Below are 144179 nucleotides of genomic sequence, written 5' to 3' on the forward strand. Positions count from 1 at the left end.
GGTTTGCACACACTGCAGCAGGGATTTTGGCCCACTCCTCCATACCGACCTTCTCCAGATCCTTCAGGTTTCGGGGCTGTCACTGGGCAATACGGACTTTCAGCTCCCTCAAAAGATTTTCTATTGGGTTCAGGTCTGGAGACTGGCTAGGCCACTCCAGGACCTTGAGATGCTTCTTACGGAGCCACTCCTTAGTTGCCCTGGCTGTGTGTTTCGGTCGTTGTCATGCTGGAAGACCCAGCCACGCCCCATCTTCAATGCTCTTACTGAGGGAAGGAGGTTGTTGGCCAAGATCTCGCGATACATGGCCCCTTCCATCCTCCCCTCAATACGGTGCAGTCGTCCTGTCCCCTTTGCAGAAAAGCATCCCCAAAGAATGATTTTTCCACCTCCATGCTTCACGGTTGGGATGGTGTTCTTGGGGTTGTACTCGTCCTTCTTCTTCCTCCAAACACGGCGAGTGGAGTTTAGACCAAAAAGCTCTATTTTTGTCTCATCAGACCACATGACCTTTTCCCATTCCTCCTCTGGATCATCCGGATGGTCATTGGCAAACTTCAGACGGGCCTGGACATGCACTGGCTTGAGCAGGGGGACCTTGCGTGCGCTGCAGGATTTTAATCCATGACGGCGTAGTGTGTTACGAATGGTTTTCTTTGAGACTGTGGTCCCAGCTCTCTTCAGGTCATTGACCAGGTCCTGCCGTGTAGTTCTGGGCTGATCCTCACCTTCCTCATGATCATTGATGCCCCACGAGGTGAGATCTTGCATGGAGCCCAAGACCGAGAGTAATTGACCGTCATCTTGAACTTCTTCCATTTTCTAATAATTGCGCTAACAGTTGTTGCCTTCTCACCAAGCTGCTTGCCTATTGTCCTGTAGCCCATCCCAACCTTGTGCAGGTCTACAATTTTAACCCTGATGTCCTTACACAGCGTTCTGGTCTTGGCCATTGTGGAGAGGTTGGAGTCTGTTTGATTGAGTGTGTGGACAGGTGTCTTTTATACAGGTAACGAGTTCAAACAGGTGCAGTTAATACAGGTAATGAGTGGAGAACAGGAGGGCTTCTTAAAGAAAAACTAACAGGTCTGTGAGAGCCGGAATTCTTACTGGTTGGTAGGTGATCAAATACTTATGCCATGCAATAAAATGCAAATTAATTACTTAAAAACATACAATGTGATTTTCTGGATTTTTGTTTTAGATTCCACCTATCACAGTTAAAGTGTACCTATGATAAAAATTACAGACCTCTACATGCTTTGTAAGTAGGAAAACCTGCAAAATCGGCAGTGTATCAAATACTAGCACTGTATGTGCTATGACGGTAAAACTACTAAATGTAGCGGCTTCCTGCTACATGTTTCACTTTATCTGGCACGTCAGCCTGGGGCATATCGATCTGACCAAGCCAGGATAGCGCTAGTGATTTCGCTACTTAAAGGAAGGGTGCTGGATTGGGCCATGTCAGTCTGGGAAGGAGGTGAGGCCGCGGCACTTCCCTACTGCACCTACCTCGCTCGGTTCAGGGCGACGTTTGATTATCCAAGGCAGGGAACGGACGAGGGTGAGGGTCTCCTCCAGCTACAACAGGGAGAGGGGCCCGCGTCCGAGTACGCTCTGAGCTTTTGCACAGTGGCGGCGTCTTTCGGCTGGAATGAGCGTGCTTTGCGCACGGCCTTCAGGAGAGGCTTACGGGAGAACATCAAGACGGAACTCGCATGTCGGGACGACGAGATGGACCTTGATACCCTCATCGCAACGTCCATCCGTCTTGACGACATGTTGAGAGACAGACGGCGTTCCCAACACCTCCCGGACCTCGACGCTCACCCCATTTGAGCTATGGAAGCCGCCCCTGCATCTGAGAGCTCACCAATGGAGGTGGACAGCATGCCCTACACCACCAAGGAACACAGATCTCCTGGCGATTTCCAATCTAGGCGGTATGACTCCCGTCGCCGCTCCGTGAGTGTTACGTCATCTCCTATCACAAAACCATTGTTTTTAGTTCCCATAACGGTGACTGGTTATTCCTTCTCTTCCATTTCCAATTCAATGATACATTTCGGTTCAGTGGGGAACCTTATAGATAGGGAGCTGGTCTCTGAATGGGGGTTGCCCACCGTGCCACTGCCTTCTCCACTACACGTCTCCTCGCTGGACAATAAGCCACTTGGATCAGGCACCATTATGCACATCACTCTCCCCATCACCATCACCATTCCCACACTACCAGAGCACCCCACGAGGAGCTGTCATTCCACATCGTCAATTCACTCTTCACCGGATCGTCTTGGGATTGCCCTGGCTCAGACTACACAACCCCACCATTAATTGGATCACCAAGAGGATCACAGCCTGGTCCACCTCATGCGGGAAGACCTGCCTGCCAGTGGTTTGTTGTTCCACGTCAGCGGAGAGTCCGGATTCCGCCCTCCAGCCCAGCATTCCACGTGAGTATGCAGATCTCTCCGAAGTCTTCTCTTCATCAAAGGCTATGTGTTTCCCTCCTCACAGGCCCTGGGACTGCACCATTGACCTGATGGAGGGACAACACCCCCCGAAGAGTCGCATTTACTCCCTTTCCAGGGCGGAGACTGAGGCCATGGAGAAGAATGTGGCGGAGACCCTGAAACAGGGGTTCATCAGAAGCTCTACCTATCCTGCCTCCGCCAGCTTCTTCTTCATGGCCAAAAAAGACGGAGGATTGAGGCCGTGCATTGACTACGGGGGCTGAATGCAGTCACCACCAAGTACCGGTACCCCCTCCCTCTGGTTCCGTTGGCCATCGAGCAGCTACGAGGGGCCCGGTACTTTACCAAGTTGGACCTGAGGAGTGCAAACAACCTGATCCGAATTCGTCCTTTGTCAATGACGTGTTCCGAGACATGCTGAGTCGACAGGTGGTTGTGTACATCGACAATATCCTGATCTACTCGGCTACGTTCGAGGAGCACGTCAGGGACATCAGAGCTGTCCTACTCCGCCTCCAGGAACACAGCCTGTTGGTGAAGGGGGAGAAATGTGAATTCCACCAACAGGCCATCTCCTTCCTGGGATACAGGATCAGTCCTCAGGGGGTGTTCATGGAAAGAGAGAATACGGACGCCATCAGGCCATGGCCAGTCCCCACCACCAAGGGCCTACAGAGCTTCCTGGACTTCGCCAATTTCTACCGGCGTTTCATCAGTTCCTTCAGCTCCATAGCCGCCTCGCTCACCTCTCTCCTTAAGGGTGGGCCTCAGAAGCTGGCCTGGAACCCTGATGCTGACGCTGCCTTCAAGAGGCTGAAGGAGAGGTTCACCACTGCGCCCATCCTAAAACACCCAGATCCATCTTGACCTTTCATCCTGGAGGTGGACGCATCTGAGGAGGGCGTGGGTGCGGTTCTCTCCCAGCGGCAAGGTAAGCCAGAGAAAATGTATCCCTGTGCCTTTTTCTCTTAAAAGCTTACCCCGCAGAGAGGAACTATGGAGTTGGAGACAGGGAGCTGTTGGCAGAGGTCCATGCTCTGGACGAATGGAGACACTGGAAGTAAGGCAGTCCATCCATTCCGGATTCTTATTGACCATCAGAATTTGGAGCACTTACGGGCAGCGAAACGGTTGAACTCTCGTCAAGCCAGGTGGGCCCAATTTCTTAATTCTGTCCTACCGCCCAGGCTCCCAGAATGTGAAATCCGACACACTCTCCAGGATGCACCATACCAGAGAAAGGAAGGATCTGAGGGGTCCTTTCCTACCCCCATCTCTCATCATTGCACCTGTCGTTTGGGATGTGGAAGAAGACATCCGCCTGGCGGCTCAGGAGGACCCAGCGCCTGCCAACGCCCCTCTGGGGCGCGTGTATGTACCCACCAGTGTCCGTGACCGCCTGGTGATCTGGGCGCACACCACCTTTACGGCAGGGCACTCCGCTATTACGCGCACCCTGAATTCTATATCACAAAAATACTGGTGGCCCACCTTGTTTAGTGATGTCTCTCGCTATGTCAACTCCTGTTCCATATGTCCCCAAATGAAGACACCTCGGAACGCCCCGGCAGGCAAACCAGTTCCTCTACCAGTGCCTCAGCGACCTTGATCACACCTGTCCATAGACTTTGTCACCGACCTCCCACGTTCTGACGGCTTCATCACAGTCATGGTGGTCGTAGATCGATTCTCAGAATTATGCCGTTTTTTTGCCACTAACTGGTCTTCCTTCTGCTCTCCAGGTCGCTGAGGTCCTGTTCCAACAGGTCTTCCGGCACTATGGACTTCCGGAGGACATCGTCTCGGACCGTGGCCCCCAATTCACCTCCCCGAGTGTGGAACGCTTTCCTGGAGAAGATCGGGGCCATGGCCAGCCTCACTTCCGGGTATAGGCCTCAGTCAAATGGGCAGGTGGAGCGCATGAACCTGGAGCTGGGGAAGTTTCTTTGTTGCCTTTGTCAGGACCGGCAGGGTGAGTGGAAGAGGTTTCTTCCCTGGGCAGATTATGCCCAGAACTCCGTCGTTCACTCCTCCATGGGGCTCACTCTCTTCCAATGCTTCCTGGTGTACCAACCGGCCCTGGTCCCTTGGACACACAGCCAGACCGATGCTTCCGCTGTCGACGAGTGGTTCCGCAGGGCCGGACAGGTCTGGGACGCCGCCCATGTCCGTCTCCAGGGGGCCAATTCGTCGGCAGAAGGACCAAGCTGACCGCCACCGCAGTGAGGCTCCCGTATTCCAGCCTTGTAATCGTGTCTGATCGTGTCCACTCAAAACCTCCCTCTCCACCTGCCCTGCAAGAAACTGAGCCCCAGTTTGTGGGGCCGTTTAAAGTCCTCCGGCGGATTAATGAGGTGCCGTACCGGCTGCTCCTTCCCCCGCACTACCGTGTCTCACCTACTTTTCATGTGTCTCTCCTCAGGCCGGTGGTTGCTGGTCCTCTGGCGGATGCCGTCCCCCGGGATAAGCCCCCTCCGCCCCTGAACATTGATGGAAGTCCGGCATATGCTGTGAGGGACCTGCTGGACTCCAGGTTCCGTGGGGGGACGGCTCTGTTACCTGGTGGACTGGGAGGTGTATGGCCCTGAGGAGAAGAGCTAGGTTCCAGCTGGGGACGTTCTGGACCCCAACCTAATTCAGGACTTCCACCGTCGCTGCCCTGACCGGCCCGCTCCTCGTCCTCGGGGTCGTCTTCATGGCTGGTGAAGTCCTGCCGCGAGAACCGCACTGTCACGTCTCCTCCCGTTGCTCCCCTCCGGCGACCTGATTTGCCGGTCTACTGAGCCACCAGTCTGAGCGCACCACCTCGGCAACACAGGAATGGAAACCCAACGCACCCTAATCACCTCCGGCGCACTTGCAACTCATCATCTCATCACCTCCACTATATAGCCCTGGACTGTTCAGTCATAGTTGTGTGTAATTGTTAGCGGCGTGTCGTTTACTCGCTCCTTGTTATTCTCTTTCTTATTGTTAAGTAAACCTTTACCTTGTTGATTCCTGCGTCTGCGTCTTGCCTCTTCGTATCCTCAGTACTCGTCACAGAAGCGGGCCAGTCGCAGCATAAAGGACATGATGGAGGTCAGGGTCAGCTGGGATTTATTCCTGGAGTTAGGAAATAGTCAAACTGATACAGGACAGACCTGGATTCAAATAGTATTTGTTTTCTTTCCGATACTTTGAGCGTTTGACTGGAGTGCCAGACATAGACATTTAATAATCATATTTCTATTGTGCCAGATTGGTGGGGTTTGTACTTCTGGGACTATTATATTGGTTATATTGCACCTGGGAAGCTCAATCAAGTGCAGCTAACATATTTGACAGAAGAAGAAATATACTTTGAACCCTGGTCTGATACAGGGCAATTTCCAAATCACCACATCACCATCACAAATATTTAATTTCGTTCAATATATTGTTTTATTGTTGGGTATATATACATGATTGTTTTTATATTTGGGTATATTGTTTTATTGTTTGTCTCTCTTAGTGGATATCTTAATGACATACAGACACAAACCCATGTCCAAGATTGAACTGATCCTCTCTTGCCCCACAGCTCTCACAAAGACAAGTGGACATTGACTGTTTTCATTTTCTTTTATTAATCTGCATTAAATGTTTATAACAATTCTGTGTTATAACAAAAACTCATTCATTAATAAAGATGCAGTCATAGGGAATCCCTTTTTCTGTGGATTGAGTATGATAAACTCAATAAGCAGTAATGACTCAACGTTGCCACAATTTAGATATTGTCAGTTATGATCATGCATTGCCTCTGACATAAGACAACTTCAGTACTTGTCTTACAGAAAGTAATATAAAACGTTCTTATCAGAGTAAATGGCTATTTGATGTTTGAGCCACCGTAGTAACATGATCCTGTTAACAGGCGAGGGAGAACACCTTGCACAAATTTAGAATAAAAATAATCACAAACTTTTCAAAAATATCCATGCAAGAAGACTTTAAACAAGCTCTAGACTGAGATGGAGTTTTTTCAGACAGAAAAGTGCCTGTTAATCATCTGTTATGCTAGTCAGTTGTATTTGTCAATGAGCAATGCATCACAAGTAGCAACCACCACCATAAATCCCACAATGCAAAAATACATTGATATGCAAAAACGTGTAGTGTACGGTAATAGTGGTTAACAAATAACAGTGATGGCATGGAACACATTTGAATAATCTCTCACAATACTTTCTCCCACAAGAGGCAAAACAAAACAAAAACTCTACAACCTGTAAAATAGAACCAAACTACACTAACAGTATTTTTGACTGATGTACTTTTGTTATATACAAAATATGTTTCAAAAAGGCATTGCGCTTTAAAGAAAACATAAAGCTTTCTTGTAAAGTGTGCCATAAATGACGAGCAGATCCCTTCCCGCCATTTTCTTACTGTTCTCCACAAACTCCTAAAGAGAGAGAGAGAGGAAGAAGAGAGAGAGTGAATGTGTGTGTTGGGTGTTGAGACAATAGGGGCAAGTATCGTAAACGCTAACAAGGCGAGTTTGGTGTAATATGTGCATAAACACAATTTACCATATAGAAATGGATTAAAGTGGTAATGTTACGGATACAGGTATCCTGTGTTTTTGTGTGTTTCTCTCCTTCTGCCCTAATCACAGGTGTCCTGTATGTTCCTGATTGGTGGTCGTTGAGGTGTCTGCTGATTGGACCAATCAGGGAACATTCCTGTGCATTGCACCACCTGTTACTCGTTTGTTCAATCACACATCCCATTATATAAAACCAGTGACTTGTGTTTGTTGAGTGAGAGAGACTTTTTGCCATATGTGAGTATGGACACGGTGGTGTCCTGTGTGTTGTGTACGCACTAAATTGCTGATTACCCTGTTTAGTAGCTTTGTGTGTTTTTGGGAAAAGGGGAGTTTAAGCTAGTTGCCCTTGGGCGTACATTACCCGTAGGAAGAAATCTGTCTATAAACACCAGTTAGACCTGAGCGGACCACCCACTGTATTTTTGTATGGTAGCAGTAGCCTAGCGGTTCTTTAGGCAGGCTAGATCAGTTTAGGGGGTTTTACACTATTGTTTCATTTCTTGGGTCCTGCTCAGCCCTTTTTCCCAAACCTTTACCGTGTGTTTAGTAATAAACCATTTAAGTTTGACGGTAGCTCATGGTTGTTGTGTCATTTTTGGTTCTCGCTGTTCCAGGTCACACTTATAATTTGCATAATTTATGTTACGGGTCTCATGTCCATCCACCCTAGACGTTTAGAGCCACGGGGTTCGTAACATAAAGTGGGGGGCTCGTCCGGGATCTATCCCATGCTACTCGTGCAAATTAGTAAGTGTCTGGTTCAGTGTTGAGCTTAGCAGCTGTAACTACCTGTTTTTTTGTGTGTGTTCAGTAGTCGACGGCTCGTGTAGTTAGTAGGATGGCTACTTTTGATTTGGAAGCATTTTTGGAAAACCCTACGTGGGAGATTTTTGAGAATTGTCGTAGAGTGGATCTACAGGCTTTGGCTGACCACTTTTCTGTACCCATACCGAGGGGTATAGTGAAAGCAGAAGTTAGGGAAGTAGTGCTAGCGATATTGTTAAACGAGCGAGTGCTTGAGTTACCGCCGCCTGAGTCTGCTGCTCCTGTAGGGGATGTGGTTGATGTTTCTGTAAGCCCATCAGTGTCTGAGGACGAGGCTAAGGCTCCAGCCACATTGCCCCGTTATGATCCACTCTCCCCACTGACTGACAGTGATGCCAGGATCGATGTCCGCTCGACGCGGCTCCAAATGGAGGCGGAAGAGCGGGCACAAATCAGGCAAGACAAGCTGGAGATGCGTAAAATGGAGCTAGAGGCAGAACAGGAGACGCGTAAGGCAGAACAGGAGACGCGTAAGATAGAACAGGAGACGCGTAAGATGGAACTGGAGACGCGTAGGCTTGATCAAGAACTGGAGACGCGTAGGCTTGATCAAGAACTGGAGACGCGTAGGCTTGATCAAGAACTGGCGATGCGTAAAATGGAACTAGAGGCAGAAACAGCGAGGTTAGTCTCTGCTAATACTATGCCTGCTAGTGAGCCATCCTCACCAGCTGTGTCATCTGCTACGTTTGATATTAGTAGGCAGATCACCTTGGTACCTGTGTTCAGGGAGTCAGAGGTTGATTCCTATTTCAGTGTTTTTGAACGTATAGCGGTAGCATTGAAATGGCCCGACGAGGTATGGTGCCTATTACTTCAGTGTAAGCTAACAGGTAAAGCCCAAGAGGTTCTGGCAGCGCTACCTCTTGAAGACAGTTTGAATTATGAGATGGTCAAAGCTACTGTTCTTCGTGCCTATGAGCTTGTTCCTGAGGCATATCGACAGAGATTTAGGTCTCATAAAAAGTCTCCTACTCAGACTTATGTGGAGTTTGCTAGAGACAAAGGAAATCTGTTTGACAAATGGCACAGTGCTAGTAAGGTAACTGATTTTAACTCTCTACGGGAGTTAATCTTGTTAGAAGAGTTTAAAAATTGTTTACCGGAACGCATTGTAGTTTATCTGAACGAACAGAAAGTATCCTCACTGTCGGAAGCGTCTGTATTGGCAGACGAGTTTGTGTTGACGCATAAGAGCGTGTTTTCGGCTCGTACGGAGAGCAGGGCTGCGGAGTTGCTAACTTCTAGTCCTAGTCGACCAGCAGTACATCCAGCACGCCCAAAAGATGTGCGTCACTGTTTCTATTGTCATAAGGTGGGGCATATAGTTAATGATTGCTTTCTGCTAAAACGCAAACAGGGGATGCCTCAGCACGCCAGGCCGCCAACGGGTGTTGGGCTGATTCGTGCGGTTGTAAGGCCGGAATCAAGACAGAAGCCTCATAGTGAATGTGGTTTGAAAGTCCCTGTCCCAGATCACAGTTATGAACCGTTCATTTTTGAGGGGTTTGTTTCTATATCAGATGATGAAGCGTCTCAGCGTCCAGTTAGAATCCTCAGAGATACTGGTGCGGCGCAGTCGTTCATACTAGCTGATGTGTTACCCTTGTCTAATAATACATATTGTGGTTCCAGTGTGTTAGTACAAGGAATTGAAATGGGTTTCGTCCCAGTGCCATTGCACTTTGTGAACGTACACTCTGAGTTAGTCAGTGGATTGTTCAGAGTTGGCGTACGTCCGATGTTGCCAGTAAAAGGGGTGACCTTTATAATGGGCAACGATATTGCCGGAGGAAAGGTAATACCCATATTGGAGGTATTGGATAAAAGTGACCAGTCTCTCTCCGAGGAGCTGGCACAGGGTTATCCAGATGTGTTCCCCGCTTGTGCTGTCACACGTGCTCAAGCACGACAAGTGGGTGAAGTGGTAGATTTGTCAGACACGATTCTATTCAGAGAGTGTGACCCAGAGGATAGTTCGGGTGCTACCTCTGGTAAGATGGTGCAGTCTGACCAACAGCCCAGAGAAAGGAAGAAGGATGTGGAACTGGTTGCTGAGGCAATACAGTTACCAGTTACTCGTGAGCAGCTGATCGCTAACCAACAGGTTGACATTAGCTTGCCTAAATGTTTTTCTAGTGTTGTCTCAGAGGACGAGCTAAAGAAGAAAAACATGGCATACTTCATTGATGGTAATCTCCTCATGCGTAAATGGACCTCCCATGTTGACGCTGGCGGAGATTGGAATGCTGTTTACCAAATAGTGATTCCTACAGCCTTTCGACAAAATGTTTTATCCCTCGCTCATGATCACCAGTGGTCCGGACATCTGGGAGTCACCAAGACTTATGATCGAGTTTTGCGACATTTCTTTTGGCCTGGCTTAAAACAAGATGTGGCTCAGTTCTGTCGGACTTGCCACACCTGTCAAGTAGTTGGGAAACCGAACCAGGTTATTTCCCCCGCGCCTCTTTGTCCCATACCGGCCATAGGTGAACCATTCGAACATGTGATGGTTGATTGTGTTGGACCATTACCGAAAACAAAATCTGGTAACCAGTTTATGTTGACAATTATGTGTGTGGCCGCCAGGTACCCAGAGGCCATTCCTCTGCGAAAAGGAGTTGTGTGTGAAAGATAATGTGTTGGCAGATGCTTTGTCTCGTGTGTAATGATCTAGGTTTTTTTTTGTTATCCCGGTAGGAGGATTATTGAATTTTGGGTGTTGTGATGGTACGTGTGTCGCAAACCATTTTGGTTTGCTCTTTTAAGGGTGGGAGTGTTACGGATACAGGTATCCTGTGTTTTTGTGTGTTTCTCTCCTTCTGCCCTAATCACAGGTGTCCTGTATGTTCCTGATTGGTGGTCGTTGAGGTGTCTGCTGATTGGACCAATCAGGGAACATTCCTGTGCATTGCACCACCTGTTACTCGTTTGTTCAATCACACATCCCATTATATAAAACCAGTGACTTGTGTTTGTTGAGTGAGAGAGACTTTTTGCCATATGTGAGTATGGACACGGTGGTGTCCTGTGTGTTGTGTACGCACTAAATTGCTGATTACCCTGTTTAGTAGCTTTGTGTGTTTTTGGGAAAAGGGGAGTTTAAGCTAGTTGCCCTTGGGCGTACATTACCCGTAGGAAGAAATCTGTCTATAAACACCAGTTAGACCTGAGCGGACCACCCACTGTATTTTTGTATGGTAGCAGTAGCCTAGCGGTTCTTTAGGCAGGCTAGATCAGTTTAGGGGGTTTTACACTATTGTTTCATTTCTTGGGTCCTGCTCAGCCCTTTTTCCCAAACCTTTACCGTGTGTTTAGTAATAAACCATTTAAGTTTGACGGTAGCTCATGGTTGTTGTGTCATTTTTGGTTCTCGCTGTTCCAGGTCACACTTATAATTTGCATAATTTATGTTACGGGTCTCATGTCCATCCACCCTAGACGTTTAGAGCCACGGGGTTCGTAACAGGTAACCTGTAAAACCATTCAGGTATGTTAAACACTTCTTCAGGAACCACAAGCAGCAGATGCAGGCTTTCAGCATACAGCAAACACAGGCATTTTCCCACAAACAGAAAATACATTCAGCTTTAGTTCTCCACCCATTGTCTGGCTTGACTTGATAAACTGGGAGTTGATATAAGTGAAAGTGTGTACGTTTAAAATAACAATCTGGGATATTTCCTGCTCCTTATGTAGCCCTTTCCTGCAGTCAAATGGCCTAGTGGCCTCATGGGTGGAATGTTCACAATATGTTTAATAATTTCATAAATAATCTTTTTTTTTTATTATTACAGCCAGAAATCCGGTGTTGCTTTGTCAAACAGTTTTGTTTTATTTCAGTCTTCTGTGATATATATAAAGTGTAATATTGGGATGCAAACTTGATTACATTTCAACTCTATATCAGACATGGTACAGGTGTCTTCTTTTTGTTAAGCCCTTAACCATTTGTGTGAGGTGTATACTTTGTTTCAAAGTTGATTTGTTTAAGACTAACAATAAACACTCTTTGTGACCCTGATTTAGCCCACTGCAGTAAAAGGTTAATTAAGGATCAAATCCACATAGACTGACAGTATTTGTTCATCCCCTGCGAATTCTATTGTAGTTGATGTCTTTAGAAAACCTTCATTACATCTGCAGTAATTCCTTGTTTAACATTTCTGATTCACACTTTTGTATCAAGAATGTATCAATAATTACATTACATTTACGTCATTTAGCAGACGCTCTTATCCAGAGCAACTTACAGTTAGTGAGTGCATACATCTTTTTTTTTTTCATACTGTTCCTCCGTGGGAATCGGACCCACAACCCTGGCGTTGTAAGCGCCATGCTCTACCAACTGAGCTACACGGGACTCGTCACCACACGCCTACAAAACCCCCCAATAAAATTCCTAGAAACTGGCCATGAGTAGATATGATGGTGAAAGCTACATATACGTACACATACCATACTGTTAGTTAGCTGTCTGTGAGTGCTGTTAATGTAGAGACTAATGACTACTTGGAAGCTCCATTTGAGGAGATTTGTGCGTATGCTGTCCTTTGTAAATGAGTTGTAACATGGAATGTTCCATTCAAGGATGCAAAGTTGTTCTTTACAACGTGTTTTGATTGGATGCGTAGCAACGACAAGGGGCCTTTCTGAAATGCTGACTCACGTTACTATGAAACAAAGAATGAAAAGAGATCAGACATGTGAAGGGTTAATTATGTTCCAGAGCACAGAGCAGCACTGGGTGGGGAGGAGCATGTCAACGTCACGTTACTTAAGTGAAACTGAAGTGTTTATTTTTAGACGTACTGTATGTTGCGCACACCAGTAAACTGTCTCAAACTCTTCTGAAAAATCTGTTACGACAGCTACGCAGTCTCTGTTTTTAAAAAGAATACTACAGTATATAGTACCAAAAAATCTGAGAAAGCACCCACACTCTTTCACACACATATACAGGTGAGTAGAGATTAACAAGGGCAGGTGAAGATAAATTCTACTGTGTGAATTCTTGCATTCTCCTGTTTTCTTTATCAACTACAGTACCTACTGTATGTTTAACTTTATTTTGTACATTGACTAATTTATACTGTATGCTGTATGGTTAATCAACTTGAATCAAGATGTGTTAGTGTCTCTAAATGCTGTGTTGACAATGGAACTGAAACTATCGGGAGCTGACTCATTCTATGAAATCATTTATAGTTCCACCTTCTCTCTCTAGATATGGCATCCTCCAGCAGTCTCCAGTCTGAAGAGCGGTTCCTGTGCTCTATATGTCTGGACATTTTCACTGAGCCAGTCACCACTTCATGTGGACACAACTTCTGCATGGCCTGTATCACAAAGTACTGGAATAGCAAGGACCTGTGTCAATGTCCACTGTGTCGGGAGACATTCTCCAGACGACCTAAGCTTCGTGTCAACACAACGTTCAGAGAGGTTGTCGAGAATTTTAAAAGATGAGAGAAAGAGGTAGAAATGGGTCCCCTCCTAAACCTAAAATAGTGCCCTGTGACGTCTGTACTGGGACGAAGCGCAAGGCCATGAAGTCCTGCCTAGTGTGTCAGACCTCGTTCTGTGAGACTCACCTGGAGCCTCATCAGATAGCCTCACCCTTAAAGAGACACAAACTGATCGACCCTGTGGTGAACCTAGAAGACAGGATGTGTAAGAAGCATGACAGACTCCTGGAGATGTTCTGTAGGACTGACCAGACATGTGTGTGTCAGTTCTGCACTGAGGCAGACCACAAGACTCATGACACTGTCCCTATAGAGGAAGAGTGTGGAGAGAGGAAGGCTCAACTGGGGAAAACTGAGGCAGAAGTACAGCAGATTATCCAGGAGCGACTGAAGAAGGTTAAAATGATCAAACTCTCAGTAGATCTCAGCAAGAGAGGCGCAGAGACCGAGATAGCAGAGAGCGTGCAAGTCTTCACTTCTCTGGTGCGCTCCATTAAGAAAAGCCAGGGTGAGCTTGTTAAGGTAATTGAGGAGAAGCAGAAAGCAGTAGAGAGGCAGGCTGAAGGGCTCATTAAAGAATTGGAGCAGGAAATCACTGATCTAAAGAGGAGAAGCACTGAGCTGAAGCAGCTCTCCCACAGTGAGGACCACCTCCAACTTCTCCAGAGCTTCCTATCCCTAGTGTGCAACCCTCCACCCACCAAGAACTGGTCTGAGATCAGTGTTCACAGTGATCTGTGTGTGGGGACTGTGAGGAGAGCTGTGTCTCAGCTGGAGGAGACACTGAATAAAGAGATGGAGAAGCTGCCTGAAGTCAAACTGAAGAGGATTCAGCAGTATGCAGGGGATGTGACTCTGGACCCTGATACAGCAAACCCCTGGATCATCCTGTCAGAGGATGGAAAACAAGTAAGATGTGGAAACACACTACAGAATCTTCCTCACAATCCAAAAAGGTTTGATTGTCATCGGTTTGTCCTAGGAAAGGATGGCCTCTCCTCAGGAAGGTTTTACTATGAGGTGACAGTTAAGGGTAAGACTAGATGGAATTTAGGAGTGGCCAGAGAGTCCATTGACAGGAAGAGAATTATCACACAGAGACCTGAGGATGGATTCTGGACTATGTCGCGAAGGGATGAGAATGTGTACCTTAACGGAACGAACTCTATCCTCCAATCCCTGAGAGAGAAGCCCCAGAAGGTGGGGGTGTTTGTGGACTATGAGGAGGGTCAGGTCTCCTTTTATGATGTGGAGGCCAGGTCTCATATCTACTCTTTCACTGGATGCACCTTTACAGAGAAACTCTTTCCATGCTTAGGCCCCTCTGATAATGATGATGGTCAAAACTCAGCCCCTCTCATCATCTCTCCTGTCAATCACACACACTGATTAAACGATGGAGAGGGAACAGATAATTTATTAATTACATTCACAAATCATTAAATATATCAATTTAGAAAGTATTATATTTAGTCAGTTGACATGACACATGATTAGAATTTCCATGGATGTCCTACTAAATCTCATCATCAAATTAAAATGGAATCTTCTTTACTCTGTTAGGGACAGATTGAGTGTTGCTTTAGCAATATGCTTAGGGTCATTGTCCTGATGGAAGGTGAACCTCCGTCCAATTCTCAAATCTCTGGAAGACTGAAACAGCTTTCCCTCAAGAATTTCTCTGTATTTAGCGCCATCCATCATTCCTTCAATTCTGACCAGTTTCCCAGTCCCTGCAGATGAAAAACATCCCTACAGCATGATGCTGCCACCACCATGCTTCACTGTGTGGATGGTGTTCTCGGAGTGATGAGAGGTGTTGGGTTTGCTCCAGCGTTTTCTTGATGGCCAAAAAGCTCAATTTTAGTCTCATCTGACCAGAGTACTTTCTTCCATATGTTTGGGGAGTCTCCCACATGCCTTTTGGCGAACACCAAACGTGTTTGCTTATTTTTTTCTTTAAGCAATGGCTTTTTTTGGCCCACTATTCCGTAAAGCCCAGCTCTGTGTAGTGTACGGCTTAAAGTGGTCCTATGGACAGATACTCCAATCGCCGTGGAGCTTTGCAGCTCCTTCAGGGTTATCTATGGTCTCTTTGTTGCCTCTCTGATTAATGCCCTCCTTGCCTGGTCTGTGAGTTTTGGTGGGCGGCCCTCTCTTGGCAGGTTTGCTGTGGTGCCATATTCTTTCCATTTTTTAATAATGGATTTAATGGTGCTCCGTGGGATGTTCAAAGTTTCTGATATTTTTTTATAACCCAACCCTGATCTGTACTTCTCCACAACTTTGTCCCTGACCTGTTTGGAGAGCTCCTTGGTCTTCATGATGCCATTTGCTTGGTGGTGCCCCTTGCTTAGTGGTGTTGCAGACTCTGGTGTCTTTCAAAACAGGTGTATATATACTGAGATCATGTGGCAGATCATGTGACACTTAGATCGCACACAGGTGGACTTTATTTAACTAATTATGTGACTTCTGAAGGTAATTGGTTGCACCAGATCTTATTTAGGTGCTTCATAGCAAAGGGGGTGAATATATATGCATGCACCACTTTTCTGTAATTTATTTTTTCGCATTTTTTGAAACAAGTTATTTTTTCATTTCACTTCACCAATTTGGACTCTTTTGGTATGTCCATTACATGAAATCCAAATAAAAATCCATTTAAATTACAGGTAGTAATGCAACAAAATAGGAAAAACTACAAGGGGGATGAATACTTTTGCAAGGCACTGTAACTATATGAGGGGGTAGTGTGTTCAATTTATTTGACAGTACTTATCTACATGTGATATTTCCAGTATTATTATTTTTTTATTGTTTTCTTTGCAAAAATGTATAAAAACGTGTTTTTATCTTTGTCATTATGGGGTATTGTGTGTAGATTGAATTCACTATATATCGTTTTATTGTTTCTCCCTCTTAGTGGATATCTTAATGACATACAGACACAAACCCATGTCCCCATTGATCTGAACCTCTCTTACCCAACAGCTCTCACAAACACAGGTGGACATTCCTTATTTTTGTTGTTTTATTACTCTGCTAAAAATGTTATTAAAAATATTCCGGGTTAAAACTCTGTTTGCATTCATAAATACAGATACTGTCATAGAGAATCATTTTTCTATGGATAGAGTATTACAAACTCAATAAGCAGTAATGACTCAATGTTGCCACAATATAGGATTGTCAGTTATGATAATGCTTTGCCTTTAACATAAGACAATATATTTAACAAATATACATTGAACAAAAATATAAACGCAACATGAAACAATTTCAAAGATTTTAATGTCTTACAGTTCATATCAGGAAATTAATTAATTAATTAATTAGACCCTAATTTATGACTGAGAATACAGATATGCATATGTTGGTAACAGATACCTTAGAAAAAGGTAGGTAGGGGTGTGGATCAGAAAATCAGTCAGTATCTGGTGTGACCACCATTTGCCTCATGCAGCACGACACATCTCCTTTCGAAAAGAGTTGATCATTCCTGTGGAATGTTGTCCCACTCCTCTTCAATGGCTGTGCGAAGTAGCTGGATATTAGCAGGAACTGGAACATGTTGTCTACACGTCTATCCAAAGCATCCCAAACATTCTCAATGGGTGACATGTCTGGTGAGTGTGCAGGCCATGGAAGAACTAGGGCATTTTCAGCTTCCATGAATTGTGTACAGATTCTTGCAACATGGGGCCGTGCATTGTCATGCTGAAACATGAGGTGATGGCTGCGGATGAACAGGCCTCAGGATCTCATCACAGTATCTTTGTGCATTCAAATTGCCATCAATAAAAGAAAATTGCGTTTGTTGTCTGTAGCTTATGCCTGCGCATACCATAACACTACCTCCACCCTGGGGCACTCTGTTCATAACAATGACTTCAGCAAACCGCTCTTCCACACAACGCCATACATGATGTCTGCCATCTGCCCGGAACAGTTGAAACTGGTAGCACACTTCACTAGCGTACCAGTGGCCATCAAAGGTGAGCATTTGCCCACTGAAGTCGGTTACGATGCCGAACTGGAGTCAGGTCAAGACCCTGGTGAGGATGATGAGCACACAGATGAGCTTCCCTGAATATGGTTTCTGGCGTTGGAGGAGGCTTATGGTAGAGAAATTAACATTCAATTATCTGGCAACAGATCTGTTGGACATTCCTGCAGTCAGCTTGCCAATTGCACCCTCCCTCAAAACTTGAGACATCTGTGGCATTGTGTTGTGTGACAAAACTGCACATTTTAGAGTGGCCTTTTATTGACCCCAGCACAAGGTGTACCTGTGTAATGATCATACTATTTAATCAGCGTCTTGATATGCCACACCTGTCAGGTGCATGGATTATCTTGGCGAAGGAGTTATTCTCACTGACAGGGATGTAAACATTTGAGAGAAATACGTTTTTTTTGTGCGTATGTAACATTTCAGGGATCTTTTATTTCAGCTCATGAAACATAGGACCAACACTTTTCATGCTGCGTTTATATTTTTGTTCAGTCTAAAACATCCTCATAAGGGTAAATGGCTCTTTCATATGTGATTCACAGTAGTAACATGATCCTATTAACAGGCGAGGGAGCACACCTTGCACACATTTTTATTATATTTAAAACATTTAAAAAATATCCATGCAAGAAAATGTCTTATGCTAGTCATTTGTATTTGTCAACATTCTATTAGATGTACCAATGCAACACAATTAGCGATCATTACCACAATCTAAAAATACTTTGATATACAAACACTTGTACTGTACGGTAGTAGTGGTTAAAAATAACAGTGAAGACATGGAACGCATTTCAACAATTTCTCAATACTTTCACCCACAAGGAGCTAAACTAAAAAACACCAACTCTACAGTCTGTAAAATAGAACCAAACTACACTATCTATATTCTTGACAGATATACTTTTGTTATACATATATAAAAACAAATATTACAAAAAGGCATTGTGCTTTCAGAAAAAAATAGTTTAATGTAAAGTGTGGCATAAATTAATAAACAGATAATCGAAAATATTGTAGTCCCTGGGACTGGAGTGATATCATGGTTAACCTATTACACATGTAATAAAGAAAATGGTTGGAATGCCTTTTGGTTTCTGTCTTCTGGTTTGTTTTTGTCAAACCGAAGTCCCTCCTCCATGAGTCTACAACAATAAACAAGTGTTCAACGTTACTATCGTCTTCATCAGCATTTTGGGTGGATGGTTCTAGATTATGGAGTTACAGGGAAAATCCACTCCACATCGATTTTTTTGGTATTTGTTTCATTAGTTCATTGTTGAACAGTCCCACAATGTTTGACATGTCAGGTTTCACGTTTTCAAGATATTGGACTTTCAAGAAGGAAAATAGCAAAGTGTCACCTACCACATCATCATGATGATGCAAAACATTTTGGGACTGTATCTACAGTGGACTAATGAAAAAAATACAAAATGTTGTTGAGTGGATTTTCCCTTTAACTTCATGGTGAATTGGCCAATATGGATAAATCTAAATTGAATGGTAGCAATTGAAAATGAACAGTTTGGAGATTATGTGAAAATTATTAGACCAAAATTGAGGACACAACAGTTCACCTGACACAAGACTGAATCCAAACATTACACTGGTGATTTTATGTGCATTTTACATTTACTGTATTTTTCACCTCATTTGTTACAATCAGTAACATGATAAGACTATTCCTGGAAAATGTGGGGTAGGTGCAACATAATACAAAAAAAATGACAAGGGTTTGAATGAGAGGACTAACTGGTGTCTCCAAGTGGCCACACACCTCTCCAAAGTAATTTCAATGGACATTTAGGACTCAAAGAAGAGTCTTCAACTATAAGGTGCGTTTTTGAGCTCTCCTAGCTGTGTCATTGAGGAACTAGAGCAAGCACACTAGTAGTTGTTTGGTTTGGAACACAACCCTGCATTCCCCGCCATCACACAATTACTATTGTTGTTTACGCAATCCAAAAAGAAAGCTTGTTCTATTGCCAGCATGACTAGCTAGGTTATAAAAGACGATCTTGAGGTGTTAGGCTTTTGTAGTTTATCTTGTCGCTGCTGGTGCTCATTGCTGTCAAACAAAGGAGTCCGCTCATACTGAACCTTTGATCATAAGTTTTATTCATATCACAAGATTTCAGCATGAGTTACAGGTGTCATGCCCACCCGGAGAGCGACGCCCCAGATTGCAATGGTCGCTCTAACCTCTTCTTCCTCCAGCATATACTTATAAACAATGTAAAAATATGGGTTGCTCCCTCTGCTGTCCAATCACCTGTCTCCCCTGGGGCGTCACCCTACAAATGGCTACTTTTGAACTAAGATAAACATTCTTTCAGTTCCACTTAAAAACCATTAACAAAGACATAATCCTAATACACTACACTTTCATAAGGCAATTTGGAGAAACAGATTGTAATTTTGGTCTGCATAGTAAGGAGCAATGAGTACATTCAGGTGCTTGTTCTGCTGCAAATGTTCTTCACAATAGACAAAAATAGACTCATTCTGTTCAGAACAACCCAGGGTAAAGACGCCATGTCTTCTTGTAACTTGACATCACACATAGTGATCAAAAACGTTGGCATTGTATATGACATGAGTTGTTGATATGGAAATGTGAAGTACACATTTGGACTCACAGGTGTTTGGCTTACTTGTACGACATCAAAGCGGTATTTCTTATAATCCTCAACGTCTCATCTTTCAAAATACATAGAGTCCTCTTAATTTACAGCATTTCCCTCACTCAAGCAAACAAAGTTGCCCAATAAACGGGCGGGATGGGGGCAACTTCTTGTCGCGTGCAGTGTTGAACTTCAGAACAGCTGTCAGTCAAAACCCATATAGCGCTGCAAGGCGCAGAGCCTGAGCTCTGACGTCATTTATAGCATGTTACTGTACAGCCACTGACTTCCAATTTAAATGCTTATCAGTGCCCACATTTTCAACCTTAACACCTAAAAAAGCGACGTATTCTCTGTTGGAAGGGTTTTGTTAACTCCCCCATGTGCTTCATCTCATGACCGTCTCGGGCCGATCCCTTCACAACATTTTTCTTACTGTTCTCTACACACTCCTGGAGAGAGGGAGAGAGAAGAGAGAGAGAGTGACTGTGTGTGTTCTATGTTGACATGATAGGGGGCAAGTATAATTTAGTGTAATAAGTGAATAAACGCTATTCACCATAAAGAAATTGATTAAAGTGGTAAACACAGGCTATGTTCCTTTATCCACAGTAGCATAACACTAAGAATGTTTGTGCTGATGTAATTGGAATGATAGTGTGGATAATGGAACAGAGACATATATAAGGCTACGTCCCAATTCTCCACCCTTCTTCTAAAGTGAACACAACATGAAGTTAACAATGGTTGAAACTCCTTCTAGCCAATTATTACACCAATCCATTCCTTTTTAATCCATGACTGGTGGAGAATCGGGATGCAGCCATAGTCTCCCACCCAGCCTCGCCTCCCTTCCCCTCGCCATTAGGGCCTAGTCCATGTAGAACTTTTGGCTGGGGCTGCGGTCATTGTGCTTGGTGTCCACGGCGAAGCAGACGAAGAGCATGTCCACCACGATCTCAAAGACAGACAGGAAGCAGTGGGCGACCAGCCAGGAGAACAGGCAGACGATGAGCAGCGGCAACACCCACACCGTGTAGTCCTGCTGGTAGTTGAGCGCCAGAATGCCGGCGAACGCAGTGCACGAGATGATCAGTTCCTGGACACGCACGTATGAAGGAAAATATGGAGAGAAAGGAGGGTGGGAAAGGGAGAAAAGAGAAAAGGGACCCATCAGCTAGGCAAATGTTTGAAGATAGCCAGACCCCCTCTCTCCCATAGAAGAGAAGGGGTCTTGACACCTTAACATTGTGGCTGTGGCTACACGGCTTTAAATTGTTAGACCAGATAGACCAGCCGACGTACAGCGCGAGCTGAACGTTACAAATGGTTGAAACTCTAAGACCAGGAAATGTGAGACGTTAGTCCACATGTTTGAAATGGTGAGAAACTCTGAAACTCTCAATCTCTACACAAGAAGAAGAAACTCACTAGACCGTAGCATTACCAGTCTGCAGCTGGCATGTAAAGTAGTCTAGAACTTTGACTAAAGACACGAGGTGACAAGGACAATCCCATCTCAGACAACCGTTGGTACATCTGAAGTATCTGTCTAACAACCACTTCACTGCCAGAGAAGCTCTACAAAGGACATTGTGACCTCTGGTGGACAAACCAGAGCCTTATACCCATCGACACCTTCCCCATAGGAGTGATTGGTTTCAACAGAGAGACGACGGAGAAGACATTCTATACGTAAATGCATTGCATTTCTTACCCAAACGGCGGTGGTATGGGTGCTAAGTATTCTGATTACCGTGAGCGTAGTTTCCAAATGTATGTACCATAAGTTTGACTGTCTTTGTACCTCTCTCCCTCCTTCTATTGACCCCTCCCTTTTTGATAACCAAGTCATGCTGTTGTTCATCCGCTAGGGACTTTTCTCATGAATTAAGTATGTATGTATTCTGTGTTATTATTTAGTTAGCTAGTAAGTAAATATTTAAGACAATTTGTGTATTGCTGATACATAAGTAAGGTTAGGGTTCATGCAGGTTCAAGGATTATAAGACATTCAGAATGAGACTGATGAGGTAATGATTAATAAGTGACTGTTATTGGTACATAGCATGCATATATATATATATATATATATATATATATATATATATATATATATATATATTCTAAGAGTTTAATTCGGGAGATGGTAACTCGTTAAACAACTCCTTCCGTGGTGCCCCAAATTCCTAATGAGTTAATTGTTACACGATCGCTATGTGGCCGCTACCTTTCCCAGGAAGAGGACAAAGTCCCCCACGGTGTTGATGGTGGCCATTCTCTACCAGGCATTCTCTACCAGGATGACGAAGGCGTCGCGTGCCGACATACAGAAACTGGTGCTATTGATCTCTGTGGCCGTGTACGCGTTCTGTGGTGAAAACAGACAAACAAGAGACAGAAGTATCATCAATAACAATGTGTGATTGCTGCCATCTTGGAATGAGTCTCCCTTGTAAAATAGATTGTTGTCAATGATATAACATGTGTAATAGTAAGAATAATCAACATCTCAGATGACAATCAATCTGATTCTGATAGAACACTTACTTGATTCAGGTATCCACAAGCAGCAGATGCAGGCTTTCAGCATACAGCGATCACAGGCATTTTCCTACAAACAGAAAACATTCACCTTTAGTTCTCCACCCATTGTCTGGTTTGACTAGACAAACTGGTGGTGAATATGTTTAAAGGCATAATCTGGGATATTTTTGGCTGCTAATTGTCAAATCTTGCCTGGCTACCCAGACTCATTGCTCTGGCCAAACGCCACGCCCACGAATGTTTGTTTCTTATCGATAGAGCAGCGAAAGAGTTCCGTGTGAGTCGTCAGGCAAGGCCAAATCTACCTAGACTGAGTTATTTGTTCATCCCCATGTGGAATTTGAATTCTGTAGTTTTTATGTTTTTGGAAAACCTTCCAAACATCTACAATAATTCATTGTTTAACATTTCTGATTCACACTTTTTCTACCTTGATCAGTAACAAAATTAGAACACTTTTAAAAAATGTGCCTTGTTTTTGAAATGGTAAAACAATGTATCAAGAATGAGAGATCAGCCATGTGAAGGTTTAATTCTGCTCCAGAGCACAGAGCAGCACTGTGAAACTTAAATTGCTAGACATGCTATATGTTGCACACAGGAGTAAACTCTCTCAAACTCTTCAGAAATCTCTATTAAACAGCTACACAGTCGTCTGTTTTTGTTGTTGTTGTTTTTTTACTAAACTACAGTATATAATATATATATATATATATATATATATATATATATATATATATATATATATATATATATATATATATATATATATATACTAGAGAAAAACCTGAGAAAGTACCCACACTTTCACACACAGACACAGGTGAGTAGAGATTTACAAGGGCAGCTGAAGATACATTCTACTGTGTGAATTATTTTTTTATCCTGTTTTCTTTCTTGACTACAGTACCGATTTTTTACTTTATTTTGTACATTGACTAATTAAACTGTATGTTGTATAGTTAAACATCTTGAATCAAGATTGGCTATCCTCCTCTCCCTGAGAGAGAAGCCCCAGAAAGTGGGGGTGTTTGAGGACTATGAGGAGGGTCAGGTCTCCTTTAAAAAATATATATATATATATATAAATCGTGTGTCTTGCCCATTCACTCTCTGAATGGCACACATACACAATCCATGTCTCAACGGTCTCATGGCTTAAAAATCTTTCTTTAACCTGTCTCCTCCCCTTCATCCACACTGATTGAAGTGGATTTAATAAATTATATCAATAAGAGATCATAGCTTTTCTCCTACCCATAATGCTGACATTCTTTGACAGAAATAAAACTATCCCTCAAAGGGAAGCTGAACCAAATAAAACGACTTCTCTGGTTGAAAGCTGGTTTTGTGGCATTGATTTTAGTCAAAACCAATTATTATTATTTCAAAATTGACTACAAAATGTAAATAGGATAATTTGTCATAATGTCAGTATCTTTCAAAACAGAGATATGCGAGATTCTGTTAAATGTATGACTTTCCTTGGTTATTTAAGGGTTGGGTTTTGATTTCAATCATGCCCAGTCATGCCCACTTGGCCTCTAAGACGGGGTGGTAACAACTCAGACTTGTTTACATGCATATCAGACATCGTCACCAACGTAATGTTGAAAGAATGAGACTTCTTCATTATAAATGGCTTAGGTTTTTCCACCTCAAACATCCTCACATTTGTTAGATAACGTTAGCATCACAAACCCAACTGTCATCAAAGCTACTCTAGAAAGGAGGAAATGCCTAATGCAATTTTGGATTCTTGAACATTCATGTTCACGATGTCATGCTGCGTCACGCGGTTACTAAGCCAATAGTCACTTCATTAAACTCAAATGAACTTAAATGAAAACCTAATACAAGTTATGTTGCTTTAATTATTAACATAATTTAGGTCTAATGCTGACCTTTGACAGAAAATGATACTATTTTTCATATACTCTATCAAAGTGAATCTAATATATGGCACGTCCTTAGCCTTTGATCTGGTTGTGGATGCAGGTGAGGATGGCCACAGTGCCCAGGTGGAAGCTGTCACGTCTCCTCCCGTTGCTCCCCTCCGGCATTCTGATTCACCGGTCTACTGAGCCACCGGTCTGAGCGCACCACCTCGGCAACACAAGAATGGAAACCCAACGCACCCTAAGCACCTGCACCTCATCATCTCATCACCACCACTATATAGCCCTGGACTATTCAGTCATTGTTGTGTGTAATTGTTAGCATTGTGTCGTTTACTCGCGCCTTGTTATTATCTTTCTCATTGTTAAGTAAACCTTTACCTTGTTGATTCCTGCGTCTGCGTCCTGCCTCTTCGTATCCTCAGTACTCGTCACAGAATTACACACCTCTCACGAAAATGGATGCAGCAGGTAATCCTCCTGGAGTTTTCCAGCCTCGACCATCACCAGTAGCAGCTTGCCCAGTTGAACGCTGCCATGCAGGAAGTGCTCCAAGCTCTGCATAATCTGCCCAGCGCTCCGGTTACTCCTCAGGGAGCGGCGAGTGCACCCAGTCCACCTGTTCCCGTGCTATCACCAACTACAGTGGGGAGAACAAGTATTTGATACACTGCCGATTTTGCAGGTTTTCCTACTTACAAAGAATGTAGAGGGCTGTAATTTTTATCATAGGTACACTTCAACTGTGAGAGACGGAATCTAAAACAAAAATCCAGAAAATCACATTGTATGATTTTTAAGTAATTAATTTGCTTTTTATTGCATGACATAAGTATTTGATACATCAGAAAAGCAGAACTTAATATTTATTACAGAAACCTTTGTTTGCAATTACAGAGATCACACGTTTCCTGTAGGTCTTGACCAGGTTTGCACACACTGCAGCAGGGATTTTGGCCCACTCCTCCATACCGACCTTCTCCAGATCCTTCAGGTTTCGGGGCTGTCACTGGGCAATACGGACTTTCAGCTCCCTCAAAAGATTTTCTATTGGGTTCAGGTCTGGAGACTGGCTAGGCCACTCCAGGACCTTGAGATGCTTCTTACGGAGCCACTCCTTAGTTGCCCTGGCTGTGTGTTTCGGGTCGTTGTCATGCTGGAAGACCCAGCCACGCCCCATCTTCAATGCTCTTACTGAGGGAAGGAGGTTGTTGGCCAAGATCTCGCGATACATGGCCCCTTCCATCCTCCCCTCAATACGGTGCAGTCGTCCTGTCCCCTTTGCAGAAAAGCATCCCCAAAGAATGATTTTTCCACCTCCATGCTTCACGGTTGGGATGGTGTTCTTGGGGTTGTACTCGTCCTTCTTCTTCCTCCAAACACGGCGAGTGGAGTTTAGACCAAAAAGCTCTATTTTTGTCTCATCAGACCACATGACCTTTTCCCATTCCTCCTCTGGATCATCCGGATGGTCATTGGCAAACTTCAGACGGGCCTGGACATGCACTGGCTTGAGCAGGGGGACCTTGCGTGCGCTGCAGGATTTTAATCCATGACGGCGTAGTGTGTTACGAATGGTTTTCTTTGAGACTGTGGTCCCAGCTCTCTTCAGGTCATTGACCAGGTCCTGCCGTGTAGTTCTGGGCTGATCCCTCACCTTCCTCATGATCATTGATGCCCCACGAGGTGAGATCTTGCATGGAGCCCAAGACCGAGAGTAATTGACCGTCATCTTGAACTTCTTCCATTTTCTAATAATTGCGCTAACAGTTGTTGCCTTCTCACCAAGCTGCTTGCCTATTGTCCTGTAGCCCATCCCAACCTTGTGCAGGTCTACAATTTTAACCCTGATGTCCTTACACAGCGTTCTGGTCTTGGCCATTGTGGAGAGGTTGGAGTCTGTTTGATTGAGTGTGTGGACAGGTGTCTTTTATACAGGTAACGAGTTCAAACAGGTGCAGTTAATACAGGTAATGAGTGGAGAACAGGAGGGCTTCTTAAAGAAAAACTAACAGGTCTGTGAGAGCCGGAATTCTTACTGGTTGGTAGGTGATCAAATACTTATGCCATGCAATAAAATGCAAATTAATTACTTAAAAACATACAATGTGATTTTCTGGATTTTTGTTTTAGATTCCACCTATCACAGTTAAAGTGTACCTATGATAAAAATTACAGACCTCTACATGCTTTGTAAGTAGGAAAACCTGCAAAATCGGCAGTGTATCAAATACTAGCACTGTATGTGCTATGACGGTAAAACTACTAAATGTAGCGGCTTCCTGCTACATGTTTCACTTTATCTGGCACGTCAGCCTGGGGCATATCGATCTGACCAAGCCAGGATAGCGCTAGTGATTTCGCTACTTAAAGGAAGGGTGCTGGATTGGGCCATGTCAGTCTGGGAAGGAGGTGAGGCCGCGGCACTTCCCTACTGCACCTACCTCGCTCGGTTCAGGGCGACGTTTGATTATCCAAGGCAGGGAACGGACGAGGGTGAGGGTCTCCTCCAGCTACAACAGGGAGAGGGGCCCGCGTCCGAGTACGCTCTGAGCTTTTGCACAGTGGCGGCGTCTTTCGGCTGGAATGAGCGTGCTTTGCGCACGGCCTTCAGGAGAGGCTTACGGGAGAACATCAAGACGGAACTCGCATGTCGGGACGACGAGATGGACCTTGATACCCTCATCGCAACGTCCATCCGTCTTGACGACATGTTGAGAGACAGACGGCGTTCCCAACACCTCCCGGACCTCGACGCTCACCCCATTTGAGCTATGGAAGCCGCCCTGCATCTGAGAGCTCACCAATGGAGGTGGACAGCATGCCCTACACCACCAAGGAACACAGATCTCCTGGCGATTTCCAATCTAGGCGGTATGACTCCCGTCGCCGCTCCGTGAGTGTTACGTCATCTCCTATCACAAAACCATTGTTTTTAGTTCCCATAACGGTGACTGGTTATTCCTTCTCTTCCATTTCCAATTCAATGATACATTTCGGTTCAGTGGGGAACCTTATAGATAGGGAGCTGGTCTCTGAATGGGGGTTGCCCACCGTGCCACTGCCTTCTCCACTACACGTCTCCTCGCTGGACAATAAGCCACTTGGATCAGGCACCATTATGCACATCACTCTCCCCATCACCATCACCATTCCCACACTACCAGAGCACCCCACGAGGAGCTGTCATTCCACATCGTCAATTCACTCTTCACCGGATCGTCTTGGGATTGCCCTGGCTCAGACTACACAACCCCACCATTAATTGGATCACCAAGAGGATCACAGCCTGGTCCACCTCATGCGGGAAGACCTGCCTGCCAGTGGTTTGTTGTTCCACGTCAGCGGAGAGTCCCGATTCCGCCCTCCAGCCCAGCATTCCACGTGAGTATGCAGATCTCTCCGAAGTCTTCTCTTCATCAAAGGCTATGTGTTTCCCTCCTCACAGGCCCTGGGACTGCACCATTGACCTGATGGAGGGACAACACCCCCCGAAGAGTCGCATTTACTCCCTTTCCAGGGCGGAGACTGAGGCCATGGAGAAGAATGTGGCGGAGACCCTGAAACAGGGGTTCATCAGAAGCTCTACCTATCCTGCCTCCGCCAGCTTCTTCTTCATGGCCAAAAAAGACGGAGGATTGAGGCCGTGCATTGACTACGGGGGCTGAATGCAGTCACCACCAAGTACCGGTACCCCCTCCCTCTGGTTCCGTTGGCCATCGAGCAGCTACGAGGGGCCCGGTACTTTACCAAGTTGGACCTGAGGAGTGCAAACAACCTGATCCGAATTCGTCCTTTGTCAATGACGTGTTCCGAGACATGCTGAGTCGACAGGTGGTTGTGTACATCGACAATATCCTGATCTACTCGGCTACGTTCGAGGAGCACGTCAGGGACATCAGAGCTGTCCTACTCCGCCTCCAGGAACACAGCCTGTTGGTGAAGGGGGAGAAATGTGAATTCCACCAACAGGCCATCTCCTTCCTGGGATACAGGATCAGTCCTCAGGGGGTGTTCATGGAAAGAGAGAATACGGACGCCATCAGGCCATGGCCAGTCCCCACCACCAAGGGCCTACAGAGCTTCCTGGACTTTGCCAATTTCTACCGGCGTTTCATCAGTTCCTTCAGCTCCATAGCCGCCTCGCTCACCTCTCTCCTTAAGGGTGGGCCTCAGAAGCTGGCCTGGAACCCTGATGCTGACGCTGCCTTCAAGAGGCTGAAGGAGAGGTTCACCACTGCGCCCATCCTAAAACACCCAGATCCATCTTGACCTTTCATCCTGGAGGTGGACGCATCTGAGGAGGGCGTGGGTGCGGTTCTCTCCCAGCGGCAAGGTAAGCCAGAGAAAATGTATCCCTGTGCCTTTTTCTCTTAAAAGCTTACCCCGCAGAGAGGAACTATGGAGTTGGAGACAGGGAGCTGTTGGCAGAGGTCCATGCTCTGGACGAATGGAGACACTGGAAGTAAGGCAGTCCATCCATTCCGGATTCTTATTGACCATCAGAATTTGGAGCACTTACGGGCAGCGAAACGGTTGAACTCTCGTCAAGCCAGGTGGGCCCAATTTCTTAATTCTGTCCTACCGCCCAGGCTCCCAGAATGTGAAAGCCGACACACTCTCCAGGATGCACCATACCAGAGAAAGGAAGGATCTGAGGGGTCCTTTCCTACCCCCATCTCTCATCATTGCACCTGTCGTTTGGGATGTGGAAGAAGACATCCGCCTGGCGGCTCAGGAGGACCCAGCGCCTGCCAACGCCCCTCTGGGGCGCGTGTATGTACCCACCAGTGTCCGTGACCGCCTGGTGATCTGGGCGCACACCACCTTTAAGGCAGGGCACTCCGGTATTACGCGCACCCTGAATTCTATATCACAAAAATACTGGTGGCCCACCTTGTTTAGTGATGTCTCTCGCTATGTCAACTCCTGTTCCATATGTCCCCAAATGAAGACACCTCGGAACGCCCCGGCAGGCAAACTAGTTCCTCTACCAGTGCCTCAGCGACCTTGATCACACCTGTCCATAGACTTTGTCACCGACCTCCCACGTTCTGACGGCTTCATCACAGTCATGGTGGTCGTAGATCGATTCTCAGAATTATGCCGTTTTTTTGCCACTAACTGGTCTTCCTTCTGCTCTCCAGGTCGCTGAGGTCCTGTTCCAACAGGTCTTCCGGCACTATGGACTTCCGGAGGACATCGTCTCGGACCGTGGCCCCCAATTCACCTCCCGAGTGTGGAACGCTTTCCTGGAGAAGATCGGGGCCATGGCCAGCCTCACTTCCGGGTATAGGCCTCAGTCAAATGGGCAGGTGGAGCGCATGAACCTGGAGCTGGGGAAGTTTCTTTGTTGCCTTTGTCAGGACCGGCAGGGTGAGTGGAAGAGGTTTCTTCCCTGGGCAGATTATGCCCAGAACTCCGTCGTTCACTCCTCCATGGGGCTCACTCTCTTCCAATGCTTCCTGGTGTACCAACCGGCCCTGGTCCCTTGGACACACAGCCAGACCGATGCTTCCGCTGTCGACGAGTGGTTCCGCAGGGCCGGACAGGTCTGGGACGCCGCCCATGTCCGTCTCCAGGGGGCCAATTCGTCGGCAGAAGGACCAAGCTGACCGCCACCGCAGTGAGGCTCCCGTATTCCAGCCTTGTAATCGTGTCTGATCGTGTCCACTCAAAACCTCCCTCTCCACCTGCCCTGCAAGAAACTGAGCCCCAGTTTGTGGGGCCGTTTAAAGTCCTCCGGCGGATTAATGAGGTGCCGTACCGGCTGCTCCTTCCCCCGCACTACCGTGTCTCACCTACTTTTCATGTGTCTCTCCTCAGGCCGGTGGTTGCTGGTCCTCTGGCGGATGCCGTCCCCCGGGATAAGCCCCCTCCGCCCCTGAACATTGATGGAAGTCCGGCATATGCTGTGAGGGACCTGCTGGACTCCAGGTTCCGTGGGGGACGGCTCTGTTACCTGGTGGACTGGGAGGTGTATGGCCCTGAGGAGAAGAGCTAGGTTCCAGCTGGGGACGTTCTGGACCCCAACCTAATTCAGGACTTCCACCGTCGCTGCCCTGACCGGCCCGCTCCTCGTCCTCGGGGTCGTCTTCATGGCTGGTGAAGTCCTGCCGCGAGAACCGCACTGTCACGTCTCCTCCCGTTGCTCCCCTCCGGCGACCTGATTTGCCGGTCTACTGAGCCACCAGTCTGAGCGCACCACCTCGGCAACACAGGAATGGAAACCCAACGCACCCTAATCACCTCCGGCGCACTTGCAACTCATCATCTCATCACCTCCACTATATAGCCCTGGACTGTTCAGTCATAGTTGTGTGTAATTGTTAGCGGCGTGTCGTTTACTCGCTCCTTGTTATTCTCTTTCTTATTGTTAAGTAAACCTTTACCTTGTTGATTCCTGCGTCTGCGTCTTGCCTCTTCGTATCCTCAGTACTCGTCACAGAAGCGGGCCAGTCGCAGCATAAAGGACATGATGGAGGTCAGGGTCAGCTGGGATTTATTCCTGGAGTTAGGAAATAGTCAAACTGATACAGGACAGACCTGGATTCAAATAGTATTTGTTTTCTTTCCGATACTTTGAGCGTTTGACTGGAGTGCCAGACATAGACATTTAATAATCATATTTCTATTGTGCCAGATTGGTGGGGTTTGTACTTCTGGGACTATTATATTGGTTATATTGCACCTGGGAAGCTCAATCAAGTGCAGCTAACATATTTGACAGAAGAAGAAATATACTTTGAACCCTGGTCTGATACAGGGCAATTTCCAAATCACCACATCACCATCACAAATATTTAATTTCGTTCAATATATTGTTTTATTGTTGGGTATATATACATGATTGTTTTTATATTTGGGTATATTGTTTTATTGTTTGTCTCTCTTAGTGGATATCTTAATGACATACAGACACAAACCCATGTCCAAGATTGAACTGATCCTCTCTTGCCCCACAGCTCTCACAAAGACAAGTGGACATTGACTGTTTTCATTTTCTTTTATTAATCTGCATTAAATGTTTATAACAATTCTGTGTTATAACAAAAACTCATTCATTAATAAAGATGCAGTCATAGGGAATCCCTTTTTCTGTGGATTGAGTATGATAAACTCAATAAGCAGTAATGACTCAACGTTGCCACAATTTAGATATTGTCAGTTATGATCATGCATTGCCTCTGACATAAGACAACTTCAGTACTTGTCTTACAGAAAGTAATATAAAACGTTCTTATCAGAGTAAATGGCTATTTGATGTTTGAGCCACCGTAGTAACATGATCCTGTTAACAGGCGAGGGAGAACACCTTGCACAAATTTAGAATAAAAAATAATCACAAACTTTTCAAAAATATCCATGCAAGAAGACTTTAAACAAGCTCTAGACTGAGATGGAGTTTTTTCAGACAGAAAAGTGCCTGTTAATCATCTGTTATGCTAGTCAGTTGTATTTGTCAATGAGCAATGCATCACAAGTAGCAACCACCACCATAAATCCCACAATGCAAAAAGACATTGATATGCAAAAACGTGTAGTGTACGGTAATAGTGGTTAACAAATAACAGTGATGGCATGGAACACATTTGAATAATCTCTCACAATACTTTCTCCCACAAGAGGCAAAACAAAACAAAAACTCTACAACCTGTAAAATAGAACCAAACTACACTAACAGTATTTTTGACTGATGTACTTTTGTTATATACAAAATATGTTTCAAAAAGGCATTGCGCTTTAAAGAAAACATAAAGCTTTCTTGTAAAGTGTGCCATAAATGACGAGCAGATCCCTTCCCGCCATTTTCTTACTGTTCTCCACAAACTCCTAAAGAGAGAGAGAGAGGAAGAGAGAGAGAGTGAATGTGTGTGTTGGGTGTTGAGACAATAGGGGCAAGTATCGTAAACGCTAACAAGGCGAGTTTGGTGTAATATGTGCATAAACACAATTTACCATATAGAAATGGATTAAAGTGGTAACCTGTAAAACCATTCAGGTATGTTAAACACTTCTTCAGGAACCACAAGCAGCAGATGCAGGCTTTCAGCATACAGCAAACACAGGCATTTTCCCACAAACAGAAAATACATTCAGCTTTAGTTCTCCACCCATTGTCTGGCTTGACTTGATAAACTGGGAGTTGATATAAGTGAAAGTGTGTACGTTTAAAATAACAATCTGGGATATTTCCTGCTCCTTATGTAGCCCTTTCCTGCAGTCAAATGGCCTAGTGGCCTCATGGGTGGAATGTTCACAATATGTTTAATAATTTCATAAATAATCTTTTTTTTTATTATTACAGCCAGAAATCCGGTGTTGCTTTGTCAAACAGTTTTGTTTTATTTCAGTCTTCTGTGATATATATAAAGTGTAATATTGGGATGCAAACTTGATTACATTTCAACTCTATATCAGACATGGTACAGGTGTCTTCTTTTTGTTAAGCCCTTAACCATTTGTGTGAGGTGTATACTTTGTTTCAAAGTTGATTTGTTTAAGACTAACAATAAACACTCTTTGTGACCCTGATTTAGCCCACTGCAGTAAAAGGTTAATTAAGGATCAAATCTACATAGACTGACAGTATTTGTTCATCCCCTGCGAATTCTATTGTAGTTGATGTCTTTAGAAAACCTTCATTACATCTGCAGTAATTCCTTGTTTAACATTTCTGATTCACACTTTTGTATCAAGAATGTATCAATAATTACATTACATTTACGTCATTTAGCAGACGCTCTTATCCAGAGCAACTTACAGTTAGTGAGTGCATACATCTTTTTTTTTTTTCATACTGTTCCTCCGTGGGAATCGGACCCACAACCCTGGCGTTGTAAGCGCCATGCTCTACCAACTGAGCTACACGGGACTCGTCACCACACGCCTACAAAACCCCCCAATAAAATTCCTAGAAACTGGCCATGAGTAGATATGATGGTGAAAGCTACATATACGTACACATACCATACTGTTAGTTAGCTGTCTGTGAGTGCTGTTAATGTAGAGACTAATGACTACTTGGAAGCTCCATTTGAGGAGATTTGTGCGTATGCTGTCCTTTGTAAATGAGTTGTAACATGGAATGTTCCATTCAAGGATGCAAAGTTGTTCTTTACAACGTGTTTTGATTGGATGCGTAGCAACGACAAGGGGCCTTTCTGAAATGCTGACTCACGTTACTATGAAACAAAGAATGAAAAGAGATCAGACATGTGAAGGGTTAATTATGTTCCAGAGCACAGAGCAGCACTGGGTGGGGAGGAGCATGTCAACGTCACGTTACTTAAGTGAAACTGAAGTGTTTATTTTTTAGACGTACTGTATGTTGCGCACACCAGTAAACTGTCTCAAACTCTTCTGAAAAATCTGTTACGACAGCTACGCAGTCTCTGTTTTAAAAAGAATACTACAGTATATAGTACCAAAAAATCTGAGAAAGCACCCACACTCTTTCACACACAGATACAGGTGAGTAGAGATTAACAAGGGCAGGTGAAGATAAATTCTACTGTGTGAATTCTTGCATTCTCCTGTTTTCTTTATCAACTACAGTACCTACTGTATGTTTAACTTTATTTTGTACATTGACTAATTTATACTGTATGCTGTATGGTTAATCAACTTGAATCAAGATGTGTTAGTGTCTCTAAATGCTGTGTTGACAATGGAACTGAAACTATCGGGAGCTGACTCATTCTATGAAATCATTTATAGTTCCACCTTCTCTCTCTAGATATGGCATCCTCCAGCAGTCTCCAGTCTGAAGAGCGGTTCCTGTGCTCTATATGTCTGGACATTTTCACTGAGCCAGTCACCACTTCATGTGGACACAACTTCTGCATGGCCTGTATCACAAAGTACTGGAATAGCAAGGACCTGTGTCAATGTCCACTGTGTCGGGAGACATTCTCCAGACGACCTAAGCTTCGTGTCAACACAACGTTCAGAGAGGTTGTCGAGAATTTTAAAAAGATGAGAGAAAGAGGTAGAAATGGGTCCCCTCCTAAACCTAAAATAGTGCCCTGTGACGTCTGTACTGGGACGAAGCGCAAGGCCATGAAGTCCTGCCTAGTGTGTCAGACCTCGTTCTGTGAGACTCACCTGGAGCCTCATCAGATAGCCTCACCCTTAAAGAGACACAAACTGATCGACCCTGTGGTGAACCTAGAAGACAGGATGTGTAAGAAGCATGACAGACTCCTGGAGATGTTCTGTAGGACTGACCAGACATGTGTGTGTCAGTTCTGCACTGAGGCAGACCACAAGACTCATGACACTGTCCCTATAGAGGAAGAGTGTGGAGAGAGGAAGGCTCAACTGGGGAAAACTGAGGCAGAAGTACAGCAGATTATCCAGGAGCGACTGAAGAAGGTTAAAATGATCAAACTCTCAGTAGATCTCAGCAAGAGAGGCGCAGAGACCGAGATAGCAGAGAGCGTGCAAGTCTTCACTTCTCTGGTGCGCTCCATTAAGAAAAGCCAGGGTGAGCTTGTTAAGGTAATTGAGGAGAAGCAGAAAGCAGTAGAGAGGCAGGCTGAAGGGCTCATTAAAGAATTGGAGCAGGAAATCACTGATCTAAAGAGGAGAAGCACTGAGCTGAAGCAGCTCTCCCACAGTGAGGACCACCTCCAACTTCTCCAGAGCTTCCTATCCCTAGTGTGCAACCCTCCACCCACCAAGAACTGGTCTGAGATCAGTGTTCACAGTGATCTGTGTGTGGGGACTGTGAGGGAGAGCTGTGTCTCAGCTGGAGGAGACACTGAATAAAGAGATGGAGAAGCTGCCTGAAGTCAAACTGAAGAGGATTCAGCAGTATGCAGGGGATGTGACTCTGGACCCTGATACAGCAAACCCCTGGATCATCCTGTCAGAGGATGGAAAACAAGTAAGATGTGGAAACACACTACAGAATCTTCCTCACAATCCAAAAAGGTTTGATTGTCATCGGTTTGTCCTAGGAAAGGATGGCCTCTCCTCAGGAAGGTTTTACTATGAGGTGACAGTTAAGGGTAAGACTAGATGGAATTTAGGAGTGGCCAGAGAGTCCATTGACAGGAAGAGAATTATCACACAGAGACCTGAGGATGGATTCTGGACTATGTCGCGAAGGGATGAGAATGTGTACCTTAACGGAACGAACTCTATCCTCCAATCCCTGAGAGAGAAGCCCCAGAAGGTGGGGGTGTTTGTGGACTATGAGGAGGGTCAGGTCTCCTTTTATGATGTGGAGGCCAGGTCTCATATCTACTCTTTCACTGGATGCACCTTTACAGAGAAACTCTTTCCATGCTTAGGCCCCTCTGATAATGATGATGGTCAAAACTCAGCCCCTCTCATCATCTCTCCTGTCAATCACACACACTGATTAAACGATGGAGAGGGAACAGATAATTTATTAATTACATTCACAAATCATTAAATATATCAATTTAGAAAGTATTATATTTAGTCAGTTGACATGACACATGATTAGAATTTCCATGGATGTCCTACTAAATCTCATCATCAAATTAAAATGGAATCTTCTTTACTCTGTTAGGGACAGATTGAGTGTTGCTTTAGCAATATGCTTAGGGTCATTGTCCTGATGGAAGGTGAACCTCCGTCCAATTCTCAAATCTCTGGAAGACTGAAACAGCTTTCCCTCAAGAATTTCTCTGTATTTAGCGCCATCCATCATTCCTTCAATTCTGACCAGTTTCCCAGTCCCTGCAGATGAAAAACATCCCTACAGCATGATGCTGCCACCACCATGCTTCACTGTGTGGATGGTGTTCTCGGAGTGATGAGAGGTGTTGGGTTTGCTCCAGCGTTTTCTTGATGGCCAAAAAGCTCAATTTTAGTCTCATCTGACCAGAGTACTTTCTTCCATATGTTTGGGGAGTCTCCCACATGCCTTTTGGCGAACACCAAACGTGTTTGCTTATTTTTTTCTTTAAGCAATGGCTTTTTTGGCCCACTATTCCGTAAAGCCCAGCTCTGTGTAGTGTACGGCTTAAAGTGGTCCTATGGACAGATACTCCAATCGCTGTGGAGCTTTGCAGCTCCTTCAGGGTTATCTATGGTCTCTTTGTTGCCTCTCTGATTAATGCCCTCCTTGCCTGGTCTGTGAGTTTTGGTGGGCGGCCCTCTCTTGGCAGGTTTGCTGTGGTGCCATATTCTTTCCATTTTTTAATAATGGATTTAATGGTGCTCCGTGGGATGTTCAAAGTTTCTGATATTTTTTTATAACCCAACCCTGATCTGTACTTCTCCACAACTTTGTCCCTGACCTGTTTGGAGAGCTCCTTGGTCTTCATGATGCCATTTGCTTGGTGGTGCCCCTTGCTTAGTGGTGTTGCAGACTCTGGTGTCTTTCAAAACAGGTGTATATATACTGAGATCATGTGGCAGATCATGTGACACTTAGATCGCACACAGGTGGACTTTATTTAACTAATTATGTGACTTCTGAAGGTAATTGGTTGCACCAGATCTTATTTAGGTGCTTCATAGCAAAGGGGGTGAATATATATGCATGCACCACTTTTCTGTAATTTATTTTTTCGCATTTTTTGAAACAAGTTATTTTTTCATTTCACTTCACCAATTTGGACTATTTTGGTATGTCCATTACATGAAATCCAAATAAAAATCCATTTAAATTACAGGTAGTAATGCAACAAAATAGGAAAAACTACAAGGGGGATGAATACTTTTGCAAGGCACTGTAACTATATGAGGGGGTAGTGTGTTCAATTTATTTGACAGTACTTATCTACATGTGATATTTCCAGTATTATTATTATTTTTTTGTTTTCTTTGCAAAAATGTATAAAAACGTGTTTTTATCTTTGTCATTATGGGGTATTGTGTGTAGATTGAATTCACTATATATCGTTTTATTGTTTCTCCCTCTTAGTGGATATCTTAATGACATACAGACACAAACCCATGTCCCCATTGATCTGAACCTCTCTTACCCAACAGCTCTCACAAACACAGGTGGACATTCCTTATTTTTGTTGTTTTATTACTCTGCTAAAAATGTTATTAAAAATATTCCGGGTTAAAACTCTGTTTGCATTCATAAATACAGATACTGTCATAGAGAATCATTTTTCTATGGATAGAGTATTACAAACTCAATAAGCAGTAATGACTCAATGTTGCCACAATATAGGATTGTCAGTTATGATAATGCTTTGCCTTTAACATAAGACAATATATTTAACAAATATACATTGAACAAAAATATAAACGCAACATGAAACAATTTCAAAGATTTTAATGTCTTACAGTTCATATCAGGAAATTAATTAATTAATTAATTAGACCCTAATTTATGACTGAGAATACAGATATGCATATGTTGGTAACAGATACCTTAGAAAAAGGTAGGTAGGGGTGTGGATCAGAAAATCAGTCAGTATCTGGTGTGACCACCATTTGCCTCATGCAGCACGACACATCTCCTTTCGAAAAGAGTTGATCATTCCTGTGGAATGTTGTCCCACTCCTCTTCAATGGCTGTGCGAAGTAGCTGGATATTAGCAGGAACTGGAACATGTTGTCTACACGTCTATCCAAAGCATCCCAAACATTCTCAATGGGTGACATGTCTGGTGAGTGTGCAGGCCATGGAAGAACTAGGGCATTTTCAGCTTCCATGAATTGTGTACAGATTCTTGCAACATGGGGCCGTGCATTGTCATGCTGAAACATGAGGTGATGGCTGCGGATGAACAGGCCTCAGGATCTCATCACAGTATCTTTGTGCATTCAAATTGCCATCAATAAAAGAAAATTGCGTTTGTTGTCTGTAGCTTATGCCTGCGCATACCATAACACTACCTCCACCCTGGGGCACTCTGTTCATAACAATGACTTCAGCAAACCGCTCTTCCACACAACGCCATACATGATGTCTGCCATCTGCCCGGAACAGTTGAAACTGGTAGCACACTTCACTAGCGTACCAGTGGCCATCAAAGGTGAGCATTTGCCCACTGAAGTCGGTTACGATGCCGAACTGGAGTCAGGTCAAGACCCTGGTGAGGATGATGAGCACACAGATGAGCTTCCCTGAATATGGTTTCTGGCGTTGGAGGAGGCTTATGGTAGAGAAATTAACATTCAATTATCTGGCAACAGATCTGTTGGACATTCCTGCAGTCAGCTTGCCAATTGCACCCTCCCTCAAAACTTGAGACATCTGTGGCATTGTGTTGTGTGACAAAACTGCACATTTTAGAGTGGCCTTTTATTGACCCTAGCACAAGGTGTACCTGTGTAATGATCATACTATTTAATCAGCGTCTTGATATGCCACACCTGTCAGGTGCATGGATTATCTTGGCGAAGGAGTTATTCTCACTGACAGGGATGTAAACATTTGAGAGAAATACGTTTTTTTTGTGCGTATGTAACATTTCAGGGATCTTTTATTTCAGCTCATGAAACATAGGACCAACACTTTTCATGCTGCGTTTATATTTTTGTTCAGTCTAAAACATCCTCATAAGGGTAAATGGCTCTTTCATATGTGATTCACAGTAGTAACATGATCCTATTAACAGGCGAGGGAGCACACCTTGCACACATTTTTATTATATTTAAAACATTTAAAAAATATCCATGCAAGAAAATGTCTTATGCTAGTCATTTGTATTTGTCAACATTCTATTAGATGTACCAATGCAACACAATTAGCGATCATTACCACAATCTAAAAATACTTTGATATACAAACACTTGTACTGTACGGTAGTAGTGGTTAAAAATAACAGTGAAGACATGGAACGCATTTCAACAATTTCTCAATACTTTCACCCACAAGGAGCTAAACTAAAAAACACCAACTCTACAGTCTGTAAAATAGAACCAAACTACACTATCTATATTCTTGACAGATATACTTTTGTTATACATATATAAAAACAAATATTACAAAAAGGCATTGTGCTTTCAGAAAAAAATAGTTTAATGTAAAGTGTGGCATAAATTAATAAACAGATAATCGAAAATATTGTAGTCCCTGGGACTGGAGTGATATCATGGTTAACCTATTACACATGTAATAAAGAAAATGGTTGGAATGCCTTTTGGTTTCTGTCTTCTGGTTTGTTTTTGTCAAACCGAAGTCCCTCCTCCATGAGTCTACAACAATAAACAAGTGTTCAACGTTACTATCGTCTTCATCAGCATTTTGGGTGGATGGTTCTAGATTATGGAGTTACAGGGAAAATCCACTCCACATCGATTTTTTTGGTATTTGTTTCATTAGTTCATTGTTGAACAGTCCCACAATGTTTGACATGTCAGGTTTCACGTTTTCAAGATATTGGACTTTCAAGAAGGAAAATAGCAAAGTGTCACCTACCACATCATCATGATGATGCAAAACATTTTGGGACTGTATCTACAGTGGACTAATGAAAAAAATACAAAATGTTGTTGAGTGGATTTTCCCTTTAACTTCATGGTGAATTGGCCAATATGGATAAATCTAAATTGAATGGTAGCAATTGAAAATGAACAGTTTGGAGATTATGTGAAAATTATTAGACCAAAATTGAGGACACAACAGTTCACCTGACACAAGACTGAATCCAAACATTACACTGGTGATTTTATGTGCATTTTACATTTACTGTATTTTTCACCTCATTTGTTACAATCAGTAACATGATAAGACTATTCCTGGAAAATGTGGGGTAGGTGCAACATAATACAAAAAAAATGACAAGGGTTTGAATGAGAGGACTAACTGGTGTCTCCAAGTGGCCACACACCTCTCCAAAGTAATGTCAATGGACATTTAGGACTCAAAGAAGAGTCTTCAACTATAAGGTGCGTTTTTGAGCTCTCCTAGCTGTGTCATTGAGGAACTAGAGCAAGAACACTAGTAGTTGTTTGGTTTGGAACACAACCCTGCATTCCCCGCCATCACACAATTACTATTGTTGTTTACGCAATCCAAAAAGAAAGCTTGTTCTATTGCCAGCATGACTAGCTAGGTTATAAAAAACGATCTTGAGGTGTTAGGCTTTTGTAGTTTATCTTGTCGCTGCTGGTGCTCATTGCTGTCAAACAAAGGAGTCCGCTCATACTGAACCTTTGATCATAAGTTTTATTCATATCACAAGATTTCAGCATGAGTTACAGGTGTCATGCCCACCCGGAGAGCGACGCCCCAGATTGCAATGGTCGCTCTAACCTCTTCTTCCTCCAGCATATACTTATAAACAATGTAAAAATATGGGTTGCTCCCTCTGCTGTCCAATCACCTGTCTCCCCTGGGGCGTCACCCTACAAATGGCTACTTTTGAACTAAGATAAACATTCTTTCAGTTCCACTTAAAAACCATTAACAAAGACATAATCCTAATACACTACACTTTCATAAGGCAATTTGGAGAAACAGATTGTAATTTTGGTCTGCATAGTAAGGAGCAATGAGTACATTCAGGTGCTTGTTCTGCTGCAAATGTTCTTCACAATAGACAAAAATAGACTCATTCTGTTCAGAACAACCCAGGGTAAAGACGCCATGTCTTCTTGTAACTTGACATCACACATAGTGATCAAAAACGTTGGCATTGTATATGACATGAGTTGTTGATATGGAAATGTGAAGTACACATTTGGACTCACAGGTGTTTGGCTTACTTGTACGACATCAAAGCGGTATTTCTTATAATCCTCAACGTCTCATCTTTCAAAATACATAGAGTCCTCTTAATTTACAGCATTTCACTCACTCAAGCCAACAAAAGTTGCCCAATAAACAGGCGGGATGGGGGCAACTTCTTGTCGCGTGCAGTGTTGAACTTCAGAACAGCTGTCAGTCAAAACCCATATAGCGCTGCAAGGTGCAGAGCCTGAGCTCTGACGTCATTTATAGCATGTTACTGTACAGCCACTGACTTCCAATTTAAATGCTTATCAGTGCCCACATTTTCAACCTTAACACCTAAAAAAACGACGTATTCTCTGTTGGAAGGGTTTTGTTAACTCCCCATGTGCTTCATCTCATGACCGTCTCGGGCCGATCCCTTCACAACATTTTCTTACTGTTCTCTACACACTCCTGGAGAGAGGGAGAGAGAAGAGAGAGAGAGTGACCGTGTGTGTTCTGTGTTGACATGATAGGGGGCAAGTATAATTTAGTGTAATATGTGCATAAACGCTATTCATCATAAAGAAATTGATTAAAGTGGTACTCTGTAAAAACACAGGCTATGTTCCATTATCCACAGTAGCATAACACTAAGAATGTTTGTCCTGATGTAATTGGAATGATAGTGTGGATAATGGAACAGAGACATATATAAGGCTACATCCTGATTCTCCACCCTTCTTCTAAAGTGAACACAACATAAAGTTAACAAATGTTGAAACTCCTTCTAGCCAATGATTACACCAATCCATTCCTTTTTGGTGGAGAATCGGGACGCAGCCATGATCTCCCACCCAGCCTCGCCTCCCTTCCCCTTGCCATTAAGGCCTAGTCCATGTAGAACTTTTGGCTGGGGCTGCGGTCATTGTGTTTGGTGTCCACAGCGAAGCAGACGAAGAGCATGTCCACCACGATCTCAAAGACAGACAGGAAGCAGTGGGCGACCAGCCAGGAGAACAAACAGACGATGAGCAGGGGCAACACCCACACCGTGTAGTCCTGCTGGTAGTTGAGCACCAGCACGCTGGTGAACGCTGTGCATGAGACGATCAGTACCTGGACACGCAAGAAAAGATGGAGAGAAAGGAGGGTGAGAAAGGGAGAAAAGAGGAAAGGGTATCATGACTCTCCTGACAGTGGATCAAAGGACCCATCAGCTAGGCAAATGTTTGAAAATAGCCAGACCCCCTCTCTCCCACAGAAGAGGGGAAGAGGGGGCTGTGCCGATCTTGACACCTTAACACTGGGTCCTACATTTATGCAGGAGATAAACTTTCTCTCTCTGCCTTTCAGTATCCACCAAAGGAATGCCTTTGTCTAGAGAGAGTGTGGCCCGTCTAAAAACTGTAACGTCAAAAGATTGGACACTGGAACATTATTTCTGACATGCAAATGTGTGGAATGGTCAGTGGGGATCTAAAATAATTAATCATGTAATTTTGTTTATTATTTTGTGATGTCATTACATTTACATTTAGCAGACACTCTTATCCAGAGTGACTTACAGTTAGTGAATACATTTTATTTTACTGGCCCCCCGTGGGAATCAAACCCACAACCCTGGCATTGCAAACGCCATGCTCTATCAACTGAGCTACATCCCTGCCGGCCATTCCCTCCCCTACCCTGGACGACGCTGGGCCAATTGTGCGCCACCCATGAGTCTCCCGGTCGCGGCCGGCTGCGACAGAGCCTGGATTCGAACCAGGATCTCTAGTGGCACAGTTAGCACTGCGATACAGTGCCTTAGACCACTGCGCCACTCAGGAGTAAGGATGGTATCATTAAGGATGGTATCAAGAAATAACTGTAACTCGGAAAGTGTACATATTCTACTTGTCATGTTTACATCTAAATGTTGAATTAAATATTTGATTAAGTAAGAGTATTTTGGTTAAGATAGCAATGTGATTTTAGCCTTCTAATGAGATAATTGTTTTCTCATTAGAACTTTTGCCCAGTCAGTAACCACGCCCAAGTGAGCACAGACATTGTGTCGGCGTGATGGAACACCCCCTTTTTACCCGAGGATAAAAGCCTTGGTAACTAAATATACATTAGACCAGGAAGCGTGGAGCAATGGCTACACGGCTTTAAATGGTTAGACCAAACAGACCCGCCGACGTACAGCGCGAGCTGAACATTACAAATGGTTGAAACTCCAAGACCAGGAAACGTGAGACGTTAGTCCACACGTTTGAAATGGTGAGAAACTCTGAAACTCTCAATCTCTACACAAGAAGAAGAAACTCACTAGACCGTAGCATTACCAGTCTGCAGCTGGCATGTAAAGTAGTCTAGAACTTTGACTAAAGACACGAGGTGACAAGGACAATCCCATCTCAGACAACCATTGGTAGGTACATCTGAAGTATCTGTCTAACAACCACTTCACTACCAGAGAAGCTCTACAAAGGACATTGTGACCTCTGGTGGACAAACCAGAGCCTTACACCCATTGACACCTTCCCCATAGGAGTGATTGGTTTCAACAGAGAGACAACGGAGAAGACATTCTACACGTAAATGCATTGCATTTCTTACCCAAACGGCCGACGCTTACCTGCTAAGTATTCTGATTACCGTGAGCGTAGTTTCCAAATGTACGTACCATAAGTTTGACTCTCTTTGTCCCTCTCTCTCTCCTTCTATTGACCCCTCCCCTTTTGATAACAAAGCAGTCATGCTGTTGTTAGTCCGCTAGGGACTTTTCTCATGCATTAAGTATGTCTGTATTCTGTGTTATTATTTAGTTAGCTAGTAAATAATACATCTTCTAAGACTTTAATTCGGGAAATGGTAACTCGTTAAACAACTTCTTCCGTGGTGCCCCAAATTCCTAATGAGTTAATTGTTACATGATCGCTATGTGGCCGCTACCTTTCCCAGGAAGAGGACAAAGTCCCCCACGTTGTTGATGGTGGCCACTCTGAAGGCATTCTCTACCAGGATGACAGAAACTGGTGCTGTTGATCTCTGTGGCCGTGTACGTGTTCTGTGGTGAAAACAGACAAACAAGAGACAGAAGTATCATCAATAACAATGTGTGATTGCAGTCATCTTGGAATGAGTCTCCATTGTAATATATTGTTGTAAATGATATAACGTGTAATAGTAAGAATAATCAACATCTCACATGACAATCAATCTGATTCTGATAGAACACTTACTTGATTCAGGTATGTTAGACACTTCTTCAGGCTCCACAAGCAGCAGATGCAGGCTTTCAGCATACAGAGATCACAGGCATTTTCCTACAAACAGAAAACACATTCAGCTTTAGTTCTCCAGCCATTGTCTGGTTTGACTTGACAAACTGGTGGTTGGTATGAGCGAAAGTGAGTGTGTTTAAAGGCATAATCTGGGATATTTCTTGCTGCTAATGGTCTAATCTTGCCTGGCTACCCAGACACATTGCTCTGGCCAAACGCCACGCCCACGAATGTTTGTTTCTTATCGATAGAGCAGCGAAATAATTCTGTGTGAGTCGTCAGGCAATGTCAAATCTACCTAGACTGAGTTATTTGTTCATCCCCATGTGGAATTTGACTTCTGTTGTTTTTTATGTTTCTGGAAAACCTTCCAAACATCTGAAATAATTCCTTGTTTAACATTTCTGATTCACACTTTTTCTACCTTGATCAGTAGCAAAATTAGAACACTTCAGTGGAGAGTCCGGATTCCGCCCTCCAGCCCAACATTCCACGTGAGTATGCAGATCTCTCCGATATCTTCTCTTCATCAAAAGCTAAGTCTCCCTCCTCACAGGCCCTGGGACTGCACCATTGACCTGATGGAGGGACAACACCCCCCGAAGAGTCGGATTTACTCCCTTTCCAGGGCGGAGACTGAGGCCATGGAGAAGAATGTGGCGGAGACCCTGAAACAGGGGTTCATCAGACGCTCTACTTCTCCTGCCTCCGCCAGCTTCTTCTTCATGGCCAAAAAAGACAGAGGACTCAGGCCATGCATTGACTACATGGGGCTGAACGCTGTCACCACCATGTACCGGTACCCCCTCCCTCTGGTTCCGTCGGCTATCGAGCAGCTACGAGGGGCCCGGTACTTTACCAAGTTGGACCTGAGGAGCACCTACAACCTGATCCGAATCCGGGAAGGAGACGAATGGAAGGCTGCATTCAGCACTATCTCAGGCTACTATGAATACTACGTCATGCCCTAAGGCCTCGCCAACCCACCTTCTGTGTTCCAGTCCTTCGTCAAAGACGTGTTCCGAGACATGCTGAGTAGACAGGTGGTGGTGTACATCGATGATATCCTGATCTACTCGGCTACGTTCGAGGAGCACGTCAGGGACATATGAGCTGTCCTAGTCCGCCTCCAGGAACACAGCCTGTTGGTGAAGGGGGAGAAATGCGAATTCCACCAACAGGCCATCTCTTTCCTGGGATACACGATCAGTCCTCAGGGGGTGTTCATGGAAAGAGAGAAGACGGACGCCGTTAGGTCATGACCAGTCTCCACTACCATCAGGGGCCTACAGAGCTTCCTGGGCTTCGCCAACTTCTACCGGCATTTCATCAGGTCCTTCAGCTCCATAGCCGCCCCACTCACCTCTCTCCTTAAGGGTGGGCCTCAGAAGCTGGCCTGTAACCCTGATGCTGACGCTGCCTTCAAGAGGCTGAAGGAGAGGTTCACCACCGCGCCCATCCTAAAACACCAAGATCCATCTTGACCTTTCATCCTGGAGGTGGACGCAGCTGAGGAGGGCGTGGATGCTGTCCTCTCCCAGTGGCAAGGTAAGCCAATTGGGCCCAATTTCTTACTCGCTTTCAGTTCATTCTGTCCTACCGCCCAGGAATCCAGAATGTGAAAGCCAACGCACTCTCCAGGATGCACCATACCGGAGAAAAGAAGGATCTGGGGGGTCCTATCCTGCCCCCGTCTCTCATCTTTGGACCTGTTGTTTGGGATGTGGATGAAGACATCTGCCTGGCGGCTCAGGAGGACCCAGCGCCTGCCAACTCCCCTCCGGGGAGTGTGTATGTACCCACCAGTGTCTGTGACCGCTTGCTGATCTGGGCGCACACCACCCTTACGGCAGGGCACTCCGGTATTATGCACACCCTGCATTCTCTATCACAAAAATACTTGTGGCCCACCTTGGCTACTGATGTCTCTTGCTATGTCAACTACTGTTCCATATGTGCCCAAACGAAGCCACCTCGGAACGCCCCAGCAATCAAACTAGTTCCTTTACCAGTGCCTCACTTTAGTCACACCTGTCCATAGACTATGTCACCGACCTCCCACGTTCTGACGGCTTCACCACAGTCATGTTGGTCGTAAATCGGTTCTCCAAAGTTTTTTGCCACTAACTGGTGTTCCTTCTGCTCTCCAGGTCGCTGAGGTCCTGTTCCAACAGGTCTTCTGGTACTATGGACTGCTGGAGGACATCGTCTCGGACCGTGGCCCCCAATTCACCTCCTAAGTGTGGAAGGCTTTCCTGGAGAAGATCGGGGCCACGGCCAGCCTCACTTCCGGGTATAGGCCTCAGTCAAATGGGCAGGTGGAGCGCATGAACCAGGAGCAAGGGAAGTTTCTTCGTTGCCACTGTCAGGACTGGCAAGGTGAGTGTGCGAGGTTTCTTCCCTGGGCAGAATATGCCCAGAACTCCCTCGTTCACTCCACAGGGCCAACTCCCTTCCAATGCGTCCTGGTGTACCAGCCGGCCCTGGCCAATTGGACACCCAGCCAGACCGATGCGTCCGCTGTCGACGAGTGGTTCCACAAGGCCGGACAGGTCTGGGATGCCGCCCATGTCCGTCTAAAGAGGGCCATTCATCGGCAGAAGGACCAAGCTGACCGCCACCACAGTGAAGCTCCCACATTCCAGCCTGGTGATCATATCTGGCTGTTCACTCGAAACCTCCCTCTCCACCTGCCCTGCAAGAAACTGAGCACCAGGTTTGTGGGGCCGTTTAAGGTCCTCCGGCTGATTAATGAGGTGTCGTACCGGCTGCTCCTTCCCCCTCACTACCGTGTCTCACCTACCTTTTATGTGTCTCCTCAGGCCGGTGGTTCCTGGTCCTCTGGCGGACGCCATCCCCCGGGGTACACCCCCTCCGCCCCTGGACATTGACGGGAGTCCGGCGTATGCTGTGAGGGAGCTGCTGGACTCCAGGTTCCGTGGGGGACGGCTCCATTACCTGGTGGACTGGGAGGGGTATGGCCCTGAGGAGAGGAGCTGGGTTCCGGCTGGGGACGTTCTGGACCCCAACCTAATACAGTACTTCCACCGTTGGCGCCCTCACCGGCCCGCTCCTCGTCCTCTGGGTCGTCCTCAAGGTTGGCAACATCCTTCGGCAGGAGCCGCTCGTACGGGGGGCGGGGATACTGTCACGTCTCCTCCCGTTGCTCCCCTCCGGCGCTCTGATTCGCCGGTCTACTGAGCCACCGGTCTGAGCGCACCACCTCAGCAACACAGGAATGGAAACCCAACGCACCCTAATCACCTCCAGCGCACCTGCACCTCATCATCTCATCACCACCACTATATAGCCCTGGACTGTTCAGTCATTGTTGTGTGTAATTGTTAGCATCGTGTCGTTTACTCGTTCCTTGTTATTCTCTTTCTCATTGTTAAGTAAACCTTGACCATGTTGATTCCTGCGTCTGTGTCCTGCCTCTTCGTATCCTCAGTACTAGTCACAGAAGTGGGCCAGTCGCAGAATGAGGACATGATGGAGGTCAGGGTCAGCTGGGATTTATTCCTGATATCCACCACAGGGTAGAAGAAATTGGAGTTAGGAAATAGTCAAACTGATACAGGACAGACCTGGATTCAAATAGTATTTGTTTTCTTTCAGACACTTTGAGCGTTTGACTGAGCCTGTATATGGAGTGCCAGACATTTAATAATTATATTTCTATGGTGCCAGATTGATGGTTTTTGTACTTATGTGACTATTCTATTGGTTATATTGCACCTGGGAAGCTCAATCAAGTGCAGCTAACGTATTTGACAGAAGAAGAAATACACTTTGAACCCTGGTCTGATACAGAGCAATTTCCAATTCACCACATCACCATCACAAACATTTCATTTCGTTCAATATATTGTTTTATTGTTGGGTATATATACATGATTGTTTTTAGATTTGGGTGTATTGTTTTATTGTTTGTCTCTCTTAGTGGATATCTTAATGACATACAGACACAATGTCATGCCCTGACTTATGGGACTCTAGTATGTTGAGTCAGGGTGTGGTATTCTATGTTGTATTTTCTATGTTTACGTTCTAGGTGTTGTAGTTCTATGTTTGGCCGGGTGTGATTCCCAATCAGAGACAGCTGTCGCTCGTTGTCTCTGATTGGGGATCATACTTAAGCAGCCTATTGGCAATCATGGGTTGTGGGATCTTGTTCCGTGTAGGGGATTGTTTTTCTGTTTAGCCTGAGGACTTCACGTTTGGTTTGGTTTGGTTTGTTGTTTTGTTCGTGTGTTTATCGGTGAAATAAACATGTATGCCTTTCACGCTGCGCCTTGGTCTGACCCGTCCTTAAACGAACGTGACAGAAGATCCCACCAAACACGGACCAAGCAGCGTGCCCAGGAGCAAACACCCTGGACACAGGTGGGGAAGATGTGGTCTTGGGAGGAGATATTTGCAGGGAAAGGACCATGGGCGAAGGTAGATGCCCAGGCAGGAGAGGAGCAACGGCAACACAGAGGGCGCCAGTTGAGGAGGAAGCCCGAGAAGCAGCCCCAAGAAAATGTTTGGGGGGGCACACGGGGTAATTGGCGGAGCCTAGGTTCAGAGCAGAGCAGAGCTAGGAAGCGTGTGACTGGGCAGGCTCCGTGTTATGCGGAGCTACGTACTGGGTCGCCAGTGCGCCGGCACAGTCCTGTACGTCCTGTGCTAGCACCACGCACGTGCCGTGCAAAAATGGGCATCCAGCCAGGACGGGGTGTGCCGGCTCAATGCTCCTGGTCTCCAGTACGCCTCCTCGGTCCCGCATATCCTGCGCCGGTTCTACGTACTGTATCGCCAGTGCGCGTGCACAGCCCAGTGCGTCCTATGCTAATGCCACACACATACTGTACGGAAGTAGGCATCCAGCCAGGACGGGTTGTGCCAGCTCTCTGCTCCAGACCTCCAGTCCGCCTCCACAGTCCGGCCCGGCCCGTTCCTGTTCCTCGCACCAAGCCAGTGGTGCGTGTTCCCAGTCCGGCCCGGCCCGTTCCTGCTCCCCGCACCAAGCCAGTGGTGCGTGTTCCCAGTCCGGCCCGGCCCGTTCCTGCTTCCCGCACCAAGCCAGTGGTGCGTGTCGCCAGTCCGGCCCGGCCCGTTCCTGCTCCTCGCACCAGACCAGTGGTGCGTGTGTCCAGTCCGGCACGGCCCGTGCCCATTCCACCAGTGCCTGGTCTGGCACCGGTCAGCTGCTCCACTCCGGAGCCAGAGCAGTCCGCTCCACCGGTGCCTAGTCCAGCTCCGGTCAGCAGCTCTACTCCGGAGCCAGAGCAGTCCTCTCCACCGGTGCCCAGTCCAGCTCCGGTCAGCGGCTCCAGTCCGGAGCCAGAGTAGTCCGCTCCACCGGTGCCCAGTCCAGCTCCGGTCAGCGGCTCCAGTTCAGACCCAGACGTCAGCCCCTCTCCAGGTTCGGGGTCTCCCACACCAGGGTCCAGACAGGGCTTGGTACATCGTGGGAGGAAGGAGAGGGGAAGCAGCACGCCGAGGTCCAGACCAGACCAGGGGCGTAACGGGGAGGCTGAGAGAATGTGGTCGTCACGCCCAGAGCCGGATCCGCCTCAGAGGCGGAATACCCACCCAGACCCTTCCCTGTCATGTCAGGTTGGTGCGGTCGGAGTCTGCACCTTTGGTGGGAGGGGGGTACTGTCACTCCCTGACTTATGGGACTCTAGTATGTTGAGTCAGGGTGTGGTATTCTATGTTGTATTTTCTATGTTTACGTTCTAGGTGTTGTAGTTCTATGTTTGGCCGGGTGTGATTCCCAATCAGAGACAGCTGTCGCTCGTTGTCCCTGATTGGGGATCATACTTAGGCAGCCTATTGGCAATCATGGGTTGTGGGATCTTGTTCCGTGTAGGGGCTTGTTTTGTGTTTAGCCTGAGGACTTCACGTTTGGTTTGGTTTGATGTTTTGTTCGTGTGTTTATCGGTGAAATAAACATGTATGCCTTTCACGCTGCGCCTTGGTCTGACCTTAAACGAACGTGACACACAAACCCATGTCCAAGATTGAGCTGATCCTCTCTTGTCCCACAGCTCTCACAAAGACAAGCGGACATGGACTGTTTTCATTTTATTTTATTAATCTGCATAAAATGTTTAGTAATGACTTAACGTTTCCACAATTTAGATATTGTCAGTTATGATCATGCATTGCCTCTGACATAAGACAACTTCACTATTTGTCTTACAGAAAGTAATATAAAACTTTCTTATCAGAGTAAATGGCTATTTCATGTTTGAGCCACCGTAGTAACATGATCCTGTTAACAGGCGAGGGAGAACACCTTGCACAAATTTAGAATAAAAAATAATCACAAACTTTCCAAAAATATCCATGCAAGAAGACTTTAAACAAGTTCTAGACTGAGATGGAGTTTTTCAGACAGAAAAGTACCTGTTAATCATCTGTTATGCTAGTCAGTTGTATTTGTCTTACAGTTAGTGAGTGCATACATTTTTTTTTTTCATACTGGTCCCCCGTGGGAATCGAACCCACAACCCTGGCGTTGTAAGCGCCATGCTCTACCAACTGAGCTACACGGGACTCGTCACCACACGCTTACAAAACCCCCCAATAAAATTCCTAGAAACTGGCCATGAGTAGATATGATGGTGAAAGCTACATATACGTACACATAACATACTGTTAGTTAGCTGTCTGTGAGTGCTGTTAATGTAGAGACTAATGACTACTTGGAAGCTCAATTTGAGGAGATTTGTGCGTATGCTGTCCTTTGTAAATGAGTTGTAACATGGAATGTTCCATTCAAGGATGCAAAGTTGTTCTTTACAACGTGTTTTGATTGGATGCGTAGCAATGACAAGGGGCCTTTCGGAAATGCTGACTCACGTTACTATGAAACAAAGAATGAAGAGAGATCAGCCATGTGAAGGGTTAATTATGTTCCAGAGCACAGAGCAGCACTGGGTGGGGAGGAGCATGTCAACATCACTTTACTTAAGTGAAACTGAAGTGTTTAGACGTACTGTATGTTGCGCACACAAGTCAACTGTCTCAAACTCTTCTGAAAAATCTGTTACGACAGCTACGCAGTCTCTGTTTTAAAAAGAATACTACAGTATATAGTACCGAAAAATCTGAGAAAGCACCCACACTCTTTCACACACAGATACAGATGTGTAGAGATTAACAAGGGCAGGTGAAGATAAATTCTACTGTGTGAATTCTTGCATTCTCCTGTTTTCTTTATCAACTACAATACTCTCTGTATGTTTAACTTAATTTTGAACATTGACTAATTAAACTGTATGTTGTATAGTTAAACAACTTGAATCAAGGTTTGTTAGTGTCTCTAAATGCCGTGTTGACAATGGAACTGAAACTATCGGGAGCTGACTCATTCCAGGAAATCATTTAAAGTTCCACCTTCTCTGTCTAGATATGGCTTCCTCCAGCAGTCTCCAGTCTGAAGAGCGGTTCCTGTGCTCTATATGTCTGGACATTTTCACTGAGCCAGTCACTACTTCATGTGGACACAACTTCTGCAGGGCCTGTGTCACAAAGTACTGGAATAGCAAGGACCTGTGTCAATGTCCACTGTGTCGGGAGACATTTTCCAGACGACCTAAGCTTCGTGTCAACACAACGTTCAGAGAGGTTGTAGAGAATTTTTTAAAGATGAGAGAAAGAGGTAGAAATGGGTCCCCTCCTAAACCTAAAATAGTGCCCTGTGACGTCTGCACTGGGACGAAGCGCAAGGCCCTAAAGTCCTGCCTGGTGTGTCAGACCTCGTTCTGTGAGACTCACCTGGAGCCTCATCAGATAGCCTCACCCTTAAAGAGACACAAACTGATCGACCCTGTGGTGAACCTAGAAGACAGGATGTGTAAGAAGCATGACAGACTCCTGGAGATGTTCTGTAGGACTGACCAGACATGTGTGTGTCAGTTCTGCACTGAGGCAGACCACAAGACTCATGACACTGTCTCTATAGAGGAAGAGTGTGGAGAAAGGAAGGCTCAGCTGGGGAAAACTGAGGCAGAAGTGCAGCAGATTATCAAGGAGCGACTGATGAAGGTTAAAAGTATCAAACTCTCAGTAGATCTCAGCAAGAGAGGCGCAGAGAGAGAGATAGCAGAGAGTATGCAGGTTTTCACTGCTCTGATGTGCTCCATTATGAAAAGCAAGGGTGAGCTTGTAAAGGTAATTGAGGAGAAGCAGAAAGCAGTAGAGAGGCAGGCTGAAGTGCTAATTAAAGAACTGGAGCAGGAAATCACTGAGCTAAAGAGGAGAAGCACTGAGCTGAAGCAGCTCTCCCACAGTGAGGACCACCTCCAACTTCTCCAGAGCTTCCTATCCCTAGTGTGCAACCCTCCACCCACCAAGAGCTGGTCTGAGATCAGTGTTCACAGTGATCTGTTTGTGGGGACTCTGAGGAGAGCTGTGTCTCAGCTGGATGAGACACTGAATAAAGAGATGGAGAAGCTGCCTGGAGTCAAACTGAAGAGGATTCAGCAGTATGCAGTGGATGTGACTCTTGACCCTGATACAGCACATCCCAGTCTCATCCTGTCTGAAGATGGAAAACAAGTAAGATGTGGAAACACACTACAGAATCTTCCTGACAATCCAAAAAGGTTTGATTGTCATCGGTTTGTCCTTGGAAAGAATGGCTTCTCCTCAGGAAGATTTTACTATGAGGTGACAGTTAAGGGTAAGACTAGATGGAATTTAGGAGTGGCCAGAGAGTCCACTGACAGGAAGGGGATTATCACACCGAGACCTGAGGATGGACTCTGGACTGTGTCGCGAAGGGATGAGAATGTGTACCTTAATGGAACCTTGAACTCTATCCTCTCCCTGAGAGAGAAACCCCAGAAGGTGGGGATGTTTGTGGACTATGAGGAGGGTCAGGTCTCCTTTTATGATGTGGAGGCCAGGTCTCATATATACTCTTTCACTGGATGCACCTTTACAGAGAAGCTCTTTCCATTCTTAGGCCCCTCTGATAATGATGATGGTCAAAACTCAGCCCCTCTCATCATCTCTCCTGTCAATCACACACACTGATTAAACGATGGAGAGGGAACAGATAATCAATAATTACATTCACAAATCATTAAATATATCAATTTAGAAATGATTATATTTAGTCAGTTGACATTACATTTACATTTACGTCATTTAGCAGACGCTCTTATCCAGAGCGACTTACAAATTGGTGCATTCACCCTATAGCCAGTTGGATAACCACTTTACAATTTTATTTATTTATTTTTTTTTTTTTTTGGGGGGGGTAGAAGGATTACTTTATCCTATCCCAGGTATTCCTTAAAGAGGTGGGGTTTCAAATGTCTCCGGAAGGTGGTGAGTGACTCCGCTGTCCTGGCGTCGTGAGGGAGCTTGTTCCACCATTGGGGTGCCAGAGCAGCGAACAGTTTTGACTGGGCTGAGCGGGAACTATGCTTCCGCAGAGGAAGGGGAGCCAGCAGGCCAGAGGTGGATGAACGCAATGCCCTCGTTTGGGTGTAGGGACTGATCAGAGCCTGAAGGTACGGAGGTGCCGTTCCCCTCACTGCTCAATAGGCAAGCACCATGGTCTTGTAACGGATGCGAGCTTCAACTGGAAGCCAGTGGAGTGTGCGGAGGAGGGGGGTGACGTGAGAGAACTTGGGAAGGTTGAACACCAGACGGGCTGCGGCATTCTGGATGAGTTGTAGGGGTTTAATGGCACAGGCAGGGAGCCCAGCCAACAGCGAGTTGCAGTAATCCAGACGGGAGATGACAAGTGCCTGGATTAGGACCTGTGCCGCTTCCTGTGTAAGGCAGGGTCGTACTCTCCGAATGTTGTAGAGCATGAACCTGCAGGATCGGGTCACCGCCTTGATGTTAGCGGAGAACGACAGGGTGTTGTCCAGGGTCACGCCAAGGCTCTTCGCACTCTGGGAGGAGGACACAACGGAGTTGTCAACCGTGATGGCGAGATCATGGAACGGGCAGTCCTTCCCGGGAGGAAGAGCAGCTCCGTCTTGCCAGGGTTCAGCTTGAGGTGGTGATCCGTCATCCATACTGATATGTCTGCCAGACATGCAGAGATGCGATTCGCCACCTGGTTATCAGAAGGGGGAAAGGAGAAGATTAGTTGTGTATCGTCAGCGTAGCAATGATAGGAGAGGCCATGTGAGGATATGACAGAGCCAAGTGACTTGGTGTATAGGGAGAAAAGGAGAGGGCCTAGAACTGAGCCCTGGGGGACACCAGTGGTGAGAGCACGTGGTGCGGAGACAGCTTCTCGCCACGCCACTTGGTAGGAGCGACCGGTCAGGTAGGACGCAATCCAGGAGTGAGCCGCGCCGGAGATGCCCAGCTCGGAGAGGGTGGAGAGGAGGATCTGATGGTTCACAGTATCAAAGGCAGCAGACAGGTCTAGAAGGACAAGAGCAGAGGAGAGAGAGTTAGCTTTAGCAGTGCGGAGAGCCTCCGTGACACAGAGAAGAGCAGTCTCAGTTGAATGACCAGTCCTGAAACCTGACTGGTTTGGATCAAGAAGGTCATTCTGAGAGAGATAGCAAGAGAGTTGGCTAAAGACGGCACGCTCAATAGTTTTGGAAAGAAAAGAAAGAAGGGATACTGGTCTGTAGTTGTTGACATCAGTGGGATCGAGTGTTGGTTTTTTGAGAAGGGGAGCAACTCTCGCTCTCTTGAAGACGGAAGGGACATAGCCAGCGGTCAAGGATGAGTTGATCAGCGAGGTGAGGTAGGGGAGAAGGTCACCGGAGATGGTCTGGAGAAGAGAGGAGGGGATGGGGTCAAGCGGGCAGGTTGTTGGGCGGCCTGCAGTCACTAGTCGCAAGATTTTATCTGGAGAGAGAGGGGAGAAAGAAGTCAAAGCATAGGGTAGGGCAGTGTGAGCAGGACCAGCAGTGTCATTAGACATAACAAACGAGGATCGGATGTCGTCAACCTTCTTTTCAAAGTGGTTGACGAAGTCATCCACAGAGAGGGAGGGGGGGGGGGGGGGATTCAGCAGTGAGGAGAATGTGGCAAAGAGCTTCCTAGGGTTAGAGGCAGATGCTTGGAATTTAGAGTGGTAGAAAGTGGCCTTAGCAGCAGAAACAGATGAAGAAAATGTAGAGAGGAGGGAGTGAAAAGATGCCAGGTCGGCAGGGAGTTTAGTTTTCTTCCATTTCCGCTCAGCTGCCCGGAGCTCTGTTCTGTGAGCTCGCAATGAGTCATCAAGCCACGGAGCTGGAGGGGAGGACCGAGCCGGCCGGGAGGATAGGGGACACAGGGAGTCAAAGGATGCAGAAAGGGAGGAGAGGAGGGTTGAGGAGGCAGAATCAGGAGATTGGAGGGAGAAGGATTGAGCAGAGGGAAGAGATGATAGGATGGAAGAGGAGAGAGTAGTGGGAGAGAGAGAGCGAAGGTTGCGGCGGCGCGTTACCATCTGTGTTGGGGCAGAGTGAGTAGTGTTGGAGGAGAGCGAGAGAGAAAAGGATACAAAGTAGTGGTCGGAGACATGGAGGGGAGTTGCAGTGAGATTAGTAGAAGAGCAACATCTAGTAAAGATGAAGTCAAGCGTATTGCCTGCCTTGTGAGTAGGGGGGACGGTGAGAGGGTGAGGTCAAAAGAGGAGAGGAGTGGAAAGAAGGAGGCAGAGAGAAATGAGTCAAATGTAGACGTAGGGAGGTTGAAATCCCCCAAAACTGTGAAGGGTGAGCCATCCTCAGGAAAGGAACTTATCAAGGCGTCAAGCTCATTGATGAACTCTCCAAGGGAACCTGGAGGGCGATAGATGACAAGGATATTAAGCTTAAATGGGCTAGTGACTGTGACAGCGTGGAATTCAAATGAGGAGATAGACAGATGGGTTAGGGGAAAAATTGAGAATGACCACTTGGGAGAGATGAGGATTCCTGTGCCACCACCCCTCTGACCAGATGCTCTCGGGGTATGCGAGAACACATGGTCAGACGAGGAGAGAGCAGTAGGAGTAGCAGTGTTTTCAGTGGTAATCCATGTTTCCGTCAGCGCCAGGAAGTCGAGGGACTGGAGGGTAGCATAGGCTGGGATGAAGTCAGCCTTGTTGGCAGCAGAACGGCAGTTCCAGAGGCTGCCTGAGACCTGGAACTCCAGGTGTGTGGTGCGTGCAGGGACCACCAGGTTAGAGAGGCAGCAGCCACGCGGTGTGAGGCGTGACACATGACTAGAATTTCCATGGATGTCCTCTGAAATCTCATCATCAAATGAAAATGGAATCTTCTTTACTCTGTTAGGGACAAATTGAAAATGACTGGGGAAGGGGTGGTCCAAAATATGGGAGGGTTGTCAAACCTTTTTTATTGCTTTGGGGAGGGTTGTGTGTTTTTGGGGGGGGGCACAGGGGAGGTTGGTGCGTTTTTTCCCCTGGTTTACATTTGCCATTCTGCACGTATTTTCCCTATAAACAATGGCTTAACCTACTTTCTATATTACCCTATTAAAGTTTAGAAACGTTTGGGGAAGGTATGGCTATTATTAAGCTTTAGCTACTGCAGGCATTAGATATGAAGGTAGTGTGCCCCTGCGATCCCACTGACTCTGGCAGTTGAATTTGAGGTGAGGAAGGACGTTTTAGGCCTACCAGAGTTATTCCTATAATCTAACAATATAATACTTATCTCTATACAACATATTCAGATAGAAAATTAACGAATTACCTTTCTTCTGTAGTTCTATATCTGTATAGCAGATGCAGTAGCCATCTGACATAAATAAATGCATATCGGTGTCGAGGGGGAGTATTTAGTCAGCACCTTGTGCAAGTTCTCCCACTTCACCTACTAATTTCTCATTTTGTCTGTCGGGTACTATGATGAAAATTACATGCTCTCTCATCTTTTTAAGTGGGAGAACTTGATTGGTGGCTGACTAAATATTTTTCCCCCACTGTAGCATGCCACCAGCATATCTCTATCTCTCTGGGGTTAGACCTAAGCTTATTTTCCTGTATTGACAGTGGCTTGCGAAAGTATTCACCCCCCTTGGCATTTTTCCTATTTTGTTGCCTTACAACCTGGAATGAAAATGGATTTTGGGGGGATTTGTATAATTTCATTTACACAACATGCCTACCACTTTGAAGATGCAAAATATTTTTTATTGTGAAACTAACAACAAATAAGACAGAAAAAACAGAAAACTTGAGCGTTTATAACTATTCACCCCTCTAAAGTCAATACTTTGTAGAACCACCTTTTGCAGCAATTACAGCTGCAAGTCCCTTGGGGTATGTCTCTATAAGCTTGGACATCTAACCACTGGGATTTTTGCCCATTCTTCAAGGCAAAACTGCTCCAGATCCTTCAAGTTGGAGGGGTTCCGCTGGTGTACAGCAATCTTTAAGTCATACCACAGATTCTCAATTGGATTGAGGTCTGGGCTTTGACTAGTCCATTCCAAGACATTTAAATGATTCCCCTTAAACCACTCAAATGTTGCTTTAGCAATAGGCTTAGGGTCATTGTCCTGATGGAAGGTGAACCTCCGTCCCAGTCTCAAATCTCTGGAAGACTGAAACTGGTTTCCCTCAAGAATTTCCCTGTATTTAGCGCCATCCATCATTACTTCAATTCTGACCAGTTTACCAATCCCTGCCGATGAAAAACATCCCCACAGCATGATGCTGCCACCACCATGCTTCACTGTGGGGATGGTGTTCTCGGGGTGATGAGAGGTGTTGAGTTTGCTCCAGACATAGTGTTTTCCTTGATGGCAAAAAAGCTCAATTTTAGTCTCATCTGACCAGAGTACTTTCTTCCATATGTTTGGGGAGTCTCCCACATGCATTTTGGCAAACACCAAATGTGTTTGCTTATTTATTTATTTTTAAGCAATGGCTTTTTTCGGGCCACTCTTCCGTCAAGCCCAGCTCTGTGGAGTGTACGGCTTAAAGTGGTCCAATGGACAGATACTCCAATCTCCGCTGTGGAGCTTTGCAGCTCCTTCAGGGTTATCTTTGGTCTCTTTGTTGCCTCTCTGATTAATGCCCTCCTTGCCTGGTCCATGGGTTTTGGTGGGCGGCCCTCTCTGCAGGTTTGCTGTGGTGCCATATTCTTTCAATTTTTTTATAATGGATTTAATAGTGCTCAGTGGGATGTTCAAAGTTTCGGATATTTTTTTATAACCCAACCCTGATCTGTACTTCTCCATAACTTTGTCCCTGACCTGTTTGGAGAGCTCCTTGGTCTTCATTGTGCCGCTTGCTTGGTGGTGCCCCTTGCTTAGTGGTGTTGCAGACTCTGAGGCCTTTCAGAAGAGGTGTATATATACTGAGATCATGTGACAGATCATGTTTTAATTAGATCGCACACAGGTGGACTTTATTTAACTAATTATGTGACTTATGAAGGTAATTGGTTGCACCAGATCTTATTTAGGGGCTTCATAGCAAAGGGGGTGAATACATATGCATGCACCACTTTTCTGTAATTAATTTTTTTCGCATTTTTCATTTCACTTCACCAATTTGGACTATTTTGGTATGTCCATTACATGAAATCCAAATAAAAATCCATTTAAATTACATTTTGTAATGAAACAAAATAGGAAAAACTCCAAGGGGGAGGAATACTTTTGCAAGGCACTGTAACTATATGAGGGGGGAGTGTGTTCAATTTATTTGACAGTACTTATGTAAATTTGATATTTCCAGCATTATTATTTTTTTATTATTTTCTTTGCAAAAATGTATAAAAACTTGTTTTTATCTTTGTCATTATGGGGTATTGTGTGTAGATTGAATTCACTGTATATCGTTTTATTGTTTCTCCATCTTAGTGGATATCTTAATGACATACAGACACAAACCCATGTCCCCATTGATCTGAACCTCTCTTACCCAACAGCTCTCACAAACACAGGTGGACATTCCTTATTTTTGTTGTTTTATTACTCTGCTAAAAATGTTATTAAAAATATTCCGGGTTAAAACTCTGTTTGCATTCATAAATAGAGATACTGTCATAGAGAATCCTTTTTCTATGGATAGAGTATTACAAACTCAATAAGCAGTAATGACTCAATGTTGCCACAATATAGGGATTGTCAGTTATGATAATGCTTTGCCTTTAACATAAGACAATATATTTAACAAATATACATTGAACAAAAATATAAACGCAACATGAAACAATTTCAAAGATTTTAATGAGTTACAGTTCATATAAGGAAATTAATTAATTAATTAATTAGACCCTAATTTATGACTGAGAATACAGATATGCATCTGTTGGTAACAGATACCTTAGAAAAAGGTAGGTAGGGGCGTGGATCATAAAATCAGTCAGTATCTGGTGTGACCACCATTTGCCTCATGCAGCACGACACATCTCCTTTCGAAAAGAGTTGATAAGGCTGTTGATTGTGTCCTGTGGAATGTTGTCCCACTCCTCTTCAATGGCTGTGCGAAGTAGCTGGATATTAGCAGGAACTGGAACATGTTGTCTACACGTCTATCCAAAATATCCCAAACATGCTCAATGGGTGACATGTCTGGTGAGTGTGCAGGCCATGGAAGAACTAGGGCATTTTCAGCTTCCAGGAATTGTGTACAGATTCTTGCAACATGGGGCCGTGCATTATCATGCTGAAACATGAGGTGATGGCTGCGGATGAACAGGCCTCAGGATCTCATCACGGTATCTTTGTGCATTCAAATTGCCATCAATTAAAGGCAATTGCGTTTGTTGTCTGTAGCTTATGCCTGCGCATACCATAACACTACCTCCACCCTGGGGCACTCTGTTCATAACAATGACTTCAGCAAACCGCTCTTCCACACAACGCCATACATGATGTCTGCCATCTGCCCGGAACAGTTGAAACTGGTAGCACACTTCTCTAGCGTACCAGTGGCCATCAAAGGTGAGCATTTGCCCACTGAAGTCGGTGATCATGCCGAACTGGAGTCAGGTCAAGACCCTGGTGAGGATGATAAGCACGCAGATGAGGACAGACTCCTGGAGATGTTCTGTAGGACTGACCAGACATGTGTGTGTCAGTTCTGCACTGAGGCAGACCACAAGACTCATGACACTGTCTCTATAGAGGAAGAGTGTGGAGAGAGGAAGACTCAGCTGGGGAAAACTGAGGCAGAAGTTGCAGCAGATTGTCAAGGAGCGACTGATGAAGGTTAAAAGTATCAAACTCTCGGTAGATCTCAGCAAGAGAGACGCAGAGCGAGAGAAAGCAGAGATTGTGCAGGTCTTCACTGCTCTGGTGTGCTCCATTAAGAAAAGCCAGGGTGAGCTTGTTAAGGTAATTGAGGAGAAGCAGAAAGCAGTAGAGAGGCAGGCTGAAGTGCTCATTAAAGAGCTGGAGCAGGAAATCACTGAGCTAAAGAGGAGAAGGACTGAGCTGAAGCAGCTCTCACACACTGAGGACCACCTCCAACTTCTCCAGAGCTTCTGATTCGTGGTGTGCACCCCTCCACCCACCAAGGACTGGTCAGTCAGTGTTCACAGTGATCTGTGTGTGGGCACTGTGAGGAGAGCTCTTTCTCAGCTGAAGGAGACACTGAATAAAGAGATGGAGAAGCTGCCTGGAGTCAAACGGAAGAGGATTCAGCAGTATACAGTGGATGTGACTCTGGACCATGATACAGCACATCCCTGGCTCATCCTGTCTGAAGATGGGAAACATTTGAGATATGAATTTACCTGACAATACAAAAAGGTTTGATCGTTTTGGCATTGTCCTTGGAGAGGATGGCTTATCCTCAGGGAGATTTTAGTATGAAGTGATGGTTAAGGGGAAGACTAAGTGGACTTTAGGAGTGGTCAGAGAGTCCATAGACAGGAAGGGGAACATCATATTGAGCCCTGAGCATGGACTCTGGACTTTGTCCCTAAGGGACGTGAATGTGTACCAAGTCTGTACCTCCCACGCTATCCTCCTCTCCCTGAGAGAGAAGCCCCAGAAAGTGGGGGTGTTTGAGGACTATGAGGAGGGTCAGGTCTTTAAAAAAAAAAATATATATATATATATATATATATATAAATCGTGTGTCTTGCCCATTCACTCTCTGAATGGCACACATACACAATCCATGTCTCAACGGTCTCATGGCTTAAAAATCCTTCTTTAACCTGTCTCCTCCCCTTCATCCACACTGATTGAAGTGGATTTAATAAATTATATCAGTAAGATATCATAGCTTTTCTCCTACCCATAATGCTGACATTCTTTGACAGAAAGAAAACTAACCCTCAAAGGGAAGCTGAACCAAATAAAACGACTTCTCTGGTTGAAAGCTGGTTATGTGGCATTGATTTTAGTCAAAACCAATTTTATTATTTCAAAATTGACTACAAAATGTAAATAGGATAATTTGTCATAATGTCAGTATCTTTCAAAACAGAGATATGCGAGATTCTGTTAAATGTATGACTTTCCTTGGTTATTTAAGGGTTGGGTTTTGATTTCAATCATGCCCAGTCATGCCCACTTGGCCTCTAAGACGGGGTGGTAGCAACTCAGACTTGTTTACATGCATACCAGACATAGTCACCAACATAATGTTGAAAGAATGAGACTTCTTCATTATAAATGGCTTAGGTTTTTCCACCTCAAACATCCTCACATTTGATAGATAACGTTAGCATCACAAACCCAACTGTCATCAAAGCTACTCTAGAAAGGAGGAAATGCCTAATGCAATTTTGAATTCTTGAACATTCATGTTCACGATGTCATGCTGCGTCACGCGGTTGCTAAGCCAATAGTCACTTCATTAAACTCAAATGAACTTAAATGAAAAACTAATACAAGTTATGTTGCTTTAATTATTAACATAATTTAGGTCTAATGCTGACCTTTGACAGAAAATGATACTATTTTTCATATACTCTATCAAAGTGAATCTAATATATGGCACGTCCTTAGCCTTTGATCTGGTTGTGGATGCAGGTGAGGATGGTCACAGTGCCCAGGTGGAAGCTGTCACGTCTCCTCCCGTTGCTCCCCTCCGGCATTCTGATTCACCGGTCTACTGAGCCACCGGTCTGAGCGCACCACCTCGGCAACACAGGAATGGAAACCCAACGCACCCTAAGCACCTGCACCTCATCATCTCATCACCACCACTATATAGCCCTGGACTGTTCAGTCATTGTTGTGTGTAATTGTTAGCATTGTGTCGTTTACACGCGCCTTGTTATTATCTTTCTCATTGTTAAGTAAACCTTTACCTTGTTGATTCCTGCGTCTGCGTCCTGCCTCTTCGTATCCTTAGTACTCGTCACAGAATTACACACCTCTCACGAAAATGGATGCAGCAGGTAATCCTCCTGGAGTTTTCCAGCCTCGACCATCACCAGTAGCAGCTTGCCAAGTTGAACGCTGCCATGCAGGAAGTGCTCCAAGCTCTGCATAAATCTGCCCAGCGCTCCGGTTACTCCTCAGGGAGCGGCGAGTGCACCCAGTCCACCTGTTCCCGTGCTATCACAAACTATGCGCTATGACGGTAAAACTACTAAATGTAGCGGCTTCCTGCTACATGTTTCACTTTATCTGGCGCGTCAGCCTGGGGCATATCCATCTGACCAAGCCAGGATAGCGCTAGTGATTTCGCTACTTAAAGGAAAGGCGCTGGATTGGGCCACGTCAGTCTGGGATGGAGGTGAGGCCGCGGCGCTTCCCTACTCCACCTTCCTCGCTCGGTTCAGGGCGGTGTTTGATTATCCAAGGCAGGGAACGGACGAGGGTGAGGGTCTCCTCCAGCTACAACAGGGAGATGGGCCCGCGTCCGAGTACGCTCTGAGCTTTCGCACGGTGGCGGCGTCTTTCGGCTGGAATGAGCGTGCTCTGCGCACGGCCTTCAGGAGAGGCTTACGGGAGAACATCAAGACGGAACTCGCATGTCGGGACGACGAGATGGGCCTTGATACCCTCATCGCAACGTCCATCCGTCTTGACGACATGTTGAGAGACAGACAGCGTTCCCAACACCTCCCGGAACTCGACGCTCACCCCATTTGAGCTATGGAAGCCGCCCTGCCTCCGAGTCCTCACCAATGGAGGTGGACAGCACGCCCTACACCACCAAGGAACACAGATCTCCTGGTGGTTTCCAATCTAGGCGGTATGACTCCCGTCAACGCTCCGTGAGTGTTACGTCATCTCCTATCACAAAACCATTGTTTTTAGTTCCCATAACGGTGACTGGTTATTCCTTCTCTTCCATTTCCAATTCAATGATAGATTCCGGTTCAGTGGGGAACCTTATAGATAGGGAGCTGGTCTCTGAATGGGGGTTGCCCACCGTGCCACTGCCTTCTCCACTACACGTCTCCTCGCTGGACAATAAGCCACTTGGATCAGGCACCATTATGCACATCACTCTCCCCATCACCATCACCATTCCCACACTACCAGAGCACCCCACGAGGAGCTGTCATTCCACATCGTCACTTCACCCCTTCACCGGATCGTCTTGGGATTGCCCTGGCTCAGACTACACAACCCCACCATTAATTGGATCACCAAGAGGATCACAGCCTGGTCCACTTCATGCGGGAAGACCTGCCTGCCAGTGGTTTGTTGTTCCACGTCAGCGGAGATTCCGGATTCCGCCCTCCAGCTCAGCATTCCACGTGAGTATGCAGATCTCTCCGAAGTCTTCTCTTCATCAAAGGCTATGTGTTTCCCTCCTCACAGGCCCTGGGACTGCGCCATTGACCTGTTGGAGGGACAACACCCCCCGAAGAGTCGCATTTACTCCATTTCCAGGGCGTAGACTGAGGCCATGGAGAAGAATGTGGCGGAGACCCTGAAACAGGGGTTCATCAGAAGCTCTACCTATCCTGCCTCCGCCAGCTTCTTCTTCATGGCCAAAAAAGATGGAGGATTGAGGCCGTGCATTGACTACAGGGGGCTGAACGCAGTCACCACCAAGTACCGGTACCCCCTCCCTCTGGTTCCGTTGGCCATCGAGCAGCAACGAGGGGCCCGGTACTTTACCAAGTTCGACCTGAGGAGTGCAAACAACCTGATCCGAATTCGTGAAGGAGACGAGTGGAAGACTGCATTCAGCACTACCTCAGGCCACTATGAATACTACGTCATGCCCTACGGCCTCGCCAACGTGCCTTCTGTGTTCCAGTCCTTTGTCAATGACGTGTTCCGAGACATGCTGAGTCGACAGGTGGTTTTGTACATCGACAATATCCTAATCTACTCGGCTACGTTCGAGGAGCACGTCAGGGACATCAGAGCTGTCCTACTCCGCCTCCAGGAACACAGCCTGTTGGTGAAGGGGGAGAAATGTGAATTCCACCAACAGCCCATCTCCTTCCTGGGATACAGGATCAGTCCTCAGGGGGTGTTCATGGAAAGAGCGAAGACGGACGCCGTCAGGCCATGGCCAGTCCCCACCACCAAGGGCCTACAGAGCTTCCTGGACTTCGCCAATTTCTACCGGCGTTTCATCAGTTCCTTCAGCTCCATAGCCGCCTCGCTCACCTCTCTCCTTAAGGGTGGGCCTCAGAAGCTGGCCTGGGACCCTGATGCTGACGCTGCCTTCAAGAGGCTGAAGGAGAGGTTCACCACTGCGCCCATCCTAAAACACCCAGATCCATCTTGACCTTTCATCCTGGAGGTGGACGCATCTGAGGAGGGCGTGGGTGCGGTTCTCTCCCAGCGGCAAGGTAAGCCAGAGAAAATGTATCCCTGTGCCTTTTTCTCTTAAAAGCTTACCCTGCATAGAGGAACTATGGAGTTGGAGACAGGGAGCTGTTGGCAGAGGTCCTTGCTCTGGAGGAATGGAGACACTGGCAGTAAGGCAGTCCATCCATTCTGGATTCTTATTGACCATCAGAATTTGGAGCACTTACGGTCAGCGAAACGGTTGAACTCTCGTCAAGCCAGGTGGGCCCAATTTCTTAATTCTATCCTACCGCCCAGGCTCCCAGAATGTGAAAGCCGACACACTCTCCAGGATGCACCATACCAGAGAAAGGAAGGATCTGAGGGGTCCTATCCTACCCCCATCTCTCATCGTTGCACCTGTCATTTGGGATGTGGAAGAAGACATCCGCCTGGCGACTCAGGAGGACCCAGCGCCTGCCAACGCCCCTCTGGGGCGCGTGTATGTACCCACCAGTGTCCGTGACCGCCTGGTGATCTGGGCGCACACCACCTTTACGGCAGGGCACTCCGCTATTACGCTCACACTGAATTCTCTATCACAAAAATACTGGTGGCCCACCTTGTTTAGTGATGTCTCTCGCTATGTCAACTCCTGTTCCATATGTCCCCAAATGAAGACACCTCGGAACGCCCCGGCAGGCAAACTAGTTCCTCTACCAGTTCCTCAGCGACCTTGATCACACCTGTCCATAGACTTTGTCACCGACCTCCCACGTTCTGACGGCTTCATCACAGTCATGGTGGTCGTAGATCGATTCTCAGAATTATGCCGTTTTTTTGCCACTAACTGGTCTTCCTTCTGCTCTCCAGGTCGCTGAGGTCCTGTTCCAACAGGTCTTCCGGGCACTATGGACTTCCGGAGGACATCGTCTCGGACCGTGGCCCCCAATTCACCTCCCGAGTGTGGAACGCTTTCCTGGAGAAGATCGGGGCCATGGCCAGCCTCACTTCCGGGTATAGGCCTCAGTCAAATGGGCAGGTGGAGCGCATGAACCTGGAGCTGGGGAAGTTTCTTTGTTGCCTTTGTCAGGACCGGCAGGGTGAGTGGAAGAGGTTTCTTCCCTGGGCAGATAATGCCCAGAACTCCCTCGTTCACTCCTCCATGGGGCTCACTCTCTTCCAATGCTTCCTGGTGTACCAGCCGGCCCTGGTCCCTTGGACACACAGCCAGACCGATGCTTCCGCTGTCGACGAGTGGTTCCGCAGGGCCGGACAGGTCTGGGACGCCGCCCATGTCCGTCTCCAGGGGGCCATTCGTCGGCAGAAGGACCAAGCTGACCGCCACCGCAGTGAGGCTCCCGTATTCCAGCCTTGTAATTGTGTCTGGCTGTCCACTCAAAACCTCCCTCTCCACCTGCCCTGCAAGAAACTGAGCCCCCGGTTTGTGGGGCCGTTTAAAGTCCTCCGGCGCATTAATGAGGTGCCGTACCGGCTGCTCCTTCCCCCGCACTACCGTGTCTCACCTACTTTTCATGTGTCTCTCCTCAGGCCGGTGGTTGCTGGTCCTCTGGCGGATGCCGTCCCCCGGGATACGCCCCCTCCGCCCCTGAACATTGATGGAAGTCCGGCATATGCTGTGAGGGACCTGCTGGACTCCAGGTTCCGTGGGGGACGGCTCCGTTACCTGGTGGACTGGGAGGTGTATGGCCCTGAGGAGAAGAGCTAGGTTCCAGCTGGGGACGTTTTGGACCCCAACCTAATTCAGGACTTCCACCGTCGCTGCCCTGACCGGCCCGCTCCTCGTCCTCGGGGTCGTCTTCATGGCTGGTGAAGTCCTGCCGCGAGAACCGCACTGTCACGTCTCCTCCCGTTGCTCCCCTCCGGCGACCTGATTTGCCGGTCTACTGAGCCACCATTCTGAGCGCACCACCTCGGCAACACAGGAATGGAAACCCAACGCACCCTAATCACCTCCGGCGCACTTGTAACTCATCATCTCATCACCTCCACTATTTAGACCTGGACTGTTCACTCATTGTTGTGTGTAATTGTTAGCGGCGTGTCGTTTACTCGCTCCTTATTATTCTCTTTCTTATTGTTAAGTAAACCTTTACCTTGTTGATTCCTGCGTCTGCGTCCTGCCTCTTCGTATCCTCAGTACTCGTCACAGAAGCGGGCCAGTCGCAGCATAAAGGACATGATGGAGGTCAGGGTCAGCTGGGATTTATTCCTGGAGTTAGGAAATAGTCAAACTGATACAGGACAGACCTGGATTCAAATAGTATTTGTTTTCTTTCCGATACTTTGAGCGTTTGACTGGAGTGCCAGACATAGACATTTAATAATCATATTTCTATTGTGCCAGATTGGTGGGGTTTGTACTTCTGGGACTATTCTATTGGTTATATTGCACCTGGGAAGCTCAATCAAGTGCAGCTAACATATTTGACAGAAGAAGAAATATACTTTGAACCCTGGTCTGATACAGGGCAATTTCCAAATCACCACATCACCATCACAAATATTTAATTTCGTTCAATATATTGTTTTATTGTTGGGTATATATACATGATTGTTTTTATATTTGGGTATATTGTTTTATTGTTTGTCTCTCTTAGTGGATATCTTAATGACATACAGACACAAACCCATGTCCAAGATTGAACTGATCCTCTCTTGCCCCACAGCTCTCACAAAGACAAGTGGACATTGACTGTTTTCATTTTCTTTTATTAATCTGCATAAAATGTTTATAACAATTATGTGTTATAACACAAACTCATTCATTAATAAAGATGCAGTCATAGGGAATCCCTTTTTCTGTGGATTGAGTATTATAAACTCAATAAGCAGTAATGACTCAACGTTGCCACAATTTAGATATTGTCAGTTATGATCATGCATTGCCTCTGACATAAGACAACTTCAGTACTTGTCTTACAGAAAGTAATATAAAACGTTCTTATCAGAGTAAATGGCTATTTGATGTTTGAGCCACCGTAGTAACATGATCCTGTTAACAGACGAGGGAGAACGCCTTGCACAAATTTAGAATACAAAAGAATCACAAACTTTTCAAAAATATCCATACAAAAAGACTTTAAACAAGCTCTAGACTGAGATGGAGTTTTTTCAGACAGAAAAGTGCCTGTTAATCATCTGTTATGCTAGTCAGTTGTATTTGTCAAGGAGCAATGCATCACAAGTAGCAACCACCACCATCAATCCCACAATGCAAAAAGACATTGATATGCAAAAACTTGTAGTGTACGGTAATAGTGGTTAACAAATAACAGTGATGGCATGGAACACATTTGAATAATCTCTCACAACACTTTCTCCCACAAGAGGCTAAACAAAACAAAAACTCTACAACCTGTAAAATAGAACCAAACTACACTAACGGTATTTTTGACTGATGTACTTTTGTTATATACAAAATATGTTTCAAAAAGGCATTGCGCTTTAAAGAAAACATAAAGCTTTCATGTAAAGTGTGCCATAAATGACGAGCAGATCCCTTCCCGCCATTTTCTTACTGTTCTCCACAAACTCCTAAAGAGAGAGAGAGAGGAAGAAGAGAGAGAGTGAATGTGTGTGTTGGGTGTTGAGAAAATAGGGGCAAGTATCGTAAACGCTAACAAGGCGAGTTTGGTGTAATATGTGCATAAACACTATTTACCATATAGAAATGGATTAAAGTGGTAACCTGTAAAACCATTCAGGTATGTTAGACACTTCTTCAGGCACCACAAGCAGCAGATGCAGGCTTTCAGCATACAGCGAACACAGGCATTTTCCCACAAACAGAAAATATATTCAGCTTTAGTTCTCCACCCATTGTCTGGTTTGACTTGATAAACTGGGAGTTGATATAAGTGAAAGTGTGTACATTTAAAAGAACAATCTTGGATATATTTTCTGCTCCTTATGTAGCCCTTTCCTGCAGTCAAATGGCCTAGTGGCCTCATGGGTGGAATGTTCACAATATGTTTAATAATTTCATAAATAATCTTTTTTTTTTTTATTACAGCCGGAAATCCGGTGTTGCTATGTCAAACAGTTTTGTTTTATTTCAGTCTTCTGTGATATATATAAAGTGTAATATTGGGATGCAAACTTGATTACATTTCAACTCTATATCAGACATGGTACAGGTGTCTTCTTTTTGTTAAGCCCTTAACCATTTGTGTGAGGTGTATACTTTGTTTAAAAGTTGATTTGTTTAAGACTAACAATAAACTCCTGTGTGACCCTGATTTAGCCCACTGCAGTAAAAGGTTAATTAATGATCAAATCCACATACACTGACAGTATTTGTTCATCCCCTGCGAATTATATTGTAGTTGATGTCTTTAAAAAAAACTTAATTACATCTTCAGTAATTCCTTGTTTAATTTCTGATTCACACTTTTGTATCAAGAATGTATCAATAATGAAGAGAGATCAGACATGTGAAGGGTTAATTCTGTTCCAGAGCACAGAGCAGCACTGGGTGGGGAGGAGCATGTCAACATCACTTTACTTAAGTGAAACTGAAGTGTTTAGACGTACTGTATGTTGCGCACACAAGTCAACTGTCTCAAACTCTTCTGAAAAATATGTTACGACAGCTACGCAGTCTCTGTTTCTTTAAAATACTATAGTATATAGTACCAAAAAATCGGAGAAAGCACCCAAGCTCTTTCACACGCAGATACAGGTGAGTAGAGATTAACAAGGGCAGGTGAAGATAAATTCTACAGTGTGAATTCTTGCATTCTCCTGTTTTATTTTTCAACTACAGTACCTACTGTATGTTTAACTTTATTTTGTACATTGACTAATTTATACTGTATGTTGTATGGTTAAACAACTTTAATCAAGATTGGTTAGTGTCTCTAAATGCCATGTTGACAATGGCACTGAAACTATCGAAAGCTGACTCATTCCAGGAAATAATTTATAGTTCCACCTTCTCTGTCTAGATATGGCTTCCTCCAGCAGTCTCCAGTCTGAAGAGCAGTTCCTGTGCTCTATCTGTCTGGATGTGTTCACTGAGCCAGTCACCACTTCATGTGGACACAACTTCTGCATGGCCTGTGTCACAAAGTACTGGGATAGCAATGACCTGTGGCAGTGTCCACTGTGTAAGGAGAAATTCTACAGACGACCTGAGCTTCGTGTCAACACAACGTTAAGAGAGGTTGTAGAGAATTTTAAAAAGATGAGAGTCAGAAGTAACGATGAGTCCGCTCCCAAACTCGGAAAAGTGGCCTGTGATGTCTGCACTGGGACGAAGCTCAAGGCCCTGAAGTCCTGCCTGGTGTGTCTGGCCTCTTACTGTGAGACTCACCTGGAGCCACATCAGATAGCCCCAGCCTTCAAGAGACACAAGCTGATCGACCCTGTGGAGAACCTGGAAGACAGGATCTGTAAGAAGCATGACAGAATCCTGGAGCTGTTCTGTAGGACTGACCAGACATGTGTGTGTCAGTTCTGCATTGAGGCAGACCACAAGACTCATGACACTGTCCCTATAGAGGAAGAGTGTGGAGAGAGGAAGGTTCAGCTGGGGAAAACTGAGGCAGAAGTGCAGCAGATTATCCAGGAGCGACTGAAGAAGGTTAAAGAGATCAAACTCTCAGTAGAACTCAGCAAGAGAGATGCAGATAGAGACATAGAATAGAGCGTGCAGGTTTTCACTGCTCTGGTGCTCTCCATTGAGAAAAGCCAGGCTGAGCTAATTGAGTTGATTGAGGAGAAGCAGAAAGCAGTAGAAAGGCAGGCTGAAGGGCTCATTAAAGAGCTGGAGCAGGAAATCACTGAGCTAAAGAGGAGAAGCACTGAGCTGAAGCAGCTCTCACATACTGAGGACCACCTCCAACTTCTCCAGAGCTTCCTATCCCTAGTGTGCAACCCTCCACCCACCAAGGACTGGTCTGAGATCAGTGTTCACAGTGATCTGTGTGTGGGCACTGTGAGGAGAGCTGTGTCTCAGCTGGAGGAGACACTGAATAAAGAGATGGAGAAGCTGCCTGAAGTCAAACTGAAGAGGATTCAGCAGTATGCAGTGGATGTGACTCTGGATCCTGATACAGCACATCCCAAACTCATCCTGTCTGAAGATCAGAAACAAGTAAGACATAGAGACATACCATACAATCGTCCTGACAATCCAAAAAGGTTTGATCGGCATAACGTTGTCCTTGGAAAGGAAAAAATGGACTCTGTGTTGTGTACCTAAGGGATGTGAATGTGTATAAAGCCAGTAACTCTCCCCCTGTTGTCCTCTCCCTGAGAGAGCAGCCCCAGAAGGTGGGGGTGTTTGTGGACTATGAGGAGGGTCAAGTCTCCTTTTATGATGTGGAGGCCAGGTCTCATATCTACTCTTTCACTGGCTGCACCTTTACAGAGAAGCTCTTTCCATGCTTAAGCCCCTCTGATAATGATGATGGTCAAAACTCAGCCCCTCTCATCATCTCTCCTGTCAATCACTGACTGCAACTTTACAGAGAAACTCTATCCATACTTCAACCCCAGTGGTAATGCTGGTGGAAAAAACTCAGCTCCTCTCATTATCTCTCCTGTCAATCACACACACTGATTAAACGATGGGAGAGGGAACTGTTTTTCAAAACAGCTCATATACAACTTACATTTACAAATAAGTATATTTAGTCAGGTTGACATCACATGATTAGAATGTCCACAGATGTCCTTTGAAATCTTATTTTCAAATAGAAATGGAAACTTATGTACATCTTAACATGGATAATAAATGTTTATCTTTACTGAAAATTAAGACTATCAGCTGGAATGAACTTAAAATAAATTAAAGAAAGTAATACCAGTTAAGAATGCCATAACTCTTTTACAGAGGGAAAACTATGCTTTAAAGTGATACTAATATTCTCTGTTTCTCTCAACCTCTTATTCTCTAACTAAATCTGATGATAAAGGATGTACATTTCCTTTCAGCTGGTTGTGGATGGAGGTGGTGATGAAGGAGCCTTTGGCCACGGTGCCCAGGTGGTAGTGGGCCAGACGGAGCATAGAGTATAGGATGGGGGTCAGGGCCAGCTGGGATTTATTCCTGATGTCCACCACAGAGTAGAGGAAAATGGAGTTAGGAAATAGTCAAACTGAGTCAGGACAGACCTCGGTTCAAATAGTATTTGTTTTATTTCAGATACTTTGAGCGTTTGATTGAGCCTGTATATTGGGTGCCAGACATAGACATTTAATGATTCTATTTCTATGGTGCCAGATTGGTGGGGTTTGTACTTTTGGGACTATTCTATTGGTTACATTGCACCAGTGAAGCTCAATCAAGTGCAGCTAACGTATTTGACAGCGAGAAAAAGATACTGATACGGGCAGTGGCGATTTTAGCATGTAAATCTTGGTGGGGCAAACAATATTAATTTTTTTGATGCATGCCAGCAAAGCCACTACACAACACTAAACATTACATTCATTGCACTATAACGGTGACAAACGGTGCCCACAAACTGTTAGGGCCTACATAAAGCTGTCCCAAAAGCAGAGCTTTCTTTTCAGCACCATGGAGTGAATCCTTACCACCGCTATACCTGGCTATCAGCGGAACCTTGTCTGGCCGCAAAACAGTTAATTCCGAATAATTTACTGCCTTTTAAAAAACATAGCTGATTTGGTTGACTTGCTTTAACAAATGTGGTTTCTACTGACAATTGAGATGTACAAACTATGGCATAAGGGAATGATGAGCGGATAAGAGGCAATCCGTAATTTCGATTAAGACATTAATGAGCGAGCTAGGACGGACGTAGTCAATATAACTATTTGTTCAGCACTTTTGAAATGTACAGCAACATAATTCAGTACATGGGCCGTTCTTACAGTATTCTCCCTGTACACCAAGTCAGAACCGTAGGATAAATAAAGGGGGTATATAAGCAGACAATGAAAGCTCTTACAATATTCGATGATTACATTTCTCTAAAACAGGCTATAGGCTCATCAAGTCAGAACAGTAGGCTAAATTATGAGGGAGGTTAGGGGCCAAAGTATTAGGGTGAGACACATGGGCTACTAACAGCTTACTACACAACATACACTTAGTATTACTTTCTTAGCTACAGTATACAGTGAGGGAAAAAAGTATTTGATCCCCTGCTGATTTTGTACGTTTGCCCACTGACAAAGACATGATCAGTCTATAATTTTAATGGTAGGTTTATTTGAACAGTGAGAGACAGAATAACAACAATCCAGAAAAACGCATGTCAAAAATGTTATAAATTGATTTGCATTTTTAAAAAAAGGAAATAAGTATTTGACCCCTCTGCAAAACATGACTTAGTACTTGATGGCAAAACCCTTGTTGGCAATCACAGAGGTCAGACGTTTCTTGTAGTTGGCCACCAGGTTTGAACACATCTCAGGAGGGATTTTGTCCCACTCCTCTTTGCAGATCTTCTCCAAGTCATTAAGGTTTTGAGGCTGACGTTTGACAACTTGAACCTTCAGCTCCCTCCACAGATTTTCTATGGGATTAAGGTCTGGAGACTTGCTAGGCCACTCCAGGACCTTAATGTGCTTCTTCTTGAGCCCCTCCTTTGTTGCCTTGGCCGTGTGTTTTGGGTCATTGTCATCCTGGAATACCCATCCACGACCCATTTTCAATGCCCTGGCTGAGGGAAGGAGGTTCTCACCCAAGATTTGACGGTACATGGACCCGTCCATCGTCCCTTTGATGCGGTGAAGTTGTCATGTCCCCTTAGCAGAAAAACACCCCAAAAGCATAATGTTTCCACCTCCATGTTTGACAGTGGGGATTGTGTTCTTGGGGTCATAGGCAGCATTCCTCCTCCTCCAAACACGGCGAGTTGAGTTGATGCCAAAGAGCTCGATTTTGGTCTCATCTGACCACAACACTTTCACCCAGTTCTCCTCTGAATCATTCAGATGTTCATTGGCAAACTTCAGACGGGCCTGTATATATGCTTTCTTGAGCAGGGGGACCTTGCGGGCGCTGCAGGATTTCAGTCCTTCACGGCGTAGTGTGTTACCAATTGTTTTCTTGGTGACTATGGTCCCAGCTGCCTAGAGATCATTGACAAGATCCTCCCGTGTAGTTCTGGGCTGATTCCTCACAGTTCTCATGATCATTGCAACTCCACGAGGTAAGATCTTGCATGGAGCCCCAGGCCGAGGGAGATTGACAGTTCTTTTGTACTTCTTCCATTTGTGAATAATCGCACCAACTGTTGTCACCTTCTCACCAAGCTGCTTGGCGATGGTCTTGTAGCCCATTCCAGCCTTGTGTAGGTCTACAATATTGTCCCTGACATCCTTGGAGAGCTCGTTGGTCTTGGCCATGGTGGAGAGTTTGGAATCTGATTGATTGATTGCTTTTGTGGACAGGTGTCTTTTATACAGGTAACAAACTGAGATTAGGAGCACTCCCTTTAAGAGTGTGCTCTAATCTCAGCTCGTTACCTGTATAAAAGATACCTGGGAGCCAGAAATCTTTCTGATTGAGAGGGGGTCAAATACTTATTTCCCTCATTAAAATGCAAATCAATTTATAACATTTTTGACATGCGTTTTTCTGGATTTTTTTGTTGTTATTCTGTCTCTCACTGTTCAAATAAACCTACCATTAAAATTATAGACTGATCATGTCTTTGTCAGTGGGCAAACGTACAAAATCAGCAGGGGATCAAATACTTTTTTCCCTCACTGTACATATCTCCCTGACATATTACATCATTTATGCAGCAGCATACAATACAATTTTGGACTCACATTGTTGTGCTGTAATCACTTGAACAGGAAGGTGACCCGGCGGTCCTTCTTGTATGCTCTATAAAGTGGCACGAAATCCCGAATTATTTTGCGTATTTTCCCAGTCGGAGCTAGTTTTATCGGAGTTCCCAGTTGTCTTGAACTCACTTAAGTCTGAGATGTCCCAGTTCCGAGTTTCCAGTTGTTTTGAAAGCGGCAGAAGTCATGCTGGATTGACAGCATGGCCAATGTATTCAAATTTTTCTGGCCCATGGCGTTACCCCCTTTTTCGTGATATCCAATTGGTAGTTACGATCTTGTCTCATCGCTGCAACTCCCACTACGGACTCGGCGAAGGTCGAGAACCAAGCCGCACTGCTTCTTGACACTGCTCGCTTAACCCGGAAGCCAGCTGCACCAATGTGTCGGAGGAAACACTGTCGAACTGACGAGCGGTCAGCTTGCAGGCGCCCGGCCCGCCACAATGAGTCACTAGATCACGATGAGACAAGGACATCCTGGCCGGCCAAACCCTCCCCTAACCCGGACGACGCTGGGCCAATTATGCACCGCATCATGGGTCTCCCAGTCACAGCCGGCTGTGACACAGCCTAGGATCGAACCCGGGGCAGTGGCGCCTTAGTACTCATCGTTGAATTTGCTATTTCCAACTTGTTGCGTAATGTTTATGTCCAATGGCCGATGAGCACCGATACGTTTTATCTATAATTTCTCTTCATATGACAAGGATTGAAAAGGATTTGCCAGTAGATTGCCTGCCGACTTGATGCATGATGATGACTGCTTGTCTAGCTTGCTAGCTAGGATTTTGAAAGTATGATGTTGACATGATCAGTCCAATCAAAGCTACGGTAGATATAACGTGATTTGACGTAATTTTATCTGTGGCAAATGACCTTGAGCCTTCTTGGATGGGCACTTCTAATGTAAGTCTATGGCAACACCCAAGGGGCTGCCCTGAATGACGCGTCGCAACTGGATATGGGGCTATTTCCAATTTACCACGTCACAATCAAAAGCATTTAATTTAATTCAATATATTGTTTTATTGTTGGGTATACAGTGCCTTGCAAAAGTATTCATCCCTCTTGGCGTTTTTCCTATTTTGTTGCATTACAACCAATAATTTAAATGGATTTTTATTTGGATTTCATGTAATGGACATACACAAAATAGTCCAAATTGGTGAAGTGGAATGAAAAAAATAACTTGTTTCAGAAAATTCTAAAAAATAAATAACGGAAAAATGGTGCGTGCATATGTATTCACCCCCTTTGCTATGAAGCCTCTAAATATGATCTGGCGCAACCAGTTACCTTCAGAAGTCACATAATTAGTTAAATAAAGTCCACCTGTGTGCAATCTAAGTGACATGATCTCAGTATATATACACCTGTTCTGAAAAGCCCCAGAGTCTGCAACACCTCTAAGCAAGGGGCACCACCAAGCAAGCGGCACCATGAAGACCATGGAGCTCTCCAAACAGGTCAGGGACAAAGTTGTGGAGAAGTACAGATCAGGGTTGGGTTATAAAAAAATATCTGAAACTTTGAACATGCCACGGAGCACCATTAAATCCATTATTGAAAAATTGAAAGAATATGGCACCACAACAAACCTGCCAAGAGAGGGCCGCCCACCAAAACTCACGGACCAGGCAAGGAGGGCATTAATCAGAGGCAACAGAGACCAAAGATAACCCTGAAGGAGCTGCAAAGCTCCACAGCGGAGATTGGAGTATCTGTCCATAGGACCACTTTAAGCCGTACACTCCACAGAGCTGGGCTTTACGGAAGAGTGGCCAGAAAAAAGCCATTGCTTAAAGAAAAAAATAAGCAAACACGGTTTGGTGTTCACCAAAAGGCATGTGGGAGACTCCCCAAACATATGGAAGAAGGTACTCTGGTCAGATGAGACAAAAATTGAGCTTTTTGGCCATCAAGGAAAACGCTATGTCTGCCGCAAACCCAACACCTCTCATCACCCGAGAACACCATCCCCACAGCGAAGCATGGTGGTGGCAGCATTATGCTGTGGGGAAGGTTCACCTTCCAGCAGGACAATGACCCTAAGCATACTACTAAAGCAACACTTGTGTTGTTTAGGGGAGACATTTACATTTCTTGGAATGGCCTAGTCAAAGTCCAGACCTCAATCCAATTGAGAATCTGTGGAATGACTTAAAGATTGCTGTACACCAGCGGAACCCATCCAACTTGAAGGAGCTGGAGCAGTTTTGCCTTGAAGAATGTGCAAAAACCCCAGTGGCTAGATGTGCCAAGCTTATAGAGACATACCCCAAGAGACTTGCAGCTGTAATTGCTGCAAAAGGTGGCACTACAAAGTATTGACTTTGGGGGGGTGAATAGTTATGCACGCTCAAGTTTACTGTTTTTTTGTCTTATTTCTTGTTTGTTTCACAAAAAAATGTATTTTGCATCTTCAAAGTGGTAGGCATGTTGTGTAAATCAAATGATACAAACCCCCCCAAAATACATTTTAATTCCAGGTTGTAAGGCAACAAAATAGGAAAAATGCCAAGGGGGGTGAATACTTTTGCAAGCCACTGTAAGCTGGTTGTTGGTTTAGGATAGTGACTGAATATGATCAAATACATACTTTTCTTTTGAGCTGCTTGTACAGTGCCTTCAAAAAAGTACTCATACCCATTGACTTATTCCACATTTTGTGTTACAACCGAATTCAAAATATATATTTTTCTCACCCATCTACACACAAATGTATTGCAAATAACCATGCTTGAAAATATGAAGAGTGGTATTGGAAAACCTCTCTGGTCTTTGTGGTTGAATCTGTTTGAAATTCACTGCTCGACTGAGGGACCATACAGATAATTGTATGTGTGGGGTACAGAGATGAGGTAGTCGTTTAAAAATCATGTTAAACACTATTATTGCACGCAGAGTGAGTCCATGCAACGTATTATGTGACTTGTTAAGCACATTTTTACTCCTGAACTTACTTAGGCTTACCATAACAAAGGAGTTGAATACTTATTGACTCAAGACATTTGAGCTTTTCATTTTTTATTAACTTTTAAAATTTCAACTTTTACATTATGGGGTTTTGTGTGTAGGCCAGTGCCAAAAACATCTCAATTTAATCAATTTTAAATTCAGGCTGGAACACAACAAAATGTGAGCGATTGAGCCTGTTGTTTGGAGTGCCAGATTGGTGGGGTTGGCACTTTGGGACTATTCAATTTCTTCCTTTACATCAGGTGAGATCAATCAAGTGTAGCTAATGTATTTGACAGAAAAACAAATACTTGAACCCTGGTCTGATATGGGGCTATTTCCTAGTTAACACATTACAATAAGAATGTCATGAAATATATTTTTTTATTGTTGGATATATATATATATATATATATATATATATATATATATATATATATATATATTTATTATTCAGTATTTTGTTTTAATGTTTCTCCCTCTTGAGTGGATATCTTAATGACATCAAGAGACAAACCCATGTCCCCGATAGAACTGATCCTCTCTTGCCCACAGCTCTCACAAACACAGGTGGACATTGCTTATTTTTGTTGTTTTATTATTCTGCATAAAAATGTTATCAAAAATATTCTGGGTTAAAACTCATGAAGGGAATAGAGATAAAGTCATATAGAATTCCTTTTTCTATGGATACAGTATTACAAACTCAATAAGCGGTAATGACTCAATGTTGCCACAATATAGGGATTTTTAGTTCTGGTAACGCATTGCTTTTGACATAACACAACCTCAGTTCTTGTAGGACCTGCATTTGAATTATATTAAAAACTAATATTAACATCCTTATCATAGTACATAGCACTGGCTATTTCATATTTGATCTACAACAGTAAAATGCTCCATTGGGAGCGGGCTTTTCATTGATCCTGTTAATGAGGTGAGGGAAACTACCTTGCACAAATTATGACTTTGTTTTTCCAAAAAAAAATCATAAAGGAAATAATAATAATAATAATATGCCATTTAGCAGACGCTTTTATCCAAAGCGACTTACAGTCATGCGTGCATACATTTTTTTTTTTTGTGTATGGGTGGTCCCGGGGATCGAACCCACTACCTTGGCGTTACAAGCGCCGTGCTCTACCAGCTGAGCTACAGAGGACCACGAAATCTTTCAACAGGGTCAAAAGACATTGGGTTTTGGGTGGAGTTTTTAGACAGGAAAATTGCCTGTTGATTATCTGTTATGGTAGTTAGCTGTCACAATTGTATTAGATGTACCAATGCAGCGTAAGTAGCAACCATGATCATCATTACCACAATCTAAAAATACATTGATATACAAACACTTGTAGTGTACAGTAGTAGTAGTTACAAAATAACAGTGATGACATTGAATGCATTTGAATAATCTCTCACAATACTTCCACACACAAGAAGCTAAACAAAAAAAGATCAACTCTACAGCCTGTACAATAGCACAAAACGACAATAACAATATTCTTGACAGATGTGTTAAAAAAAAAAAAAAAAAACTACGCTTTTATGTAAAGCGTGCCATAAATTATTAAACAGGTTATCAAAAATATTGTCGTCCCTGGGACTAGTGATATCATGGAAACGTTTGGAGTGCCTTTTGGTTTCCGTCTTCTGGTTTGGTTCGGTCAAGCAAAAGTCCCTCCTCCATGAGTCTACAACAATAAACAAATGGAGTGTTAAACTTTACATTGTCTTCAACAGCATCATCATTTTGGGTGTATGACTCTAGATTATGGAGGTAAGTGAATGTATTCTCTGTTGGAAAAGTTTTGTTAACTCACCATGGGCTTCATCTCACGACCGTCTCCATCTGCCTCGGGCCGATCCCTTCCCACCATTTTCTTACTGTTCTCTACAAACTCCTAAAGAGAGAGAGAGAGAGAGAAAGAAGAGAGAGGGTGAATGTGTGTGTTGGGTGTTGAGATAACAAGGCTATACACTGGAATGTTAGTGTGGATAATGGAACAGAGACATATACTATAAAAGGCTACGTCCCAATTCACCACCCTTCTCCCAAAGTGGGCACAACATGAATTTAACATGGAAACTCCCTCTAGCCAACGATTACACCAGAGGAAAAGGCAAAGTGAGAGGGATAACTGGGCCCGAAATGGGTCTTCTCTAGCAGATGGTGTTTTTGAGGGTTTTTTCGCTAATCAATCAAAGAGTTTTTGTATGGAATTTTGTATGAGCGTCGAATTTGGTTAACAAAAAATTGTGTGGCTTATTTACTACGTGAGGCTTATTTGATCTAATAGAAGTGTCGTAATGCTTAGGTTGTTACTATTGTACTGATATAAGTAGGACATGTTACATCCCGGCAACTTTGAGAAAAAACACTTTATATCGGAGTTGTGCATGTTGTTCACACACGTATCTGCCCTCTCATTGGCTACAATGGCCCCACCTGTTCTTGCCACGTCCCGACTGCCTTCCATTTTTGAAGACATTTCATTTTATTGTTAGAGCGGCCACTTGAGTATCTGGTCAATATAATGGATTATCTGTGATTCCGCCAATCCATTGCTTTTAACCATGACTGGTGGAGAATCGGGACGCAGCCATAGTCTCCCACCCAGCCTCGCCTCCCGTCCCCTCACCATTAGGGCCTTGTCCATGTAGAACTCTCGGCCGGGGCTGCCGTCGTTGTGCTTGGTGTCCACTGCGAAGCAGAGGAATAGAACGTCCACCACGATCTCAAAGACAGACAGGAAGCAGTGGGCCACCAGCCAGGAGAACAGGCAGACGATGAGCAGGGGCAACACCCACACCGTGTAGTCCCGCTGGTAGTTGAGAGACAATACACCCACGAACGCAGTGCAGGAGACGATCAGTACCTGGACACACACAGACACACACACGAAGCGAAATATGGAGAAAACGGGGGGTGGGAAAGGGAGAAAAGAGGAAAGAGGAAGAAAGAGAGGGAGAAAGATAGATAGTGAGCGATTGAAAAAAGAGCAAGACCGTGAGGGTTTGAATAGTATTAGAATGCTTGTAAAATAAACACAAATAATGAACTGACAATAAAGAATCCTAAAATGCTGTCGCTATGTGGCCGCTACCTTTCCCAGGAAGAGGACAAAGTCCCCCACGGTGTTGATGGTGGCCACTCTGAGGGCATTCTCTACCAGGATGACGAAGGCGTCGCGCGCCGACGTACAGAAACTGGTGCTGTTGATCGCTGTGGCCGTGTACGCGTTCTGTGGTGAACAAGAGACAGGAGTATCATCAATAACAATGTGTGATTGCTGTCATCTTGGAATGAGTCTCCCTTGTAAAATAGATTGTTGTCAATGATATAACGTGTAATAGTAAGAATAATCAACATCTCACATGACAATCAATCTGATTCTGATCGAACACTTACTTGATTCAGGTATGTTAGACACTTCTTCAGGCACCACAAGCAGCAGATGCAGGCTTTCAGCATACAGCGAGCACAGGCATTTTCCTACAAACAGAAAATACATTCAGCTTCAGTTCTCCACCCTCTAGCTTGACTTGACAAACTGGTGGTTGGTATAAGTCAAAGTGAGTATGTTTAAAAAGCACAATCTGGGATATTTCTTGCTTCTTAATTAAATGGTCAAATCTGCTAAGACTGCCACGATTCATCCCAATGTGGAATTTGAACGGTTGCTGTTGATGTCTGAAAACCTTCCATACACCTGCAATAGGTTCTTGTTTAACATTTCTGTTTCACACTTTTTCTACCTAAACCAGTAAAAAAAAATGAGAACACTCCTGTTTAAACTGTTCAACCTTGTTTTATTTTAAATGGTAAAACAATGTATCAAGAATGAAGTGAGAGATCAGCCATACGAAGGGTTAATTCTGTTCCAGAGCAACATTGGGTGGGATACACCTACTACTGTATGTTGTGCACATGAGCAAACACCTTCAAACTCTTCAGAAAAGTATTTTAAAAACAGCTACGCTGAGTCTCCGGTGTTTTTTAAACACTATAGAACACAAGAAAAAAAAAAAATCGGAGAAAGCGCCCACACTGTTTTAAACAGACACAGGTGAGTAGAGAATTACAAGGATGGGTGAAGAAATGTTACCTGTGTACATTTTATGGTAATCTCCTGTTTTTAATTATTTTTTTTATCTACAGTACCTATGTTTAACTATATTTAGTAAATTTACTAATTTCTACTGTATGTTGTATGGTTAAACAACTTTAATCAAGATTGGTTAGTATACCTTAATGCCCTGTTGACAATGGCACTGAAACTATCGAGAGTCATTACAGGAAATGGAATAGGCTCCGTTAAAATATATATAATGTTTTATTGACTGATTGATTATAATCTGGAGCCTTTTATTATTTTGATCTGAAGTTTTTCCAGAGTGTTTGCCGCAATTTTCTAAATAAAAACGTTGAACTTCAACTATGCTTTACAGTTTCGACTTTGCACTCTCTCTAGATATGACTTCCTCCAGCAGTCTCCTGTCTGAAGATCAGTTCCTGTGCTCGGTCTGGATCTGTTCACTGAGGCAGTCACCACTTCATGTGGACACAACTTCTGCATGGCCTGTGTCACAAAGTATTGGGATAGCCAGGACCTGTGTCAATGTCCACTGTGTCAGGAGAAATTCTCCAAACGACCTAAGCTTTGTGTCAACACAACCTTCAAAGAGGTTGTAAATAATTTTAAAAGGATGAGAGAAAGAGGTAGAGATGGGTCCCCTCCTAAACCTAAAATAGTGCCCTGTGATGTCTGCACTGGGACGAAGCGCAAGGCCCTAAAGTCCTGCCTGGTGTGTCAGACCTCGTTCTGTGAGACTCACCTGGAGCCTCATCAGATAGCCTCACCCTTAAAGAGACACAAACTGATCGACCCTGTGGTGAACCTAGAAGACAGGATGTGTAAGAAGCATGACAGACTCCTGTAGATGTTCTGTAGGACTGACCAGACATGTGTGTGTCAGTTCTGCACTGAGGCAGACCACAAGACTCATGACACTGTCCCTATAGAGGAAGAGTGTGGAGAGAGGAAGGTTCAGCTGGGGAAAACTGAGGCAGAAGTGCAGCAGATTATCCAGGAGCGACTGCAGAATGTTAAAGAGATCAAACTCTTAGTAGATCTCAGCAAGAGAGATAGCAGAGAGCGTGCAGTTCTTCAGTACTCTGGTGAAAAGCCAGACTGAGCTTGTTGAAGCAGAAAGCAGTAGAGGCACCAGGCTGAAGGGTTCATTAAAGAGCTGGAGCAGGAAATCGCTGAGATCAGTGTTCACAGTGATCTGTGTGTGGGGACTGTGAGGAGAAATGTTTCTCAGCTGGAGAAGACACTGAATAAAGAGATGGAGAAGCTGCCTGAAGTCAAACTGAAGAGGATTCAGCAGTATGCAGTGGATGTGACTCTAGATCCTGATACAGCAAATCCCTGGCTCATCCTGTCTGAAGATGGCAAACAAGTAAGACTTGGAAACACGCCACATAATCTTCCTGACAATCCAAAAAGGTTTGATCGTTATGCCATGACCGGAAAGGATGGCTTCTCCTCAGGGAGATTTTACTATGAGGTGACGGTTAAGGGGAAGACTGACTGGGATGTAGGAGTGGCCAGAGAGTCCATAGACAGGAAGGGGAAAATCATACTGAGCCCTGAGAATGGACTCTGGACTGTGTTCCACAGTCATCCTCTCCCTGAGAGAGAAGCCCCAGAAGGTTGGGGTGTTTGTGGACTGTGAGGAGAGTCAGGTCTCCTTTTATGATGTGGAGGCCAAGTCTCATATCTACTCTTCCACTGTCTGCACCTTTAAAGATAAACTCTTTGCATGCTTTGAATCCGAGTCTGACGGCAGAGTGAAGGAAAAGCAGCCAACAAGTGCTCAGCATATGTGGGTACTCCTTCAAGACTGTTGGGAAAGCATTCCAGGTGAAGCTGGTTGAGAGAATGCCAACGGTGTGCAAAGCTGTCATCAAGGCAAAGGGTGGCTATTTGAATACTTTTTTTGGTTACTACATGATTCCATATGTGTTATTTCATAGTTTTGATGTCTTCACTATTATTCTACAATGTAGAAAATAGCAAAAAATTTAAAGATAAAAAACTTTAATGAGTAGGTGCGTCCAAACTTTTGACTGGTACTGTATTTTCATTAATGAAAAATAAAACACCAATATACTTTCATTAGATAAGCGTTCAACCCCCTGTGTCAATATGTATTAGAATCATCTTTGGCAGCGATTACAGCTGTTAGTCTTTATGGGTAAGTTTCTAAGAGCTTTGCAAACCTGCATTGTACAATATTTGCAATTATTCTTTGGAAAATAATTCAAGCTCTTTCAAGTTCGTTGTTGATCATTGCTCGACAACCATTTTCAAGTCTTGCCATAGATTTTCAAGCCGATTTAAGTCAAAACTGTAACTAGGCCACTCAGGAACATTCAATGTCGTCTTGGTAAGTAACTCTAGTTTATATTTGTCTCCCAGTTTCTCTTGGAAAGCAGACTGAACCAGGTTTTCCTCTAGGACTTTGCCTGTGCTTAGCTCAATTTATTTTATTTTTATTCTAAAAAAAATCCCTAGTCCTTGCCGATGACATGCATACCCATAACATGATGAAGCCACCACCATGCTTGAAAATATGAAGAGTGGTACTCAGTGATGTGTTGTGTTGGATTTGCCCCAAACATAATGCTTTGTATTCAGGACAAAAAGTTCAATTACTTTACTACCTTACTACAAACAATATTGGTATTCTGTACAGGCTTCCTTCTTTTCATTCTGTCATTTAGGTTAGTATTGTGGAGTAACTACAATGTCGTTGATCCATCCTCAGTTTTCTCCTATCACAGCCATTTAACTCTGTAACTGGTTTAAAGTCACCATTGGCCTCATGGTGAAATCCCTGAGCGGTTTCTTTCCTCTCCGTCAACTTTATAGTGACTGGATGTATTGATACAGCATCCAAAGTGTAATTAATAACTTCACCATGCTCAAAGTGATATTCAATGTCTGCTTTGGGTGCCATTCTTTGTGAGGCATTGGAAAACCTCCCTAGTCTTTGTCGTTGAATCTGTGCTTGAAATTCACTGCTCGACTGAGGGACCTTACAGATAATTGTATGTGTGGGGTACAGACATGGGGTAGTCATTCAAAAATCATGTTAAACACCATTTTGCCATGGGGTGTAGAGAAGATTTAGCAATGTTATAACTAATTACATGCAATTCTACTGATTTTGCCATGATACCAATTTTAGATAGCTAGCTGCTAAACTAACTTAGCAATCAAAAACATTTTGTGGACATGGGCTAATTAAAGTGGAACTGACAGCGTTTTAACTACTTTGCAGATATGAAACAAACAGATAAGAGGTTTTAAAAATAGATTCTATTTTACTCAAAATTCCATGACGCAGAGTAAGGCATGGTTGGCAAAATAGATGGATGCAGTTCAATGGATGATTAATATAATTCCCCAATACATTTATTGGTAGTAAAAAAAAATATTGCTATCAGGTTGTAAATCACAGCTGGCCTGGTACCTTGTTTGCTGTCTCCACCCATTCGGGATGCACTGTTTGTTTCAATGACTCAATATTTTGGACAAAAACTGACAAATGTAACTAAGTCTGGGAATGTCAATACAATCAAACTGGCAAGGGCAATGATCACAAGTCAGTCATAACGTGCCTAATAGGCTAGCGTATCTATTTATGTAGCTATTTATTTAGTAAGCTAAAAACAAGGAGCCTAACATTAGCTAGCTAGCTGCTGGGAGGATGTCATGTCATTGGACGAGTGGGTGAGTGGCCCGACTTTTTCCCCTCATATCATTTTTCGGTGGCTACAGATAGAGATGCAGGTGTCAATTGGTTAGCTAGAAAAAATTGTGAATCACTTTGCTAGCTAGCTAGCTAGCTACGCTGAATTTGAACGACTTATCCACAGATAGCATGAATATCTCTTAGTTGTCAATTAAATGCATTTGGCATCGATCATATGGGCGGGCAAGCAGTTCCCATTCAGTTGTCAAAACGTGGGTTGGTACAAGCATGCATTGGCAGGCAAGCTGCAGAAGGCCAAGCAGGCATTGACAGGCTGAGAAAGTTTGATAGGGTTTATCTACTCTTGCTTCGTTGGATTTTAGCTCTTCTCGCTCTGGCTAACATTAGTTGTTGATCTCAGGTAGGGAGAGATAGCCTACCTGTTCATGATTGTTTGATCAATAGGACTGCAGACCGCAATTCTGGGCGTTCCTGCCCGTTGGCATTCCTACATCTGCAGGAACGCCCCCCCAATCGAGCATCCCATTGGTTCCTGCATGAACATTGGTTTCTGCATGAGAGCCCTCCCTCGAGCACAACATCTTCATGCTTGTGTGACACTTTTGAATGTGGGTCAAAAGGGAAATAAAAGTAGTATGAGTTTTTTCGCCCCCGCCTGCTGTGTACCGGAGTCGGTAGACAGTGTCCTTCGCCCCCGCCTGCTGTGTACCGGAGTCGGTAGACAGTGTCCTTCGCCCCCGCCTGCTGTGTACCGGAGTCGGTAGACAGTGTCCTTCGCTCCCTCCTGCTAAACACCTGCCCTCACCGTCGTTAACTGAACTGCGCGAAAACAGTGCCCAACAGGCAGGGCCGAAGTCACTGCTCAATAGATATAAATTGTCCAGGCCACTTTTATGCCTATTTTAGATTATGGGGATATTATCTATATGCATGGAGCAGCTTCTACACTTAAACCACTAGATGTTGTTTTCCATTGTGCCCTTAGATAATTTACTGGTCATGGTTATAAAACTCACCATTGTGTTTTGTATCAAAAAGTGGGTTGGGTCTCTTTGCATGTAAGGAGAGTGCAGCATTTTCTTGTGTTTATCTAGAAAGCACTCATGCAGAAACTTCCTATGCATCTATCATCATGAATTCAATTTAAGATTGACAAATTACCAAACACGGTCTCAGGCTTGGACAACCCTGGAGGCCCCTTTGGTCTCCACAGAGATGGGTAACGCTGCTTTTAGTTTTTTTGCGCCCTTTATGTGGAACAACTTACAGAGCTCTCTGAAATGAGATGTTCTGGTCCCCCTTGGTCAGTTCAGAGTATTGATTGGAAAGACCTCTATGTTGATACATTTGTCTGTTTTTCTTAATATGTTTTGTAATTTTGTATATTGTATGCGTTTGATGTATTTATGCAGAATACAAGAGACCCTGGTCTCAGTATGACTTCCCTGTGTATATAAAGGTTAAATAAAATAGAAAGAACATGTATATTAAGATTATAAAGTACTAGAGAACAATTTAATTCATCATTATTATTATCTTTATTTAATTTTTACCCCCTTTTTCTTCCCAATTTCGTGATTTTGTCTCATCACTGCAACTCCCCAAGGGGGCTCGGGAGAGGCGAAGGTCGAGTCATGCGTCCTCCGAAACATGACCCGCCAAACCGCGCTTCTTAACACCCGCTCGCTTAACCCTGTAGTCCCCTGTAGCTCAGTTGGTAGAGCATGGCGCTTGCAACGCCAGGGTTGTGGGTTCGTTTCCCACGGGGGACCAGTATGAAAATGTATGCGCTCACTAACTGTAAGTCACTCTGGATAAGAGCGTCTGCTAAATGACAAAACATTTTAAATGTTAACCCAGAAGCCAGCTGCACCAGTGTGTCGGAGGAAACACCGTTCAACTGTTGACCGAAGTCAGCCTGCAGGCGCTCGGTGCATTTGAACCAATGGAATTGTCCCAAAAGTGCAAAGTACGCCCATCTTAGCTACAGTACAATGCCTGCTTTATTGGTCCATTTGCTCGGCTACTACCATTTAAACCCAAGTCTGTCCTGTATTAGTCAATTTTACTATTTCCAGCTCTTCCGCCACAATGAGTCGCTAGAGCACGATGAGCCAAGTAAAGCCCCCCCACTGGCCAAACCCTCCCCTAACCCTGACGACGCTGGGGTAATTGTGCGCCGCACTATGGGACTCCCGGTCACAGCCGATAATGACACAGCCTGGGATCGAACCCCAGGCTGTAGTGAAGCCGCAACACTGCAATGCAGTGCCTTAGACCGCTGCGCCACTCGGGAGGCCCTTTAATTATGAATTCTATGTGATTTATAATGACATAGGGCAAAGAAAACTACGTTTTGACATACATTTTGTAGCGCCCTCTTGAATTGCCCCGTTTCTCTCAACATTCTAGAGCAGTGTGTGAACACCCTACATACTCTGCCTTTGAACTGATTGTGAATGTAAGTGATATAGCTGAATGAGATTAAGGACGTACTTTTCCTTTCAGCTGGTTGTGGATGTAGGTGAGGATGAGGCGAGGATCTCCACCAGGGTGATGATGAAGGAGCCTTTGGCCACGGTGCCCAGGTGGTAGCGGGCAAGACGCAGCATAGACGACACGATGGGGGTCATGGGCAGTTGAGATTTATTCCTGATGTCCACCACAGGATAGAGGAAAAGATGAAGAGTTGGAAATAGTCCAATTAACTGATACAGGACAGACTTGGGTTTAAACAGTATTATCAGTGCAAATAGACCAATAAAGCAGGCATTGTACTGTAGCTAAGATGGGTGTACTTTGCACTTTTGGGACAATTCCATTGGTTCAAATGCACCAGGCAATCATGTGCAGCTAACGTATTTGACAGAAAAAAACAATATTTTGGACCCAGGTATGATACGGGATATTAGTAAACACATCACAAGCATGCCATTACATTTATTACATTTCATCACATAGCATTTCATCACATTACAACACTCTCTCCTGACCTGGTGAAGTAGTAGGTGACCACAGCTCCGGCCACGGTCATCTGCTGGCAGGCCAGGATGAACTGACTGATCCAGATGAGGCCCACAGCGTGGTACCACACCATGTACTGGAGTGGACCTGACATTTGATACTCCACCAACCCTGTCTCCTCACTCTGCACAGGGCTACCTGTAGGGGTTACACACAGACAGGGTTAGAGGTCGCTCTGCACAGGGCTACCTGTAGGGGTTCACACAGACAGGGTTAGAGGTCACTCTGCACAGGGCTACCTGTAGGGGTTACACAGACAGGGTTAGAGGTCGCTCTGCACAGGGCTACCTGTAGGGACACACAGCTAAGGTTAGGGGTCAATCTTCTTGTTCTTTACAGGGTTCCCTACAGCCAGGTTTAGGGGTAGGCTGATCTCCTCTGATCTGCAAGGCATTCAAGGATCATGATTTTGTGCCTGGAAAGCTCCTGATTTCAAATTTTTTTTATTTTCATTCATAAATTGATTGGAGTCAAATATAATACAGCAAGATGGCACCATTTTGCAACAACAAACACTGCAGCTCGGATGAGTTTGATGGACTCTCTTTTTTAATGTTATCTAGTTTATCAAACTCTAATCTGAATAACATCCAGGAAGAGCTAAAAAGGTAGGCACAGGAAAATATTAGGCAGACAAATTGTACAAAAACATGACGCTTGGTTGTATTTGACGTTGCTCTGGTGTTGTTGTTGATGAGGGAGAATATGAATGTAGTGGGTAGATTTCAGAGACCTTTTCTTTGACTGTGTGCCCGAGCTGCCACCCACAGCACCAGACTGACCCAAGAATCTAAATAAGAGTGGGTGTCGAGTCATACCACTCTAGCTGTGCGCTTTCACTTCCAAAATGTCACAGGACTACATAGAATTAGGAATTAGAATACTAGAATGGACATGAACCTTGTTATGATGGTCCTAATGTCACCCATGTTGGTTAGCCATGGTTTGCCAGTGCTGTGATAAGATAGTGTGTAAAACAATGAATGTGAAGAATTGATCTGCACTGTATGTGTGTTAACTAGCCAGACAGTAGGTAGAGGAATGTTTCCATTAATGTTTCTAATTAACTGCCAGTATGCCAACATTCCATTCAAACAATGCAGTCAATCCACAGTCCTACACTGGCTCAAATCAGTTGATGATGGGCCTTAGACAAGTTGTAAATGCAACAAGTACTGATATTGCGCATGGTTACATGCACACAATAAGACAATTATTGTGGATAGTCAGATTAATACACTGAACAAAAATATAAACGCAACAATTTCAAAAATTTTACTGAGTTACAGTTCATGGATTTCACATGACTGGGCAGGGGAGCAGCCATGGGTTGGCCTGGGAGGGCATAGGCCCACCCACTGGGGAGCCAGGCCCAGCCAAACAGAATATGTTTTTCCCCACAAAAGGGCTTTATTACAGAAATAAATACTCCTCAGTTTCATCAGCTGTCCGGGTGGCTGGTCTCAGACAATCCCGCAGGTGAAGAAGCTGGATGTGGAGGTCCTGGGCTGGGGTGGTTACATGTCGTCTGCGGTTGTGAAGCCGGTTGGACATACTGGCTAATTCTCTAATTCTCTAAAAGCACGCAAATTGCACGCTCCCTCAAAACTTGAATCATGTGGCATTATGTTGTGTGACAAAACTGCACATTTTAGAGTGGCCTTTTATTGTGCCCAGCACAAGGTGCACCTGTGTAATGATCATGCTGTTTAATCAGCTTCTTGATATGCCACAACTGTCAGGTGGATGGATTATCTTGGCAAAGGAGAAATGCTCAGTAACAGGGATGTAAACCAATTTGTGCACAAAATTTGAGAGAAAAAAACGTTTTGTGCATATGGAAAATTTCTGCCCTCTTATTTCAGCTCATGAAACATGGGACCAACACTTTACATGTTGCGTTTATATTTTTGTTCAGTATATAATAGCTTGTTTAAAACATTTACATGCTTTGCAAAAATAATGATTTCCCTAATAATCCTGTTTACATGGACACATTTGAAATCAGGCTACTTGATGGGACTTAAATAAATGCAGAAAAATCGTCTATCAAACTAAAGGTTCTACCAGTGACCATGTTATTTTTGCGAAGCCTATTTGATTTGGAGTTCGGACATATCAAATTTGTATGTGAAAACTATTTCTAAAATGCATACTTTCAGTTTTTCCGAACTCACTTCACTCACGGATAAGAGGGAGGCTTGCGCTATCAGTTCTGGCACATGCGCACATCAAATACACAGCTGGAATGCCGATTAAGCTGTTTACATGTCCTAATAATTAGAAACATTAGAAAACCAGGTGTATTCGGCGTATGCTTACTTCGATTTTGACCTTACGCTGATTAAGATAAGCTGAGTAAGGCGTTTACATGACTATTTCCATACTCTGCCTACTGCCATAATCCGTTTAATATCAAATTATTAGTGTGCATGTAAATGTACTCCTATAATAGCACTCACAGCTTTCTAAGAAAACAAAATCTGAGACATTTATGGTCCGTTTACATATAAAATCAGCAAAAAAAGAAATGTCCTCGCACTGTCAACTGCATTTATTTTCAGCAAACTTAACATGTGTAAATATTTGTATGAACATAACAAGATTCAACAACAGACATAAACTGAACAAGTTCCACAGACATGTGGCTAACATAAATGGAATAATGTGTCCCTGAACAAAGGGGGGGGGGGGGTTCAAAATCAAAAGTAACAGTCAGTATCTGGTGTGGCCACCAGCTGCATTAAGTACTGCAGTGCATCTCCTCCTCATGGACTGCACCAGATTTGCCAGTTCTTGCTGTGAGATGTTACCCTACTCTTCCACCAAGGCACCTGCAAGTTCCCTGACATTTCTGGGGGGAAATGGCCCTAGCCCTCACCCTCCGATCCAACAGGTCCCAGACGTGCTCAATGGGATAGGGATCCGGGCTCTTCGCTGGCCATGGCAGAACACTGACATTCCTGTCTTGCAGGAAATCACTCACAGAACGAGCAGTATGGCTGGTGGCATTGTCATGCTGGAGGGTCATGTCAGGATGAGTCTGCAGGAAGGGTACCACATGAGGGAGGAGGATGTCTTCCCTGTAACACACCGCGTTGAGCTTGCCTGCAATGACAACAAGCTCAGTCCGATGATGTTGTGACACACCGCCCAAGACCATGACGGACCCTCCACCTCCAAATCGATCCCACTCCAGAGCGTAACGCTCATTCCTTCGACGAAAAAACCGTGAATCTGACCATCACCCCTGGTGAGACAAAACTGCGACTCGTCAGTGAAAAGCAAATTTTGCCAGTCCTGTCTGGTCCAGCGACAGTGGGTTTGTGCCCATAGGCGACGTTGTTGCCGGTGATGTCTGGTGAGGACCTGCCTTACAACAGGCCTACAAGCCCTCAGTCCAGCCTCTGTCAGCCTATTGCGGACAGTCTGAGCACTGATGGAGGGATTGTGCGTTTCTGGTGTAACTCTGGCAGTTGTTGTTGCCATCCTGTACCTGTCCCGCAGGTGTGATGTTTGGATGTACCGATCCTGTGTGGTCTGCCACTGCGAGGACGATCAGCTGTCCGTCCTGTCTCCCTGTAGCGCTGTCTTAGGCGTCTCACAGTACGGACATTGCAATTTATTGCCCTGGCCACATCTGCAGTTGTCATGCCTCCTTGCAGCATGCCTAAGGCACGTACACGCAGATGAGCAGGGACCCTGGGCATCTTTCTTTTGGTGTTTTTCAGAGTCAGTAGAAAGGCCTCTTTAGTGTCCTAAGTTTTCATAACTGTGACCTTAATTGCCTCCCGTCTGTAAGCTGTTAGTTTCTTAACGACCGTTCCACAGGTGCATGTTCATTAATTGTTTATGGTTCATTGAACAAGCATGGGACACAGTGTTTAAACCTTATACAATGAAGATCTGTGAAGTTATTTGGATTTTTACGAATTATCTTTGAAAGACAGGGTCCTGAAAAAGGGACGTTTATTTTTTGGCTGAGTTTATTTGAGAGTCTATTTATACAGACAATGTGTATAAAACGTGTAAAATGTATTTATAGGACAATATTTTAGGTTGACTATAATTCCATTACACAATTTCTGATGCATCACATACCTTACTTTTATTTTCCTGCATAAGTAAAGGCAGGAAATACATCACGTGCCTCTACTGCCATTCATTCTAATTAAACTGGTTTTGGATTTCTCCCTGACCAAGATGGCTGCCATTTTCACCCCATTATGGAACTGTTTCATTACATAGCCCCTTTAGTAATTTAATAGGATCTCTATGGTTAATCATCACATCACTAGCAGGATGAAAATAACCAAATACAGTATCCAAACTTTCCTAGTGACACAAGTCCACTACCTTATTCTTTTCTGGGGCATAAAATAATTGATACAAATCTGCAAAATGAAATGGTATGCTAGCCAAAATGGTCTATTTAGATGTAAATATCTCGACGAAAGGGGAAAATAAAGACATTAACAAAAATGTCTGTTTCACAATGTGACAAAGTTGTATTCTATTCTGACCTGTGGTTCCGAGGAAGAGGAGCACACCGAGCCAGGACACCCAGAAGAGCATGAGGCTGAGGAAGGTCCAGAAGGGCTGCAGGGCCAGCAGGGGCAGGTGAGTGAACACCTTTCCTGCCACGTGGAACAGGGTGATGGTCAGCGCCACGCGCTTCCTCATGAAGAACAGTAGCAGCAGCAGGATCACCTGAAAATGGGATATAGGATATGATGTATATATGCTGGGTATCAGTTACAGGATAGGGATGTGAATACATTTATTCAGTGCTAATTATAAAATGAAGATATGAGTACAGTGAGGGAAAAAAGTATTTGATCCCCTGCTGATTTTGTACATTTGCAATTTTTGTACATCTATATTTTAATGGTAGGTTTATTTGAACAATGAGAGACAGAATAACAACAACAAAAATCCAGAAAAACGCATGTTAGAAATGTATTTGCATTTTAATGAGGGAAATAAGTATTTGACCCCTCTGCAAAACATGATTTAGTACTTGGTGGCAAAACCCTTGTTGGCAATCACAGAGGTCAGACGTTTCTTGTAGTTGGCCACCAGGTTTGCACACATCTCCAGAGGGATTTTGTTCCACTCCTCTTTGCAGATCTTCTCCAAGTCATTAAGGTTGAGGCTGACGTTTGGCAACTCGAACCTTCAGCTCCTGCCACAGATTTTCTATGGGATTAAGGTCTGGAGCCTGGCTAGGCCACTCCATGACCTTAATGTGCTTCTTCTTGAGCCACTCCTTTGTTGCCTTGGCCGTGTGTTTTGGATCATTGTCAATCAATCAATCAATTTTATTTTATATAGCCCTTCTTACATCAGCTAATATCTCGAAGTGCTGTACAGAAACCCAGCCTAAAACCCCAAACAGCTAGTAATGCAGGTGTAGAAGCACGGTGGCTAGGAAAAACTCCCTAGAAAGGCGAAAACCTAGGAAGAAACCTAGAGAGGAACCAGGCTATGAGGGGTGGCCAGTCCTCTTCTGGCTGTGCCGGGTGGAGATTATAACAGAACCATGCCAAGATGTTCAAAAATGTTCTTAAGTGACAAGCATGGTCAAATAATAATCAGGAATAAATCTCAGTTGGCTTTTCATAGCCGATCATTAAGAGTTGAAAACAGCAGGTCTGGGACAGGTAGGGGTTCCATAACCGCAGGCAGAACAGTTGAAACTGGAATAGCAGCAAGGCCAGGCGGACTGGGGACAGCAAGGAGTCACCACGGCCGGTAGTCCCGACGTATGGTCCTAGGGCTCAGGTCTCTCAGTTGGCTTTTCATGCTGGAATACCCATCCACGACCCAATTTCAATGCCCTGGCTGAGGGAAGGAGGTTCTCACCCAAGATTTGACGGTACATGGCCCCGTCAATCGTCCCTTTGATGCGGTGAAGTTGTCCTGTCCCCTTAGCAGAAAAACACCCCCAAAGCATAATGTTTCCACCTCCATGTTTGACGGTGGGGATGGTGTTCTTGGGGTCATAGGCAGCATTCCTCCTCCTCCAAACACGGCGAGTTGAGTTGATGCCAAAGAGCTCAATTTTGGTCTCATCTGACCACAACACTTTCACCCAGTTCTCCTCTCAATCATTCAGATGTTCATTGGCAAACTTCAGACGGGCCTGTATATGTGCTTTCTTGAGCAGGGGGACCTTGCGGGCGCTGCAGGATTTCAGTCCTTCACGGCGTAGTGTGTTACCAATTGTTTTCTTGGTGACTATGGTCCCAGCTGCCTTGAGATCATTGACAAGATCCTCCCGTGTAGTTCTGGGCTGATTCCTCACCGTTCTCATGATCATTGCAACTCCACGAGGTGAGATATTGCATGCAGCCCCAGGCCGAGGGAGATTGACAGTTCTTTTTGTGTTTCTTCCATTTGCGAATAATCGCACCAACTGTTGTCACCTTCTCACCAAGCTGCTTGGCGATGGTCTTGTAGCCCATTCCAGCCTTGTGTAGGTCTACAATCTTGTCCCTGACATCCTTGGAGAGCTCTTTGGTCTTGGCCATGTTGGAGAGTTTGGAATCTGAATGATTGATTGCTTTGTGGACAGGTGTCTTTTATACAGGTAACAAGCTGAGATTAGGAGCACTCCCTTTAAGAGTGTGCTCCTAATCTCAGCTCGTTACCTGTATAAAAGACACCTGGGAGCCAGAAATCTTTCTGATTGAGAGGGGGTCAATTACTTATTTCCCTCATTAAAATGCAAATCAATTTATAACATTTTTGACATGCGTTTCTCTGGATTTTGTTGTTGTTATTCTGTCTCTCACTGTTCAAATAAACCTACCATTAAAATTATAGACTGATCATGTCTTTGTCAGTGGGCAAACGTACAAAATCAGCAGGGGATCAAATACTTTTTTCCCCTCACTGTATGTAGGAATGGTGGGAATGCAGTGTTTTCCACTAGTGCCGACTGTCGGCTAAACAGCAGATTCCATCTCATTTTCAGCTGGCTACTTTTTACACTTATTTTAACTAGGCTACTTTTCAATTTGATAGTCAGAAAAAAAGTTAGCTGAGCCCTCTCCCGCTAGAATGAACAATATGCATCTTTTCACAAAGCGAGCAATGACAGGGAAACACCGCTGGTTTAACTTAACGTCGCAAAAATACGCCTGAGCAGAGGTCCCACTCTCGTTTTCCAGGGAAACGGAAGTTATGTTAAATACTGTGTCCCTGAAAACCAGAAACATCCGCTTTCTGTGACAGTCTGCTGTCTGTCCTGCCTCCCAGTACCTGTGGTAAGTATGATTTGTGTGTGCTGTGTTTGTTTCATTAAAGAGCATGATGCTTCTTTCTTTCTCTGTGAGTTCATTTCAGGGCTCTACCGTGCAAGGTTACAGCCTTGTTCTAAAATTGATTAAATAGTTATTTCCTCATCAATCTACACACATTACCCCATAATAACAAAGCAAAAACAGGTTTAGAAGTTTTTGCTAATTTATTAAAAATAAAAAACTGAAATATATCACATTTACATAAGTATTCAGACCCTTTACGCAGTATTTGTTGAAGCACCTTTGGCAGTGATTACAGCCTCAAAGTCTTCTTGAGTATGACGCTACAAGTTTGGCACACCTGTATTTGGGGAGTTTCTCCCATTCTTCTCTGCAGATCCTCTCAAGCTCTGTCAGGTTGGATGTTGAGCGATCGCTGCACAGCTATTTTCAGGTCTCTCCAGAGATGTTTGATAGGGTTCAAGTCCGGGCTCTGGCTGGGCCACTCAAGGACATTCAGAGACTTGTACCGATGCCACTCCTGCGTTGTCTTGGCTGTGGTCTGGTCTGAGAGTCTTTAGGTGCCTTTTGGCAAACTCCAAGTGGGCTGTCATGTGCCTTTTACTGAGGAGTTTCTTCCGTCTGGCCACTCTACCATAAATGCCTGATTGGTGGAGTGCTGCAGAGATGGTTGTCCTTCTGGAAGGTTCTCCCATCTCCACAGAGGAACACTGGAGCTCTGTCAGAGTGACCATTGGGTTCTTGGTCACCTCCCTGACCAAGGCCCTTCTCCCCCGATTACTCAGTTCGGCCGGGCGGCCAGCTCTAGGAAGAGTCTTGGTGGTTCCAAACTTCTTCCATTTAAGAATGATGGAGGCCACTGCGTTCTCGGGGACCTTCCCCATATCTGTGCCTCTACACAATCCTGTCTCGGAGCTCTACGGACAATTCCTTCGACCTCATGGCTTGGTTTTTGCTCTGACATGCACTGTCAACTGTGGGACCTTGTATACAGTGGGGGAAAAAAAGTATTTAGTCAGCCACCAATTGTGCAAGTTCTCCCACTTAAAAAGATGAGAGAGGCCTGTAATTTTCATCATAGGTACACGTCAACTATGACAGACAAATTGAGGGAAAAAAATCCAGAAAATCACATTGTAGGATTTTTAATGAATTTATTTGCTAATTATGGTGGAAAATAAGTATTTGGTCACCTACAAACAAGCAAGATTTCTGGCTCTCACAGACCTGTAACTTCTTCTTTAAGAGGCTCCTCTGTCCTCCACTCGTTTCCTGTATTAATGGCACCTGTTTGAACTTGTTATCAGTATAAAAGACACCTGTCCACAACCTCAAACAGTCACACTCCAAACTCCACTATGGCCAAGACCAAAGAGCTGTCAAAGGACACCAGAAACAAAATTGTAGACCTGCACCAGGCTGGGGAAGACTGAATCTGCAATAGGTAAGCAGCTTGGTTTGAAGAAATCAACTGTGCAAGCAATTATTAGGAAATGAAAGCCATACAAGACCACTGATAATCTCCCTCGATCTGGGGCTCCACGCAAGATCTCACCCTGTGGGGTCAAAATGATCACAAGAACGGTGAGCAAAAATCCCAGAACCACACGGGGGGACCTAGTGAATGACCTGCAGAGAGCTGGGACCAAAGTAACAAAGCCTACCATCAGTAACACACTACGCCGCCAGGGACTCAAATCCTGCAGTGCAAGACGTGTCCCCCTGCTTAAGCCAGTACATGTCCAGGCCCGTCTGAAGTTTGCTAGAGTGCATTTGGATGATCCAGAAGAGGATTGGGAGAATGTCATATGGTCAGATGAAACCAAAATATAACTTTTTGGTAAAAACTCAATTCGTCGTGTTTGGAGGACAAAGAATGCTGAGTTGCATCCAAAGAACACCATACCTACTGTTTTTTTTACATTTTTTACATTTTTAGTCATTTAGCAGACGCTCTTATCCAGAGCGACTTACAGGAGCAATTAGGGTTAAGTGCCTTGCTCAAGGGCACATCGACAGATTTTTCACCTAGTCGGCTCGGGGATTAGAACCAGCGACCTTTCGGTTACTGGCACAACGCTCTTACCCACTAAGCTACCTGCCGCCCTACTGTGAAGCATGGGGGTGGAAACATCATGCTTTGGGGCTGTTTTTCTGCAAAGGGACCAGGACGACTGATCCGTGTAAGGAAAGAATGAATGGGGCCATGTATCGTGAGATTTTGAGTGAAAACCTCCTTCCATCAGCAAGGGCATTGAAGATGAAACGTGGCTGGGTCTTTCAGCATGACAATGATCCCAAACACACCGTCCGGGCAACGAAGGAGTGGCTTCGTAAGAAGCATTTCAAGGTCCTGGAGTGGCCTAGCCAGTCTCCAGATCTCAACCCCATAGAAAATCTTTGGAGGGAGTTGAAAGTCCGTGTTGCCCAGCGACAGCCCCAACACATCACTGCTCTAGAGGAGATCTGCATGGAGGAATGGGCCAAAATACCAGCAACAGTGTGTGAAAACCTTGTGAAGACTTACAGAAAACGTTTGACCTGTGTCATTGCCAACAAAGGGTATATAACAAAGTATTGAGAAACTTTTGTTATTGACCAAATACTTATTTTCCACCATAATTTGCAAATAAATTCATAAAAAATCCTACGATGTGATTTTCTGGATTTTTTTTCTCATTTTGTCTGTCATAGTTGACGTGTACCTATGATGAAAATTACAGGCCTCTCTCATCTTTTTAAGTGGGAGAACTTGCACAATTGGTGGCTGACTAAATACTTTTTTACCCCACTGTAAACAGGTGTGTGCCTTTCCAAATAATGTCCAATCAATTGAATTTACCACAGGTGGACTCCAATGAAGTTGGAGAAACATCTCAAGGATGATCAATGGAAACAGGATTCTCCTGAGCTCAATTTCGAGTCTTATAGCAAAGGGTCTGAATAGTTATGTAAATAAGGTATTTCTGTTTATTATTTATTTGCAAACATTTCTAATAACCCATTTTCGCTTTGTCATTATGGGGTATTGTGTGTAGATTGCTGAGGATTTTAAAAAATATATATATATATTTTAGAATAATGCTGTAACGTAACAAAATGTGGAAAAAGTCAATGAGTTCTGGAAAATACATTTTTAGAAGGGCACAGGCATAGAAGTTGGTAGAGTTTGCCCTAAAGTCTACTAGCGTGACTATGTCCTCGTGTTTTTTGGCTATTTACATAATTTTGTTCACACACTAGGTTGTTCAATGTTAGTTTAAGTTTGATCAAATGCTACTAGCAAAAGGATGTCGGAGAATCTCATCTCTCAGACAAACAGACATGTGAATCATTTTACATTTACATTTTAGTCATTTAGCAGACGCTCTTATCCAGAGCGACTTACATGAGATTTTTCACCTAGTCGGCTCGGGGATGAGAACCAGAGACCTTGCGGTTACTGGCACAACGCTCTTACCCACTAAGCTACCTGCCGCCCTAATCCCACCATTACCACGGTAAAGGCCCGTCCTAAAGGGGCAGCTGAAAATGTTCGTCTCACCCAAGTACCGGTACCCGCTGTATATACCCTCATTATTTTATTGTGTGTGTTTTTTTACTTTTAATTTTTAACTTTAGTTTATTTATTTGATATTTTCTTAACTCTATTTTCTTAAAACTGCATTGTTGGGTAAGGGCTTGTAAGTAAGCATTTCACGGTAAGGTATCCAGCTGTTGTATTCGGCGCATGTGACAACTAAAATTTGATTTGATAGAGGGTACATTGATTGTACTTTATTGAGCATGGAACACCCCAAAAACATTTTATTCATGAACATTTTATTCATGAACTTCCTACATTTCTTTGTGTGCTCCTTGTAAAACATGTCAGCGTAGATTTGCACGTCCCAGGTAATGTAGCCTAAGTGGTAACGATGAGTCAAAATCTACTTTGCCTTATTATTGTTTTCTGGCACATTCATTTCATATACAGTGTAGCAGCCACTTTTTATTTATTTTTCAAGATAATGTGAGCATTGGGCTATTTAAATAATTTCTGTTTTAATAAAATACATAATTTGAAGAACAAACATTGTGGCAATTCATATCTTGCAGTAAAACTGTAAATACAGTGAGGGAAAAAAGTATTTGATCCCCTGCTGATTTTGTACGTTTGCCCACTGACAAAGAAATGATCAGTCTATAATTTTAATGGTAGGTTTATTTGAACAGTGAGAGACAGAATAACATAAACATAAATTCAGAAAACGCATGTCAAAAATGTTATAAATTGATTTGCATTTTAATGAGGGAAATAAGTATTTGACCCCTCTGCAAAACATGACTTAGTACTTGATGGCAAAACCCTTGTTGGCAATCACAGAGGTCAGACGTTTCTTGTAGTTGGCCACCAGGTTTGCACACATCTCAGGAGGGATTTTGTCCCACTCCTCTTTGCAGATTTTCTCCAAGTCATTAAGGTTTCGAGCCTGACGTTTGGCAACTCGAACCTTCAGCTCCCTCCTCAGATTTTCTTTGGGATTAAGGTCTGGAGACTGGCTTGGCCACTCCAGGACCTTAATATGCTTCTTCTTGAGCCACTCCTTTGGAGCCTTGGCTGTGTGTTTTGGGTCATTGTCATGCTGGAATACCCATCCACAACCCATTTTCAATGCCCTGGCTGAGGGAAGTAGGTTCTCACCCAAGATTTGACGGTATATGGCCCTGTCCATCGTCCCTTTGATGCGGTGAAGTTGTCCTGTCCCCTTAGCAGAAAAACACTCCCTTAGCATAATGTTTCCACCTCCATGTTTGACAGTGGGGATGGTGTTCTTGGGGTCATAGGCAGCATTCCTCCTCCTCCAAACACGGCGAGTTGAGTTGATGCCAAAGAGCTACATTTTGGTCTCATCTGACCACAACACTTTCACCCAGTTCTCCTCTGAATCATTCAGATGTTCATTGCAAACTTCAGACGGGCCTGTATATGTGCTTTCTTGAGCAGGGGGACCTTGCGGGTGCTGCAGGATTTCAGTCCTTCACGGCGTAGTGTGTTACCAATTGTTTTCTTGGTGACTATGGTCCCAGCTGCCTTGAGATCATTGACAAGATCCTCCCGTGTAGTTCTGGGCTGATTACTCACCGTTCTCATGATCATTGCAACTCCACGAGGTGAGATCTTGCATGGAGCCCCAGGCCGAGGGAGATTGACAGATCTTTTGTGTTTCTTCCATTTGTGAATAATCGCACCAACTGTTGTCACCTTCTCACCAAGCTGCTTGGCGATGGTCTTGTAGCCCATTCCAGCCTTGTGTAGGTCTACAATCTTGTCCCTGACATCCTTGGAGAGCTCTTTGGTCTTGGCCATGGTGGAGAGTTTGGAATCTGATTGATTGATTGCTTCTGTGGACAGGTGTCTTTTATACAGGTAACAAACTGAGATTAGGAGCACTCCCTAAAGAGTGTGCTCCTAATCTCAACTCGTTACCTGTATAAAAGACACCTGGGAGCCAGAAATCTTTCTGATTGAGAGGGGGTCAAATACTTATTTCCCTCATTAAAATGCAAATCAATTTATAACATTTTTGACATGCGTTTTTCTGGATTTTTGTTGTTGTTATTCTGTCTCTCACTGTTCAAATAAACCTACCATTAAAATTATAGACTGATCATTTCTTTGTCAGTGGGCAAACGTACACAATCAGCAGGGTATCAAATACTTTTTTCCCTCACTGTAAGACTTTAATCTCAAGAGAAGACAGGTTATAATAAAAAAATACATGTTTAATGGTATTTTACTTTTAAAATTGTCCTGATCATATAAGCCTAGGCAATATCCAAAACAACTAACAATACACTGAATTAATACATTTTCTGTAATTTTTATTGTAAAGTCACGTCCGCCTACACACAATACCACAACAAATCTGGAAGTTAAATTTGATAAATTATTCAATAATTTTGCTGTGTATTTCAGATGGAATCAGGGCATTAGAATGTACCAGATGCCACCCCGAGGGGGCCTGTATGGCTACTTTTTCTATTTGTCTGGCTACTCCAGGTACTTGTGGAAAACACTGAGTCGGAATGTTGGGGCAGCAGGTAGCCTCGCGATTAAGAGCGTTGGGCCAGTAACCGAAAGGTCGCTGGTTCAATATCGCCGAGCCGACTAGGTGAAAAATCTGTAAGAGTGTCTGCTAAATGTCTAAAATGTCAATGTGGGTCAGGTCATTTCTGTCAGTGTTGCAGACGAAACTGTAAGGTTTTTATAGTTGCAGAATCATGACACACATTTTTGCAAAAGCGTTTGTCAGCTTTTACAGTTTTCCAGCCTTAAAGCTTACTTGCCTCTGTCAACATTTGGCTTTTTCTTGTTGCTGAAACAAATCTGGTCTTGAAGAGCAAATACTTGAAAACACAGTACAGTATGAACCCTCACAACACACCTTACCCATATAAAACAGAGAAATCACAACACATTGCAAAGGAAGCACACATGCACACACACGTACCGTGAAGACAGTGGCAATGATGGCATAGACCAGCAGAGCCTGGACGTTGTCTGTGGCCACTTGCTGTTGGGGTGTTGGGGTGTTAGCAGTCTGGTCGGTCAGATTCGTCCTGTGGTCCACGTAGAGCCACCAAAGAACCCCCGTCCCCCCTGAAAACACAAGGACGAAGCCATCAAGCTACTACTGGGTTCAGGCTAATACTGGGTAAAATGTCATTTTCTGGTTGTACACTGGTTTCTGGATGAACATCAGATAAAAACCAGGTAAAGATTAGTACATTACTAGACTAGTACATTACCCACGAATCTTTGCATACAGTATGTCTTTGAGAACGAACATCTCTTTTTGAATGTCGGAACTTGAATCGCATCTTTGAAAGAGCTGTTCATTTGGTTCCCTGATTTGCATACTGCTACTACTGCTTTTTGAGCTCCCGACAACGATTATCTGCAGATAAATTATAAAAACATTATCTGGAGATAAGTTATAAAAACAATAGATAGTGAGGAGAGAGCCTCATTCTGGTCCATGCAAAATTTTGCAGTGTGTTTTTGCAAGAAATCTAATTTCGTGAGGTAAAATGTATTTGAACTCACATTTCACAATCTGACATAATGGTAGGCGACCTTTCAGGCTTTACAATTGAAATGTGCTATAATACATGGTTTCTCATACATTTTTAAGCACTACAGAATGAAAGAAGAGACGTTTGGGAGCCAAATGAACGGCTCACCGAAAAGACTCGGAATGCCCATTACTAGTAAAGACGTCTCTTTCATTACATTACTGCGACGTCGGTAAGAGGGAAGCTTACCTAAAGAGCCCAGAACCACGAGGGCGGTGAGTATCCAGACCAGCACGACAGAGATGTAGCGAATCACCACCATCAGGATTATGGAGAGGACTACAGACAGAGGGGGATAGAAATTAAAGAGATGAAACAATGCTATTGTCGTAACAAAAAATGCCTTATTATTGTATAACGCTATGATTCTTGCTGCTTTATTTATTGAAACATAAGGCATAATTGTGTGATGTTTCATGTAAATTTAAAGGGAGGACTACTTCTTTTGGATGCCAGTGCTCTACAGTGCGACCTTTTTACTCGCATATGCGCTTAAATATTTTGCTGTGCGACCTGGAATTTTTATTTAGGAGCACCGGTGTGCCTAGAATGAAAATCACCCAGATGATAATTGTTGCACTGATTAGGCTACTTCACTGTAATGCAGCCCGAGTGCCATGGAGAATACACTGTCATGCTTGTACTATTGCTACAAAGAAAACGGCTTGTTCTCTCAAATAATTTCCATTGTGCCCCTAAATTTCTTTGTGTGCTCCTAAATGTTTCTACTTTTAAAAAGCAAGCGTAGAGCCCTGGATGCCGTCAGCTCTCCAGGAGACATTTCCTGTTATCATTTCCTGACCCTGTCTCAGGAAACAAAACTTTCTAGGGGGAGAGCAGAGGCCTCTGAGGCACAATCAAATCAAGCAGTATACAGAGAGCGAGAGAAGTTATTTAGGATATACACTATAATGCTTTAGGAGGCTATACAGACAGCTAGAACATAAAATACCACTTTAGGATGTACCTAGAGCCAGCACGCAGAGGCCCATGATGATCTCCTTGCTAGCCATCACCCCGGCGATGACCCTGTGCAACATGCTGTTGTCACTGACGAAGGTGACGAAGGCCTCAGCAAACTGGGCATAGCAGGAGATGTCCACGGGAGTGCAGCGGTGGAACACCGGGAGAGACTTACTGCACAAGGGGTGAGGATGGGGGAAAATGGTATCACCAACATTGTCTCGCTAATGTCGTTATATTTACTCGCTGTTGACTTGACACTGGTAAAACAGTACTGTACCTTGCTGGCACAGGGAGTTTGGGGCACTTTTTGGATCTCTCTCCGTGGCTTGCATACTTGGAGACTGGAATGTCGTATGAGCAGAGCTCCGACCCTATGTAAAGAGGAGAAATAGGAAATAAACTTAGTGCAATTCATTTTCACACTGTTGACTTCTTCAAATCTGCGTATATTACCATGAATATGTGGGATGTGGGAATACATGCATACAGTATGGATCAGAGCAGGAAGAACTCTCACCATTTTGCAGTGCAAACTTTTTGACCTCAGTGTACGTCTTCAGCTCTATGTCTGGACACCTGGACACACAGAGTGCCATAGACTTGATCTTCCTGTTCAGAATGTCAATGTTGCAGGGGTCCAGGAAGAAGACATACCTGGAAAAGGTCAAAGAACAGGACTTCAATAAGGATGGAGTGAAGGAGAAAAACGTCCTGAAAAGAGTGAGATGGAGTGTATTTGTCAATGGCACATGCTCCTTGAAGGAAGCCAAGGGCCCAAGTCAAGTAAGACAGAACTAAACATCTGCACAACATTTGAGTAACGTCCTTGAATGTTGCAAATTGTAATGTTCCATCTTGCAATACAATAAATGCCATATTTTCCTAAACATATTTTCATAGTAGACTCGTTAACGTAGGTTGTGTAAAATGTGATGTGGGATACAGCTTATCAAACAGTCAAATCTCTGTAGCCAAAACGCCCCTGCTGCCCCTCAGTCAAAACGTCACTGGGCAACCAGCCCAGCTTAAGAAACAAAGCCCATTGTCTCATTGAAACTGTTCCTAGAGACAGCTAGAATGGAAACTTACTGGATGAGCAGCACAACAAAAGATGAATCATGTCAAACATTTATTAGAATATCTTCCAAAAAAAGAACATGGACGTGAATTAATGTAAAACATTGCAGCACTCAGGGTGTATGTGAAATGGCACCCTATGCCCTAGTGCACTACTATTGACCCCAGCTCTGGTCAAAATGAGTGCACTATATAGAGAATAGGATGCCATTTCAGACCCACATCTGTCTTATGTTACCTTTTCTGACCACAGGTAACGAAGTGAATTTAGTAAGATTTAGAGTAAAGTGTTTACAGTAATGCCCTGTGCTGGCAAGCTAATTAAGCAATAAGGCACGAGGGGGTGTGGTATATGGCCAATATACAACGGCTAAGGGCTGTTCTTATGCACGACGCAACGCAGAGTGCTTGGATACAGCCCTTAGCTGTGGTATATTGGCCATATACCACAAACCCCCGAGGTGCCTTATTGCTATTATAAACTGGTTACCAACGTAATTAGAGCAGTAAAAATAAACGTTTTGTAATACCCGTGGTATACGGTCTGATATACCACGGCTGTCAGCCAATCAGCATTCAGGGTTCGAACCACCCAGTTTATAATCCTCTGTAACCCACTGATCTCACTGGTTAACCCATCAACAAAACAAATGAGCATCCAGGCTTTACCAGGCCTTGCATCATATGAGCAAGAGGGTATAAGTGGCAAACTGGATTACCAAATGATGAAATCTGTGTTTGTGCACAGGTAATGTTAAATGGTGTGTGTTAAACTACCACAACAAAGGCTTGTCGATTGTGGGGAGGAAGAGGGAGAGATCTAGCCTGGTTAAAATCAAACTGAACAATGGTGAAGTTCACGTTTTGTCTGGTTTAACCAAGCTAGGAGAGAGGAGTCAAAACCTGCTGAGCCTACATTGTCATGGGAGTGGACATCACAACCAAAACATTATTACATGATAGGCTAACAATTGGTAAGCATCCATCTCGAGATGTTCCACACTTCCAACGCGACTTACTTGTTGTCGGTCTGATCCCGGCCACTGAGTTCGACCCCCTCGATCTTGCTGTTCTTCTGACCGCAGGTGTTACCGTAGCTGTCGTAGCCAGAGATGAGCCTGGATGCAGCTCCCGTGGAAATGGAGAAACCAGCGATACAGGCCTACAGGGGAAGCAGCTTCCATTAATAACAACATTATCCTATTAATAACAACATTATCCTCATCCTCACCACCATCATGATGATGAAACTGCACAAAACAATATCAGGGTAGCACTGAACTATGCTGGTAAATACAATAAATCAGTATAAAACACCATGTACTAAATGACCCATCGAAATACTTCACAACCTTCAACAATATACCACTATGCTGCATGTGGTTGGATTGACCAGTGTTCTTCATATTATCATGTCATTACAGTAGACAGTGCCTGTATGAGTTCCAGTCCTATATAATGTCCACTTTCTGAAAAAAAAGAGATCAATAGGATCTGCATGTGCTCAATGTAAACCATACTCAGCATGGGGTGCATATTCAGCATGGGGCGCGTTTGAGTGGCAAGTCAACCAGTAAAGTTTTTGCAGCGTATGGGACGTGCTCTGTTTGCCATTACTTCATGCCCTTCTACCTTCCTCATTATTATGTGTGATTGTTCAACATGGAATTGTAACAGATGTGATTAAATGGAGTCCACAAAGATTCTTACTGTATGGTAATTGATTGCATGTCAGCATCAGTACAGCCTGCAGTGTATTTCTTTCATTCTCAACCTTTATGTTGCTTGTCAGTAAGCAGAATTTCACTCAATCACATGAAGGACAAAACACTCACTGTACAGAAACGTATTAGACAATACATGTACATCAGTTCAAATAAGTTACTGGGGTAAATAATATGCCTAGCAATATCCCAAGCAGTCATATGCACTTTGTATTGACCCCATGACTGGTGTCTGGGGTACTTGCTCATTAAGGGACGGTTTCCCTGACACACATTAATTGCCAGTGTAGAAATCCCCTACAATAACCCATGTGTAGCCTACAACACGTATTCAATTTGTTGTCACCAAACAAATTTGAATTTGTTTGGTGACAACAATATTACAGACAATACTAATTGTAGGCTATAACATGGGACACAACATTACAGTAATATCTAGATAAATCCATTAACTATATTGTCGCAAGTAGATATTTAATGTATTTATATTAGAAATGTGGATCACATGTAGGCCTATGTAATTAGATTGTAAGGATAAATATGTATTTAAGTTCTAAATAGTAATCTACCCAAAACAGTAAACATGCATTGATAATAACCAATGATAAGTGGCGACATCAACAATTTATGAGCATGTAGTGCCTTTTGTGTCCAAAAAAACAGAAGGTTGTCTCCCACAATGCTTTGGTTCCGACTTCAAGTTGCAGTTGGTGAGGACAGAGGAAGAGGCGAAGCGAGAGGGATAACTAGGCCCAAAGTCTGTCTTCTCCAGCAGGTGGCGTTTTTTCATTTTTTTCAGAGTTTTTGTATGGAAGTTAATGAGTGTTGAATTTCATTAACAAAACATTTTATGGCTTATTTGCTACCTGTGGGTTATTTGCTCGAATATACGTTTCGTAATGATTAGGTTATTATGAGTGTACTGATATAAGTAGGACATGTTACATCCTGGCAACTTTGAGAAATAACTATTTGAGTTGTGCCTGGTCGTCACTACTTAACACAGCCAAAGTCCTAAACCCCATCTATTGCTTCTTAAAATGTGATTTTAAACCTTATCCTTCACCACACTGCTAACCTTATGCCTAACCCTAAACCTTAAATTAAGACCAAAATGCAAATGTTTGTTTTCATGAATTTCTACGATTTACTTTGTGACTTTGAAATAGTGAAAACCGTTGTGCCCGTTCACACGCATATCTGCTCTCTCATTGGCTAGAATGGTCCCACCTGATCTTGCCTCCTCCTGACTGCCTTCCATTTTTGAAGACATTTATTTTCATTAGAGCCACCACTAGAGTATCTGGTCAATATAATGGATAATCTGTGGTGAGGAGCAACTGCAAAAATGTCCAGTCCACTGCAGTAAAAAGTTAATGACCTTTGATCACATGGTTGTTGTAAAAGTAATGCAGTCTACATGTAGTAGCAAGTCGGACAAGTTTTATAATAATGCAACACACGTCTTGACAAAAGTGATCCGCTCGAACGCGCCCATGGTCATCTACAAAGAAACCACAGCAAACTCACCATTCCGATACAAAACAATGTGAATATGATGAGCCATGGAATATCCGTGCAGCTTCGATCCTCCAATGGTTTCCACTCGCGCTGCTTTTGCTAAGAAATAAAAAATTAGAAACAATCAAATTCGTCATCTGTTAACACCTGTTGCATGCGCGAGACTGGTTTAACCTGGCGTGCTGTTTTCACTCAGTCAGTTCTAACCCACAACAAATACTTTATTTGACTAAATAACTTACTTTCACCTAAATTAACATTCAAGCGTCTTTTTACACACGGAAATAGTCCGTTGTTTAAAACGTAAACAACTATAGCTAACTACATACAGTACAGCCAACGCCTCGACAGATCTGCAGTCGAAAACAATTTGTACGTTTTTGTTGCTGAATGGATATCCCAAACATATAATGTTAGCAACTAGTTTGGCAAATCCCAAAATGTCTAGCTAGCTAGTTAACTAACGTTTTGGCTTAAATATCCCTAACCCCGATTACCTCTGAACTGCCACTGCATCCCATTGTTGACAGGCGATTTAGGGAGTGACTGGAACTTCCAAAACTCAAAAATCGTTTAAATTTCAAGTGCCCGCCTCACTCCCTTGCCTGTATTTTACACTGCGCTTGTAAACAGATTAGTTGTTTGGCAAACTCTTCCCCTCAGCTGCATTCATGCCCTATATTGATAATAAGGAATACTTTGCTAGGATGTGTATGCATATCCTACTTTTTACTGCAGGAAGAGATGAACTTTCGTTATGACCGAGGCGGAAGTGTCATGGCAAGCACACGTTTTTTCCTAATATTATTCTGTGGCATTGAGACGCTTTCACTGTAGGCTACACGTTGGAAGCAAGGGTACCCCCGGCTGAAAACCCATAGACATGAAAACCCCAAAGAGTTTACTGCAGACATTCACCTATTGTCAGATAAAAGATTATGGAAATAAATATGTTTCTATTAAAATTAATGTTCTTTTGACATGAATGCAAGTTGCAGAATTTGCTAACGGCTTTAAATAAAACATGCTTTTTAATAATTGTATTTTGAAGTGTTGGGATGTTGGTGGGCACAGTAGACTTTTGTTATCCAAGAAACAAATGCGCTTTTGTATAGGGCACATATTTGTTTATCTTGGCACATAAAAACCTTCAGCTACAACAGGGCATAACAAAAGCACCATAAACTTCCAGCAGAACCTCAGTGACAATGGCACATTCCCTGACCATCCAGAGCCATTTGTAATGAGCATATCAAAGTCAGCTGGCAATTCAGTGTGAAAGGGAATTCTAATCCCACTGCCCTGAGTGATGACAGCATCTCATGATTTCATTCTGAAGTATAACACTCTAATCGGTGATGATTCACACACAAACATCGCCTTGTTGCTGTCTCTGTTCCTGCTATTAGATATTTGAAGATTTCCGAAAGGCCAGTCTCTTTGGCAAATGACAGGAGTGTCAAGGTGTGGAATGTTAGCTAAAAGGACTGTTACCCAGACTAACACAAACATGGTGACGTCACCAAATAGAATACAAACTGACAGTCAATCTACTAGCTCAATTTATCCATCTCTTATTCACAGATCTAGAACAGCATATAAGCTTTTGCAATGACCTGTAGGCTATTGGCAAGGCTCGCAAAATGTTGAGATACCCGAGGAATAATAAAACACAACCATGTTTTTCACATCTATAATGTCTTTCATTTATGAAATGGGTGGTTGTATAAAAATATTATACTGCAAGTGGTTAAATTGATAGATATCAAAAAGTGCAGATAATGCCTGCCTGGTGGGGAATGGGTCACATAAACTCATGTAACCCAATATTGTAAGTAAAATGTGGAATACAAGTAGTCAGTTGTCTGCCCTACATACACAAACAAACAGCATTAGGATATCTTAATGCATCTTTGAGACTTGTAAACACAGAGACTTGTAAACACGGGGATACTATAGGCGGGAATAAATACTATGAATATTTATGATAATTGTAAGTACTGTTGCTTTTGATGGATGTAATTGGAGTAATAACTCCCCCTGGTGGTAAATTTGGAGAACACCCCGACAGCAGATAAGAGTCTGCTACATTTGTGAGATTGTTGTGTAGTTGTTCCTGCTTGGAGAGTTGTTCCTGTTGTATGGTTATATACAGTAGTGCTGTGTAGCTGTCATGTTCGTTCTATAGTTTTCTCTGTTGTTGTTGTTGTGGCAGCTGTTGTTTAGCTCTTGTTATCGTCCCACAGTCAGCGTTGGGCCCTCCCATGACTCTGACCATGGGCACCAGGTCCTGGGCGTAGCAACACATGGGGCCAGGCTGCTGCCCTGAGGCTGGGGGGAACTGACCCTCATTGGATACTACACCTATAGAGAGGGAGAGGACAGGGTCAGTATAAGTATGCAAGAACACATACACAGCTATTCACAAAACGCACATCAGTAAAAGCCTCTCTATAGTTCCACCACAGCCTCTTAGAGCACACACACACACACACACATACAGCAAGTTAAAGTTTGGGGTCACTTAGAAATGTCCTTGTTTTCGAAAGAAAAGCCATTTTTTTGTCCATCTTTAATCAGCACAACAGTTTTCAGCTGTGCTAACATAATTGCAAAAGGGTTTTCTGAATTAGCCTTTTAAAATGATAAACTTGGATTAGCAAACACAACGTGCCATTGGAACACAGGACTGATGGTTGCTGATAATGGGGCTCTGTACGCCTATGTAGATATTCCATAAAAAATCAGCCGTTCCAGCTACAATAGCCATTTACAACATTAACAATGTCTACACTGTATTTCTGATCAATTTGATGTTATTTTAATGGACAAAAAAATAGCTTTTCTTTCGAAAACAAGGAAATGTCTAAGTGACCCCAAACTTTTGAACAGTAGTGTACATACACATACAACTTTAATCAAGACATGATCAATTACAAAATAAAATTCCAATAGGGCTCTGATCAAAAGTAGTGCACTATATAGGGAATAGGGTGCCATGTGGGATGCAACCTACATGCAACCTACACTGAGTTTACAAAACATTATGAACACTTGCTCTTTCCATGACATACACTGACCAGGTGAATCCAGGTGAAAGCTATGATCCCTTACTGATGTCACTTGTTAAATCCACTTCAATCAGTGTAGATGAAGGGGAAGAGACAAGTTAAATAATGATTTTTAAGCCTGGAGACAATTGAGACATGGATTGTGTATGTGTGCCAATCAGAGGGTGAATAGGCAAGACAAAATATTTAAGTGCCTTTGAACAGTCTATGGTAGTAGGTGCCAGGCGCACTGGTTTGTGTCAAGAACTGCAACACTGCTGGGTTTTTCACATTCAACAGTTTCCCTTGTGTATCAAGAATGGTCCACCCCCCAATGGACATCCAGCCAACTTGACACAACTGTGGGAAGCATTGGAGTCAACATGGGCCAGCATCCCTGTGGAATGCTTTCGACCCCTTGTAGAGTCCATGCCACGACGAATTGAGGCTGTTCTGAGGGGGTGAAACTCAATATTAGGAGGGTGTTCTTCATGTTTCGTATCCACTGTGTTCTTGTGACAGGCTGTACTTGAAACACACTAATGTCTTTTATATGAAATACTAATTCAATAGCCTAATGAATTCAAGCAGTCCTAGGCCCAGAGTAATACACTAACGGGACATTTAAACTAGGAAGCGGCATAGCTCTGTGAAACATAGGAAACAATTCACTTTCAATGGAAGGAAAATGAGAGAAGCGGAATGGGCCGTTGAGAAATGCAAGCATGTGCAAGGGAGCTGAACAGGGCGGGACAAAAATTGGGGAAAGCTGAACTTTATTACAATCCTCTGCGATATTGCGAAACGAGTGACCAATCGAAGCTCACCATAGCTTCCAACCCCTTCTGGATTGGCTGACATTGGCTGTTGATACGTAGTACTACCTAGCATGCTTGCTAGCTTGTTAGCACCCACAAGAGGGCGAGGCTAGCGTGGCTATGCGAGTGCTGCTTGTATAGTGTAAATGGCCGGTCTCTTCGTCAAGTCTTGTGGGCGAGTCGAATCGAGAGAACCCTCAAAAGTCAAAGTGGGTTGGTGATTGGTGGGAGCCTCCCCATACAGTCTTTGTAGTCTCCTCGCCGACCTGTCAGCTCCCCGCCGCGGCACGAGCAACTGGAAGACTGCAAACAGCATCGCCATGAGCCCTCGCAGAACCCGGGTCAGCGCCCGGTACTACGATACCGAAATATGGCATATTTTGACATGAGATCTCATGTGCCAGGAATTGCAGCTCCACTGTTGTGCACTATCACACACTCCTAACCCTTTCATATACGCTAACTACCTTTAGCGCCTATTGACAATAAATAGAATATTCGGTAACATTTTATTTGGATAGTCCATCTGTAGATGCTCTACAGACTGTCAGTAACATTTCAAGGAACTATGTACTAACCCTAACCCTTAACCATGATCCTAAACCTAACCCTTACCCAAACCCTTATTCTAAACCTAACCCTAACCGTAACCTTAGCAAGCAGTTGCTTATCAACAAATAGTTTTGACAGTATGAAAATCCGTGTGACTGTATCTTCTGGCCGGGGTAGTTTTGTTAAGAGCCCCGATGCTCGTTCAGAACGTTAAAACGCATCGCTTGCCGTACGATTTTGGAAACATAAGGAAAGTATTTTTCATAGCAGCGAGAAATAATTTTCTAAAAACAAAAGGTTAAGTTACTATACACCTTTATATGGTTAGGGTTCCCACACGCCCATATTTCCATGTTACAGTATGGAGCGATTGCAGTGCCAACAGAAATGGTATTAGAATGTTATTATTTGGAATTTCTGTTATGATATTGAATTTTATCATTTTGAATTTGTGTCAGGATATTGCATTTTTATTCAATATTTTTTAATCGTAATGCACAAATTGAATCATTAAATTCCTAAATTGAACTTGTATTTTATGATTTTAAACTGAATTGAATGAATGTTGCATTCAGTTTTAAAGTTCAATTTCAATGTAAATAAATATTCAAATTCAATATTTATATATTCAGTTTTAATATAATTAAATATCCTAACACAAATTCAGAATTATACAATTATAAAATTCAAATACAATTTCTGTTGGCACTGAAATCGCTCCATATTACAGTGCTTGTTTACTGAAAACAGACAGACAGAGGCGTACCTGTGCTAATTAGCTATCTGCGTCTCTGAACACCGTTGTAAACAGAAGACAGAGGCCACAAACATGTTACTGAAAAATACTGTCGGCTGCAGCTGTGTTAAAACCCGGTTTCAAAAAGTGTACAGTAAGTGTATATTTCGCATTTGTGAAATTATTTTGTTGTGATATTAAAGTACAGGGCTTTACGTTTCTAGAACCGTACTGCATTTGGCTGTTTTGGCTTCCAGAGCCAATTCACCTCTAAACAGAACATGCAAGGGCCTGGGACTATAAGGAGTAACGTTAGGCTCCTTTAGTCCATTATTGGGCTAACACACTCCCAGCATGAGCCGTAATAAAATGTACCTCTGCCCCTGATAGTTGTTATGTCAGCCACTGTTTGTAGTGAATGATCAGAAAAGCTGTCTATGAACTGTTTTATTTATTTATTTTTATTTAACCTTTATTTAACCAGGTAAGTCAGTTGAGAACAAGTTCTCATTTACAACTGCGACCTGGCCAAGATAAAGCAAAGCAGTGCAATAAAAACAACAACACAGAGTTACATATGGGGTAAAACAAAACATAAAGTCAAAAATACAACAGAAAAAATATATACAGTGACATACACTCCACAAACTGTTTATAATCATCACTGTGATAATGACACCATCATGATCATAGGCTACTTTATAAAAGTTATCCAGAATTTCCTTTGGCGTCCGCATACAATCAGATACCTTGCAATAAAGCTGAGACTACGTTAACTTGATTATTTAGTGATACAATTACATAACAATGTTATTACATTGTAGCAGAAAGTCTTCTGTTGCTGTCATGCAACGATTGTTTTTTACCACAAGATGGCAGCAAAGATCTCTGAAACGGGAATCCAACGCTCTAGCAGGCACCTGCTCTGACACCTTGATCCAAACCATGGGTCTGTTTTTCTTCAAAAGTGGAATAGATCAAATGAATTGTATATGTTTTTATATGCATGTCTTTTTTATGTATTGGAGCAATTGGTGAACACAGACAGAATCGTTTTACTTTGTGTGCCCTGCTCGTATGTGTCTGTGCGTGAGTGTATTCATTAGTGTATTAACACACTCACGTTTATCCCTTTCCTTCGCCGGCATGTGGAAGCATTGCTTTGGCATGTCCTTCCTGGAGATCCCTTTTGTTATCTGTTTTCTCCCCTCTGTTGTCATTACTCTCTGTGCCAACTACCAGAGAGTTTACAGTACACACACTCTCTCTCTCTCTCTCTCTCTCTCTCTCTCTCTCTCTCTCTCTCTCTCTCTCTCTCTCGATTCTCTTTCTCTCTCTCTCACACCCACACACTCCCTCTCAGACATACCGTTGAAGTAGGAAGTTTACATAGACTTAGGTTGGAGTCATTAAAACTCGTTTTTCAACCACTCCACAAATTTCTTGTTAACAAACTATAGTTTTGGCATGTCGGTTAGGACATCTACTTTGTGCATGACACATGTAATTTTTCCAACATTTGTTTACAGACAGATTATTTCACTTATAATTCACTGTATCACAATTCCAGTGGGTCAGAAGTTTACATACACTAAGTTGACTGTGCCTTTAAACAGCTTGGAAAATTCCAGAAAATTATGTCATGGCTTTAGAAGCTTCTGATAGGCTAATTGACATCATTTGAGTCAATTGGAGGTGTACCTGTGGATGTATTTCAAGGCCTACCTTCAAACTCAGTGCCTCTTTGCTTGACATCATGGGAAAATCAAAAGAAATCAATCAATGTAGACCTCCACAAGTCTGGTTCATCCTTGGGAGCAATTTCCAAACGCCTGAAGGTACCACGTTCATCTGTACAAACAATAGTACGCAACTATAAACACCATAGGACCACGCAGCCGTCATACTGCTCAGGAAGGAGATGCGTTCTGTCTCCTAGAGATGAACGTACTTTGGTGCGAAAAGTGCAAATCAATCCCAGAACAACAGCAAAGGACCTTGTGAAGATGCTGGAGGAAACAGGTACAAAAGTATCTATATCCACAGTAAAACGAGTCCTATATCGACATAACCTGAAAGGCCGCTCAGCAAGGAAGAAGCCACTGCTCCAAAACCGCCATAAAAAAGTCAGACTATGGTTTGCAACTGCACATGGGGACAAAGATCGTACTTTTTGGAGAAATGTCCTCTGGTCTGATGAAACAGAAATAGAACTGTTTGGCCATAATGACCATCGTTATGTTTGGAGGAAAAAGGGGGTGCCTTGCAAGCCGAAGAACACAATCCCAACCGAGAAGCACGGGGGTGGCAGCATCATGCTGTGGGGGTGCTTTGCTGCAGGAGGGACTGGTGCACTTCACAAAATAGATGGCATCATGAGGAAGGAAAATTATGTGGATATATTGAAGCAACATCTCAAGACATCAGACAGGAAGTTAAAGCTTGGTCGCAAATGGGTCTTCCAAATGGACAATGACCCCAAGCATACTTCCAAAGTTGTGGCAAAATGGCTTAAGGACAACAAAGTCAAGGTATTGGAGTGGCCATCACAAAGCCCTGACCTCAATCCTATAGAAAATGTGTGGGCAGAACTGAAAAAGCGTGTGCGAGCAAGGAGGCCTACAAACCTGACTCAGTTACACCAGCTCTGTCAGGAGGAATGGGCCAAAATTCACCCAACTTATTGTGGGAAGCTTGTGGAAGGCTACCCGAAACGTTTGTCCCAAGTTAAACAATTTAAAGGCAATGCTACCAAATACTAATTGAGTGTATGTAAACTGCTGACCTACTGGGAATGTGATGAAATAAATAAAAGCTGAAATAAATCATTATCTCTACTATTATTCTGACATTTCACATTCTTAAAATAAAGTGGTGATCCTAACTGACCTAAGACAGGGAATTTTTACTAGGATTAAATATCAGGAATTGTGAAAAACTGAGTTTAAATGTATATGGCTAAGGTGTATGTAAACTTCCGACTTCAACTGTATACACACTCCCTCTCTCTCTCTCATACACACTCTCGCTCCCTCTCATTGTCTCACACACATGCACACCATTAGAAATCACCCCCATGTCAGCCATCTATGCCAGTGTTTCCCCTATATTCACTTAGCAGTATTTTTTATATAAATATCATTTATGGGATAGAAAACGTTTTCTGTATCAACTTAAACGACTAAAACCAGATATAAATTATTTAGAAAAGATAATGGAGCTATATATTTTTTTATAAGATGAGAACTAACCCATCCGTGATTGGTCTGTGTCATCACTTGGTCCTGTGTGACGACAAATGTAGTAGTCAGAATGGATCACTATTTAATTAATTATCTCGATTTGTAGCGAACTTTAAAATAATTCACCGTGGTGATGGAATTTGATCATAATAAACACATACTAGAGCCCAAAACGGCTGTTTAAAAAAATATGTTGGGCCGTTCTGCCGATCATAATTTACATAGGCTTTCTAGGGCAGACCAGGGCATTTGGCACCGCTAGGTTGTACGCAGTTGCCGACCAGCGGAGCTCGTGACTTCACGCTCCAGACCGGACACTGGGGGCCTGGTAATGCTCCTCAGCAGTCTAGAGGAGGATGAGCTAGCCAATCAGCAGTCTACTTGCATGAATATTTTTTATGACCGGTATACACCCACACCATTCTGTTGTTGGGGTATGCCCACACCATTCCAACACATAAAAGCTGCTTTTTAACATACTTAATTCCCATTTTTTGTAAGGAAAACTATTTCACTCATATTGTAAGTAATTATATGTCATATTTCATAGAAATCTGGAAACACTGGGCAGTTACTTTAAAACAGCAAAGAGGAGGGACTCCCCCCCCGTCCGTCCGTCCGTCCCCGTCCGTCTGTCCGTCCGTCCGTCACGCTAACCTTGCCACCGCTCCATACAAAATCCTAGGGGAAACACTGTATGCCATTGTGTGTGATTTCATTAGTGCGATTCCGATTTGTATCGTTATGTCTGGTGGTGCTGCAGCAGATGTTGGTCAGCTTTGTGTGTGTGTGTGTGTGTGAGCTTTGTGGGGATATGTGTGTGTGTAGAGGAGTGGTAGGGTGGGCTTATCCACAACTCCTGCTGTCGCTTTAATCCCCCTGGCGTGTGTGTGTGCTTATGTGCCCACACACACGCTGAGACAGTACACACACACACGCAAACACACACACTATTTAGTATGTCAGTGTGTCAGAGGGTTTTTAAACACCCCCCTTTCAGTCAAGGCCTACCTGTCAATCATGCAATAGGAATAGCCAGGCTGAAACCACTTACCCAATAAATACCTGATTGTATTTGTGTGTTGGAAGGGAGTCAAAATACAGTTATTTATCTGGAGAGAGTATCTTGTATGGGCATTGATTGACCATCATGATCAACGAAGTAAAAACATATGACATGATGTATTGGTCTTGATCTCTACTTATGAGTGGGCAAGTTCGTTTTGCATGGCCCGGTGTCCAGGGTGTGGAGATTTCATTTAAGGATCAATGAAATGGTTGAATTAAGCAATAAGGCCTGATGGGGTGTGGTATTTAGCCAATATGCCACGAGTGCCTGGATACAGCCCTTAGCCATGGTACATTGGCAATATACCACAAACACCTGAGGTGCCTTATTGCTGTTATAAACTGGTTACCAACATAATTAGAGCAGTAAAAATACATGTTTTGTCATACCCATGGTATACGGTCTGATATACCATGGCTTTCAGCCAATCAGCATTCAGGGCTCGAACCACCCAGTTTATAATGTACAATAGAAATTCCCCATTAGCCTCCACTTCTTGGTTGACATATAACGTTCCAATAGCAAGGTAGGAGGCGGGACTTCAATAGCTTTTCGGAGAGAGGTTCGTGGACGGTGGACCTCTGTGCTTGGTTGGTGCTGAAAATATGTATAGGCTTGGGGCACCTCCTTACAATCTACCTGCCGATATTTGTGAAGATGTCGTTCGTGTCTTGGATTAAAAAACGTCTAGCCGTTATCTAAACACATGCACCGAAGGCCTCGACCAGTGATAACGAACAGTTTAGGTACTTGTTATCTTTTAGGCGTATACTGTACCGAAATGGAGAAGAAGGAAAATGTAGCTATCTAGCCAAATTGCTAACACTGTGAGAGGACCCAGCACCAAAGCTTCGTATGGAGATTAAAACGGTTATCATCAATCTAATCTATCAACGGAGGACATTCAGCCGTTTTGGATTTATTCACTCACGGAGCCGGTGTGAATCCATATAGCTACAGGTAAATGGCTAGCCAGGTTTGTCAAAATGCTGTTGTGAAAATGGAACCTAGCAGCTAATGTTACTGTAGTTAGTTAGCTGGCTAGGTAGCTCAAACGCTCAGATGTTGCCACCAAGCTAGCACAGTTTCCTATCTAGCTAGCTAGTAGTTAGTTAGCCACCAGAAATGGCTAACAAAATATCTACTCCATTCCGTACCATTGAAGTTAGCTACTAGTTACATTTTACAGGGGGGCGTTAGCTAGTCATAGACTAGTCAATTCATAGTTAGATAACGTTACCATAACCGACTCTCACCTAGCCAGTATTGGCAGTAACGTTAATGTCTGTATTATTTTCAGGGCAAAGTTATTGAATAGGAGTCAACGTCCATACAGCCAACCATACCTAGATATGAGGCTAACTAATATTTATTACGCTAACCTCGAAAACGGGTTTTGTGGTTTAGTGTGTCATCTCGATTCGAGCAAGGCCGGGCCGTCAGAACACATCGGGCTGTGCCGCTACGTCGACCCCAGGTTTGAAGGTATCCTTTCTCAACCTAGACAGGATAGTGAGTTCGGGGATCCGTTTTGAGGCCTATACAGAAGAGAGAGAGGAACCGCAGCGATACACACCCCAAAATATTACAGGCAGAATGGGCTTGTCAAAGAGAATGAGAATGGGTTCAAATCATATCGCATTTCTTCACTGAACGTGACCACAAACTAACCTTTTCGATCGGTTGACGATGCTTCGGTATCACAGATTTAGTATAAACGTATATATAAGTGTATATAGGCAACCTACCCATTTTAGATTATCTAACCATTTGTCAGCCTTTATGGTTTTTCAGACTACATTAATGGAATATTTCGCTATCCCCAGGTGTGCCAATATAATCGTGGGATTACATGAGGCTCAATGACTGTGTCAAACCATACACACAAGTTGGAGGTGTGCCAGCTAGTATTTTTCAAGTCCAAAAGAGGTCAAGTTTGTGATTTAACTCATTTCACTGCTATTGTCCCCCTGGCTACACACACCATATGCAGCATGATGTCCATCCCATAATGTCAAATCAAATCCCATGCTGGCTAAGGCCTATCCCTTAGCAGACCAGATACCAACCTGCAGTTTTGTGTGGGGGGTGTTGCTTAGCCCTAGTAGCACATGCCTGCATAGCTTGTGTGGTAACACTTGACAGGGGATCCTGTTGAGGACTGAACACATGATTGTCATCTCCGCTTCAGCTATTTAGAAAGTGTTTGTGCTTTACATTACATGCACAGGGTGTGCACATGTATTTTGGCAGGCAGGGCGTGCACGTGTGTTTCTGCAGGCAGGGTCCACCTTGAAACTTGTGAAGTTTGCAGGATGATGAGTGGATGGTGGATAACATGCAAGTGAGCTTTGAGGTCACGGTAAGCTCCTCCCTGTAAGAGAAGATAAGATAAATCAGAGAGGGAATATAGAAGGTGTATCAAACAAAAGGAGATGAGGAGAGGAAGCTGTTCAAGAGTATTGGGTTTCCACTAGCTTCTATAATCACAAAGTCAGATTCCACAGCCACAAAATCAAAATTGGCTTCAAAAATTAGCGTTCTGGTCTTAATTTAAGGTTAGGGTTAGCCATAAGGTTAGCAGTGGGGTTAGGTTTAAAATACAATTTGGAAGATGATACATTTTAGAAATGGGCGGGGTTTATGACTTTGTGGCTATAGAAGCTAGTGACTACCCTACAGCTCTACTCATCATGTAACAAACAAAAGGAGATGAGGAGCTGAAGCCATTCAAGAGTATTGGGACACACCTGATCCTCGTCTCATTTGATGAATGGGGACTGAATTATACACTCTCAGGGAGTGAACAGCTCTACTCATCATGTGTGCTGTTGCCAGCAGATTCCAGGCTCCGGGGCGTTACTCCTCTGGGCTGCAGACCTCTCTGCCACCCCATCGATCTTGATATGCACGCAGAGTCCATACAGATTCCATTTGAATGCAAATTGTATGCAGTCTCCTCAGCTGCCCCCTGGTCCAGGAGAAGTTGTTAGTGGTGGTGATTAATGTGTTACGGTAACCAGGTTTCCATCCAACCTTGCTATGCGAGTAAAATACATGTTGGATAAAACATGTCACTACAGGCCTGATGGAAACAGAACATTTGTCGGTAAACTTTCCAAATGCAGACAAAACAAAATACATTAGGCAAGATGGGATCTTTTTGTGTCGGTAAAATTAATTATGTAAGAAATGGTGGTGGAAAATCCTTTATGCGCAAATATTGATATAATAACCATCATATCGAAGTAAAGTTGGGAGTCACGTGATGATATTTTGTGTGGTCCTCCCACTAGGACTCGGGGAAGGATGCAGTTTATTAGGCTACAGATGAAATAAGTTATGATGAACTTCCAGGGTGGTGCACGTGATGAGCTTGATGCTCCTTTCCCCAAAAATATTATTTTCTGCTGACTTATTCTGCTGACATGATTGATGCTTGACTGCAGTTTGACAAATATAAATAATCTCACAATGTAGGCTATACCCGCACTGTATCTGTTAGCTATTGGCTAGAGCGCACGTGCCAAGACCAGAGTGGGCACATTGGCTATATAACGCAAAAATGTTTGTGACCAAACAATCAGTAGAGTTGAAAATGTGATGGAACCCATTTAAAAAACTTGTACTTTTTATTCGGTACATGGGAATGTATCTGCAAAAGTAAATTTTATTTTCTCTACGTCTGGCGGGAAAATGTGCATATTGTTTTTATGGAGATTTTTGAATATTTACATGGAAATCTGTTGCCGACTGGATGGAAGCCTAGCTAGTGAAGAGAGGAGCCTGTGCCGACAGTCGTGGCCGGCTGGGCGCTACTGCAGGCATTAACGGAAGGAGGTCTATGTGGGATACAATACACATTATTCACTCATTCTTTCAACCTAAATTCAGTGTTTTGTTTCTCATCAGTTCACTTTTGTGCCAAGGCCCCCTTTCTACAGCATCCGGGCAGCTGAGGTCAGACATCTCCATGGCAACCAATTGAACTCAAGTTATTTTGGGCAGGGTGGTGATCTCACTCACACCTAAGAAGTGATAGGAGAAATAATACCTTTCTATTGTATACACTACTGGTCAAAAGTTTTAGAACACCGACTCATTCAAGGGTTTTCCTTAATTTTTTACTATTTACTACATTGTAGAATAATAGTGAAGACATCAAAACTATAAAATTACATTTTAGTCATTTAGCAGACGCTCTTATCCAGAGCGACTTCCAGTTAGTGAGTGTATACATTTTCATACTGGCCCCCCATGGGGAACGAACCCACAACCCTGGCGTTGCAAGCACCATGCTCTACCAACTGAGCTACAGGGGACTTTAACACATATGGAATCATGTAGTAACCAAAAAAGTGTTAAACAAATCAAAATATATTTTATATTTGAAATTCTTCAAATAGCCACCCTTTGCCTTGATGACAGATTTGCACACTTTTGGCATTCTATCAACCAGCTTCACCTGGAATGCTTTTCCAACAGTCTTGAAGGAGTTCCCACATATGCTGAGCACTTGTTGGCTGGTTTCCCTTCACTCTGTGGTCCGACTCATCCCAAACCATCTCAATTTGGTTGAGGTCGGGGGATTGTGGAGGCCAGGTCATCTGATGCAGCACTCCATCACTCTCCTTCTTGGTCAAATAGCCCTTACACAGCCTGCAGGTGTGTTGGGTCATTGTCCTGTTGAAAAACAAATAATAGTCCCACTAAGCCCAAACCAGATGGGATGGCGTATCGCTGCAGAATGCTGTGGTAGCCATGCTGGTTAAGTGTGCCTTGAATTCTAAATAAATCAGTGTCACCAGCAAAGCACCATAACACCTTCTCCTCCATGCTTTACGGTGGGAAATACACATGCGGAGATCATCCGTTCACCCACACCGCATCTCACAAAGACACGGCGGTTGGAACCAAAAATCTCCAATTTGGACTCCAGACCCAAGGACAGATTTCCACCGGTCTAATGTCCATTGCTCGTGTTTCTTGGCCCAAGCAATTCTCTTCTTCGTATTGGTGTTCTTTAGTAGTGGTTTCTTTGCAGCAATTGGACCGTGAAGGCCTGATTCACACAGTCTCCTCTGAACAGTTGATGTTGAGATGTGTATGTTACTTGAACTCTGTGAAGCATTTATTTGGGCTGCAATTTCTGAGGCTGGTAACTCTAATGAATGTATCCTCTGCAGCAGAGGTAACTCTGGGTCTTCCATTCCTGTGGCGGTCCTCATGAGAGCCAGTTTCATCATATGACTTGATGGTTTTTACGACTGCACTTCAAGAAACTTTCAAAGTTCTTGAAATGTTCCCTATTGACTGACCTTCATGTCTTAAAGTAATGATAGACTGTGGTTTTTTTCTTTGCTTATTTGAGCTGTTCTTGCCATAATATGGACTTGGTCTTTTACCAAATAGGACTATCTGCTGTATACCACCCCTACCTTGTCACAACACAACTGATTGGCTCAAACGCATTAAGAAGGAAAGAAATTCCACAAATTAACTTTTAAGAAGGCACACCTGTTAATTGACATGCATTCCAGGTGACTACCTCATGAAGCTGGTTGAGAGAATGCCAAGAGTGTGCAACGCTGTCATCAAGGCAAAGGGTGGCTATTTGAATAATCTCAAATCTAAATTATATTTTGATTTGTTTAACACTTTTTTGGTTACTACATGATTCCATATGTGTTATTTCATAGTTTTGATATCTTCACTATTATTCTACAATGTAGAAAATAGTTTTTTTTTAAACTTGAAGGAGTAGGTTTTCTAAAACGTTTGACTGGTAGTGTATGCAGGGTGGTCTCACCGTAAAAAATAGTTATATTTTTTTAGCGAACAGCTGACTGGGGACAGCCGGGCATTCATGTGGCTGTCCGTTTCTGCGGTAACATGGACTCTTAACAACGTGATGAAGCTTTGTTGCTCCTTACTGAATCAAGGAAGGTGTTGTAGCAAATGAGCACATGTAGAAAGGCGCAGCAGCACACAGAAATATAACCTATGGCAGCACATGCAGTCAGGAGTGGAGGAGAGGGGAAAATGTGTTGAAAAAAATAATATACATTTAAATTGTATTATTATTATAACGGTTATTACAGAGACTGCGGTCATTTGGCTGGCCAATTACCATCATCCAAAATTCCATCATCTTCACAGCCCTACTCAGATCATAAGCATATTATATTGCAGGAAGGAACTGTAAGGACTTTGGTTTGTTAGTTGTGTAGATTGTTTTAAGCACCAGATGTAGTGTGACAGTCCAAGGGTGTTATCTGAATGAATGTACTTCATTGATCCCCATGGGGGGGAGTGGGTCATGTAAATGGAAAGGAATGATGGCTGAAAATGGAGAGACAGAGAGATATGTAGTTCAATGCCCCTGAGCAATGAGGGCATGTAGCCTAAAGAGAGAGAGACAGCTGTTGTACACATACACATTTCCCCTTACGGGGTGACAACACACACCGTTGCATCCAATTACATTGTTCCCCGCTGAGTGTGATGATGTAGGTGAGCATGCCCTACAAGGAAGGCATCAGCTTGTTTTACCCAGCAGCCAACTGAAAAGAAGAGGAAGTGATGATCATTAGCTAATCCTCATGGAATCTGACTGTGTCAGAATAGGCTAGCTCTATTTCACACTCTCTATTTCTCTCTCAGCTGTCATCTGTGTCAGTCTTCAAAGCATGGGATAGTCCCTCCCAGGCTCTTTCCTCAATCCGCTCTCCTCGCCTCCTGAAAACGCATTGGTGGAGAAGGCCTGAGGGGAGGTACCTTGGATCTTCTCCCCTCCAATGGGATTTGAGAAAGGAAATACTAATTGAGACAAATTCCCAGATGAAGCAGCTAGTTTGTTTGTTGAGTCAGTGGGAGGTCCTCCACAGGTAGGTCAATGGTCCAGAAGTCAATACTTCTCCTGGACAGTGGACACCAAAGAGAGAGACTAGAGACTTGAACACAGGCCGGGTTAGGAAAATACTTGTAAATGCATCCTTCCTTGAAGTTTGTTGATGACAGGTCTAACACGATTACGGTAGAAAGGCATAAGTGAAGATAGATGGTTGCACGCCAAGGTTCTATTACATTGCTTTCACCTATCCAGTTTTGTAGTCGCTCCAGACCAGTGATTACTTCCAGGAAGGGAGAATGTTTTTTCAAAGAACAGGCAAAATCTCAGTCCCTCTAAACAATATATATATACAAAATAATCTCAGTCCATCTGTGGTCACGTTTGAGTATCTAATCATCTCTCAGTACCTGGTACCCACTGGTCCTCATCAGATGATTACATGCCTTTAGACTGTAGAGGGGGAGGGGACCGATACTTATTGTTGGTCATACATGAAAGGTTCTGATTGCATATCTCCTCGACAACCCCAGAAATGAGGTGAGCGCAGGCAGGGCGTAGCACATCAATGAGTCATATTGTGTGTCTGTGCTTCTGTTTCTCCCCACGGCAATAAGACCTACTCCACTGATTAGGAAATTATCCGCACTCATGTTACATTCACTATGTCTCGCTGTGTGTGTGCCCATTTCCCCCAATATATGTGTAATCGCTCTCTAGACCTCAGTATTATGACAGCCTAGGCAGAGATACCCTTTTCCTGGCAACATTCTACTGCTGCAGGCTAACCAGCTATTTTGCGTCCCAAATGGCTCCCTATGTAGTGCACTACTTTTGACCAGGGCCCATAGGGCTCTACTTTGACCAGGGCCCATAGGGCTCTACTTTGACCAGGGCCCATAGGGCTCTACTTTGACCAGGGCCCATAGGGTAGTGCACTTTCTAGGGAATAGGATGCCATCTGGGACACAGCCTATATCAGTATCATGCTGTGTCCCAATACTCCTAGATAGCATCCGTCTCACTCAGATAACCATTGGTCTGAGTGATACAAGCCAGTCTTCTCTCTCTTACCAGTAAGGCCAGAGGTGTTCCCGACCATGTGAACGGACTAGGAAAAACTCTGGGCCTTATTTATATGGCTATAACTAGCAAGCGCCGTGGGTTTTCCTTGGTCTGGTCGAAAACACTCCTGGTCTGCCTACCTACCTCCATTATGATGAAGGAAGGGCGATGACTATACTAGGAGGTTAATGAATACGATTGGGACGTAGCCCAAAGCAGAGCAGAGGTCTATATATTTGACACATTCGATTGGAACTTAGCCCAAAGCAGAGGAGAGGGTTCTATGTTACAGACATACCAGCGATTTCTCCATTGTTACTATCCCGTCTGGCCCTCCTCCTTATGTTGGAGATGTAGATTCCAGAAGGAGAGGGAGAGAGGAATCAGTCATAGGTGATAGTCAAAGTCCAAAAATGAACGGTTAGGCTTACTATCCAATGAGATGGATTGGGGGTGTGGCCTTGCGACAGACTAGCGTCCTGTCTAGGGGGTGAACTTATACCTCAAGCTGCCTCACACTACAGAAACAGGAGATGGGCCTAGGCCCTATCGCTGTTCTGGCTCGGAAGAGGCTTGGTCTGTGTCCCAAATTACACTCTAGTTCCATTATAGTACACTACCTTTGACCACGGCCCTATGGTAAAAAGTATGGGCCCTGGTCAACGGTAGTGCTCTATAAAGGAAATGGGGTGCCATTTGGGACGTGGACTTAGAATAACCTGGGAGGTGATGTTACAGGATGTGTATTAGTGTTTGAATGATTCAGGTCATCAGTCTGACTGTCACCGTCACTTCCTGTCTCTGCGTAGCTGAGCCTGATATCTATAGGCATGTCCCCGATCAGTCAGCCTGCTTAGAACTACATCACCCTAATTACAGACCAGTGTGGGAGGCGGTTTGGAGAATCAAAGGTCATAGATTCATTGGGCACATTGGAGAAAACCTTTTTCAAAACATGGTGCAATGGAAATGTTTTTATTGGACTAGTTCAGTTAGTCCCTCCCTCCCTGTTTGTCTGTTTGCTTCTGTTTGATGCCTAATGAATACGACCCTGGGAAGGATGTCATAAAGTGACCGGAGTTGAGTTGAATACTTCAACTGTCGAAGGGGAGTTAGGGAGCACCTAATTGGTTGAGGAATGGATCATTCAACCAAATACAATTTAAAGTGCTTTGAGATTGAAGAAAAAGTACTAAGCCGCTATAAATGCAAATTCTGCTCATGAATCATGATGATAACTTGCTGAGGTTTGCACTCTAATAGGGACTTGGGACTCTGTAGCGGTTCAGTGAAATTAATGTCTTTGAATGGAGCTTAATCACAGGTTGCTGCATCTTCTCCCTGTCTTCTCACCTAATGGCGGCAGGTAGCTTAGTGGTTAAGAGCGTTGTGCCAGTAACCGAAAGGTCGCTGGTTCTAATCCCCGAGCCGACTAGGTGAAAAGTCTGTGCCCTTGATCAAGGCACTTAACCCTAATTGCTCTTGTAAGTCGCTCTGGATAAGAGTGTCTGCTAAATGACCTAAATGTAAAAATGTGGCGTACAATGGGTTGTGTTCTGGAGAAAACCTCTTTCAACAGAGGAGGCAGGCCTTCTACCTTGTGTTGTGTTGGCATGAAAACGAGAAATGTTGGAAAATGGCAAAATGAGCGTTGTTAGTGTTCAACTACAAGTTCAGGTTGTCTCAAAGAGCGTTCTCTCATTTCGTGTCAACCGTGGTGTCCTTCGCTGTCCTAGACACACAATCACATTCACTCAAACTCACTCGTACGTTCACGGTTCACACCCTCTCACATTGGTTGTGTCTCAATGGCACATACGGCCCAGGTTATAGGGTTCAACTCTCATTGAGTTGGCTAATTAGGAAAACTGTCATCTCTCAACACCTTGTCATACACTGTTTCGAGACGAGAGACAGGATATTTTTATTTATTTATCTATTTTTGCTCTCACACTCTTTCAGATGAATCCCTGGTGGGCTAACGGAATATCTGCCAGACCGAATCACACACCTTGTTTTTATGGATTTGTTTTTTAGGAACCAGAATGATTGCTGGCCGAGCAAAAAAAAAAAGATATTGCCCGCGGACACACTCACGGTTGACAGACTCACTCACACACACACACAGTGACAACAGCAGATAACTTACACAGCAGAAGCAAGGTGAACAACCGAAGCATTCCTGCTAGACTAGTTGGTGCTCGACATTGAATGCTGTTTGTTTACAATGAAGTCCCATACATAGAATTGTCTTGGGTTCATGATGGAGCTAAGCACGTGTATCTCTCCCACGCTTTTCCTCCCTTTCACCCTTTCCCTCCCCCTTTCCTCTTCTCCCCTCCCTCGTTCTCTCCTCTCCCTCCCTATAGGAGCTGTATCCCACCAGACATCTAGAGGCCCTGCCAGACGTATCTGACTAAAGAGAGGAGAAGAGGATCACCAGTGCCACCACAGTGGGGGTGGAGAGGGAGACCGTGCCCGTTGGAAAACCTGTTGGATTTAAACTCTCTTCATTACAGATGATCACTCTGCTCTCCTAACTGCCACCCTCCCCCTTTACACACAGACACACACACACACACACAGACGGAGAGACCCACACACACACGCGTAGAGACAGACACAAACAGAATTCGATGCTGACCCAGACAGTAGAGACAGATAGATAGAGACACTAACACTAACACAGTCAGACACACACAGAATATCTCACACACACACACACACACACACACACACAGAATCACACACAGTCCTCTAGAAGTAGCCCTAGTGAGTCACATAAACATTATCTCACAGTCACTCAGACACGCACTCCAAGACCCAGAGCTGGTTCCCAGGGGTCGTGGTGGGAGGGTGTGCCCCCTCCCTCCTCTCGGTGCACTACGCTGGGGGACGGAAGGACAGGAATGGCCCTGGAGGAATGGCTGGCTGGCTGCCTCGCTCAGTGAGACGGAGGCTTATGTAACTAACGGTCCTCCTCATCCTCCTCTCCTTGGCTAGCTAACACAGCTGGGCCTTGGGTCTCGACAGACACTGGGGAGGAGCTCCTCATCAACCCCACTAGGGAATACAGATTCCAGCTTCTAATCTTCAGGCTTTCCTCTCTGGGTTCAACTTCACATTGCTTTTTTATTTTTTTTTACCATATTTCTGGAGGATCTTTAAGGGGTGTTTTTTTGTGTGGATTTTACAAGAGGGTGTTTTGGATATGTGCACCCTCACGGACACCTCCAGGTTACAGGGACACACACAATTTGACCTGCGTACATGTCTTCTTCGACACACACCTGTAGCAGGTGGGATCGACGTCTGAGACTTCCTACTTGTCTCCCATTGGCTCAGGGATGCCCCGACCAGGAAGAACAAAGTCTGAGCGTCCGTCTACGAGCACATTGGCGTTTTTAAGACTCTGTTTGGACTGAAGGGACAGCCATTTATTGAATAAGGAAACTAGCTGACTTTCAGAGCAACTATAGGACTGCCTGATATCCGTCTCCGCTGATTTCTAGCTCTCGTTTTGACGTTGTTTTGTTTTTCCTGTCTCATCTGACGATTGAGCCAACCAGGAGGCAAAATACACAGACAAGAATCCCACTTGGCCACAATCAAAGACCATTTTTGCTATACCTCTCGCTCTCTCTCCCCCCTCTTTCTCTCTTTGTTTTTCTCTTTCCCTCTTTCTGCATATCAACTACCTGTTTACACACTAGACCAGCTCCAGTGATAGCCTACCTTTCTATCGAGGCAGAACATGAACGATTAAGTTGCTATCTTTTTATATCTTTACCTGCGACAAATCAAAAACCTTGCAATCCATCTCTACCTCTCAATCGCTCCATACCCTTTTAAAACCTCTGTGTCAGAACCAAATCGATACTCAGACGGTCTATATCACAGACAGAATAGTCAACAGACTGAACAGGCTACCGACTGAACAATCGATGGACGGTACAATCTGTCATCTTAGTCTGGAATGGGAAGACGGTTATTGGGTCTGAATGTCATTGAACTGAACCAGAGTTCTTTTAAATATTAAGTTATTGATACGGGCTGTCATTGAACAGGCTATGTATAGCAGGTCAACCAAAGCGATCCGCCTCATCCTCTGTACCTAACTGACATTTTGACCTCCAGAGTTGAGTGTTTTTTAAAAACCATTTATGAGTCTAGGGACTAGAGGAGAGTAAGATTGTAAGAAATAAAGAAGGAATTTCAGTTAAAACCGCTTCACCAAATCATATACGTTATGCTTTACTAGGACATACCTCTTATTTTCTTTTGAACAGGGACAGTCCAAGGTTTTTATATACCACACCGAAACAATCAAGCCATATCACAGCTTTTTTATTGCACTATTTTCTTGTTGTATCGTAAAATCACTAAGCCTTCAATTAAGTTATTTACCTCTCGCACGCGCACATTTCTTGATATTCCTTATATTTACCCAAATCCACTGTAAGGAACCATTTAAAGACTAAAGAAAAACCAAGCAATTTAAAAGTATCAGCCTTGAGATTGACACACAATTGAGCAGAAGTTGTTGTTATTGTCCTCCTATATAAGCCAGTAATTCAAGCATAGAGCAGCATGGGCTCGATTTTATAAGAACACATCTTTAAATAGTGGCTCTGTTGATCTACTTTTACGTTTACAAAGGCATTACAGTGGAGGATCTTTAAGCCTCTTGCAGCTGTCCGAGTCCATCTCAATCAAATACCCCCCTCTATCTCTGTCTTACCCCCTCCTCTCAGACAAGGCCAAAGGTCAAGTTGAATAGACATCCCACAACTTTTAAGCAAAGGGACAGATTTTGTTTTCTGAACACACGGTTTAGGGAGGGCGAATCTACCCTTTCTTTCTTTTTGTCCCCCTCTTTCCGGTGAACATGCAGAGGTCTTCTCTCGTTCTGGTCCGATTGAGAAGGGGACTCCTCTACCTCCCTCTCTAACCCCCTCAATCCCCCTCTCTCTCTACGCCCTTTCTCTTAATCTATAATCCATCCCTCCATCCACACACCCCAAACAAATCCCCCTACCCCCTCATCCCCACCTCCCCCCTGGGTGGGGTAATTCCACCGTCCCCCCCCTCCCCTCTCCCCCTGTGTGATGCCGGGCAGCAGTAAGAGTGGGGGTGTGGGTGGCCTCCTCGCCCCCCACACCGCCTCCCCGTCCCGGCCACTTCGCCCGTCCCGCTACGTGCCCGTGTCGGCAGCGACGGCCTTCCTGGTGGGATCCACCACACTCTTCTTCTGCTTCACGTGAGTACAACCAAACCACCACCACCCCCCTCCCCCCGCCAGGTCACACACACACACACACACACACACGTCATATACACACGTCATACACAGATGCTCAAATGCACAGCATGTACACATCCTACACAAGTCACACACACACACACACACACAAGACCGTCTCCTCAAACACACCCACACCTTAACATAAACACTTATCACCACACACACCCTCACTTGGTTAATTCTCTGCCTTCCTAGAAAGACAGACGCGCATAAATTCCGACCCACACACTCCTCCCACACACCAGTCCCCTAGGGCCTGCCTGTAGTGTGTGACAGGTAACGTTATTGAGTAATGTAGTCAGTCAACCCCTGGCAATGGGACAGAACAGAGCAACGTCAGACGTAAAGACACACACTCATAAACCTAGACACACACACTACTCTCTCTCTCCACACACACACACACACACACACACACACAGTTGAGTGTGTGACAGTACTAGTAGTGCAGAGTAAGACAGGACAGGTCAGGGTGTGTCTGGAGCGGCCTGTCAGTTCATAGCTCTACTCCATATTACAACAACAACCACCACCATGCTGGAATAGAGGGAAAATAGGCCAGCATCTGTCACCCTTAATAAAGAGCTGTCTTTTTCTCTCTCTCTCTCTCTGTCCCTGTCCTTCTATATCCATCTCATCCCCTCTCTCTCTGTTGCGATCCGTCTCCCTCTGAATTTGCTCAACTCGGTTTAATCAGCAAGTGCTTTATTCACTAGACGAATGCGCGGCCTTTGCTAAACCTAGCATGAACTACCTCGCTCGCTCTCTCTCTGGGTCTTGGCCCGTTGTCCATGCAACAGGTGATCTCCATATGTGGGTCACCCCGTTCCCATGGCAATGAGACAAGCTCTTCCTAAACAGATACTGTTGACAATTTTGCGTCTGTACGGCCACTGCCCTACCTGTCAAACACACCTACTCAAAGAATGTCAGCCCTGCCACTAGGTTTGCTATAAAGCTGAGGGTGGGGCTGGACAAATGTAGCCACTCTCAAATTCATAGATGGAGCTTACTGTCACCAATACTGCCGTGATATTCCTTCCTTTATTGAGGTGTTATTTAACAGGGCTTTGCTGTGGTTCTTGTTATGAATAAATACAAAGGATCTAACTTCTTTCTCCTTCCCTCTCTTTCAGGTGTCCATGGCTGACGGAGCAGTTCTCGGTTGCCGTGCCGATCTACAACGGTGTCATCTTCCTGTTCGTCCTGGCCAACTTCTGCATGGCCACATTCATGGACCCGGGCATCTTCCCCAGAGGTGTGTGTGTGTGTTGCACAGATTTATAACAACACCTACCTCCCATCCCATGCTCCCTGCAAACTCTGTATGACTGTCTACTGCCTATGCTATGTAGTATGTATATGTGTGTGTGTGTTCATGGTGATCTAGTAAGGGTGTGTGTTCATGGTGATCTAGTAAGGGTGTGTGTTTCATGGTGATCTAGTAAGGGTGTGTGTTCATGGTGATCAAGTAAGGGAGTGTGTGTGTGATCTAGTAAGGGTGTGTGTTCATGGTAATCTAGTAAGGGGGTGTGTGTTCTTGTTAGTGCATTAACAGTGTGTGTGTGTTCATGGTGATCTAGTAGGGGTGTGTGTTCATGGTAATCTAGTAAGGGGGTGTGTGTTCTTGTTAGTGCATTAACAGTTGTGTGTGTGTGTGTGTTCATGGTGATCTAGTAAGGGTGTGTGTGTGTTCATGGTGATCTAGTAAGGGTGTGTGTGTGTTCATGGTGATCTAGTAAGGGTGTGTGTGTTCATGGTGATCTAGTAAGGGTGTGTGTTCATGGTGATCTAGTAAGGGGGTGTGTGTTCTTGCTAGTGCATTAACAGTGTGTGTGTGTGTGTTTATGGTGATCTAGTAAGGGGGTGTGTGTTCTTGCTAGTGCATTAACAGTGTGTGTGTGTGTGTGTGTTCATGGTGATCTAGTAAGGGTGTGTGTTCATGGTGATCTAGTAACGGTGTGTGTGTGTGTGTTCATGGTGATCTAGTAAGGGGGTGTGTGTTCTTGCTAGTGTATTAACAGTGTATGTGTGTGTTCCTCCAGCGGATGAGGATGAGGACAAGGAGGATGATTTCCGCGCTCCACTCTACAAGACGGTGGAGATCCGAGGCATCCAGGTCAGGATGAAGTGGTGTTCAACCTGCCGCTTCTACAGACCGCCCCGCTGCTCACACTGCTCCGTGTGTGACAACTGTGTGGAGGTATATATACACACACACACACACACACACACACTGTCTCACATAAACATACAGCTGGACAGGGTCAAGTATGTCATCACGTATCAGCTAAAGCAGGGCTCTCCAACCCTGTTCCTGGAGAGCTACCATCCTGTAGGTTTTCCCTCCAACCCTAATCAAGCACACCTGGTTGATAAGCTAAATCAGGTTTGTTACAACTGGGGTTGGATTGAAAACCTACAGGAGGGTTGCTCTCCAGGAACAGGGTTGGAGAGCCCTGCTCTAAAAAGATGCCTTTTGAACAAACCTTGATGGAATGAGCCCTCAACCCCCAGGGCTTCAACCCTTGCTATTATAGGTCATATATAATATCCTCCACTATCCTATGGGACCAGAGAGGCGAACATCCTTGCTGGGGTGGGGGAGTGGGGCGCCAGAGAAACAAAGAGTTGGACGCTCTTGTGTAAAACTCTCGTCCGATCCAAGTAGAAGTGAAACACGCGTACTGGACACAAACTGTGGAGATGCAATCTACTGTCAGTGTCTCACCTAAACATACACAAACACAAAATCTTGCACTATCCCTTTAACTTTGCACAGTTGGCTCTAACTCGCCCTTTGCTCCTCTCCCACATCTCTCCTGTCCCCATCCCCTCTCTCCCCCCTCCAGGACTTTGACCACCACTGCCCGTGGGTGAACAACTGTATCGGCCGGAGGAACTACCGTTACTTCTTCCTGTTCCTGCTGTCCCTGACGGTCCACATCATGGGAGTGTTTGGCTTCGGACTGCTCTACATCCTCTACCACACACAGCAGCTGGACAGGGTCCACTCTGCCGTCACGTATCCTGTACATAGGTGGGGGGGGGTGGAATGTCCTAAAGGCCAAGGGTGTGGATGTTTTGGTGGGGTTGGGGGTGTGTGTTTTGTTGGTTGGATGTATAGGTTGGTTCATGTGAGTATTTAATTTTCAACACATTTCGGAAGTGTTAAAGTCTATGGCAGCATCCCAAATGTGCCCTGGTCAAAAGTAGTGCACTATGGAAAGAATAGGGTGCCATTTGGGACGCACACTATGAGTGTGTTAGTTGGTGTCTCAGTGTCTCTGTTCTCTCCTTAACCCCTGGTCTCTCAGTATGGCAGTGATGTGTGTGGCTGGTCTCTTCTTCATCCCAGTGGCTGGTCTCACTGGCTTCCACATGGTACTGGTGGCCCGGGGGAGAACCACCAACGAACAGGTACAACACACACACACACCAGGAACGAACCACCAACTAACAGGTATAACTGTCCTTTTCAAAGTGCTTTTACCTCTGTCAGAAATGTCCTAATAGCCAAGAGGCTGGAACCAAAGCTGGCAGCTCCCTGGACTAGAATTTGCCCTGCAATTGCGAAGATGAGCTGTCATCACGTACATAGTGAGAGATATGCTTATCACAGAAAAAAATCTGCATACCCCTTGAAAACTGAGATAGAGATAAAAATTTAAATCAAATCAAAGTTTATTTGTCATGTACACAGAATACAACGGGTGTAAACAGTGCAATGAAATGCTTACAGATAAGGCGATGTTAACTTATTCATGTCCATTCTTCTCCTTGAGGAGATATGTAGACCCCTTGTTTGCGTCAGATCCAACACTACGCCCAACCCATCCTAAACAATCACACCCTCTTATCTGACGGGTTTTTCTGTCACATACCTCTTTTGTTGTTGTCCGAGAACTAAACCGTTGGTGTGCGTTTATGTTGACGTTGTTCTTAAAGGCCCAAAACAGTTCATCTCTACAACGGCCCTATGATAATCCTTGAAAATATGACTCCTCTATCCCTCCCTCCATCCCGGTCTCCCTCCATCCCTCCCCTGAATGAAAATGCACAGGTCATAATCTCATCAAGGAGAGAGGATAATCCTCTGTCCTCCTCTCCCTCACCCCCCCATCCCTCCCTCCCCTCTATTTATCCCCCTCTTTTATTTGACGCTCCATGTTTGATGTTTACACTTGAAATATGTTGTATTGATGAATGGATGATACCTTGAGAAAAATGAATTACCTTTTCTTGTTTCTCTCTTTCTATATCTTTATCTTCTCTCTTTTTCTCTCTTTTTCTCTCTCTCCCTCCTCTTTTTCGCTCCCTCCCTCCTGTCTTTTTCTCTCTCTCCTCTTCCTCCATCTTTCTCTCTCTCTCTCGCTCTCCCACAGGTGACGGGGAAGTTTAGGGGAGGAGTGAACCCTTTCACTAATGGCTGTTGGAAGAACGTTTCTCACGTGCTCTGCAGCTCCCAAGCACCCAGGTCTCTGTCTCATTGTTGTCTATGAATTTATACTAATAGTAATGCAACAAGATGTACACTATCAGTTCAAACAGTGTATTGAGCTGCGGTCATCCCTGCATGCTATTAGGGGTTTGATTGATGACCGAGACTAGGTCCTCTCATAGAGATGGATAGAGGACTCTAGATGGATATAACCCGTTTTAGCCTGGACATTTCCATTGAGGGCTTCCACCTTTTTTAAAGTAGTCAACTGGGTGATATTTCCTATGGGTTGGGAGCCATCAGTCAATGATCAGAGCATTGTCTTCTTCAAATTGGGTTGCCTTTAGTTAAAGGGATTTAAGCTAGAACACTGCCATCTAGTGGCCACAATAACTGAATGACATGCATTGGTTCAGGAAACCAATTGTATCTTTTTTTCAAACACAAAATATGAAAATGGACTACTTTTAAATGGAGATAACCTCAGTGGCGCTGCCTGTGCTGTTACAGGCACCATAATGGCACAGATACAAAGATGAGTCCTCTATCTATCTCTATGGGTCCTCTTCATCCTCCTCATGTGCTTCTTGCTCTCCCTCATCCGTTCCTTCTCTTACTACTCTTTCTCCTTTTAATAATATGATTTGATTTTGTCTTCATCAGGTACCTGGGGAGGAAGAGGAAGCTTCACAGTGTGGTTGTCCAGCCTCCATTCCTCCGGCCACAGCTCACTGACACCCAGCTGGCCGCCAAGGTCCTCGACAACGGTATCCACGGAGACCTCCACCGGGTATGACGCGACAAAGACCCATACAGACACTCGTTTACGCACGTGCCAGACGCACACACACTCATGCATATGCACGCATACACTCACGATCTGTATGTTCATTAGTCCTTCTTGCTCTCAGCATTGGGAATGGTTATTGCACTCCAGTTGTCACTCTGCCACGGCACTGTGCTGTATAGACTGACATTTATTCTATTAAATTTCATTTATTTTCTGTCTCCTTCCCTCCTTCCCTCCTTCCCTCCTTCCCTCCTTCCCTCCTTCCCTCCTTCCCTCCTTCCCTCCTTCCCTCCTTCCCTCCCTCAGTCTAAGAGTAGTCTGGAGATGATGGAGAGTCAGTCGTGCGATGCGGAGCCCGCTCCTCCACCCAAACCAGAGCTCAGGTACCCCGGCCTGTCCAGAGGCCACCACGGGCAACACACAGAGGGTACGTACACACACACACACACACAAACACACATTAAAATGTGGTCCTCTGTAGCTCAATTGGTAGAGCATGGCGCTTGTAACGCCAGGGTAGTGGGTTCGTTCCCCGGGACCACCCATACGTAAAAATGTATGCGCACATGACTGTAAGTCGCTTTGGATAAAAGCGTCTGCTAAATGGCATATTATTATATTATTATTATTATTATTATTCTTAAAACACACTCGCATTGAAACGCATGCACAGCTCACACACTCGGTTCACCAGAGTTGTATTCATTACTACACACCGTGGGAAAACGTTTTGGAAAAGGTTAACAAGTGTTTCCTGTTGGACAAGTTCAGGTAGTCCCTCCCTGTTTCAGTTTGTTTTCTTCCGTTTGGTGGCTAATGAACACGACCCAGGTTGTTGCTGTAAATGACAGTGTTATCAGTCAACTTAGCTGGTAAAATGAAGTTTATGTATGAAAACAATTATATACCTGAGTTCATGTATTTAAATCGCTCTCTCTTCTCTACCTCTTCCCCCTCCCCCTCTGTGTCTGTCTGTCTGTCTCTCCACAGAGAGTAGTCTTCTGAACAAAGCCCCGCCCACACCCACCATGTATAAGTACAGGCCGACCTATAGCAGTCCAGGAAAGAACCACACTGCCCTCACCCATGCCTACGCCAACCAGGTAACACACACACACTGTCTTAATGCCAACCAGCTAGCTCGCGCATAAAGTGACTGTGTGTCTGTGTGAAAGTCTGTGTCTGAAAGAGAGTGTATGCTGTGTGAGGTATGATCCATATCAAACTACTCCGGTAACACACACGTCGTTCTCTCTGACTCAGCTTTATATGTTATATATCAGGGATCTCATTGGCTGCCTGCCTGCCTGTCTTTAATCGTTTGATTTGTTATGATTTGTTAATGCATCTCTGTTTTTTACTTGTGGCTTCTTTTCCTGCCTTTTGATTGGTTACTCAGTGGCTTTCAGTTGAACAGTATCAGTAAGTGAATGCTGGACTATTTGTCTTTATTTTCTTTAGTTTGAGTGTGTGTTATTAGATCTAGTTACCCAACCCTGTGTGTCATCTTTTAGCCTATAGCTTTCCCCACACTGTTGTAGAAAATATTCTCCCCTAGCTATTTCTTGTTGTAGAAAGATTTTGTGGTAGTTCATTCACATATTAGTTCATTTTTATTTGACCTATTTTACATGTGTGGTATGTTTCCTATATGTCACACAATCTGATTATAATTCCCTTAAATCAATTCTGGAATCACACAGTGGACTGTCAATGGCCCAGCTGCTGTTTGACGTTAGTAGTAATAGTAGAATGTGTCATTTCAAAATGTGGTTGTGCATCAGCAGTTTTTCTCTTGTTATGTCAGTCACTGATAGTCAGTCAATTAGCCCATGTCAGCAAAACATGTTTTAGATTGCTAAGTTAGTTTAGCAGCCAGCTATCTCAACATGTTATCATGGTCGAATTACCGGCCGGATATCATATAAAAAACTGCAAACACCCCCCCCCCCTCCCCCTTGGCAAAATGAGTAGAATTGCATGAAATTAGTTATAAAATAGCAAAAACTTCTCTCTGCCCCATGGCGAAATGTGTAGAAGTGCACAAAATTCACTTTAAAACATTAAAATGTTCTCTCTGCTGTCAAGAGGGGGGCTACTAGAATGTTGCGAGTTGTCGTGATGAGTTCAGATTCTTTTGTGGCCCCCACCCCTATCAAAGTTGAAGATCCCTGCCTTATAAAGTGCAATACTTTTGACCAGGTCCCCATAAGGCTCTGGTCAAAAGTAGTGCACTATATAGGGAATAGGGTGCCATTTGGGATGCAAGCCATGTGTTAGAAGAGCTCTATCAGGAGCAGGGGAAGAAGATCGTTTTTTTTTTTCTCTATTAACTCTAATTGTGTTATCTGTTAGCCGGGCCACAACAACATCCATTTCATTAACTCTTATGCTGTGTCCCAAATGGCACCCTATTCCCTATACAGAGCCCCGTGGGCCCTCATCAAAATTAGTGCACTAAATGCAGACTAGGGTGCCATTTGAGACACAAGCTTATTGTTTCACTGGGCACACATGTTGCCCCCCTCCTCTCTATCCCACAGCCATCTGGCTATATATACAGTGTGTGTGTGTTTCAATGTTTTTATTGAAGGTGTGGGACTCTTCTGACCTATGTGTTGTAAAGATAACATCATGTAACAGAAGCCATGTGGGCATTCTAAAAGTTCTAGGGCTATATATTCTTCCCCGTACAGACCCCTTGTGTGTAGTGAATAGTGAAGCCCATGCATCTGGTCTGAAAGAGTAGTTCCCTTTCCCGATGTCTCGCCTTGTTCTTCCCACTGTGGTGTTATTGGTAGTGGCCTAGTGCTGTGTCTGTAGAGTTGGACATCCAATTCTCATTCCACTTTCCAGTGTGGGATTCAGTGACAAGGATAGAGTTAACACGACTTTATCTTCTCTCCCTCTTTCTTTCTCTCCCTCCTCCCTCTTGCTCTCTTCTTTCTCTTCATCTCTCCCTCCTCTCCTCTCTCCCTCCACCTCTTTCTCTCTCTGTCTCCGTCTCTCTCCCTGTCTCTGTCTCTCTCCCTCTGTCTCTGTCTCTCTCCCTCTGTCTCTCTCCCTCTGTCTCTCTCCCTTTGTCTCTCTCCCTCTGTCTCTCTCCCTCTGTCTCTCTCCCTCTGTCTCTCTCCCTCTGTCTCTCTCCCTCTGTCTCTCTCCCTCTCTCTGTCTCTCTGTCTCTCTCTCTCTCTCTCTCCCCACCAGATGAGTCGAGGGGACAGTCTGAAGGAGTCGTCCTCTCTGCTCCAGTCCAGCCAGCAGCCTGGCTTCCGCTCTGAACCCAGTCTGGATGGGAGAGAGGCCCCAGGGGAGAGAGGAGGATTGGGAGGAGGTGGAGACAGACCTGGAGGAGGGGGTCAGTAGGGGGGCACCAGGGTCAGGGGGTGGCGGTATCCCCGGTTACTCCCTAGGGGGACGTTCCTACCCCTCCTTCTCAGACCCAACGGTTCTATCTACCGGCGGAGGGGGAGGGGCTTCCCGTTCTTCCAGTGTGCGTTCTGGCCCTGCCCACAACGCGGCCCACGTCTCCGAGGCGACGACCTCCACGAGCTACAAGAGCCTGGCCAATCAGACGCCTCCGCCGCGCAACGGCAGCCTATCGTACGACAGCCTGCTCACGCCCTCCGAGAGCCCCGACTTTGAGTCGGCCGCCCCCGACATGTCGCCCGGGCGCCACCATACCCCCATCCCGCCCGGCCCGGGCCCTGTCCTGGGGTACTCCTCCCCCTACCTGTCGGCCCAGCTCAGCCAGCAGAGAGACGCAGAGCTCCACCAGCCCTCCGCCTCCTCGGTAGCCCTCCTCTCCTCCCCGCACCGTGCCCACTATCTCCGCGCCTCCTCCTCCTCCCCCCCGCCTCTCCCCGAGAGGGAGCGACTCCTCCAGGAATCGCACAACCACTCTCAGCCCCCTCCCTCCTCCGCGGCCCCCCAGCCCCCCCACCCACACCACCACCACCATCACCACCACCACCACAGCAGCCACAGCTCCAGACACCCCCGCTTCTCCCGGCCCCCGCTCCTGTCCGACTCGGCCGCCCACCACCATTACCCCTACCGCACCCGGTCCACGGACACCCCCCTGGCCCCCTCCACGCACCCCCCGCGCTCCCCCCATCCCCCGCCGCTGGGGAAGTCTCTGTCGTACTCTTCGGCGGCGGCAGCAGAGATGCAGTACCGGATGGTGCGCAAGGCGTCGGCCTCGGTCGGAGGGGGAGGGGCGGGAGGGGGAGGGGGGATCCAGGCACCTAAGTGAGTAACGGCTCTGCTCTTTACTGACTGACTGCAGCCCGCTGCCTCCTTCTTCTCCTCCTTCTCCTCCTCCTTCTCTTCCTCCTCCTCCCAGGCTCCTGTGAGTTCCTTTTCCTCTCTTTTTTTCCGTTCTCTGTTTTCCACTCGTCTGTAGAGTCGGTGCTTCTCCTCATCCCTGCTTCTGTTGTGTGTTCGGTTCCAAATGGCACCCTATTCCCTATAAAGTGCACTACTTTACCACGGCTCTGGTCAAAAGTAGTGCACTCTCTAGGGAATAGGGTGCCATTTGGTACGTACAATTTGTCTGTAGTTGTTCCATTTAGTTTTTCTCTGTCCCGAACGGTCTCCATCACCTGTCCCTGTTCCCTTTACTATGTAATGGTGTTATTACTAGACATGTTACTGTATCACAATACATGATGTAATGGTACGCTGTTCCCTATATAGTGTACTGCTGTTGACCAGGGCCCATAGGTTTCTGGTCAAAATGCGTGAACTATTTAGGGAATAGATTGCCATTTGGGATGCAGGAATTCCTTGTTTTTAGCATGTATTATGGTCATGACAAAGCAATTTGTGGACTTTAATCTTCCTATAAAGTTTTTGATTTGATAAATGTTTTATTTTATCTCAAAATGCATTTTGTCCTGCATAGATCATGGTTGTGTTATTGCTGTAGTTGTGGATGTGTTTTATCCTGTTGCCCTCTGTGTGTTACCATTGTCCAGCATGACGTCCCTCTGTTTGACTATAGGATTACAGTGGAAGATATCTGTATGTACCAGCCCTTGGTCACCCCTGCATGATATGGATATATCCTATCGCTTGATTATGAATGCTTCCAAAATGGCACCCTATTCCCTATAGCCCTTTGGGCCCTGGTGAAAGGTAGTACACTATATTGGGGATAGGGTGCCATTTGGGATACACCCTATGAGTGTGCGCTCTTCCTCTCCAACCTCTTAACTAATCTTCCTCTTCTTTTCTCTTCCTCCCTCTCTCTCGTTCTCTCTATCCAGGGATGAGATTCAGATGAAGTTGTTCAGCCGGACGAAACGGTCAGCCCAGGTCCTCCCTTTCCTCCTCAGGCTCCACCCCTTCCTCCCCCTCTCACCCAATCAGCATGTCCACTCGCCCGGACAGGCTTATCCCAGCCCTGGAAACACCCAGAGCCCTGCCCACAAGCCGGGGGGCGGGGTGAAGAAGGTGACGGGCGTCGGCGGGACCACCTATGAGATTTCAGTCTGAGTTTGACGGGCGGCGACTCCGACTAATGGCATCAGGGGTAGGAGGTGAAGGAGGGGTCAGAGATGGACTGATGATATTTCTGCCTCTAAGACCCTTCAGGAGAGAGGAAAGCTTTTAATAAACAGACGTTTTAAAAGTTGGGTGATAAAACTGACTTTTCTTGCTCCTCTTCCAAACGTGATGGACTCCGGACTTCCCCTCTCGTTCAGAGACCTCCAGTCAAGGAACTACAGAACTAATCGGGAGGAAGTTGTTTAACCAATCACATTCAAGAACACAATGCACCATTATGACATGGTGGGCGTATGGGCCCAGGGAGCCAATCATATCCCTGAAGAGGCGGGACACTTTGACAATCCACCAATTTCTGGGCGGAATGAACTCTGGGAATGGTCGACTGACAGTTATGACTGGGTTTGCCTTTTATTGGATAAAACAAGGAAGATCAACATGGCTGCCTTTACACAGGCAGCCCAATTCTGATCTTTTTTTGACCAATCAGATCAGCTCTGAAAAGAGCTGATGTAAAAGGATCTGATCTGATTGGGCAAAATAAATCTGAATTGGGCTGCCTGTGTAAACACAGCCCATATTTAAAAAAAATATGTTCATTTATTAATTCATTCATAAATGTGTAATGATTCATTCTCTGTACAGAATTATATGGTTTGGAATTTATGGTGATTTCCTCCAATCAGTGGCATTTAAAGGTGACCGCGGCATGCTCCGGCCACTATCGACCACTGTGATTGGCTAGTGACCTCGCTGCCATTCTCTCACGACCAATCAGAAATGGAGATGCTAAACTGTAGTAGACGGGTAGGGTCATTGGTGAATTTCGTTTTGCCTGGCCCTGTGCCCTGGGAGGGATTTCACTTAAGGACCAATGGAATGGTAAAAAAATAAAAATACCTGACCAGTGACGAAATCGTCAGGTCTGTACTTTAAGGATGGAGCAGCCTTTTCTAAACAAACCTTGGAGCAATGGCCTTGAAAATCAAGGAGAGAAGTGTTTTTTTTAATTTTACTTATTTAATTTCAAAATGTTCTTTTATATGAATTTATATATAGCTGTTGATAAGATCAAGATTTTTTTTAATGGGCTGATAGGGTTTTTCTGCTTTGAGTTAATTTAAAAATTGTAACTGAACAGGAAAAAAAACTGTTGCCGCGTTCACGTGCTAGTCAGAACTTGGAAATGTTTGACTTGCTAACTGCTTTTAGTTTAACACGTGCCGCGTTCAACCAGTTAGCAAGTCAAAAATGTCAGTTTCCTAGTTCCGACTAGCCCTTGAACGCGGCTCATTTAGATTGATGGCTGCACCAGCCAATCAGAGGCTGTGTTTTGAGTCTTCAGCCAAAGAGAGGAGCTGGACAATTATGGTTCAGCCAATGGGAACCAATGTATTTGATAAAAGAAGGCAATGTAGCATTTTTAAGTCCTTTGATACACAGTAACCACTCGATTTCTCGTGGGGCATATTTCAGAAATACTCTGTTGTACTTTGTTTACTTCTGAGCTTTGTAATGGTTGTGTCTGAAATGGCACCCTATTCACTATGTAGTGCACTACTTTTGACCAGGGCCTATAAGGAATAGGGTGCCATAACACACACAACCAAATATTTGTTTTATTGGTCCAGATACTGACATCTCTGGTTGCCTTCCACTAGCTGACCTATTGGGAAAGTAGCGAGAATCACATGCTTTGGCGCGACCAATCCAGAGAGGGCAAGTGATTCATATCAGCCTACTCTTTTATTTGTTAATGGTTAAACCAATGAGATGAGCAGCTGAAAGTAACACCCTTTTTATATTTAATTTATACTTTTCTTTGCAAGATTTTAGGACAATTTACAGGGCATTGCTTTAGACTTACAGTTTGTTTGACCAGTCAGAAATGGGCTAGGACTAAAAGAGCACGTCGCCCAATGAGAAGGCAAAGATGTTTGACTGCCATCAGGAACAGCCAATGCCTTTTGCAGATGATGTTTAGACAAGTACGGGCCTGGGACTTGGGTGTTTGAAATTGGAAGAAAAAAAAAGATATGTACTGTATAGAGCTCTGTGTGTGTGTGTGGGCGTGTATGTGCGTGTGTTTGAGCATTGGTAATAAAGTCTTTAAAACCAAAGGCAGCATGCTTTGTTCTGCTTGTAGTTGAGGTTGCTGATGTCTGGCAACACATGAGGAGAAAGCACCGAACACAGGCTACTTACTACACATTCAGAGTAGAACTTTGAGCTGGACCAAAGGATTCCACTTTGGCTATGAAAAGGTAAATTAAGGTTACTTAAATAGGTACGTTAAGATGATCCAGTTACAGTATATTTTCATGCACCTTTAACAGAATTTCTTCCACACAGGATACAGAGAATGATTATGGGGTTTACATCAGCCAGTGGTGCCTGTAATTACTTCTCAGGTTCATTTGTAGGGAGCAAACCCCTACTGGTGGGGCTGAAAACTTGGCTTCATGTCTCGCCTCCCTCCATAACTCTTAAATGCCGTCACTATCACAATGTACCAGAAGGTGGTAACAAAATGTAGGTTGTGAATTATGCCACATTGCCACCAGGTGGCGCCAAAACGTACATGTTACTGAGACGCTTAAATCCC

General features: G+C 44.4%; 3 protein-coding genes, 1 non-coding gene and 6 pseudogenes across 4 annotated transcripts; 6 read left to right on the top strand and 4 right to left on the bottom strand.

Annotated features, from left to right (window-relative positions):
* Positions 1 to 13110: 13110 nt before the first annotated feature.
* On the top strand, positions 13111 to 14738 carry LOC121563995 (annotated as a pseudogene).
* A 6127-nt stretch (positions 14739 to 20865) lies between these two features.
* On the bottom strand, positions 20866 to 22587 carry LOC121557967 (annotated as a pseudogene).
* Positions 22588 to 34180: 11593 nt separating this feature from the next.
* LOC123485768 lies at positions 34181 to 35810 on the top strand (annotated as a pseudogene).
* A 5673-nt stretch (positions 35811 to 41483) lies between these two features.
* Positions 41484 to 44338, bottom strand: LOC121557968 (annotated as a pseudogene).
* A 6455-nt stretch (positions 44339 to 50793) lies between these two features.
* Positions 50794 to 50867, bottom strand: trnav-uac. The gene has a single exon. It is a non-coding gene; the product is annotated as a tRNA-Val (tRNA).
* An 857-nt stretch (positions 50868 to 51724) lies between these two features.
* LOC121557953 (E3 ubiquitin-protein ligase TRIM39-like) lies at positions 51725 to 53353 on the top strand. Its single transcript, XM_041871403.1, has one exon. The coding sequence runs from the start codon at positions 51725 to 51727 to the stop codon at positions 53351 to 53353; it is 1629 nt and encodes a 542-aa protein (XP_041727337.1).
* Positions 53354 to 69862: 16509 nt separating this feature from the next.
* Positions 69863 to 71389, top strand: LOC121562149 (annotated as a pseudogene).
* Positions 71390 to 79300: 7911 nt separating this feature from the next.
* Positions 79301 to 108901, bottom strand: LOC121557970 (choline transporter-like protein 1). The gene is given in 17 exon segments (XM_045216896.1): positions 79301 to 79352; positions 79482 to 79562; positions 80301 to 80537; positions 80766 to 80903; positions 81071 to 81154; positions 87943 to 87989; positions 87992 to 88098; positions 88440 to 88608; positions 92994 to 93180; positions 102233 to 102381; positions 103047 to 103136; positions 103825 to 103994; positions 104101 to 104194; positions 104341 to 104477; positions 105920 to 106062; positions 108155 to 108244; positions 108643 to 108901. Coding segments are annotated over 17 exon segments (1974 nt in total). The 5' UTR covers positions 108667 to 108901; the 3' UTR covers positions 79301 to 79325.
* Positions 81773 to 82947, top strand: LOC123485769 (annotated as a pseudogene).
* Positions 108902 to 129512: 20611 nt separating the features above from the next.
* LOC121560109 (palmitoyltransferase ZDHHC5-A-like) lies at positions 129513 to 143694 on the top strand. Its single transcript, XM_045216895.1, is given in 14 exon segments — positions 129513 to 130787; positions 131969 to 132090; positions 132878 to 133035; positions 133685 to 133857; positions 134150 to 134252; positions 135218 to 135309; positions 135937 to 136063; positions 136370 to 136490; positions 137054 to 137166; positions 139271 to 139426; positions 139428 to 140314; positions 141334 to 141376; positions 141378 to 141452; positions 141455 to 143694. Coding segments are annotated over 14 exon segments (2430 nt in total). The 5' UTR covers positions 129513 to 130635; the 3' UTR covers positions 141563 to 143694.
* Positions 143695 to 144179: the final 485 nt, after the last annotated feature.

The sequence above is a fragment of the Coregonus clupeaformis genome, unplaced genomic scaffold (assembly GCF_020615455.1).
Source record: "Coregonus clupeaformis isolate EN_2021a unplaced genomic scaffold, ASM2061545v1 scaf0844, whole genome shotgun sequence".
Lineage (NCBI taxonomy): Eukaryota > Metazoa > Chordata > Actinopteri > Salmoniformes > Salmonidae > Coregonus > Coregonus clupeaformis.

What these genes read in the sequence shown, in the direction of transcription:
- LOC121557953 (XM_041871403.1), top strand. Translation starts at nt 51,725, where the DNA reads ATGGCTTCCTCCAGCAGTCTCCAGTCTGAAGAGCGGTTCCTGTGCTCT.